This window comes from Paroedura picta, chromosome 11 (assembly GCF_049243985.1).
Source record: "Paroedura picta isolate Pp20150507F chromosome 11, Ppicta_v3.0, whole genome shotgun sequence".
NCBI classification, from domain to species: Eukaryota; Metazoa; Chordata; class Lepidosauria; order Squamata; family Gekkonidae; genus Paroedura; species Paroedura picta.
Genome location: NC_135379.1, coordinates 43296223 through 43416150, shown reverse-complemented (window position 1 = coordinate 43416150; position 119928 = coordinate 43296223). Strand labels below are relative to the sequence as shown.

General features: G+C 44.2%; 1 protein-coding gene across 2 annotated transcripts; it reads right to left on the bottom strand.

Annotated features, from left to right (window-relative positions):
- Positions 1-923: 923 nt before the first annotated feature.
- Positions 924-118757, bottom strand: VPS41 (VPS41 subunit of HOPS complex). 2 transcript variants are annotated; one of them, XM_077303547.1, is made up of 29 exons: positions 118673-118757; positions 111570-111608; positions 96711-96818; positions 92065-92142; positions 73285-73359; positions 70693-70755; positions 68857-68922; positions 51392-51511; positions 49050-49196; positions 47876-47942; positions 41785-41882; positions 35706-35835; positions 34120-34235; positions 32471-32527; positions 28974-29035; positions 27572-27653; positions 24181-24273; positions 22395-22522; positions 21213-21357; positions 19232-19273; positions 19051-19101; positions 17287-17424; positions 14944-14998; positions 13840-13980; positions 12593-12729; positions 5455-5554; positions 4416-4460; positions 2565-2644; positions 924-1303 (listed from the first exon to the last, which is right to left on the bottom strand). In XM_077303547.1, the coding sequence occupies exons 1-29, from the start codon at positions 118688-118690 to the stop codon at positions 1223-1225; spliced, it is 2562 nt and encodes an 853-aa protein (XP_077159662.1). In that variant the 5' UTR covers positions 118691-118757; the 3' UTR covers positions 924-1222. The 2 variants fall into 2 exon arrangements, with proteins under 2 accessions (XP_077159662.1, XP_077159663.1); XM_077303548.1 differs by lacking the exon at positions 118673-118757 and adding an exon at positions 118071-118206.
- Between the last annotated feature and the right edge of the window lie 1171 nt (positions 118758-119928).

Here is a 119928-nt window from a genome sequence, read left to right as displayed (position 1 = left end):
TTGCCTGCATTCTCCTCTTACCTTCTGCGCTGTCTTAAGCCACAGGCTCAGCTGCTGTCTCTGGTTGCACAGACTATCAGATTCCTTGTTCTTGACACTCCTTCAATCCCTGTAAGCAATTACAAGGTATATGCAGGGGAAAGTCTGAGAATTCAAGGGAATACCTTTTGCATTTAAATGCAAACGTTTTCCTTGCCAGGAAGGACACCCATGATAGCTATGGGGCAGCTCTAAATCCTGAGAGTGATATACCACTGTGTGCCAAATGCTAGGGAGAGCAGTGGGAGGCCTTCAAGTCTTTCCAGAGACATCTGGCTGCCCACAACTGGAAACCAGATGCTGATCAATTAGGGGGCTTCCATTGCTGCTATTAGTCCCTGGCATGAGTTGCATCTTAGATCAGGGCTAGTCAACCTGTGGTCTTCCAGATGTCCATGGACTACAATTCCCATGAGCCCCTGCCAGCGGTTGCTGGCAGGGGCTCATGGGAATTGTAGTCCATGGACATCGGGAGGACCACAGGTTGACTAGCCCTGTCTTAGATGTTTTTTGCAACTCCCCATATGTTCCCAGAAGGTGGCTAAGGCATCCACAAAGACAGATTGGGTGAGGATGTTAGGAACGGTGTAGACAGAGTGCTGGACTGGGACAGGAGAGAACGAGGTTCAAATATGCAGTCAACCATGGATCTCACAGGGAGATCTTCAGACGGTCACTTTCTTCCAGCTCTGCCTACCTCCTAGGGTTGGTGAGGGCAAAATGGAGGCTTTTGCTGTTTGAATGGGTGGGATAACAACGGCAGTAGATCCATAAGACACAGTTAGTGAGAGCCCTGATGCTCCTGAATGCACGAAGGCCGAACAGTATTCTCCAATGTGAATTTTCATACCGGATGCCCTCTCGTAAACAGAACACCCCAAAGATATTTTGCAATTAGGTTTAATGGTTTTCATTGCTGAGACAAAGATACAGGCAACCAACTCTGAACTACGCAATGGTAATACATCAGCTGATGATACACTGGTTTCTTTTTTGCTTTTTTATCGCCAGGGGTCCAGAGAGGAAATATCAGTGGTCTGGATGACTGAAAGATTCTCTGGCCTACACGTCCCCAGCCAGAATGAAACAGATACAGCCATTAGCAATGCAGCAGGACCCCTGTGCTGCAGCGAAACAGACACACAGACACACAGGAAGGGGGTCCTCGGCATGCTGGGGGCGGTCATTTCTTCATCTCCAGGATGGCGCTGCCTGGCCCTCGGTGCTTGGCGCTGCAGATGTTGCAGAACTTCACCAAAGAGAGCTGGAAGTTAAGCAGAACAGGATGAGTGCTGTGAGTCGGCAGCCAACGCTCGCCAAGCAGAAGCGGGGAATCATGAATTTTTAAACGCCTGAGAGGAGAATAAACATCTTGCCCAGCATAAAATAACTGGCTTAGAGCAAAATGTTATTAATAAAAGCTACAGCCGTGTTGTTGAGCAGGGATTTATGGGGCAAGGAAGACACTTAGAGCAGAATCACAGCACTGCGCTCTCACTTCCAGTCACGTCGGGACCGAGACACCTGTACATGGACTCAGCTATGTGCTAAGGCAGGGGTAGTCAACCTGTGGTCCTCCAGATGTTCATGGACTACAATTCCCATGAGCCCTGGCAGGAGCTCATGGGAATTGTAGTCCATGGACATCTGGAGGATCACAGGTTGACTACCTCTGTTCTAAGGTAGTGGTCCAAAGCATTGCACAGAATTTTGTGGGGGGCAAGAGAGGGGGAGAAACGGTAATCAGGGCAGAAATTTGTATGCAAAGTGGATCTCCCTTCTACCCCTCCAATGATTGTGGTTCAAGTAAAACCGGCAGTTGTGATCTGCGAAAACCGCACAGCGGTGATACATCGGCTGATGATGCACTGATTTCATTGTTGCCCTTTTATCACCAGGGATTCTCTTGTCTACATGTGCCTGGCCATTATAATGTATTATTAAAATTTATTCCAGAGAAAGGAACAAACCAAGATTTTTGTAAGGGAAGAAAAAGGGTGTCTGTGTGTGTCACTGATTTCCTCTTCCAGCCACAGACCTTCAGGAAACTCACAGCTGGGTCCATCGCAGACTTTAAAATTGTCCCTACACAGGAGGGCAACTCATTGAGACCGTACCAATAAAGACAGCCGGCCGCAAAAGCTAACAATAAGGTTGCCCTTCCGGAGGCTGCAATGTTTACTTTTTATGCAGAGCCAAGTGCCATGTTTCTCTTTGAGCTTACCCTTTTGCTTCAATTCAATGGAAGCCGCAGGATTTCTGGATAATGAAAGCCGCTTTTCAAACTTGTGGGGTGCAAAGGTAAAGGGGGGGGGGGTATTTCAGATGCGCTTACGGCAGTTGCTGTACGCACTCCCTGAGATCCCGTTAGCAACAATGACTATAATTATTTTATAATCTTCCGTAAACAGATGCCCTTCTCAGTGGATGGCAAAAAGCAAACAAGCAAAAAGGCACCTGATTTGTCCTTTTGTCTTTGACTAAGGTAATTTCAGGAATCTGCAGAGATTAAGTTGGGCCCTTACTGTGCTAGGTTCAGGGATGCACTCTTTGTGGAACATGTGCCTGCAGTGAAACACGGTGACTCGGAAGGCTTCGGATGCATCTGGCAAAGGAATGGGGGAGGGAGGGGAGGAATACAGAACACGTTAGCATGAGGGAAGGCTATAAAAAGAACACTCATCAAAGGGGCCACCACATCAGCGTAGGGCCCCTTATTAGATAGCTGCCTATGAAGACATTCTCAGATTTGCACACAGGAGCGTTTCACAAGTCACACTTAAATGGCTTTTAAACATTTCCTGCTTCCCTGTGTCGGTCTCCCACTGTCCTACATTGCCTATATTAAAGCTTTAATGCTTCTCTGCTCTTAAAAAACCATCGCACACTGCATTTTTCACTGCTGGACCGGATAGAATGAGTGCCCAGGAGAAAAAATAAAAGGAAAGAAAGAATTGACCTTCCAACCAATGATGAGCATGGAGGGCCACGTTGGTACTCTGTGAAAGAGGGCTATAATCACAACTCCCCTCTGAGCGTAAATGCTGCTGGTCTCGCTCAAGGTGACTGGCTTAGTTGGGCACGTCAGGGATTTCAGCCCAAACATTGGTTCCAGCTACGTTTACAGACTTTCCTTGGCTTTTTAATTGTACCGTGCTACATACACAGAAGAGCCTCTTGTGACGCAGAGTGGTAAGGCAGCAGACATGCAGTCTGAAGCTCTGCCCATGAGGCTGGGAGTTCGATCCCAGCAGCTGGCTCAAGGTTGACTCAGCCATCCTTCCGAGGTTGGTAAAATGACTACCCAGCTTGCTGGGGGCTAAACGGTAATGACTGGGGAAGGCAGTGGCAACCCACCCCGTATTGAGTCTGCCATGAAAACGCTAGAGGGCATCACCCCAAGGGTCAGACATGACCCCGTGCTTGCACAGAGGATACCTTTACCTTTACCTTTACATACACAGAAAAGCAGCAGAGTTGGATCCAAAGACCACCGATCACTAAGAGAGAATCTTCCCCCAAACTGGTAGGGAGCCTTTGGACCCACTGTTTTCTACATCTCCCTTCCCCCTCAAAGTCTTAATCCATGTCCCACAACCAGTCTGCCATGGAGAAAGTCAGAAATAGGGGTATGCATTTGGGTAATCCAAGCCAGGGTGGGTGGGAATCAGATGGCTACAAGTTAAAACAGTTTTTCAGCAATGGAAATGGACGAGCCTGAAATATTCGGGATTTTTCGGGACCATTGGATACCTGGAGTTAATGAATAATAATAATTAGATTATTGAATTCACTGACACTTGTAAGCATGGATGATGTAAGACTTTCCCACATTCTTCTATTGTTCCATCTTGCTTGTTGTTTCACTTCATTATTGTTAATCTAAGTTATCTGCATTGTTCTGTTTTATGTGAACCACCCTAAGCCTTCGGGGAGAGCAGTATATAAATATAATAAATAAATAAATGTTTTTATACCCTGCTTTTCACTACCAGAAGGAGTCTCAAAGTGGCTTACAATCACCTTCCCCATCTCTCCCCACAACAGGCACCCTGTGAAGGAGGTGGGGCTAAGAGAGCTCTGAGAGAACTGTGACTGGCCCAAGGTCACCCAGCTGGCAGCACATGGAGGAGGAGTGGGGCATCAAACCCAGTTCTCCAGATTAGAAGCCACTGGTCTTTCTCCACTCAGACACTGTAGAATCTCATGCCTCAGATTCATGTAGCCAAAAAAACCTAGGTATTTCTGATTCTTTACCAAATCCAAATAGCATATGGGTTTTAATGGGGGAATATCTGGCCCCCCAAAATAGTGTCAGCCATGGGATCATCTTTCCCCCACCCCAGTAATATTATTTCCCTATAAAATAAACCTACTTGTAGGCAGTATCGGAGAAAGACATGCCTCACAGATACTCTCCTCTGCAAGAAAAAGAGAAAATTAAAAGTGGCATGAATTTTTAAAATAACACCTTGCCATCTGTCTCCTATTGTAGTTGGTCCTCAATACTGAGATCAGGATTTGGGCACTGTGAACCATTAGCTGGGGCTCCTTGAGAGGAGGAGTTAATGATTACCATTACAAATTTTTTGGATTTTATCTAGATTTCTATGTTTATTGTATTTTGCATTTTACTGATGTACCCCGCCCCAAGACCAACACTGGAGAGAGGCGGGTTAGAAATCTCAAAAATGAATAAATTTAATAAATCAAATCCTCCACAATAATTATTCTATAGGTTAAGCAACCCAACATCATTGCCGTGTGGGGGAGATGTTCTACTAAAAACACAAAAACGTCTTGTAGCTCCTTAAAGGGAACACATGGATTGCAGGACTCACTTAGTTATTTCGGACATTTTAAACCCGACCTTTCCTCCAAGGAGCTCAGTTTTCCCTCTATACCCTCTAGGCCGAGAGAGAGAGAGCTGACATGGCAACTCCAGCAAGGAGTGTTCAAGACAAGGGAGAAGCAGAGCTGGTGGACATTGCCTTCCTTTGCAGAGTCTTCCTTTGCAGTGGTCTCCCGTCCAAGTACTGACCGATCCTGCTTAGCTCCCGAGATCTCCACCATGCCGCCTTTCTCCTTTAAAGCTAGGGAAAGGATCCACTCAGCTCACATGAACTCATGAAGGTGTCTTGATGCAAGTCCAGTTTTTGGCGCATCAAGGTCAGATCTGTCTACTCTGACTGACAGCAGCTCTCCAGGGTCTCAGGAAGGGATATTTCACATCACCTGATACCCAATCCTTTTTGTTACTGGAGATACCAGGGATTGAGCCTGGGACCTCCTTCGTACAAATCAGGTGCTCTGCCACTGAGCCATGACTCCTCTCTCCTCTCTCTAATGGCTGGTGTAAGGTTTATATTGCAAACTGTTTTGCGTTAGCAATCTGCAAAGGCATGTTATACATACCATCCACGGGGACCCCTCTCATTTGGGTGCGGTGCATCTTTTTCAGCAAGGACAGCGAGTCAGCAACAAGGATCTTCTTGCATCCCTCCCGAAGCAAGATCTAAGATATGGAAGAATATAATCCTGTATCAGCATCTCATCTGGCTTCCGTTCCCAATTGCACTTTCTGTCAGATTTTGTACAATGCAGGCCTTACCAGCAAAGCTGTCCTGTCAATTGCTCATTCTGGAGGTTCGTAAAGAATATTTTGTGATTAAAAGTACATGAGTAATTGTTGTGCAACCTTGGCTAGGACTGCTGGGAACAGTTACTTTAATGTTATCCCAAACTGAGCTACTCTCACTGAGACATCTCTGAGGTTACTGCCAAAATCCATGGGCTCTTATTTTACAGTAAGTTTCCAAAGGCTATTTTCTTGATCACAGTGTTCAAGAGCAATCCTTCTGCATGCACCACATGAACACACATGGCTTGTTAATATAATCTAAAGTGACCAAAACTACAGAAAATGAACCATATGTAGTCTTCCAAAACACAACCACTGGTCATTTAGCTGATTCATCCATTAAGAAAGCAAATATTCAATTAGTACTCCGGGAAATTTAATACTTGTGATGAATTAAAGAAGCGATCGCTCTAGCACTCCAGGCATTTATAGCTTCCGATGCGTAGAAAAATAATTAATTTCTTCTTGATCCATTGATTAAGTACCTTTTGGAAGAGATTGGAATGCCTGGGTGCTGTCTGGCTGGACAGCAGGATGAGACCTTTCTGCAGAGGTACAGTGCAATCTAATTAAGGCAAATTCAGGTCCCAATTTATGTATAAAGATATCTCACTCATACTTGCATGGTAAGCATAACGTTTAGCATTACTAGCTGTCCTTTTGAAAACTAGTTCAATGGTTCAGAAATGAAACTTTAAAAAACTTCAGAGGCCCTTCCCGCAACCAGTGAAAAGATTCACAAAAACTATTTAAAGAAGATTGCTTCCAGAGCAAAATATATTCTGCATGAAAAAGGCTGAGGCAATGTTGTCAAGAAATTTTGCACAAGACTAAATTAGACTCCTTTACCTAGCAATCCAAAGGCTACGAATAATATACAGCAACTAAACAAGAAGAGGAAAAATCTAAGAAATATTCAATCTCTATGAATAAATTACCTTGAACAACATAATGAACCTTTGACGACAGCACATAATTCTAACTACTGGGAAACATAATGAAAGTGCAAGAAGAATCTACCCAGGAGCCTACCTTTTCTTTCTGAAGCTTAATTGGATAACTGAACATAAGTGGGAAAATAAAGGACTGAACGGCTGAGTGAGTGTCTCACCTATCACAACAAAATGTTATGCCTGTCTCCTTAAATGTGGCATTTAGGGAGTATCTGGCTACAATGACACTCAGCACTGCCACCAAAAATGGCAAGCCAGTGGCGAGTTCTTCTCCTTCTCCCCTGTAACTTGCAGCTATGGAAACAAGCCCCATATTTATCGTGACTTGTTACCGCTGGCCTCAGAGGACACAAGACTCTGAAGTGTAACGTATAGCAAGCTTTGATTCTGTTCACATGGAACAGGATTGTTCCACTTTAACATTCCTTGAAAAGTTGAACGTTTGTTTTGGGGAAGACCACGAAAGTAAAAATGAGAAATTAGACAAAGAAAAGAAAGAACAAAAAGAAAACTCACGAGGAGCTGCAGTTTGATAATCTTTGGAGACAAGTCACTTAACAATTAAGGCAAATTTCCAGTTTGTTTATCCATGATCAACTGCAAAACACAGAGATACATAGAAAATGGCCTAACATACTGTTCAGCTCTCACTCCAGCAGCTGTAGGAAGGAAAGGGCCACACTTTCCCAAACCAAAAGCATCACTTATAGAAACTATCTGTGTGCATAAAGCAAAATCTATTTTATTCTATACTAAGGGTATGCAAAAAAGACCTAGTATTTTGGGTATATAGAACCTGAAAAATACTGGTATTTCCTGATATTCAGATTCTGTAATATTTGAGAATGCCGAATTATTTCAACTCCATTATAGCCTATGTGGATCATTATAGTCAAAATAATGAATCAGACCAGGGGTAACAGTTAACAGAGGGATGGGCGTGTCTTTTGAGGTAGAGGCAACAAATTTGCAGCATAGCTGTTGGTGCCTCTCCTGGAAAAAAAAACTCCCAAGTTTCAAAAAGATTGGACCAGGGGATCCAATCCTATGAGTTCTAAAAGGTGCCCCATCCCCCATTGTTTCCAATGAAGGGGGGAAACGGTATTTAAACTTTAAAGGGAATACGGTCAGTTTAAATCCCTTTTGTAAGTCACAGTGGCATGAGTGAATTCCAAAGGCACTTAAAGGGCTAGCAGTTCTTTTAAATACCTTCTCCAAGCAGAGAGTTCACTCCAAAGGCATTTAAAGTGATGGAGAGCTGCAGCCCAAAAAATCCTGGACATTTTCAGGATTAGTCTTTTTGGATAGAAGAACAACAGCTGGTTGAATTAATTCCCCCAAAATACCAATAAGGTATTTTCTGAGTATTTTCCAGTTCTGATTAGCTGAATACACGCCACAATTCTATGCTTTTAATATATATACTTCATATAATATATGTGATCTATTTTTATAACGCGGTGTAGGGCTTCCGTTTTATACATTTTTAACAGCTTTCTCTATTGTGAAGATTTCCACCCATCTCCCCTGACTGACTATATTCCCTAGTGCAATACAGCTCTGTCCCAAGCAATTAAGAGCTTTGTCATCTTTCTCAACAGGAAAATTTGCCCTCTAGCAGTCAACACAAAGTCTGAAAGACAACTGCAACAGATTATTATATTTTACTAGTTGCTAAGCCACAGTTTCCCCTTAAATGTACTTTACTTCCTTCAGTGCCCATATATATGGATGAACTAATCAGAACTAGATTTGAGTTGAGTACAGACCAAGAAGATTTTGGGAGTATAAGCTTTCAGAGTCAAAGTTTGTTTTGTTAGTTACAAATAGGAATGGAGATCTCTGAGTTCTTTTATCCCAGTCAGAAGGTTGGAGGGGCATTTGAAAGAACTTGGCTACCCTCTGAAACTAAAGTAATAAAGATCTCATAAGGAAATGGCCAGAAACCACTCCAAAAATACACTGCTAAGTAGGGTTGCCAGCTCTAGGTTGGGAAATGACTGGAGATTTTGGGGGTGGGGGGGCTGGAAGTGGGTGGGATTTGGGACCTCAATTGGAGTATAATGCTATGAAGTTCACTCAAAATTTGCATGCTGTGGACTGAAAATGCAGAAGACTCCCTCCCTTACAGGCACAACTCATTTGGGGCTCTGCCTAATCCAAGTTTTCTCAACCAGGGTTTCATGAAACCTGGGGTTTCTTGATGGCCTTGGGTTTCCCAAATGGGTGGGAGTTAGTGAAGTTTTACATGTTTTTTAAAAAATTGTTAAACATTCATCAGGTGATATGACGATATATGGTCATATTTACCTGCCCCACCTCCTCAAATGGCCAATGATGGGCCTGGAGGTGGGTGGGAAGGGGAGGGACCCTAAGTGGGCGTGTATACAGCTATGCTCCCCAACCATATCCTAACCAATCACACCACTTCTGGGGTTCCTTGAAGCCTGCTTGGAGTCCCCAGTGGGGAGAAAAGTAGTACATAAATAAAGTGGATTGTTTTTGCTTTATTTAAATTGTCCCCCCCTTTTTGTTGTTGTTGTTGTTGTAAGCCTCTTTGGCTCCCTCCGTGGGAATACATATTTGAGAGAGAGACAGAAAGCATACTGAAATTAACTGGCAGATTTTCCCCAATTCAGAAAAGTATCACAAAATTAGCGGCTGGCAACAGAAGGGGCAAGAATTAGCTGGCAGGAGAGCCAGAGCATCAGGGAGGGCCGAAGCCTCGTGTGTTGACGGCGCTGTTGACTTGCAAAACAGAACCAAGTTGCCAATCTGGATATTCAGGACTTGACTCCGGATACATTAAAAAAAAAAAAACATCTGTGCACAAAAGCAAAGCATGTAAATATTTTTATTTATTTATTTTTTATTCTGGGATTTATATTCTGCCCTGGCTTTGGAAATTCAGAAAACCCGGGGCGGGGGGTGGGGGGAGGGGGGAATACATATATATTGATTTGGTCCCTATATACTCTGGAAAGCATGGCTGCTCAGAAAAGAGAGTACATGAAATGTGTGTGTCAGGATTCGAAATTAGGAAATTACTGTTTTATTGCCTAAATTTCAATGTAATCTCACTCATCCGGGCAGGCTTGTCAGAGCTCCGTTTGTGATTTAACAGTAATAAGGAAACACTGCTGGAGGAGCGGCCATTTATCCTCCGCTAGCTAAACAGGGCTCCGAGGCATGTGTCACTTTTGATGCACGGGTGGCTCTGGTTTAAGAGAATGCACCCTTTTTACGGTGACATAAATTAAACCGCAGCCGTCAGCGGTCTCCTTTATTTATGATTTAATATGCATCTAATTGAAGAGCGAGACATAAAATACAAGCACTTTTCAGAATGCGGCTCTAACTTACCCCCTGCTTGATGCCAGACAGGCGACTCCGCCTTGCCTGCCATGAATATTGGGACACTTTCCTCTCTCGGCAGCACAGCCATTGTTAGAGGGGCTTAAATCATGCCCACCAGTGACGACCACGGAATTACTCTTTAGACATCTTCGCTCTGATGCCTCTAAACAGTGGCGCACTCCGGAAGCATGACGCTTCCAGCAAAACACATCGGAGTATCATGTGGGATGCAAAATCGGAATGACCTCAACCACTGCTGCTCTGGTTATTGGCCCTGGTCATATTTTGGATAAGATGGAGACGTGTGAGACAGATATGGGCACAGCTAAAACTCTGGGAGGAAGCCCCGGATTCTACTCACAGTGAAGCAGGGATGAGCCGACCACCTGAAGCTTGGGGAACTTCTCAGTGGGGCTTCAATGAGCAGCCATTTTGGTGTGCATCAGAATAGCCAGATTCGAGTCCACTAGCAGCTTAGAGATCAACCAGATTTTCGGGGGATGAGCTTGCATGACCTACAGCTCCTTCCGTCAGAGACTTCAATGTGTCTTAAAGTAGTTTTTAATGAGAGTGGGTGGGGTCGTGGGGGGAGGGTCAACCTTTAGTCAAGGAATAAGCTATGTTGAGAAGGTGAAATTTTATTTAGGCATTTATACCCTACTTTTCATCCCAAGGGAATAAAGCTGCTTACAACACCATTCTCCCTTCCTCCATTTTAGACTCACGCTGAGCCTGTGAGAGAGTGATTGGAATATGCTATCCTGGTGAACTTCTATGACACAGCAGGGATTCAAAGCTGGGTCTCTCCCACATCCTCGAGTGGAACTCTAATCACTGCACCATGCCGGTCCTTGCAATTGTGCTTGACGCAGGACATCTCCAAAGCTCATGACTAGGGTTAGGACCAGGAGAATTCCTCTTCTCAGGACTTCTGAAACTGTGTTCTGGGGAACCTGGTGAGCTGATCAGGACTTTCTGAAGATCTGTCATGGTGGGAAAGGTTCCCTGAAAGACTGCTTGGCTACCTTGAGCAATGCAGATTGCAGCCTACAGGCTTGGTCAATGCTGAGATCACAGTGCCTGCTAAAAATTAACAAGGGCTTGGCTGCACATACTGATGCAGTCAGTGGTCTCTGGAGGTTGAACATCTGAAAAATGTGGCTCTGTACTTCTGAGATCACTTGCCTAGAATTCTTATTGCCCAACCCCAGGGAACTTGAGTTGCATTCATTTCGTGTGCATACCTGCTCTGGGAATCCATGGGGTCAGTTCTGAACTCCTTGACATGAAGGAGTCCTGGACTCCTTCATACTGTGCTTGGAGGTCTCTGGAGACCTAAGTGAAGCATTTCAGAAGGCATTTTGGACTTGAGGGAATGTGTCAGGGAATCCCACATGCAAATTCTTCTACTGGAAATGTGTACGAAGGAATCCCACACAGAAATTCTTCTACTGGAAATGCCTTCTGCCAGTGAAAATTACCACAGATTTCCAACAAATCGGACCAACCAATTGTGAAATGTCACAACAAGAGGGGGTGCAGTACCTGCCAAAAGGCTCAGAACCACTTAAGAATCTTCTTCAAATGAACATTGTGTAACACGCAGCTGTAGCTACCAAGTTGCTGATTGCTGGTCTGGAATCTGGCCACGGTCATATTATGTGGAGGATAAATGGCAGATTGGAAATTTTTTGGCAGTTAGCACTCTCTCATTACATTATCTGCATCTGGAAAGCTGTCTTCATGTAGTGGATAGAGTCCAGGACTGGGATCTGAGAGACGCAGGTTCAAATCTCTACCGTCATGAAACCCACAGGGTAACTGTAGCCAAATTTACCTCAGCAATGTCTTCAGCTACAAAGCAAGACCAGTTTAGATTCTTGCTGTCAAGTTGATAAGATGAACTTTGTGTGAGGAATTTGGTGCACTGGCCTGGAGCAAATCAGTGGCTGGGATTCCCCAATTTCTGTCAGTGCTGCAGTCTTTGCCTGCCCTCCATTGTGGCAACCCAAAATTATTCCCTGAAAAATTGGTCCAGGATTGGGGGACCCCCCTCCAACAAAGTTGAAGGTCTAAGCAGATCAGGAGCATCACACCCATGCACACCTTCTGTTAGAAATTTCTCATGAGATACAGCTTGGTATCTCAGCCAGCAGCTCTACTTCCTCGAAGTGGGAAATATGGCCTCCACAAAAGGCTTTTGAGTTATGTGAATCAGAAAGTGAGCACAAAGCAAGAACAGCCTACCAGCTACAAAGATCCTACTATGTAATTCCTGCATTGTATAACACGTTACGATAATGCTTGTCATTTGGTTGGGATTTCTGCAATCCAAACCACGCCGCACTTTTTATTGGATGTCCCATTCTGTGAGCTGTATCGACTTACACTGTGCAATCCTCCTCGTGTCTCAGTGAGAAAGGTGGTCTACAAAGGGGATATCAGACCATGGTCAATTAAGCCACGTAAACATAAAAAAATCATAATGACAAGACACTGAGTCCTAGAAATCATTGGATTGTTTCCTTTCTTTCAGGTTGTCTGACCAAACTGGAAGGGGAGGAATAGACAGAACAAGGCAGTAACAACCAGGGAAGTTTACCTGTAAATTGTAATCCTGGAGTATTTTGACCAAGGAGTCCCTTAAATTTGGAATCTCCATTCCTTCTTTTATGCGATGGATCAGGAGGATAGGATCAACATGTGTCCCAATGTTATTTAACAAGCCAGTGATAAAAGCTGCAGAGAGAAGGGGGCTCATTCAGAAGTGCATGCCAAAGCTAGAAATGAAACACCAGACTGACTGTTGAGAGAAATCAATCCTCTAAGGCAGGGGTAGTCAACCTGTGGTCCTCCAGATGTCCATGGACTACAATGCACATGAGCCCCTGCCAGCAAACGCTGGCAGGGGCTCATGGGAATTGTAGTCCATGAACATCTGGAGGACCACAGGTTGACTACCCCTGCTCTAAGGCAGATCTTCTGCTGCAACTGCTCTTGTAAAAATGAGAGAGAGAGGCGAATACATTGAACACCTGAAGCTGCCTTGTATTGAGTCAAATCCTTGGGCCATGAAGGTCAGTATGTCTACTGTAGCTGGCAGTGGATTTCCAGGGTCTCGGCCAGGGGGCTTTTACATCACCCCCACCTTGATCCTTTTCAGTGGAGATGCCAGGGATTGAACCTGGGACCTTCTGAAGGTCCAACAGATGCCCTTGACAGTAGAAATGTTTAGAACCATAGAGCTGGAAGGGGCCACCCAGACCATCTAGTTCAACCCCAGCTCACTGCTGGATCAGCCTAAATCACCCCTAACAAGGGTTCATCCAGCCACTGCTTGAAGACTGCCAGTGAGGGGGAGTTCTCCACCACCCTAGGCAGCTGCTTCCGCTGCTGAACAACTGCTCCTCCTGTAATGCTGAAAGTCCTACAGAGTTTTCCCACCAGAATGTTGATGAAAATTCCGTGACATCATAAAACCTCAGCAAACGGCTAGAGCAGACCAACAGCTTGCTGATTGTAGTTTATCACACAAAAACTTCCCTGCCCACCTCCCCATCCCCAACCCCCCACAAAATGGAAAACACACTGAGACCAATTCTCATTTTGAGGAATGCAGATGGGTTCAGCGATTGTGTAAAGCAGTGGTCCCTAACCCCTGATCCGAGGACCGGTACCGGTCTGTGGATCAGTCGGTACAGGACCGCGGCTCCTCGTCCTTCTCCCCGGCTGCTGCCTTGAGGGCTGCCCTGCCACTCTGTTTGACTCTCCCTGCTCCTCACGCTGGGGTAGAACCTCTTTTTCACCCACTCACATGCACCGTGCAAAGCCACTGAAGGCCACTCTTACGTGGTTTGTCAATGGAATACAAGATGAGGTCTTCCCAAAGTTCCGCATCGTCTTGTTCCTTGGCAAATTCAATGGCCTTATCGACATCATTCAGCTCCTCCATTATCATCTTCAGGGCACTCCGGCTGTTGCCCATTCTGCCTGGAAAGACAAAGGAAACTCAAGATTTGCCAAGGAATGACCTCTCCATAACAATTCTGCCAGTTCATGCGCTGTAAATAGTTACATCTTAGAATCATAGAATTGGAAGGGACCATACAAGCTGTCTAGTCCAACCCCCTGTTCGATGCAGGCTCAGCTGAAAGCATCTTGATTCAGACTTCCAAAAACATGCCTTGTTTCTCATTTTTTCAAAGTTAAATAAGCAAAGAAATGTTTGAATTATGGACATGTATTTATGCCCCATTGCAGAAGACCAGGATTCCAAGGGTAGCCCTACCTCCTTCCAGAGTGGAACTGCAATTTGGGCATATATGGACTGATGATAGTTGTGCAGTGAAGCATTATTCACTTGTCCTCCTGCACTGCCCTCCAAGGGATCTGAAGTTCTAGGGCTGCAGTACAGAGACTGCCTCTAAACTAAAAACATGAATTTTAAACAAAAGACAAGACTGAAAATAATGCATGAGATACAGCTGAGTTAGGATCTGTACATTTACTCAGAATTTCCATGCAAGGTTTGACCTGAAGGGCCTGGCAGGATCAAAACCAGGATTTTAGGATGCCTCAGTTCACACCTGTGTTTAAGTAGCAAGAGTACAGTGAGATATATCCTTGGCAGCTGGCAGAACCTCACCTCTTTTCACACTGAGGTTAACCTAGTGTGGTGTATTAGACAGAGGGTCAGCTCTGGAACTCCCTGACTGACTTAGCCTTTCTTAGGCCAATTCTGCACAAGTGAAAAAGGCAGAGAGGGCAGTTACATGGAAACAGGGCTAATCACCACTTCCACATGACACAGCTGCTGGGCAGAAACCCCCCCCCCTCGGGCCTGCTGTGGATCGGGCCATCAGTTGCCCTGGGCTAAGGGAACACAGGAGAATCCACAGGCAGGGGCCAACAGAGATTGGTGAAAATGCATTCATCAAAAATGTAGTTACTTACTCAAAAGATAAACAGTTTCTTCTACAAAGTTTCTTTGCTGGCAGATTTCAAGAGCCTGAAATTTCAAACACAGAAACTTAATAAGACAGCGAGTTCACTATAGACCAACCTTCAATGATATTTTTAAGTATTACAAAGCCCTAAATGCTTTTCTATTAAGATGGGTCGCTCTTGGAGTCAGAACGGTAAAGCTTTAAGGCTCCTGTAAATTAAAACTAACCAAAAGGTGAGTCCTTATAACTTTGAATGTCTTAATCCGAAAGCTGCAGGGGCTTTACATTTCAAGGCTCAGTAAACATCTGGCAAATACATTTTTGCTCACATTCTTGGGGGCCTCTTCCCATATTACATTCTTAGGTGCACACCAAAGATGTTTTAAACGTACAATTCAAAGGGAAGAGGGGAAAATGTTTTCAGGAATGCATACATCATCTACGTATAGTTGTTACAAAGCCAGGACTGGCCATGGGTCACAGCTGTGTGTATATTTGATGGCCAATTCACAGGAATACACATGAAGCTGTCTTCTGCTGAGTCAGACGGTTGGTCTATCAAGGCCAGTATTGCCTACTCAGACTGGAAGCAGCTCTCCAGGGTCTCAAGCTGAGGTCTTTCATATCAACCTTTTAACTGTAGATAACAGGGACTGAACCTGGAACCTTCTATATGCAAAGCAGAGACTTTCCCACTGAGCCACAATCCTTCCCCTACTTATGTGTTTTGCATAATTTTTGCATTCTTCTCCACCCCAAATGAATTTTTCAAGCAAAATCCTCTGTTCTTTTCTATTTCCCATCATATACAACCCCGAAAGGAAGTACAGAAATGACTTGATAGCTAATATTGATAATAAACAAAAAGGTACCAAAGAACAGAGATTTCCAGGAAGTCTGTTTCCATAGAGGAATACCCAGGAATCCCCATTTTGCGGGGACCAGTTGGAAGATGCAGAAATGGAAGATGGCATATTCTGCTTTCCATATGGAAATTCATTCAAACATGTGATTTCCTCCTCCCATGTACACTAGGATAGTCCTGGTAGTGTACCCTGTGTAAGCATTTGAACTAGTCCTAGGTAGGGGTGTCCTTACTGGTATTTTTCAGGTACTATTTAAGCCAAATACAGATCCAAGAATCTGATAGGCTATTGGTATAGCTCAGCCCAAACATTCAGCTATGCCAAACTGGAACCAGACCCAGCTGAGGCAAGGGCAAAGCTCTCAGTTCCTGACACTCCAGCTGAGGTCTGCATGCAGCAGTGAGAGACATCCCCTACCGCCACAGACTGATGCTGGGGACAGCTTCTCCTGCAGTGACATTTAAGCCATGTTGCAGAATAAGTCAAGTCGGTCCCAGTGTCAGACTGGCTTTTTTTATTATTGACATTTTTTCTTTTTTCTTTTTGTCTATTGGAGCAAAAACAAAAAACAAACAGATTTCAAAGAATCCCAAATCTCAATGCCATACCAGTGTCTGAATCTGGGATTCTTGGGAAATACCGAATTTTCGAATTGAAAAAGGTCTATTTTTTTTCCCACACTCCTAGTCCTAGGTTGCTACAGGCAATTATCCATCTCTCATATTGTCTGAATGACTGGGTTGGTTTGAAAGTTTCCCACAGGAAGAAGCAATTAACTGAAATTAACTAAAGAGTCCTTACTTTATTTTCAACTTTGAATGGATGACGGTAGTCCAAGTTCTTCAATGGAAGAACTGAGAGTTGCTAATCGGAAATGAAGATGTAAGTGGGATAGGGGCAGTTCACGACAATAATAAGATGTGATTGATAATAATGAAATATCATCTGCAGGAGCTACTCAGGGCCCTTGCTTTTTGTTGCTTCACTGCTGCCAGGCATCCAGAGCTCTCAGAATGGCTTAAGATGCTACAGAAAAGTTGGACAGCAATATAAGCTTTCCTTCCATACTCATAACCAAGCCTAGCTCAACTCTCTAGCACAGCAGAGAGAACGAGAACCTTGGAATAAGACCACACATCACAAAGGTGCACCCCAAATATTTTTGAGCATATTTAACTTTCAGTTAGACACAGAGATTTGGAAATGTGCATCCCATTCATGTGAAAAGGTGGGAGCAGCTATAGCTCCTACAGACAGGGGCAAACTTTGCCTGGAACAAAGTTAGTATGGAACAATCCAGAACCGTTGAGAAAGCACCCCTGGTCTGCTACAGTACTATAAGGAGGATGCAGTTCTGACTTTTTTCCAGCAGAGGGTAGCATTACCCATAGAGTGGCCAACACAGAATTCCAGATAGGCAATACAAAAGCCACATAATCAAATACTTTCAAAAAAAACGAGACGTTTTCAGATCTTTCCCTTACCTTTTCTAACGGGCAGTGGGTGCTGTCTCGGAGAAATGGAAGCAAGTTTGGCCGGTCGTATTCGGCGTAGAGGCTGATCTGTTTCTCGTGGAAATTTTGCCCTTTGTGGTGGTCCCTCTTGAAGAGTTTATGCAAATACTACCAAAACAGCCAGAAAAGATAATGGTTATTAGCATCTACCAAGTGTCAGGTGTCCACCACCCCTGACCCATCTGAGCTATTGCCCACTTCTGTGAACACTCTCATGCCATAGTTAGCTGTGGTCCGTAACTCTTCCAAGCAGTCAATCAAATGATTCTGCTTGGAATCAGATGCTTAGCATGGATGCTTTCCCCACATACACGAGGTGGCTGCTTTTTGCTCTTTACATCAACTGGAAGCATAAAGTTAGAATCCATACACTTGTTTGAACTGACAACCCCTTTCCAGTCGGGTATATTTCTAACCGCTGAAGCTCTGTCTTATCTGAAGGGCTAAAGGGCAAGTACTAAAAAAAGGATAAATCCTCCAACAATATAAAAGTGACTGGGTTCAAATATCATTACTGTTTTAGGATAAAATTAATCTATACGAGAGAAATACGAGCTTCCTGCCCCTATTTATCTCTTGGAGCAGGGGTGGGCAAACTGTGGCCCTCCAGGTATCCATGGACTACAATTCCCATGAGCCCCTGCCAGCATTTGCTGGCAGGGGCTCATGGGAATTGTAGTCCATGGACACCTGGAGGGCCACAGTTTGCCCACCCCTGCCTTGGAGGATATGAGCAGATGAGAATCAGTGGGTGAGAAAGGAGCGGTTAGCCTTTCTGCCAACTCACCCACAGCACACTAGTCATTTCTCCCCCATCCCAGCATTTTAATTATTTTTTTTCCCTCTGGAGCTCTGAAATGGGTAGCAAACAAGCCAAGGAGTATGGGGAGAGAGCCTGGGTTGGGGGCATCTGCAAGCGTGCAAGTTGCCTGATCCTGCCCCTTTGGCAAACGTAGTCTTGGTATCTGGAATATGCTGAGATAATGTCTCTATCGGTCTGTGTCCACAAAAGCCCTCCCAAACAGTTACGTCTAACATTACGGAAATATGCTGAGACTTGGATTGTACTGATACTCAAATTATCTATACCATAATTAGGAGTGCTGAGCTTGTAAGGATACTTCTTTCTGTGCTCCAGCTGTTCCAACCTGATGCTCTCACAGACCATAACACAACAGCCACGGGGGAACCAGTTGCTTGGCTACAATGCTTGGCCTAAGATGTTCGGGGCTTCATAATGTTATAAATGTAGCTTCTCTTGTGAGAAGGGACAGTGTGGTAGCTGTGAACTATTCAGGGATAGCACAAACTACTTTTAAAACATTTAGCAGCAACAGTGGCCTGGGTTTTTTCAATGTATCAGGGGTGGCAAACCGTGGTTCGTGAGAATTGTAGTTCATGGACAACTGGAGAGCCACAGTCTGGCCACCCCGGCATTATATATTGTACTGATGTTGTGATTATTACTTTAAATTAAATTTATACCCTGCCTTTCTGTACTCAAACCAGAGGTCTGAAGCAATTTCTCCATTAGCATAAATTTATCATGGTATCCAAACGGGTAACCTCCCCATCCTAGGGATTGCGCTTTAGCTACAAGAGCATTCTGCACCTTGCTAATGTTATATCTGCTGCTGAAATCGGAGAGTAAATTTGTTACCACCAAGCAGATACATTAATCTGTTTTATGCTTCGGGCTGCCTGCAAGAGAAAGCATCGAACCACCATATTTACCACATGTTGCAATTCAGGCCTGTTTGTCAGTTCTTCTACAACTTTGTCAATCTAAAAAAGGGGAAAAAGGAGGGAGGGTCAGATTGACGAAGAAGCTGTGCCTCTGACAATGTCCTATATCTAATGCTCAGGAGTATTAAGGAGAGGCCACCAGCCGGCATAATTAAATAGTTATACTCACTGAGATTTTATCTTCATTATCCAACAGCATGTCGACTGCTTTCTAAATAAACAGACCAAGAGCAAGACAGGGAAAGAGGAATGTCAAATATCATAGTTATAGGACACAACAGATTCAGATTTTGACTGTGAAAATGAAACAGTTGTGCATTGCAGATACCAGGGGGAAAGAAGGAACTAACTAGTGCCGGTTGGACCCATTATGCACGGGGGTTTTAGCGCACATTCGGGGTGGAATGGCGGCGACTAAAATCACGGATAACGCACGGAGCCGGCTGCAACCGGCTGCAGCTTCGGTGCATGCCGCCGAAAAAGCCGTGTCAGTGAAACGCGGAAGAAAGCGCAGCTTCCGGGTGAGCGGGGCGCAACCAGAAGCGGCGCCCGGATCGGCGCGTGCATAATCGGTTACTCTGGGTTTTGCCGCCGTCGCGCCCCGCCCCGTGCATAACCGGTATGCGTCGCGTCTTCCCCCTCCGCGTTTTCCACGTGACCCGAAATCGCCGTTTCGGCGGCCGTGCATAATGGGCCTTAGAGAAGATGGCGCTCGTTTTTATGATATCATCTGAGCCCACAATCCACACTGCATGTTTGGCGCCGTTGCCAGGCAAGGCAGATGATGCTCGATATGAGGACAAAGGCGGCTTCTCCAGCCTTGGTCCACAAAAGAGAGTCGCATTTGTATACAGGGTCCTGCCCTGCCTCTGTAGAGAAATAGTCATAATTTTGCCATTCTAGAAAGTGAATGGTGAATGGACAGCACTCCCTGCCCTCAGCAGACTTTATTTATTTATTTAATTACTTTATTATTTAACTTCTTGACCACAACCTTCCCGTAAGTGGGTTAGGGGCAGTTCACGACAATACTAGCATTTAAAAAAACAGCACTCCGTGAAATACAAAAATGCAATAAAATTATTAAAAAACTGATAATTTCTGTAAATGTTCCATCTTTCGGGCCTGTTCAGACAATCCTCCCCTCTCCTCCGGTAGGAAGACATCCAGCTTTTACTGGACTAGCCACCCCCCCCCCCCCAAAATAAAAACAAGAAAACAAGAAAACAGAACACCACCCAGTTCACTCCAATGAAATTCGGATATAAATTTTTCTTTATGGTGAGGGAAGACTTGACATCCATTCGTCATCTATGAGGAGATGAACAAGCTCTAGGGAATGAAAAATCTCAGGATGTGTTCTCATTTGCCTTTAAACTTGAGAAACACTCTTCATAGGGCCATCCTAAACAGAGTATGCCTCTTCTAAGCCTTCAACTGTAACAAAAGGGTTGAACTCAGATTAGGATGAAGCAAAGCTGAAGTCCTTCATACGTGTCTTATTCTCCACCCCAAACTTTCCCCTTGTTATGAGCTTTTGGGCCAGTCAAATGAAAGAACGGATGACTCTAGATGACCTAGTATGTTTATTACTCTTGTTTTTAAATCCTAGCTCAAGAACAGAGAGCTTCACACTAGGTAAGCGGCAATAGGAAAGGTGGTGTGGATGTCTCCACTGCAGGTGTGATGTGTGCTACATTAAAACTGTGTCTTCAATTAACAGCTTTGACTCATTAAGCTTTTTTGGGGAGGTGTTTGCAAAAGCAGCTGGACATTTGCAGCAAGTGCACATTTCAACACCATATGGGTTGTTTTTACAGGCATATTTATGGATGCCATATAGTACAAAACACAATTGTATTCCCCCGAGGCTATATGTCCCCTATCCCTTTAATATTCAACAATGCAAGCTTTTATTTGCAAAACATTTACAATCTTTTGACGTCAAAATATAGTCACTATAAGAGGGGATTGTCAGAATACAGCTAATCCTGCCATTTAGCTATCTAAACTTTCACCACATCAGAATTTATCTGAAATTTAAGGTGCAGCTGGTTAAATTATATTTCTCTCACAGCCAAAATTCTTACAAACAAAAAAAAGAAAAAAAACACCTGCTAAAAAACAACAACACTTCGAAGCCATCATACCTCAGAATCAAACTCCATTAGCAGAACAATTTTGTCCCTGATGGAGCTGAAAAGATTGTGTTTGTGGATCAGCTGGAAAACATCTTTATGTCTCAGTGTGAGGTAAATTTCAAGGGCCTTTCCATAGCGTTGGTCATAGGTGTACCTGATAAAGAGGATCATATGTTACAAACAGGAGTCCATGTAGGCCTTTTGAGAAAGCAATCTGCCAACATGGGGGGAGGGGGGAGAAATACTTTGCTAGAAGATTGACACAAATAGCTACACGTTCCCACCATCATTTAGAATAATGGGAAATGCTTTCGTCTTCATCTGTATGTATCAGAAAGATAATTGGGTTCCATTCTTTTTCCTCAGCAGTCTTCCATTTAGGCCACCAATGCTCCATAAACCCGTGCCCCATCTTCTGGTTAAGCAAGAATGCATCAAGGCTCGTCAAAACCTAAGTAATGAAGAACTGCAGTGATGGTTTCTTAACTTCCATTCATTTCTGCAACACTTGTCAAATACGTTCAACTACAAATAGACTACACCATCGGCTAAAAGACCTGTGCTTTGAATCAACAACGTTTTCTTAGACCCCTCTTTTCACTATACGAACACCTTTCCCTTCCTTTCTCCACAACAGACACCCTGTGAGGTAGGTGGGACTAGGAAAACTGCTCTGGGAGAATAGCTGGAAGAGAATTGGGACTGCCCCAAGGTCACCCGGCTGGCTGCAAGTGGAGGAGTGGAGAATCAAAACCGGTTCTCCAGATTAGCGTCCTCCACACTTAACCACTACACTATGGTGGCACTCTATACCAGGGGTGGGCAAACTGTGGCCCTCCAGATGTTCATGGACTACAATTCCCATGAGCCCTTGCCAGTGAATGCTGGCAGGAGCTCATGGGAATTGTAGTCCACTGACATCTGAAGGGCCACAATCTGCCCACTCCTGCGCTATACCATGCTGGGTGGTCTCTACCCTGTTCCTTTCCATCAAGGCTACTATACAGACTCTTAAGAGTAGGGTTAGAACTGCCATCAAAGACCAGCATTTCTGGAGAACTAAGTCCATATCATGGAAATTGGTATGGTTCAGCCCAATCTCATCAGAGTTGAGAGACCATCCCAGTGGCACGCTCCCGTGTGTTCTTTCCCCAATGTTCTTTAACTTTTACAGGCTAATTACAAACTTACAATTCAGCAAGTGTCTTCAGTAAAGTTGTGTTCTGGGGATCTTTCTTCAAGCGATCGACTACTGCTTGGACAATTATTGTGTTGTTGTAGAGATTTCCGGGCCACTCCTTTATTAGTGTTGCAAAACCCTTAAAACAAAAGAGTGCTAATCAGCTGGTGAAGACAAACGACGCTCCCTCCCCAGGTCTCAGTCTTTTTCAGGCATGTAGTAAGGATCCATCCTACCACTTTTGTGCTCCTCCAGATTTGTGGATCTGAAGTATGGTCAAGGTCAGATTTGCGGAGCTGAAGTATAGCCAAGGTCTTCTCAGCAATGCGGCAGGGTAATACAGGTGATAAAATTACTGAAAGGGTTATATGCCAGAGACAATATGGGAAGCTCCAGCACTCTCTTCCTTTGGGCGCTAACCCAAATTATTTCCAGGTTCCTTTAGAGGGAATAATACATGAATGTCTCTGGCAGCTGGTAGGGACAATGTTTTAACTTGATGTAGTTTAATGTAGATTTCCCCCCCTGTAGTTTATAATTGTGGAAGTTAGCTGCCTTAGGCACTATGGAAAGACAGGATATCGGGATTTTTTAAAAAAGAAGAGGTGAGTAACCATATATTGTGGAAAGCAGAATACTAGAGTTGATCAGTCTTGGTCTGATCCATTATGGTTGCTGTTCATACTTTTGTATTTCCTTAGGCTGCTGCAATGTTAGACTACTCTGGGACTTCTACAGACCATGGGCAGAGAAGCAGTGTGGACAGCATAGGCTCTTCTTCACTTCATATGGCCAATTCCCTGGGAGGAAAGTTTTCCTATAGCAAAATGAGTTTTGTTGGATGCAACCAGTAGGCCTTACGAATAGCTTATGAAGTTTAGAATACGCTGAGGGACTTGCCATGATGCGACAGGCACGGCAGTGGGCAATTACCATGAAATGCATGGTACCATGACATGTTGCCGGGCAATGCTAGCAGACAGTCGCCAAAGAGACAACCACTAATCATCACCTGATCCAGAGACAACCACTAATCATCACCTGGATTACTCTGCATATGCCACCCAATGGCTTGCATTGATTCTGAGCACTGTCCCATGTTCTGTCCCACGTTCTGCAGGCGCTCATTTATTGGTCGTACCCAGCCCCATGGAGGTGCACCTGGCCTCGAACGGAGCCAGGGCCTTTTCGGTTCTGGTCCTAACCTGGTGGAATTATTATTATTATTATTGTTATTGTTATTGTTATTATTTTGATTTATTTCCCACCACTCCCAAATGGCAAGTGGAGGGTTAAAGTGTCTTAAAACCCATTAAAACTCACATTAAAAGACTTTAAAATGTCACAACATGGCGGCACAATAATAAGATCCCCTTCCTACCCCCCTTCCTAAAAAAGGGGGGGTGGAGGAGAGGAGGTCATGAGCTCCCAGAGGAGATGCGGGCCCTGCAGGAGCTTCTATCTTTCCGCAGGGCTTGTAAAACGGAGCTCTTTCGCCAGGTTGTTGGTTGAGGCTGGGCGACAAGGGAAATCAGGGCCCCCTATGGGATCGGAGTAGCAGTAGCGAATGCCAACAGCGCCCTCTTTCTCCCTCCCCTCCAGTACGGTTTCTTTGGGGTGGGTTGTATTTAGTTACTGTGTTTACCACCACATCTTTGTATTGTGTTTTATTGTGTAATGGGGATTGTTATTGGGGTTTTTTAACATTGTAACTCACCTCGAGCCTTTGGGGAGAGGCGAGTAATACATTTAAATAATAATAGTAATAATAAACTCCCATCTGATGGATGATCGTACCTCATAGTCACTCTCTAGGAATTCGTGTAGGACCATTTCGTAAATGAAAGGCTTCAAGATGGAATCGTGTCTTGGCAAATAGCGGCTGATTGACTAAGGTAGGGAGGAAAAACAAGGAAGCCGTTTCAGGGAAGGTATCTTTTGGAAATGCTAAAAAATATTATGGAAAGCAGAAGATTGGTCAATTTCTGTTCTAACCATTCTCTCCACAGATAGAACGAAAAATATTAGTAGGAGCAATTCTGAAATGGCATATAACTTTATTTAACTGTGTGGTCTGAGGAAAATCCAGACATTTTGTTTGACAGAAGGGTGGGATGACAGGCAAGGGAGCACCCCAGAAATTCAACGAAATGAAGATACTGAAGTCATGGAGTTTTAGATTACAGGATCTTACCTTCTGCAAAACCAAGACATTGGACTTGTGCTCAAAAGTCAGGCCCTAGCAGAAATCTGAGGCACTGCTGCTGACTTGAGACTGAATTGGGGGATTTGTTAAGAGCAGAGCAATTAGAGATGTGCAATTTTTCCAAGTTCAGGTCTATTAGACCCTCCAAAAATTCGAGATTTTGGAAAAATCCCGGATCCCCTTACTGACAAAGTATTCAGATCTGGGATTTTTCAGATATCTTGAATTTGTTTAGGTCCAACAGACTGGAGATTAAACAAAACAAAAAACAAGAGCAGCAAAGCCGCAAAACACAGCTGAACGTCAGGAGCATATTGCTCTAGCCTCTCAATTTCTTTTGCAGTCCCTTAAACCAGCGTGGTTTAAAGGGACTGCATAATAAAGTGTGTGTGGCAGAAACAGTTGAGATGCACAGACTCTTCTTCACCTCACATGGCCAGTTCCCTGGGAGGAATTTGGGAATAGGCTGGAACCGGGACACCTGAGTAATGAAACTGAGTAAAGAGCATTGGCACACATGTGTTTTGGCCAGGAACAAAAATGGCCAGGGCCCGGAAATGAAACTGCACCAGCAGTTGTCCCAAAATGAGTCCACTACATTCCAACACAGAACACATCTCCAAAACAGCATGGAAAACGCCAACAGCTAGATGGGACTTGATTCCAAGTCTATTTTAAGTGATGCAAGTATTAATTAAAAAATTTAAAAGTAGCCCAAAGGAGAAAATGAGGCCACCCTATGAATTTGCACACTGGCACATGTTGCAAAGGATAGAACTCAGCATCTTTTTACATCACTACATTTATATGTATTAATGACATTAACATTTCCCAATTGCATCAACCGTTCCTAAATGAAGGTGGACTCACAGTCGCTTGAGAACCGATTTGGGAGGGAGTACAAACGAGATAAGGAAAGTTTCAAAGCGAGCTTCACAGCCGATGCAAGGACATCTCTAAAAGTACTTTCTGTTTCTCAGTGATGTGCTTTCAGAAAGGCGACAACAATCAACATTTTAGAAAGGCAGTAATTTCAACAGAAAAGGCTTGGGTGGGGAGAACCCTGCAAAAAAAATATTTTTTTGAAATTTTACAGTCTGCTGGATGGCATAAGTGGAGCCATCTTTTGAGGCAGTCGTCCCTAAGGAGGAAATAACGCCAGAAGGGAGTGGGGATGGTGAAAATAGCACATCACAATTTTTTACCTATGCACATTTCGAGGGCCCTTATTGGAGTGAAATGGAGGCTGACAAACCAGAGGGCCAATCTTCCAATCCGGCAAAGTGCACATCGAACCACTAACTGCCCCCCCCCCTTCATAAATATTGCTGTTCTTTCTGTCTCTGTCTTTAATTCTATAAGAAGGCTGACAGAACGAGAAAAGCTGTAATGTTGCAACACCTTCCCGCTCCCGAACAGAATTTAATTGCTCCAAAAAGCAGCCGGGGACCACCTGCTGCGACATCTTAATAATATGCCCCTCTTGGCTCATTGGGTTTGAATAGGAAGACATAAAAAACTTGGAGAGAAAATGTGTATATGTTAGCAAAGGGCAGGTGCCTCGAGGTTCCCCACTGCTTGGGAAGTGACAGTGTTTTTAGCTGTATGCTGTGGGCAATTTATTAACTTAAAAGCTGGCTAAAAACAGTGCCCCGCCAGGGTACTCTGTTCGCGTACCCTCAGAAACACTGGATGCGGCAAGATTCTTGACATTCTCCCCTAGTTTGTGCCAGTGTACGAGGGGGAGATAATGCTGGGGCTTAATTACTACTCAGGGCTCTTGCTAAGGAGCTAAAGAATGGGTTAAAAGCAACAATTTGCAAAGAGAACTGCCATACTCAGTCCTTTTAAGCCAAGGCATTCAACACAGAGACGGAAGAGCTTCAAACACCCATCACTTGTAACATGAACAAACTCACTGGAGAGACAGAACGATGGGTGGAACTACATTTTAGAATTCGAGATAACTGGGCTCTAATAATGCCCTAGAAAGTTCTAGAAAGTTCATGGGTTGTGCACGGTGGCATCCAAATCGGCATTTCCAGGCTGATTCGGACACAACCACGCACAACCTAAGGTCATGGTGTTGTTCACTGTATTTTCTGTACCAGTGACTCCCTCATTGGCTTGGGGAATCACCAGTGGCCTTCCACCCGTGTCTCTTCTGCCATGACCTGGACAGCCCATGCAAGCCTGATCCTATCAGATCTCAGAAGCTAAGCAAGGCCCATTTTTCTTTCTTTCCATGCACATGTATACCATTCTGTTCACCTTTTGGATTCAAGGATGCAAGATGCTATTTCTAGTTCACAATCCCACCCAGCCTGGGACCTTACAGGCTTGATAAAACTCAGGTTCAAGACAACAGAGAGACAGCGTGATGTCGTGGTTGGTGTCGGACTTGGATCTGTGAGATGCCAGGTTTGGATTTCCACTCTGCCAGGGGAGTTTGCTGCATGGCCTGGGATCAGTCACACGCTCTCAGCATACCCTACCTCGCAGGGTAAAATGGAGGAGAGGAAAATTATGTGATTCCCTTAGGGTGTCCAGCATTAGGGATAAAGGTGGGGTGTAAGTAGATAAACATGCAAATTTACACTGAAGCTGGATTTTAGCAATCCTTTCTTTGCAGCCTAGTCTCCCTCCCAGGATGTAGTGAGGACGGAACAGAGAAGAGAATGCTGTATGCTACTTTTGGGGAAACACAGAAATGCAGAGCTAGAAGGGGCCTCAAGGGACATCTAGTATAACCCAGAGAATAAATAAAGTAAATATGTAAGTGGCATGAATAATCCTTTGCATAGGGCAGGAATGTACATGCATAATGCTCACATGATACATAGCCTCATGCACAAGGTGAGGAGGAACACACAATCCCCCACTTTTTCCCTATATGGCCTCCCCCAGCAAGGACACAGCATTAATAGGCCCCAAGCAATAGACTGTTCAGACAGATGTATGGACCCAGGAAAATCAGCATACCTTAAGTTGTCCAATTTCCTTAAATCGATGGACTTCAAATTCCCAGAGATCTGTGTTTTTTCCAAGTATTTTCTGGCATTTTCTGAGTTTAAAAAAAATACAGAAAGAAGAAATGAGCATAAAAGCTCATTACTGCTACAGCCATTTATTTTAATAGATATAATTATCATCTGCTTCTTTTGACTTAGGACATAGTTCAAGATGTAAGGTTGCATCTGGGGTCTTCCGTCGGTAGAACCGAACGTTTCTGCCCCCCTACTCCCACTTCAGACCACAGTTCTCCCCAAAATGCTGTGAGGCAAGGGACCATTTCAAAGAGCTCACTAGGTTGTAGAGTTTATGGGGAGAAAACTGGACTGCACTTATCTGTAGCTGATACTCATCACATGTTTTCTGTGTAGGCACACATGGGACTGCCACAGAAGACAGAAATTCACAGGCTTCTAGAAAGCTCCTACATGAGTGCACAGGACTGTTTCCTGCCCATTTTGTCACATGACAGAATTGGAAGGAGTGCCCTTCCTTCAGTTCTCCCTTCACTGCCACGGAGTATGGAAGAACACATGACAGCACCAGACTATATGGGGGGGGGGGAGGAGGGAGGAATGTGTACCCGCGCAGAAGAAACCCCATGAACATGTTACAGGTAAGTGCACCATGTTTTATCATTGTATCCTTCTGTGCAGTCTCACACAGGAAAATAGCAAGCTCGCCTACCATGGAGGAGGGTGTGGGCTGATCATCTGAATAATGAATGTGGTGCCCTCATTCAAAAACATTAAGCACTCATAGTGCAGAGGGACGAGTGTTCCTTACCCTTCTACTACATGACCAAATGTGCAGGAATCAGGCCTTTGACAGAGGGAAGGGGGAGTGTTCATCTAGGAGCTTACTAGAAGCTTATGAATTTCTCTCTTCCACAGTAGGTCCTGCATCAGAGCAGTCCCATGGGGGACATGATGATGGACTCTAAATTCTGAACAATTAATTCAGTGATTACAATCCATTGACTAATCTTTCTGTGGGTTCCCTTGACAGTATAAATTCCCAGGGTCTTCTCCCAGAAGATGAGCCTGCCACAAAAGCTGGGTTGTGGCCCTGAGTCACTGCTAGCTATACCAGCAGCATCCTAATAACATTTACTTGTAAGATGACATCTTTATACATAGCATGAGGCAACCATAGAAACATAAGAAGAGCCCTGCTGGATCAGATCAGTGGCTCATCTAGTCCAGCATCTTGTCTCACACAGCAGCCAACCAATTACTCTGGAAGGACACAGAGGCCAAGGCCTCCCCCTAATGTTGCCTCCTGCACACACAAACGACAGACATAGTCACTAGAGGTACCCATACACCATAATCACTAGAGGTACCCATGCACACAAACACAAAAATGTTACCGTGCTGCAAGATCATATTCCCCAATTTTCAGGAGATGTTCTATGTAGGCTAAGCCTATGTCCTGGAATGAAAAGAAAAGAAAGGCATAAGCAGAGAGAAATCAGCCTACTATTTAAAAACATCCTGCACAGTCAAGGATCCGGCTACTATTTCTGTCTTGCCACTAAGCATTTGTATTCAAGTTAATTGCTTGGTTGGATACCAGCACTTACCTTAACATTAGCAAAGATCACTTCAAAATCATTTTAAAATCTCTCCTTTTTAGCATTGGTGGTGGTGGCAGGATACCTCTGCTTTTTTCAGATTATGCAGTCCAGCAGGGACACAGGTTACCAAATGAACAGGTTTTCAGGTATTATCCTGAAAGCCTCATTGTTGTAGGTAGAACCATAGCAAGGACTTGCGGTTAAAAATAAAATATAATCATTGTACCAGCTCCTGTAAACAGGAGTCTGGGTTTCTCATCAGAGGCACTGACATGCTTAGAACAAACCATGGACCATTCCTAAAGCACCAGTGTGCCATCTGCCCATGGGTGGAGATATGTATGGAAATGAAGCCATAAATGTGGCATGTGGGCTGAAACAGCCTTGGGACTGTTTGTATTCTTATCTCTTCTCATCTCACATCTGCTGCCTCTTTACTCTCTTTCTCTCAAGACCTATTTGTAGGTAGCCCATCCCTGCCCTACAGCTTTTACAATAATAAGGGGAAACAAAACTTCTACCAAGCTATCAGGTTTCCCAAACGCAGTCTGTTCTCTGATCATACCTACCCTATCTGCTTCAATAAAGTGATTTGGGTGGAGGATGACAGATCTGCAGATGGACGGAGCATTGTTAGAGAGGACTGGCCTACACAGTGAAGGGTCATCCTTTGCGAAAACTTGTAACATCATATTCCGGTCATCCTTCCCCCTTTCCTTTGAAATCTCCAACATTTTTAACTTCAATCACATCTAGCCCCATTGAACTAAATGCCACTATTCTTTTGTGTGTGCGGAATATTTACTGGCCTTTCAATTTGCAACCTTTTAACAAGCTGGGACACACATACACACGGATTGGTTATGCTTGAAAAGCCTCACCTTTCTCTACCAAGATATACAACCTGTAAAATTCAAAGCATTTGTAGAAAGATCCCCTTCCCCTTCCAGTTAAAAGCAGTGTGAATTTTTATGGTTTGGTTTTAAAACGTCATTTAATTGTTTATCTGGAACCTTTAGCTGTGCTAAGGGAAGCCAGCAAAGTGACATGTGCAGGTACTGCTAACTAATGTTCACATTATTTCTGTAGTAGTTATGCTAATAACGAATGTATACATGGACAGCTGCTCGCTTGTTAAAATCTGAAACATGCAAAAGAGTTTGGTAGGTGGGGCTTGTTTCCTATAGGAAGAAAAACTGACCAACTGTACCACAGATTTTCTATCTTCCTCAACCTGAAATGGTCAAGCAAAAGAAGCACATTTCTGCTAGTAAAGCTACCTGGGGATAATTGCTGCGCCCTCCCCACCCCATGGACAGCAAACTGTTCTTCTGAGGAGTTATATCCACCTATCTTGGAATCTTTTGTGATTTCACAAGAGCCTCTTGTGGCGCAGGGCGGTAAGGCAGCCAACATGCTGTCTGAAGCTCTGGCCATGAGGCTGGGAGTTTGATCCCAGCAGCCGGCTCAAGGTTTACTCAGTCTTCCATCCTTCTGAGGTCGGTAAAATGAGTACCTAGCTCTCTGGGGGGTAAAACGGTAATGACTGGGGAAGGCACTGGCAAACCACCCCGAAATGAGTCTGCCATGAAAACGCTAGAGGGCATCACCCCAAGGATCAGACATGACTTAGTGCTTGCACAGGGGATACCTTTATCTTGGAATCAGGTAGCAGAACAATAGACCTGACCTAATTTTCACATAACCACCACCTGTAGGCATATTAGCACTCAGATGGACCAACAACGGGATGAGGTACTATCTGATTTGTACCCGAGACCATACAAGAAGTCCATAGCTGAGCAGGTCAAGTCCCAAGGCTCTGTTGTCCAGACCATGTTGGCCACCCAGCATGACAGCATATGAATCTCTTTCTCAGAATTGTTAAATGCAAAGCGTGAAAAATGGAGATTTGCAACTGGGAAATTAGTTGAAGAGGAGGAAAGGTGAGAGAGCGTCGAAGAGGGAGACAGTGAGACATCAGGATTAGAGTGAGTTGCTAATAGATCTTTCAGTTGGATTCCTGCGGCAGCCGGACTCGTATCTTAACGTCTAATGCGGCCCAATACACACTATTCTAACGTCATTTCACTCTGAACGACAGGGACCCAGTTCAGACATACAGAGAAGATGGGGCTTAATTTAAACTTCGGTTCATTCATGAAACCAGGACTCAGCTTGCAGACGATCACAATCCTGATCTGCCATGATAAATGGTGGTTTCAGCGCCTTTGTTCTTTAAGCTGGGCGGGGCAGTGGCACGAAATGGGGCATGCCCAATCAAGGATTCCCAACTCCATACAGCATAAAAAAGTTCAAGCCCAGTGGCTCCTTTAAGACAACAAACTTTTATTCAAAGTGTAAGCTTCCATGTGCATGCACACTTAGTCAGATATTGTGAAATAGAATATCCTCAACCCAGGGCTGATCCTGCATAAAGCAGGGGGCTGGACTAGATGGCCTGTATGGGCCCTTCCAACTCTGATTCTATGATTACGTATATGTAGAGAGAGGGTGGGACATGTTTGTATTTGTATGCTTATTTACGGCAGTTCACAGATCTTGTGAAGAGTCAGCTTGGTGTACTGGTTAAGAGTGGTGGATCCTAATCTGGCTAGCCAGGTTTGATTCCCTCCTCCACATGTGGCCAACTGGATAACCTTGGGCTCGTCACAGCCCTGATAGTGCTGTTCTCACAGAGCAGTGTCTCTTAGAGCTCTCTCAGCCTCACCTACCTGACAGGGTGCCTGCTGCGAGGAGAGGAAGGGAATATGATTGTAAGCCACCTTGAGACTTCTTCAGGTAGAGAAAAATGGGGGAGAAAACTGACTCTTCTTCATCTTCTTCTTCTAACTGCCTTAATCCAATCGCAGCTATTTTTACAGCATCTCAGCCAGCCCTTCCTGGCAACTAAAAACCCACCCCCCGTCCCCTCTCTACCTACATGTAATGTTTGAAGATATTCTGTTTCACTGTATCTGAAGAAGCGTGCATGCACATGAAAGCATAAAACTTTGTGGGTCTTAAAGGTGCCCCTGGACTCAAACTTTGCTCGGCTGCTTCAGACCAATATGGCCACACACCTGAATCCAGACATCATAGTTAACCATAAACTATCAACTATCAACTATAGTTAATAACCAATGATTTCAGGTCCTGTTTTGACCTATCCTAACTAAAGGAATTCAGACAACCACACTAGCCATCATTAGCTTAATTAAACTACATTGCAACGTTGTGCTGAAACTGGGTCCAGGAGTGTTAATTCGAAATCCAGTTCTTGGACTTACTTGAATCTTGTGCTTTTTCATGGTCTTCTGACTGATCTCAGCTGCCATCAAAGCCTCCTGGGTAATGCAATAAAAAAAGGAAAATGACATCCTAGCCAGCAAATTCAAAACTTTTGCAACCAATTCAAAACTTTTGCACAGAAAGCGCTGGAGGCGTCTTTGGTTTCTTGCGCCTCGTGTCGGAGAGCACCTCAATGCTTAATGTCACGGTCAGATGGACAGCTTTGAATTCAGGCTCAAACAAAAGCAATTGTTAACCAAAAGATAAACGACTCTGCTTTCCGTCTGGGTTCACTCCACATTAGGACGTCAGGATAGAATTGCGGGAAGATGGCACCATACAAAGTGCAATCGCAGAGGGCAATTTGCTGACACGGGACTGTACCGGAAAGACACCTGTCGGAAATGGTACCTTAATGCCTTAAGTGTTCCGCAGAATGAGAAAGAGCAAACTCCTCGCCCGCAAGAGGATCGTTTCTCATTACGTTTAATCTGCAGCTCATCTGCCGGCGTGTTTCGTTCCTGTAGAAGCAGAGCTGGCCTGCTGCTACCCAGAATGGAAAGTGGAAGCTTAATGCTAGTTGCTATGCCTGTGGTTCCCTGATCACCACATCTTTAAAAGGCCTCTTAGAAGAGTAATCCAGAAGCCTTATAGAAACAAGTGTTTTGCATCTACTACAACTGAACTAAGACTTTTTTTTTGGGGGGGGGAGTAAACAGCCTGGAGTTTCCCAGAGTAAAAAGCCCCCATGACATAACATGTTGTGCAAAGCAGTATGCACAGCTCACTTGAAAGCAACCGTGTAACAACACTTTTTGCAACTATAACAACTTCAACAATGACACCCCAGGGTCCAATCTGGCTGAGGTGTCTACCCTTGACAGAGAGGGCTACAGGTTCAGGGCCACCCTATCCCCCCCCCATCTTACCTCCTTCCCAGCTGTTCCCACACCTGAGTTGTCCTATCTTCACTGGCCTCTTTTCTCAAGCCTTTCTAAGGCCCCTGCCCCAGGCCTGGGACACACCCAGGCACCTCCCTCTACCCAGAAGCCCTATCCTGGTATTGGTATCAATAAGGCCAAAACATTGTCAGCAAATCTGTGAGAACTGAGGTCTGTATCCACAGCCATTAGGAATTCTATCTATCTGTCTGTCTGTCTGCCTGTCTAGATTTTTATATCGCCCTTCTCTACGGCTCTGGGTGGTTTACAGAAAACATTTTGGAACATTTACATGGAACAGAATCAATATCAATATAACAATATAAGAACAATAACATACCAACTAGAACTAGAACAGTATTTCAACAATAATAACTTTGACACTCCCTTGGTAGGTTCGACCTCTCAGACTGGGGGGGACAATTGCTATTTAGGAGATGCATGGAGATCAGGAATGGTGAGAATGGGTGCAATCCTGCGGTCCCACCATGCACTTCCTAACCAGAATTTCGCTAGGAAGCTTAGAATTCTGTGTGCATGTTTGTTTCTGAAAACACCAGAAGAAGAACCTCTACGGCTATCCCCAAAGGAACAAGCTCCCGTGCATCAAATTTGAGCTCTATTTAAGGAATGGAAAGCACAACATAAAACAAGGACTGTCTGTTTATACCCCTGGGGCTTAAAAGTGGTAAAATGTTAAAAGTTACTTCGTATTTCTTCTTCTCTAGGAGCCACTCAATATGGTCATCTTGATCACGTTCTTTGGCCACAACAACATCTCTCGGACTGATGATGTAAAAAAGCGATTCACCTTCTGAATATTCTGTAAAAGATGCCCGAACAATGTTACTCTGTTAAATTAGAACGAATAATTAATGGTTTCCCCCCCTCCCCCTGTTTAAAGTTAAAATATGGGTTTGATGCTGTATTTTTGTATGCTTACCGATACTTTAATATTCACATTTACTAATTTATATGTATAATAATCTGGAGAGAAAACTCTGTTTTAATTATTTCATGTGTTAATGTTGGCTTCACCCAGAAGAGTCCTCACAAAAATATATTGATTTTAAGAACTAAGGCTGGCGAATGTTTTCAGCTGGGGAAAAATCAGCCTACATGGGGAGATTTTTAGCAGTAAAATAGAGCAAAGGCAGTAATAGACTCTGTCCTCTCTGTGCTTGCCTTTGTTTTAATTATTCCGTGTGTTAATGTTGGCTTCACCCAGAAGAGTCTTCACAAAAATATTTTGATTTTAAGAACTAAGGCTGGCGAATGTTTTCAGCTGGGGAAAAATCAGCCTACATGGGGAGATTTTTAGCAGTAAAATAGAGTAAAGGCAGTAATAGACTCTGTCCTCTCTGTGCTTGCCTTTCCCCTTAAAACTGCAGTGCCTGCAACTGAACAATGTTTGTTTCCAAAGGGAAAAGTTGGGAAATAGGATTTCAGATTTACACAGGGTACCCACTCTTATTAGAATCATAAGGATCAAATGCAAATTTGACCGTGGAAAATGAAAATGTTAGTCGCTCCCTGCTTAAGTCAAGTAATGTTGTACCCTAAAATTTTTTAATGTACCATGCAAATAGTAGTAGTAGTAGTAGTAGTAGTAGTCGTAGTAGTAGTAGTAATAGTAATAGTAATAATAATCTTCCCAAACAGGATTAAAAAATCTTACCTACCACTCTTTAGTAGAAGGCAAAAGATTTATGTAATCTGAAGAGAAACCAGCGTAGTTTTATATTGTTTTAAATGTTTGATTTATAAGTGTTTTTATTGTTGGACATTTGTACACTGCCATTAGCTGGATTATGGTTTTGTACATTGTGTGGGTTTTGTAGTTGGCTTGGAGCCTTATTTCAATAAATCTAAATCTATCTGCCACCCATTGACAATAGGATAAATATAAACAGTCCCTGCTCCTTGGTCTATGGTTAAGAAATGGTGAGCATTTGCATTAATGTAAAGTCTCACTGATCTGCATCAATGGACCACTGAAGAGCTACACAGGATTGATTTCAGAGACATTCTAAGACAGGCATCTGTAGCATCAATACTCTTGAAAACCATGCATGATAATATCTGAGCATTTAGCTCCACAATATTGCCCATCAGAACAACACTCGAATCTCACCTTCTTTGGTTTCTCAAATGAATGCCACATCCTTAGTTGAATTTCAGCTATAAGCGCAAAATGGCCACCAAAGCAAAGTGGGGGGGGGGGAGGGAAGAGAGAGAGAGAGAGAGAGAGAGAGAGAGAGAGAGAGATGACAAAACTGCTGGAATTCCTCACCTAAACGATAATCTCGGCATTCGTTTTCCTGGTAGCCTCGGACTGTTAATGCATCAGAAGAAATTTCTTCACAAGACTCAGGAAATGGCTGAATGATATCCAGCCGAGGTCTGGCACAATACTCAGTTTCCTAGGGGGAAGAAGCCCACATTCAGAATGAAAGCTTATATTGTATTTCCCAATATGTCTGAAAAGGCTTGAATGATATACTTTCACTACTGAGCTTTCCTGTACAATCAGGCAACGGATGGACCCAGATTGGAACTGCCTTACAGTTTTAGTGATGAATTCCACTTTCCCATGGGTAAGCCCCACTGGAGATGGGGTTTTTATGCTGTAACTTGCCACGAGCTGGACGTGCTGAGAGTGGCGGGTAAGAAATATAATGGATAGAGTGGTATTGAAAGCCTCTGCTCCAGAAACATCCCTTCAGAGCAGCCTTTCTCAACTTTTTTTACCATAGAGAAACCCCTCCATGCTTCGGGAAACCCCAGAAGTGGCACAATCGTGCAGAATATGGTTGGGAAGCAGAGCTGTGGACACACCCACTTGGGACTCCTCCCCTTTCCACCCCCTCCAGGCCCATCATTGGCCATTTGGGGAGGGATGGTTGGGTCAACATGACCATATATGGTCATATCACTCAATGAATGTTTAACAAATTAAACGTTTAACAAATCTGGGAAAGCCTTCTGGGACTGTCAAGAAACCCCAGGGTTTCATGAAGCCCTGCCTGAGAAAGCATGCTCCAGAGTCTCAAGCAGACACCTTTCAAGGTTCTGCTACCTCCAGTTCTTAATGGAGATGTCAGGGATTGAAAATAGGCTCTTGGTTTGCATACGAAGCATGAGATTTGCTATCAGGCTATGGATTTTCTCCATGATACTCTCTACACACAAGATCTAGGAAGTTATATTCATAGAATCATAGAGTTGGAAGGGGCCATACAGGCCATCTAGCCCAACCCCCTGCTCAACGCAGGATCAGCCCTAAGCTGATTCTAATGATCTATACAACTATATAGCTTGGGAAGGGGGAAACTATCCATGTCTCAGCTCATGACAGGGTAAGTCGGCAAGAAAGGATGTATAAAACTATATAACTGATAATTGCTAAACTGATTAGTGTCGTCCATGTACCTGTTGCTGCAGAAAGGACAATTTATCATTTTATACAGACAGAAGGATTGCAGCAAAATGAAATTTTTTGGCAGGCATTTTAATGGAGTGAACAGGGCTGTCAGTTTTAATGGGGTTTTTTTGGGGGGGACCTATGCAGGTTTTTATTGCATTGTTTATTGTATGTAAAAGCCTGTCTTTATTGCTATGTTTTCTAATGTTGTCATCCAGTTCTATTGCATTGTCTGTTGTGTGAATAATATTGCTTCCACTGCATTTTTTAAAATATTTTTTTTACCCTCCTTGAGTTGCAACGAGAAAGAAAGACTAGAAATAAAACCAGTCAATGAATCACAGTTGCTGCACTTCTGCTCAGCTGCTCGGCAACCATTTGAACTGAACTAGGGCTGAAGAGCAAGCAACACTGTTTTTTCTTACCGCCTTATCCCAGCATGAGCAGAGACTTGGACAAAAAAACGGTTCAATTTCCCCCTTCCCAATTTCCACAGCAATGCATGGTGCTTTAGCAGAGTTCTGCCCTTATGAACCAAAGTGGTTCACTGCATCCTGGCTCACTCACAACAGGCTTCAATGGAATGGAGAAGACTCAGAGTTGGAAGGGGCCATGCAGGCCATGTAGTCCAAACCGCTGCTCAATGCTGGATCAGCCTAAGGCATCCAGGGTAAGTATCTGTCTAGTCCTTGCTTAAAGACTGCCAGTGGGGAAGAGCTCACCACCTCCTTAGGCAGCCGATTCCGCCGTTCAGCTATTCTGACTGTGATTTTTTTCCCTTGATACCTAGCTGGTACTGTTCTACACTTTGTTTAAAACCATTACTGCAGGTCCTATCCTCTGCTGCCAACAGGAACCGCTCCCTGCCCTCCTCCAAGTGACAGCCTTTCAGATACTTAAAGAGAGCAATCATGTCCGCTCTCAACCTCCTCTTCTCCAGGCTGAACATTCCCAAGTCCCTCAGCCTTTCCTCAGAGGAAGAACTCCAGCCCTGTCCACAAGTTACAAAGAATGCATGTACACATCCATGTGCACATGATACAAGGCAGGAAGTTGAGCAAGAGGTATGAACCCCATATTTACCCAAGTCTCTAGTTCCAACTGCAAAGTGAACATGCACTGGCTCTTTCTTACAAGCAGGTGCGTGCACACACAAGAAAGATTTGTAAATGTTCACTGTAATATGCGAGCAGTGCTTCTGATGAACCTATTGGTGTTTACTTGGGGCAGGGAGGAAGGAGATTTAAAAATCCCTATCCCTGTTTCCTGGCTTAGGAGAAAGCAGCTGAAATGTGCAAATGCCAATCCCCAATATGAGCTTTGCAAACAGTGAGATGGGCTTCCTAGTGACAACCACCAGAAAAGACAACAGGAATACACAAGTTGCTCTATTATTATAAGAGGCTTGATGATTATCATGGGAAGGACCTATTGCCTTCCTTTGGCATACCCTGAACCTGATGACCAACAAGAGAGCATAAATGTTTTGTTGTTGTTGTTGTTTTGTGGCTGGAACTCTCTGCAGCCTTTGGAATGTTACGTCCTTAGGCCCACTGAAATTTTGAAACTGGAAATACAAAAACAGTCAGAGAACTGGCAGGGTGAGTGAAAGTAGCTTTGGCAGAGATGCAGGGTGTCACTGTTTGGCAGCCTGCATTTCCCAGCCTGTGGCTCCAGACACAAAGGTGGGTCTCAGTTTTTCCCCGTTTAATGGATTTGTGAATCCTTTTTATTAAGTGGGCCACCTTACCAAGTAACTTCTGAGCCACCATACAAGAAGGCTGGGAACCACTGGGATAAGCAATCCCTTCTGGGTAGCTAGGAATCACCAGGAACTCTATGGTAAGACCTTCCTGTAACTAGGTGAGGCCTTATTTTTCTCCCAATGCAGTTTCAGTGGCAGCAGGCTTTGAGACTCGTCGGGTAGAGAAAAGTGGCATATAAGAACCAACTCTTCTTCTTCTGGCACCTGAGAGTGGGGCAGCCTCCATCTCCAATGGGGGCCTGGCAACCCTAGCTCTGGGCAGGATCACGGCCCCCACTCAGGAAGTGTAATACCATCAAGTCCTCTAAAAGTTTGACATTAGAGGGTTTTAATCTCTGCCAGAGCAGCAGGTGCTGGGGGAGTGTGCTCAACTCTCCAAGTCCTTGGCTTCTGCCTTAGTTTCTGTGCAGGGGCATATCCTCAGCTGTGCATTCTTAGGTATGACCCCCCCCCCCTCCACAGGGGTCAGGCTGTTCAGCAACTGGACACATCCAGCTGCTTATGCTTACTTGCACTCTTTTCTGCCTCCAAAACTGACTGTTTGATATAAAGGCCGACGGCGACCACAAAGGCAATAAAGGAATATATTTTATTGGAGCAGTTTCTAGTGCTGCCTGTACACTTCTGGGTTTCAGCAGACAGAATGCAAAATCTCAAGCAACACTGGTTACAAAAGATCCCCAAACTTTTCCAATGGATTTGTAAAGCTATTGCAATAGGAACAGGGGGGAAATATCAACCAGAAAACAATTATCTACCAGTCTAAAATCCAAAATTAATAGTTTGGAATGCCAGGTACCCATCGTTTTCTTTTAAAGTAAAGGTCTCTTATTAAAAGCAGAAAACAGGTTATACAACAAAATTCGAGTTTACTGACATGTGACCGGGAGTGGCGGGTGATGCCGGCACACTTTTCTCCATCATCTCCATGACTGGAGCCTGCATCTCAAAAACACAACATCTGAAGAGCTTTGAGACATCACTGAGGGGGGTCACCAGCACCAGATACTTCCTGCCTATCGTCACGTTTCCACGAGAATTCATATATGATCACAAATGCCATTTAGTTTCAGCTACATAGCTGGGGGATTTTTATCACATGTTTTAGATATACTTCATGCATTTAGGGGCTTGAATAGCTCTCGTTAAGTTCTCCCTAACTCTCTGGAGCGTGCCATGTACTGTTAAAGAAAAGTACGTGCAAATCATGCATTTCAGAGAGGACACGGACCAAACGTTCATCGCCTTGATCCTATTTATTAATTACTTCCCGCTATTGCCCCCTCCCACTTATCAGCTCGCCCCCTCTCTAGCCAGATCAGCTTGATATCTTTTCTCAGACTCGCTCACAGAGAGGAACTGTGATATTAGTTCTCTCGGGAGAAGCTTGCACAAACACCTTTGTTCCGTTCTTAAAAATAATAAAAAATAATAATCTGGCTGTCCTGCAAGAGGGCTAGAAAGCTGACCCTATTGATTTCAATAGGTTTTAGCCTTACCTTGAGCCAATGGCCTTTCATCGCCTAGCAACAGTGTGCACCCAGTCGCTCAAGGTTACTATAGCAATGGACTGTCTAATGCTGGTTGGCTATCAAGGAGATGATCAAGAGCATCTGCCACTCTGAATGCTGCAACTTCAAGGGCTCCCCCCCCTTCTTCTTCTTCTTCCTTCTCCCCTCCTTTCATTTTGTGTTGCAGAACGAATGTGTCATGAAGACACAAGAGATTCATTTGGGTGAAGAGCTGGTGGTGCAATATATTCTCTTAGTTGAGCAGGTATCACTGCGGCAAGAGAACCCAGCAGTGGCTCTCACCACATCGCTTATGGTGGCCTTTGTGATTTCCAGGACCGATAGGTAATTGTCCATGCGCCAGCCCCTCAATCTGGGTTTCATCCCTCCTCTCCATCATGCCAATGGATTAACGAAAAGGAATCAAATAACTCCCAGGCAATGTGCTACTTGCTGTTGCTTACAAAGGTTCAAGCCACAGAGTGAAGAGTTTGCACTGTGGAAGCTAAAAAAGCAAAGCCAGGGTAGTGTAGCAATTACGAGATCTGGGAGATTGAGACTCAACCCCCCCCCCCACTCTTAACCTAAGAGAGCCAGTTTGGTGTAGTGGTTAGGAGTGCGGACTTTGAATCTGGCGAGCCCAGTTCAATTCTGCACTCCCCTACATGGAGCCAGCTGGGTGACTTTGGGCTTGCCACAGCACTGATAAAGCTATTCTGATTGAGCAGTAAGATCAGGGCTCTCTCAGCCTCACCTCCCTCACAGGGTGTCTGTTGTGGGAAAAGGAAAGGGAAGGTGAACATAAGCCGCTTTGAGACTCCTTCAGGTAGAGAAAAGTGGCATATAAGAACCAACTCTTCTTCTTCTAACCTACCTCACAGTCTGGTTGGGAGGATACAAGGGAGAACCAGGGAATGATGATGTAAGCTGTTTTGGGTCTCCGCTGGAGATAAAAGCGGGGTATAAATATCCAGATGTATGTGGCTATATTAGGCCTTCCTTGCTTGACTACTAGAAAACAGTAGTCTACCAACAGCACAGCTGGTCTAGGCATCCAGGCCAACAAGCAGCCCCATGGATTCCCTTCTAGAAAATTCCTCTAGTTTTCACTGCCTCAGCCAAACTTCCTCATTGGCTCCAGCCACATCACATGACGGAATAAAATATAGCAACAAGGTGTTGCTGTTGGGGTTCCATCCAGAGCACAGATGGATCCCTGCAAAGGGGCTGAGATTGTTATGTCAAATGAGCAGCACAACAACAATCTCCGGGGTACTTCCTCAATAAGAGAGTGAGCTCTGGGTTGGGAAATACCTGGACACTTTGGGGGTGGGGCCAGGGGTGGGTGGGATTTGTGGTGGGGAGGGGCCTCGGAGGAGTATAATGCTATGGGGCCACCCTCCGAAGTAGCCATTTTCTCCAGGGGAACTGATCTCTGTTGCCTGGAGATGAGGTATTATTCCAGGGCATCCCTAGGTCCCACCTGGGGACTGGCATACCTATTCCTCAAGATCGGGACCAACCTGGGATCATTTTGGACTAATTCTCAAGCAAGTATGAGGATGGATGCTGCCCAAAGGCACATGAAACATTTACAAATAAACCAAGTGGTGTTTTAATGGCTTTTAAATGTTGGCATTTGGCTACACGTATATATATGAGAGCCACTTACTGTTTTCTCCAAAACCTCCTTTACATAGGAAAGCACAACAAGCTGGTCACAGAGAGGTGCGACCCCACTGATGTGAAATTCGGTGTTGAATTGGGAAACTGTCAAGAACAAGAAGAAGAAGCAGGCGTTCACTTTAACACAGTAAATGAGTTACCCTCAAAAGACAACATTCACATATCAGGCCATTAAATGCATCATGCACGGAGCACGTTAAAGGAAGGACTGCACACTGGTATTCCTTTGTGACTCTTGAGAGCCAGCATGGTTTAGTGGTTAAGAGCAGCAGCCAGGTTTGGTTTCCTACTCCTCTACATGCAGCCAGCTGGCTGACCGTGGGCCGGTCACAGTTCCCTCAGAGCTCCCTCAGCTCCACCCACCTCCCAGGGTGTCTGTCATGAGGAGAGGAAGGGAAGGCGATTGTAAGTTGCTCTGAGACACATGAGACCTACTGGGTGCCCTTGGGCTAGTCCCAGTCCTCTCAGAGCTCTCTCAGCCCCTCCCACCTCACAGGGTGTCAGTTGTGGGGAGAGGAACGAAAGGCAACTATAAGCCTCTTTGAGACTCCTTCGAGTAGTAAAAAGCAAGGGACAAAAAAAAAGAGCTGCTCTTTCTCTCCTTCTTAATGGACAGTGATTTCATGAAAGAGGAGGACTTTTAAATTCCTCTCCTTCCACAGAGTTGCTTTCCTGGTAATTATCACCCCTCCCCTGTATAGCTTTTATCCCCATCAAGGAAAACCCATCAGGCACTTCTAAGGACTGGCAAGCCCTTATGTCCTATTCTTCCAAACCACTTCCCTGCATGACAATCTAGCATTGCTCTTCTTGCTGTCTGAAAACAAGAACCACTTTACTTTGAGGAGGTAACTTCTGGGGTTCGGATGCCTGTGATGCCACACGCACCCCCCCCCCCCCCCCGTGCCTCCAGTCATCAAGGAGGCAGCTGCCATGATGCATTTCATTTCCTCTGTCGCCAGCACTCTCACAACAGCCCCTCGAAAACCATAGGCCTGGCTCAGGTGGAAGCACCAAGGGCAGAGGCCGTGAGTGCTGCAGAAGCAGGCAGGCTCTGGAGGGGCTGGAGAGATGTGGGAGGGAAACCTCATCCTAAAAGTCGGAGCCTGTGTTAGAGAAGGTAAGCACTTCTGCTAAGCACCTTCGGAAAGCCAGTGTGGACTAGCAGTTAAGAGCGGCAGACTCTAGTCTGGAGAACCAGATTTGATTCCCTGCTCCTCCATGTGAGGCCCGCTGGGTGACGTTGGCCAATCGCAGTTCTCTCAGAACTCTCTCAGCCCCAACTCTCTCAACTGCCTCTGAAACACAAGTCCCTTCTAGCCAATTGCAGTGAGCCAACTTCAACTGCTGATCTAGCAAATATCTTCTGAAGAAGAGAGAAGAGCTTTTTTGTTCTTCACTTGTGGTGCAGGGTGGCATAGCAGCCAACATGCTGTCTGAAGCTCTGTCCATGAGGCTGGGAGTTCAATCCCAGCAGCCGGCTCAAGGTTGACTCAGCCTTCCATCCTTCCGAGGTCGGTAAAATGAGTATACAGCTTGCTGTGGGGTAAACGGTAATGACTGGGGAAGGCACTGGCAAACCACCCCGTATTGAGTCTGCCATGAAAACGCTGGAGGGCGTCACCCCAAGGGTCAGACATGACTCAGTGCTTGCACAGGGGATACCTTTACCCTTTACTTTTTACTATCCAAAGGAGTCCAAAAGCGGCTTGCAACTGCCTTCCCTTCCTCTCCCCACAACAGACACCCTGTGAGGTAGGTGAGGCTGAGAAAACTCTGAGAGAATAGTCACTGGAACAACAGATGCCCAAGCAGAGGCATTTTACATATCTAGAACGCAAGCAAGACAAGTGGTGCTGGGGAGGGGGGGGAGAGAACAAAAGGGAAAGACTCAACAAGCGAGTTGTCTACCCAGGGGCAACTTTCACAGGTCGAACCCGATCAGATGACATGCCTCTATTTTCTTAAGGCAAACCCAGCAAGATTCCTCAGTTGTCCCTGAAAGCCTATTTAAACATTAGCCTCAACACCAGCCTGTTTAAGGGTTCTGTTTTCTTTCCCTGATGCTGCAGCTAGATTTAGAAAGGACTAACAGGGCCATTCACTCGCTTATTGTTCTAGGAAGACTACGACAGCATCACCACAGAACAAGACAGGGGGGAAGCGATGCTTTACAATACGGCGCTCCAGAGGTAATAAAACTTAAAAGGCCAGTGCGCGGGTGTTTTTCCCTCGCCAAGCAGGGAGCCGACATAAAATACACTTATACACCAAAATGGAATATACTGTTAGTGCGCCATAAGGACTTGTGCTGCGTCAGGCCACAACAATTCAAGTGCAACAGTTAACTTTAAGTGCAAATTATTAGCTATTGTGGCAGACTGTCAGATTCTGTGGGAGGTAACCGAGTAGACCGAGGACATCTGTCTCTCTCTGTCATGAGCAGAGCCCTTAAATAAAAGAGAGACACCCTACGAAGACTAGATAGCCAGAAATCCGATAGGAACCATCTATCCAGACACCTGGAATTGAGGGGACAATTCTCCTTCGGCAGCAAACTCACACAATCAAGAGAATTTAGTCTAATCTGCCAAACACGACAATAATTGGTGGAGTAACTCATCCAACATCCCCAGCTCCCAATTTTCTTGCGCAGGCCTTCAGGACATGCATAGAAAACATTGTTGCTGTTTCCTAGGTATATTTTTTGGAATGGAAAAGAAATACAAGCATGATCCCCCCCCCCTCCCCAGTTTATAGTTCACTGAAAAGATTCACAGCCAATTATATGAGGGTCTCAAGACTGGGCTTATTGTGCATTTGGAAACGCAATGGCCATGCAGGACCATAGAGTAAAGCAACCCATAAGGCTATAGTACTAAGGACACGTTCTTGAGAGTAAGCTCTGAGAATTAACATTAGTATACCTTACTCTGCGAGAGTCATGCCTTTAAGTTGTGACTGTGCTCCTAAGTCAGGATTTTATACGTGGACTAGCTGCAGCTCTCCAGGTTGTCAGACAGAGATCATCTTTGACCTGATGGAGATACAAGGATCGAACCTTCTGCAAACCAAGCAGATGATCTGTCGCTGAGTCACAGCCCCTCCCTGATTGAGCTGTGACTCAGTGGTCAAAGCAGAACTTCCCAAGTTCAGTCCCCAGCATCTCTGGAGAGCTGCTGCCAGTCTGTTCATGTCCCCAGGGGTGATGTTAGCAATGGAAAGTTCCAGTGGGAAACTCCCAGAAAGGGGCAGATCTTCTGTGTTCCCCAAACCCCGGAGAATTATAAGAAATGCTGAAGGTAGATTCAGGTAGATAGCCATATTGGTCTGAAGCAACAAAACAAAGTTTGAGTCTAGCAGCACCTTTAAGACCAACAAGGTTTTATTCAAGCTATACGAACTTTAGTGTGCATGCATACTGACAAAGTGTATCTGATGAAGTAGTCTGAGTGAAGCTTTGTTGGTCTTAGACAGTCTTTCTCAGATTTTTTTACCATAGAGAAACCCCTGAAACACTCTTCAGGCTTCACGAAAATCTAGAAGTAGCACAATTTTGCAGAATAAAGTTTGGAAGCAGAGTTGTGGACACGCCCACCTGGGGCTCCTCCCCTTCCCACCCCTTCCAGGCCCATCGTTAGTCATTTGGGGAAGGGTGGGTGGTCAACATGACCAAATATGGTCATATCACGATAAAAGTTTAACACATTTTAAAAATATATTAAAAATTAATTAACTTCCACTCATTTTTTTTAGAAAACCCTTTCAGGGCTGTCAAGAAACCCCAGGGTTTCACAAAACCCTGTTTGAGAAAGCCTGCTGGATGAGGCAAAAATTTGTAATGCTGAAGATGCTTGTTTGTCCAGCTACTGGTACTCTAGCGATATCTTCCTACCCTTTTCCATAGTGGGCAGTATGAATAATTTTCACAGCACTCTACAGAAACAGAGTTGGGGGTGTGGCTTATGAGCAGAAGTGCATGGGAGGGGGGGGGGCTGAAATGGAGGGGAGTCCGGAGGTGGGAGGTGTAGGCTTCCTTAAAGGACATCATAATCTGAGCATTGCGTCCTGCACAAGATTTCCAAGCAAGGGGCTGTGGAATATTATCCACATGAATGGCAATCGTTATTAAGATGTGGAAAAATGACAGCCTCTTCCAGCTCCATCCAGCCCGCCTTTAAAAAAAAAAAAAACCCGCAACATTCACGGTGTTCAGCCAAACCACAGTGCTGTGACCTGAAACCAGAATGGGAAAACCTCAAACAGATTGTTAGCAGCTAAAGTGAGATAAAGCACTGATCCTTAAATATGTAGGGAAGGACTGTAGGCTGGGGGAGGAAAGATAAAGAATCTGTCTCTACAAATACTCCACCCTTACAATATGTGCCTGGGCAGATTTATGACAGCATAGCTCTTCTTTCCTTCCCCGCTCTGCTGCTCCATTGGAACTGGGGGGGGGGGGGGGGGAGAACACGGCCAAAAAGCATCTGTCATCTACCTGTGGCTACAGAAGCCTGTACTTGAATCCACTTCACAACACACATGCAAACAACCATTTTCTGACAGAAGCTGGCACTGTGGTGGGAATCTATAATGTGTCAGAGAGAGCAGTCCCCTGAGAGATCATAACCACTGTTAACTCTCCATTCTAGCCGATGTCCCTAAACTGGCTGTCTGACATACAGAGGCAGACTACCATCTTTATGCCTGAACGTGGGTCATGCAGGGCCGGATTTTCCTATAGGCTAACTAGGCTTCAGCCTAGGGCCTCAAGATCAAGAGGGGCCTATGTTCCACATTTTTTTATAAAGGTTAGTACCAATCACAACATGTTTCATTTAACATATTGATATATATATCACAGTAATGATGTATTTTATTATCGCTCATGTAATTTACAAACTTAAAAATGGGAGGTGAAAGGGCCACATAAGTGGAATAGCCTAGGGCCTCCTTTCATGTAAATCCGGCCCTGGGGTCATGCCAGGAAATAATTCAGATGAAGCTGCTTGAATGGTGTGGTGGTTAAAGAATGGCAGACTCTAAACTGGGGTTGATTCCCCACTCCTCCACATGCAGCCAGCAGGGTGACCTTGGGCTAGTCGCAGTTCTATTAGGGCTATTCTCAGACAGCAGTGCTTTTAGAGTTCTTTCAGCCCCACCTACCACACATGGTGGCTGTTGAGGGAAGAGAAAGATATTCGTAAGCCACTTAGGAATTCCTTTGGATACTGAAATGCGAGGGTTTTTTTTTTTAAAACAGCTTTCATACTGAATCAAAACTTGGTCCCTCAAAGTCAGCTCACCAGGGTTTCAAGTGGAGGTCTTTCACATCACCTCCTGTCTTATCCTTTTAACATGGAGATGCCAGGGATTGAACCTGGGACCTTCTGCAGGCCAAGCAGATGCTCTGCCAGTAAGCCACAGCCCCTCCCCAGATACCTTCCATTTCAGTACTGCCTCCTACTCACAGGGCTTACCTCCAGCTCAGAGTAAAAGGTAAAGGTATTTCCTGTGCAAGCACCGAGTCATGTCTGACCCTTGGGGTGACGCCCTCCAGCGTTTTCATTGCAGACTCACTACAGTGTGGCCTTGCCAGTGCCTTCCCCAGTCATTACCATTTTACCGCCCAGCAGCAAGTTGGGTACTCATTTTACCGACCTCGGAAGGATGGAAGGCTGAGTCAACCTTGAGCCGGCTGCTGGGATCAAACTCCCAACCTCATGGACAGACAGCTTCAGACAGCATTTCTGCCACTTACCACTCTGCACCACAAGAGGCTCAGAGGACTATGAAGCAATTCATTTAAGACCACCCTCCTTTCAAAGGACACTTCACAGATATGGCCCTTTGATGCCAATATACCTTTCAGGGAGCCAATTTTGGGCAAAGAAAAAACATGGCCTAAAGAAATGTGTATTACTGGACTGGACTGCATGCATCCCATTACACTGCTGGAAACAAGGAAGAGATTTAAGATTCCATAATAGAAAAATAGCCAAAGGGTTACATAACTTTAACACTGAGCCCCAAAGAGCTTCCCGGACACTTCACAGCAAAACATGCTGGCCTCCTACCTATTTCCACGTAACGACTGGGTAGATCTCGCATCTCGCTGGCGTGTCGTTCTTTTACGTAGCAGATCTACAAAGCGAAATCACGGTATTAATTAATCGCTATCATTAGTCCTGGGAAACATCAAGAGCTCTGCTCTGCCTGGAGGCAAACATTCATAAGCAGGATACACATTGATGATTACCATTGGAGTTAGCGTGGCATTTTAAGGAACGGCCGTTTGACACAACATACTGTAACTTGTAAATACAGTATTGATGTTGTGACTTTGGTCCATATAGATCCTGGAAGGGTAGCCATAGCCAAAACAGCCAGGAGACCTGTGTCACCTTAAAGACTCCCAGACTCGAGGCAGCAAAATTATGCAGCCTGCCTCATCAGACCCATTGTCTTAGGAAAACAAAGTGGCCATCAGCCCTCTAGCCTTTAAGGTTCTACAACACAGTGTGTTTTGCTACAATCACGTGGCCCTCTCCCCACCCCCATTTTTACTGTTTTTTAAAATTGCAGATCAACATCAACGTTAGAAATAAAACAATGGCAATGGAAAAAATTACATGGTCATAAAAAACTCTTTGCAGACGTAAAGAACACATGACAGCACAAGATGCTTGCGGAATTTTATTACACAAAAGCAGTTTTTTCCCAGAAAGCTTAAAAAAAATTAACTTCTTTTAGCCTCTGTTCTGCCTTCCATTGGCAGTTGCGACTTTCTATCCACCACTGCCTTACTGAAAGCTGCTATTGGATAAATAGCAGCTGGCTCCTGGCTAATTGTTTTCTGTGGTCGCTAAGATCTGGCTGAATCCATTGGCCGAAATGATTGCTTCCTCACCTAGCCTAAGCAGAGTTAATGAATTCCACAAGTCTGTTTCAACAGCTCTCCAAGCGCATCGTGGGAAGACAAAGAAAGGAGTATCATCCCGCAGCCTTGCCACTACTGCACGCTCCCGGAGAAATCTGTCTGACCACTGGGCATTTGTCATTATTCCTTCTTATGAAGGTCAGCCCAATGACATTTCTATGGCAGCAGGAGTTCTCCGCACAGTAGTCAAATCAAATTCCCTTCTTTCCTCCCCCTCCTCTCCTTCCCCCTATCGCCTTTGCTTTTCAGAAATAATCCTCTGTTTGTCTGTGATAGCAGCAAGCATTTATTACAAAGACAGGTAATTGTACCTTTACTGAATTTCCCCAGCCAATAATCAGTGTTAAATTATCTTTCCAGCAAAGGCTGCAAGGATACATATCAGGACGGAGGCTTATATTGTCTCGGGGCACGTTGGTGATTCTTTGCTTCGTGATTACGTCGAGGATCTTCACACCCTAGAAGTTTAATGCATAGTAAGGAAGTCAATAGGGCAACTCATTTGCAGCCCACAATCTAAAAATACCGGCTATATGTGGCTATGCTGGGGGAAGGGGATACATTGACATGGAAGGAGCACAGAAGGGAGCCTGCTGCGTAGAACATGAGTAGCTGGTATGTCCCTTCTGCAGCAAGCAACCATTTTGGCTTTGAAAGTACATGCATAAATCGGGCACTGGCAATGAATTCTGCAGGCACTGTATGCTACCAGATACACAGACGCCAGATGTTCAGGAGCCAATTCTGCTGTAACTCTGTAGCTTTTTCTGTTTGTTTTTAAGAGTAAAGGATTATTCCCCCACCTGTTCTTCTGTTTAAAAGTGAGGAGAAATAACTTATGGAATCTCATAAACCTTCCAGTTATTAGTGTCTCACCAAACTCCTAGCTAACTTTCTCCATAACCATTAGTGGTTCTACTATGGAAATGTAGCTACAAATATTGTTCTTGGGGAATTTTTGCTCCCCCCCCCTTCTCTTCAGAGTGACACAATTAAAGCATGTTGTTTTCAACCATCTTCTGGGAATGTGACAGGTGAAGAGCAGTCTCCCTGGAGAGTTACTCAGAATATTTATCAATGGTTGAGATCCAGCAAACAGATGGTACAATCCACTCTGATGCCTGCCTGGTACAGATGCAATTTTATGCCAACATTGTCCATTTAAGCCTAGATTTCTCTACTCAACATTGGTATCAACAGGCTAATTGGTTTCTTCGCCTTTTAGATTGCCAGTTTTATTTATTATATTAGTTAGTTAGTTTGTTTATTTATTGCATTTATATACCACCCTTCCCTAAGGCTCAGGGTGGTTCACATGGAATGTAAACAAAGAACAGTACATCAAATTCCAGTTCTGTGGAGTGGTTTCTCACACTCTTCCTTCACTTATTTGGAGGCTGTGTACTTCCTTCACTGGAAAAGAACAGATCAAACTGACCAAAGCCTGAAGGCAATATGTAGAAACTAGTCAGGGTTGGGTTTTGGGGGATTTTTTTAAAGGGAACCTGCAAGAGCTGAACCCAAAAGCAGCTGACAAGATGCTCCACCAAGCTGAGGTAAAGCAGGCAAATCCTGGAAGCTCCCTAATCAGTCTGTGGACTTCTGTGAGGCCTTCTCTTTTCCTGGCACACAGAGCGAGATCCAGATTAAATCTTCCACCGGTGGAAAGGGCAGGGTAGTTTACAGCATTTTCATCAACTGGCCTCTCATGCTGGAACTGAGGGTCCCCTGCCCTTCATAACCAGCATTTGGGGGACAACAGTGAGGCTACAGAAGGGGAGAGACAGGAACATTCTGTTTCCTAGGCCAAAGTGCCTTGTGCGAGTGGAAAAATTAGTTTGTACCAAGCCCTGGGGTTAAAAAATAAAAATAACAACAGCTACATGGCAGCACACCTACCCCCACATAGCACTATCTGTAAGGTTCACCCCAGGCCTCACCTTTCACGGACAGAAAGGATACTGTATTATAAGTCTCACAAGAAATCAAATGTGGTAGTAAGCTTTGCTCGGGACAGAGAGCTGATCTGAAGATGATGCTTCTGACCCCTTCTTTAGCCTGATCTCACCACAGTGGATCCTCTTCCTAGACCCCTTCCAGCAGACCTGAGGCATGCTGTGACCAAAGGCAGCATGCTCATTTTCTAAATAAATAGCAAAGCTTGGATTCTAGTACACAGCTGAGGTTTGGGAATACTGACAGGCAGTTGGACCACAATAAGACCAAGGTGGCAATGCCACCTCTGAAACGTCTACCGAACTTCATATGTAACTAATCCTTCCTGAAAAATGGCGGCTCAGAACTAAACCTGCACTTTTGAGGGGGCAGGCAGGGAAGAGAGGTATAATGTCCTAACTGTTCCCAGTCAACTTACTTATGCACAGATGAAGGTGTATGAGCCAACTTGGGCATCAAGGAAAGAGACAGAAGCAAGTTCAAGCAAACACCTTCCCCTTGATTGATGGGTCTTTGTCAATTTTTAATAGTCCTCCTTTTGCCAGGCCAGATATAGTAAATCAGGACCATTAGGAAAGAGGTGGCTGAACATGACCCATAAAAATGACCGCCTCCAAGAAAATGGAAACATTTGAAGACAATCCTGTCCAATGACATCAGGGAACTAGCAAAGGTAGACAAGCCCTGAAATACCTACCATATTATTGGCCCAAGCAATTAGGTTTCCTTTCCACTTAACATTCCTTATAGTTCCCTCTCCCTCATGTAAAACGGAAGGCTTCCATCTGCTCATCCAGGTCTTTTCATATAACAATAACTAGGAGGAAGAGACACACACAAATATCACACTGTGATAAGGACAGGTGCAAAAAAGAACAATTTGCCATTAAATGTCCTCACGAGAGAAGGCAGAACAAGGTGATGCTAAAAAAAAACATCAGTGATAAGCAAAGCTTCTAGTTTATTACAAAGCAACTTGTGAGGCAAAACATGAAGAAAAAGCCATAATGGTATAGTGTTTAGAGTATAGGTGTAGGAGACACAGGCTTGACATCCCTCTCTGCCCTAAAAACTTGCTAGGTGACCTTGGGCCAGTCACCTTCTCCTCCTATCCTATCTCACAGTTGTTGTTTTTTTCCTTTTGAAGATAAAATGGAGGTGGAGAGAACCATGTTGTAAACAGTTTTGTGCATCCATCAGGGAGACAAGATCAAAATGCTTAAATAAATAATTGGGTGGCAATTATGAGACCGTGGTGACAGTGGAATTGAACCACAAGGAGAACTGTTTGGTATGTTATCAGAAAGCAATACTTCCTGTCGTTGGTGAAGGATGCATTTACCCCCCAACCATAAAGATGGCCTTGGTGCTTCACCGCGTGGAGAAAGAACTGTGTAAACTAGGTACCCCATGCACTTGGGTGTTCTCACAAGCATCCGGTTCATACATGAAACTGTTTCTTTCACTACTTTTCCACCCACAGAAGAAAGTGGCCTGAAGGTTGGTGAAGTGGAAATATAAGCCAAAACCTGGTTCATGTACTTAGGACATCCAAACTGGCTTGTAACCTACTACACTAGATCAAGGTCCTCTCAAATTAAAAAAAAGAGAAATCAGGAAATGAATATAAATCCAATGATACAGACTTTGCTTAAAGGGGCTTTTTAGTTAAGATTCACAAAAAGTGCCTATTATACATATAACCACAAGATGGTACCAAAGGACAGATATTCCAATTGGAAAAGTTCAGAAAACAAAGTTTTAAAATTTATTACAGTAAGTCGTTTAGCAGAAAGTTAGTAGAAGAAAAACTACAACATAAAAGGAAGATCTGCTCCACAATGGAACAGAAGCTCTGGGAATTAAATCAGCTGAATCTCACTGATTATGACAAAACTACATTTTGTAGCCATAGGAATAAATCATGTTAAATAAATGGTCGTGTTTAAATGGGTTGGGTTCTCTGTAAGGTAAGGATAAGAAGCCAAGAAATGGAATAATCTATATACTAGTGGGAAAGTATTTACTACTTTAGCATCTATCACATCAAGATACTACATCACATGAAGGCTAGGGGTAATAAAACACAGGGTGGGATCTAGCCAGCTTTTTCACTCAATCTTATCCAGTTCCCCCTTTATACCATCCCCCAAATCACATTGCTTTTGTATACCACAATCTGCATCATGGGCTTTTTGGGCTGGTCAAAATGGTGCCTCCTTCCTTTTCCACCAATAGAAAAGCTGGTTGGATCCAACCCGCAATAAAGAATTCTTGATGCTGATCTCATATCTATTGCCTCTAATAACTGAGAAGCAGGACTAATTTGGAACAGTGCACTGGTTTCAGAATGTGTATATTTATTTCAGTGTTTTAAACTACCTTGAATCAGCCTATGAATAAATGTCGTATCTGTAGCCCTGGACAGATATAGTGTCCACATGGTAAGAAATATTCAAGAAGTCCTGCTCAGAATATCAATGCTCAGAAACCTTGGGAGGGAGGGACTGAAAAGCTTGATGAAAAAACAAAATTAATGTGATAACAAGTTGGATCCAGCCAGCTTTCCTGCTGGTATAAAATGAAAGAAAGTCTCCCTTTGACCACTGGAGAGAGCTCTGTGGAGAATCATGGAACCAATATGTGCAAAAGCTACATGACTACAGTAGGGAGACCTGGATGAATAAAAAAGCAGGCTGGATTCAACCTGAAGACTTTTTTTACAGAATCAAATTATACCAAGACAGAACTAAACAAGCTTTTGAGTTATGGAAAACTCTCTATCCTGAATTACAAACAAGGATTTTAAAAAGTAGCCATCCATTCCGATACGCTTAAGCTTCAGATGGCACCAATACGGTGAAAAATATATTTGAATTCCTTTATTGATTTCTACTCTCCTCTGCTAAAATTTTATCTATTAAGAACACTTAATGGAATAAGTGGCATTAAGTCAACAGTGTGCATTCATCGGCACTGGCCTACGCACTCTGCAGCAGAACCATTAAAGAGGAGATGCGAAAAGTGGATTTGGAGGACCTGCTTGGCTGTTTCATGGCACCATTCTAAACAGAGTTATACCCTTTAATTCAATTGACTTAGAAGGGGATAAATCTGTTTCAGGCTGCGTGGTTTGGTGTATTCACCAATGCTGCGATTTTTTGCATTTAGTCATTCTTTTTTTCAAGGAAAGTCAAAGCTGGCTTTACAATGAGGGGAGGCAACGGGTTCTGGAAACCAACTGGCAGGGAAGCTTTGCTTTCATGGCCATCCCTGCCACCTCCTCCCCCAGGACCTGAGCTGCTAACGCTCTTTCTATCTCTCAGTTGTCTTGAAACAAGGCATAGCAGGCCACATGAGCCTCACTGGTTTTCCCTACCGATCGGGAGAATCTGGCCATGCTGTGATTAAAGATGTATGAGGAGTGAGAAGGAGTGTTGATTGCAGTGAGCCAAAGAGTTACAGATAGGGGGAGGGGGCACACAGGAGACTGTGGCTGGGGAAGCCATGGAACCACGTGGCCACCCTGGAGTAAAGTCATGGGATAATTACAGAATAAAGGAAGGACTTAAGGGCAACGTCAACCATTTTCATCTGACAAACGCAGCAGTTCTAAAATAGATTTAAAAGTTACACTGGATAACATACATAACCTATAAGTTATATGGGAAAATTATATTGAATAACTTAAATATAATAATAATTAAAAAATAAGCACAACTATGCCTTATGAAACACAAAGCAAATTCCACACCTAGGTCCACTTTCGGAATACTAAGTATCTTGCATAATGCAATAATGACAATAAAAATAATAATATTCAAAAATGCCTGTCGCTCCAATGTCTGAACTCATGTGATTTCAAACTCATTGAAATGCAAAGTTCTCCCCAATGTACACGTTTATCCAACAAGCACACACATTTCTGTTGGTAAATCTCTGTCCCAACATCATTAAAACATACACATCAACAAGCAAAGTCTTTTTGGACTAATTTCTTTCTGATTTCCCCTGTAAAAAAAAATTAACAGGTCTTTTGTAGTCTCTATTAAACCAATCCAAATTAAAACAGCAGCTCATGTTGTAAGTGCTTCAGCATAACTCGTTAAGAATTTAAATTTAATTATGAAATTAGTTTTAGACCAGGGCAGCTGTCATCAGTCTTCATTGTCAGCCAGCAATTTTCCAGAGAATTGTCCATTTTTCTGCTGCTAATAAGCTGTCTTTAGTCACCAAACAGAGACGGCCTCGCTGCTACTGTTATTTATTTCAGAAAATTGTGCCCTGCCTTTCTCCAAGAAGCATAGGGAAGCACACATCAGCCCACAATTTTCTGAAATAAATGATATTTTACCCTCGCAACAACTCCGTGAGGTAAGTCAGGAAGAGAGAGAATGAGTGAATGGCTCAGGGTCCCCCTGGTGATCTTCATAGCCAAGTGGCCATGTGAAACTGGGTCTTCTAGATGCTTCTAGCCAGGACCCCGTACTACGGCAGTCACCTCTTGGTGCAGTTACTTGGGTCTCAGAAAAATATACATGCATAATCTTTAAGAATGAGCGAGGCCTCCTGAGGTTCAAATGTCCAGGGTCCTTCATCCAAATAGGTACAACTGAACTAGTTGGGTACAGAACTTTTACACTAGGATGGTTCTTGATAGGCCCAGTTGACAAAAAAAAGTTAACATTTAGGGCTCCATCCAGACATAATGGCAGCAGTATGAACTGGGAAGTCCACTGTTTCCATTTTGCCTCAGCCACCCAACGAACCATGGCCTGAGGCAAGGCACTGTTCTTTTGTGGGGATAACAATATCTGGTTGCTTGGTGGGACCATTCTAAGGCCAGCTGGCATCTCACATGCCAAGCTCCTTGGGCACTTGGCAGGAGCTATATAAACACTAACATCTGGAAAGTAACACATTTATCCCTACCCTCCAGTAGCAAGACTAATTTATCCTGCTCTGACCTCCCCAGCAAATGGAACACAATGGCTCTCAAAGATCTCTTATTTGTTGTTGTTATGTGCGAAGTCGTGTCCGACCAACCGCGACCCCATGGACAATGATCCTCCAGGCCTTCCTGTCCTCTACCATTCCCTGGAGTCCATTTAAGTTTGCACCTACTGCTTCAGTGACTCCATCCAGCCACCTCATTCTCTGTCGTCCCCTTCTTCTTTTGCCCTCGATCGCTCCCAGCATTAGGCTCTTCTCCAGGGAGTCCTTCCTTCTCATGAGGTGGCCAAAATATTTGAGTTTCATCTTCAGGATCTGGCCTTCTAAAGAGCAGTCAGGGCTGATCTCCTCTAGGACTGACCGGTTTGTTCGCCTTGCAGTCCAAGGGACTCGCAAGAGTCTTCTCCAGCACCAGAGTTCAAAAGCCTCAATTCTTTGACGCTCGGCCTTCCTTATGGTCCAACTTTCGCAGCCATACATTGCAACTGGGAAGACCATAGCCTTGACTAAACGCACTTTTGTTGGCAGGGTGATGTCTCTGCTTTTTAGGATGCTGTCTAGATTTGCCATAGCTTTCCTCCCCAGGAGCAAGCGTCTTTTAATTTCTTTGCTGCAGTCCCCATCTGCAGTGATCTTGGAGCCCAGGAAAATAAAATCTGTCACTATCTCCATTTCTTCCCCATCTATTTGCCAGGAATTGAGAGGGCCGGATGCCATGATCTTTGTTTTCTTGATGTTGAGTTTCAAGCCAACTTTTGCACTCTCCTCCTTCACCCGCATCAACAGGCTCTTTAGTTCCTCTTCACTTTCTGCCATTAGAGTGGTATCATCTGCATATCTGAGGTTGTTGATATTTCTCCCTGCAATCTTGATCCCAATTTGTGACTCCTCTAATCCCGCATTTCTCATGATGTGCTCTGCATACAAGTTAAATAGGCAAGGCGACAGTATACAGCCTTGCCGAACTCCTTTCTCAATTTTGAACCAGTCAGTGATTCCATGTTCAGTTCTCACTGTTGCTTCTTGACCTGCATATAAATTTCTCAAGAGACAAAAAAGATGCTCTGGTATTCCCATCTCTTTAAGAACTTGCCACAATTTGTTGTGTTCCACACAATCAAAGGCTTTAGCATAGTCAATGAAGCAGAAGTAGACGTTCTTCTGGTACTCCCTAGCTTTCTCCATGATCCAGCGTATGTTGGCAATTTGATCTCTAGTTCCTCTGCCTCTTCGAAATCCTGCCTGTACTTCTGGAAGTTCTCGGTCCACATATTGCTGGAGCCTAGCTTGTAGGATTTTGAGCATAACTTTGCTAGCATGAGAAATTAGTGCAATGGTGCGGTAGTTTGAACATTCTTTGGCATTGCCCTTCTTTGGAATTGGAATGTAAACTGACCTTTTCCAATCCTGTGGCCATTGTTGAGTTTTCCAAATTTGCTGGCATATTGAGTGTAGCACTTTTACTGCATCGTCCTTTAAGATTTTGAATAGTTCAACTGGAATGCTGTCACCACCACTAGCTTTATTGTTACTCAGACTTCCTAAGGCCCATTTGACTTCACATTCCAGGATGTCTGGCTCCAGGTCAGTAACTACCCCATTGTGGTCATCAGGGATGTTAAGCTCGCTCTTGTATAGTTCTTCTGTATAATTTTGCCACCTTTGTTTAATCTCTTCTGCTTCTGTGAGGTCCCTACCATTTTGGTCCCTTATCATACCCATCTTTGCATGAAACGTTCTCTTCATATCTCCAATTTTCTTGAAAAGATCTCTGGTCCTCCCGATTCTATTGTTTTCTTCTATTTGTTTGCACTGTTCATTTAAGAAGGCATTCTTATCTCTTCTAGCTTTTCTCTGGAATTCTGCATTCAGTTGGGTGTATCTTTCTCTTTCTCCCTTGCCTTTCACTTCCCTTCTCTCCTTAGCTATTTGTAAAGCTTCCTCAGACAGCCATTTTGATTTCTTGCATTTCTTTTTCTTTGGGATGGTTTTAGTTGCTACCTCTTGTACAATGTTGCGAACCTCCATCCATAGTTCTTCAGGCACTCTGTCTATCAGATCTAATTCCTTAAATCTATTTGTCACCTCCACTGTGTATTCGTCGGGGATATGATTTAGTTCATACCTGAGTGGCCTAGTGCTTTTCCCTACTTTCTTCAATTTAAGCCTAAATTTTGCAACAAGAAGCTCATGATCTGAACCACAATCAGCTCCTGGTCTTGTTTTTATTGACTGGATAGAACTTTTCCATCTTTGGCTGCAGAGCACATAGTCAATCTGATTTCTGTGTTGACCGTCTGGTGATGTCCATGTGTAGAGTCGTCTCTTGGGTTGCTGGAAAAGAGTGTTTGCTATGACCATTGTATTCTCTTGACAAAATTCTACCAGCCTGTGCCCTGCTTCATTTTGTACTCCAAGGCCAAACTTGCCTGTTATCCCGGTTATCTTTTGGCTTCCTACTTTAGCATTCCAATCCCCCATGATGATAAGCACATCATTTTTGGGCGTTGCTTCTAGAAGGTGTTGTAGGGCTTCATAGAACTGATCAACTTCATCCTCTTCAGCAGCAGTGGTTGGGGCGTAGACCTGGATCACTGTGATGTTGAATGGTTTGCCTTGGATTCGAACTGAGATCATTCTGTCATTTTGGGGATTGTATCCCAAGACTGCTTTTCCTACTCTCTTATTGATTATGAAGGCTACTCCATTTCTTCTGCGAGATTCTTGTCCACAGTAGTATACCTGATGGTCATCTGAATTAAATTCACCCATTCCTGTCCATTTTAGTTCACTGATTCCTAAAATGTCGATGTTCAGTCTTGTCATTTCTTGTTTAACCACGTCCAGCTTGCCTTGATTAAGATCTCTTATGCTCAGCCTCAAATATTGGGTCCTGGAATGTGACATGGGACAAATCTTCAGTGGATCTACAGTCATATAGGCAAACTCTTTCTCTCTATGGAATGCCACTGGAGTGACCCTCTAAAATGGCAAGTGGTAGATTATGTAGGTGTGCTTTAGTGAAATCATAGAATCATAGAATAATAGAGTTGGAAGGGACCTCCTGGGTCATCTAGTCCAACCCCCTGCACTGTGCAGGACTATGCAGGATCCATTCTTATAATTCACTAGAGAGCCAGTTTGGTGTACTGGTTAAGAGCAGGGGCCTCTAACTGGGTCTAATTCCACCCTCCTCCACATGGAACCAGCTGGATAACCTTGGGCTAGTCATTGTTCTGTTAGAGCTCTTCTCACAGAGTACTGTCAAACCTCTCTCAGCCCCACCAACCTCACAGGGTGTCTCTTATCAGGAGCAGAAGGTAAGGTACTCCTTTGGGAAGTAAAAAGCAGGCTATAAAACCCAACTCTTTTCACATCAGCAAGATATGCTGAAAGAGTAGGGAGAAGAAGGAAGGAACTGCCTGTAAAGGAGAGTTGTCAAAATTCCTGCTAATCCAGCATCGGTGTGGGAACTTTGGCCTAACAATGTCTGTTTAGTAAAAGTTTGGCTGCATGAAAGAGAAGACTCCTCAGGTATCCTTCTGAGAAGACAAGGTTTGCCACTAGCCTCAATACGAAGCCACGTCATGACTTTAGCCTTCATCTCCCCACATGTCAAAGTTAGGCAGATCAGAGGTGGAAAACAGATCATTCCCAGGCAATAATTAACGGTCGCTTTCTAAACCACTGACATTATTGAAGGCAGAGAGAGCCAGTTTGGTGTAGTGGTTAGGAGTGCGGACTTCTAATCTGGCGAGCCGGGTTTGATTCTGCGCTCCCCCACATGCAACCAGCTGGGTGACCTTGGGCTCACCACAACACTGATAAAGCTGTTCTGACCTAGCAGTGATATCAGGGCTCTCTCAGCCTCACCCACCTCACAGGGTGTCTGTTGTGGGGAGAGGAATGGGAAGGCAACTGTAGTTGCTTTGGGAAGTCGCTTTGAGACTCCTTCGGGTAGAGAAAAGCAGCATGTAAGAACCGACTCTTCTTCTGCTTGAGAGCTACAGCTTCTTCACAGATGCAAGTAGCAGTGCAGTCCTAAGCAGAGTTACACCTTTCTATACCCACTGACTTCAATAGACTGAGAAGGGATATCTCTACTTTAGAAGGACTCCCTGGAGAAGAGCCTAATGCTGGGAGTGATTGAGAGCAAAAGAAGAAGGGGACGACCCAGAATGAGGTGGCTGGATGGAATTGCTGAAGCAGTTGGTACAAACTTAAATGGACTTCGAGGAATGGTAGAGGACAGGAAGGCCCGGAGGATCATTGTCTACGGGGTCGCGAAGGGTCAGACACGACTTCGCACCTAACAACAACAATCTCTGCTTAGGTCTGCACAGTCGGTGGCACTGCTATTGTCTCCTTTTCCAGGCCATGGCTTCCACAGTACCTGTAGCAGCTGTTTCACAAATGCACAGCAATCCCCCTCCCCCCAAGGGCTGCTAATTCAGCTGCAATAAAGCCACCTGCACTATTTGACTGACAACTAATCAGCTCAGTTTCTCTTGTACTTACAATGCAGCCGTCTCAAGACCGAGGAACAGGGAACTTTCCCCTGAGCAGCTACCTGCGGAACACATTCTGCTCCCCTCCCCAAATTCATTTAGTTCATCTTCCACTTGGCTATAACATCGAATTGTCATTATCACAATACCCAGAACAATTTAAGCTCAACGGGAGCTAAGTGTAGAGAGAGAAGGAAAGCTGTTTCCATGAGAGGGTTGGTTCCCCCCACCCCTCCTTTGGCTGGAGAAAGTATTTTAGGGCTTTATTTCCCATAAATCCACATCAAGGCAGTCAGCATTCTCAGTACTTATATTTCAATAGCAGCGGTGGCGGCTGCAAAACCACTTCCTCGGCAATACACTTCATTCACCTATCTGTTTTCTGCTGGTAAATCTCTCTAATGCTTTGTTACAGTGCACTGGTCCTTAAGCCGCTGGGCCCATCAGCTCCTAGATGTAGAGCAGATCGTTATACAAACTAAGTAACATGACCTAAGTGGAGCGTCATAATGTGAAGTCAACACCAATGGCCGTGCCCTTCCTGTCCACTGGCTCCTAGAAGCTTGAACTCCTTAGGCAAATTGTGATCTGCTTCAAGGGTTTCTTAATTTCCAGCTCTGTAAAACGGTTCGTTTTGACCAACATGTTCAGGAATTCGATCTCTTCCTTGGAAACCAACCACAGAATTGGAATGTCAATCATAGACCACAAGCCTTCCTCGAAAGACAGCTTTCAACCCACTTGCCCCTAAACTGAACGGCTACTGTCCATGTGCTTTAGGACAGGGGTAGTCAACCTGTGGTCCTCCAGATGTTCATGGACTACAATTCCCATGAGCCCCTGCCAGTGTTTGCTGGCAGAGGCTCATGGGAACTGTAGTCCATGGACATATGGAGGACCACAGGTTGACTACCCCTGCTTTAGGACATGCTCTCCCGTTCATGCAGCCCGAAGGCAAAGCCCCAAAGACCTGATGAGAAACCTTCATTGTTATTTAGTCACATTCTGAATCCTCTTGAACACATTTTATGTCTCAGCATTGCATGGGGGAAGGCCGCTGTTTCAATCTAATGGAGCTCATCAAGCAATTAACACTTGTGCTAATTGCACGTAATCCCTGTCTTTAGAGAGCTCGGAGGAATCCTTCAGTCATGGAAATTAGAAGCCCCTTGTCCAAATGAATGTCACTGAGATGAACATTAAATGGCCCATTTTCTTCACATGCTCCTCTGCCAAACTGACGCCAAAGGTTGGTATGCCAGAATGAGTTTTAAAAGCGCAACAGCCCACTCTGAGGCTGTAAAACACTTCGAAGACTAAGTCACAGGTACGGAATAGTGTGATGTTATTTATTGTCACACAACGCATACTTTATCCTCAATGCTTTCCTCCTGCTGTGGGATAACAATAAAAGACTGAATGCCAAGGCAGGGAAGCATGGAGGGCCATGCACATGCAAGGGCTTGGTGGTGAGGAGGCCATTTTTCTTCTTCTAGTGGTAGATCCTGGCACCTTGCTGTTCCAGAGGAGCCACCTCCAATACAATGGGCTGTAACTGGAAGGGGAAACCTGAAAAGCTTCATTGAACAACTACAACGGCTTGACTTGGATAGCCCAGGTCAGCTTGATCTCATCTGATCTCAGAAGCTAAGCAAGGTCAGCCCTGGCCAGTCCTTGGATGGTGCATCACCAAGGAAGACCAAGACTGCTATGCTGTGCTAATAACAGGCCCACTCCAAATGTATTCTATTTCATTTTCTTAACGATGCCCCAACCTGGATAACCCAGGCAAGACAGATCTCATCACATCTAGGAAGCTAAGCAGAACTGAGCCTAGCTAGAATTTAGATGGGAGGCCTCCAGGGATTTGGGTGGCAGTTCTTCCAAGGAACACAAAGGGTCATGACACAGAGGCAGGCAATGGCAAACCACCTCCGAACCCTTCTTGCCTGGCTCCCACTCAGCACGCCGTACGATAAATAATTCTTAATGATCTTCCTAATTCAGTTTCAAATTCATTTTTATTTTACTGGTTGGTGCTTCATATGCTACCGTCACGTATTGTTCTGGGCACTGAATGCAGGGGAGGGGGATCTGTGTGAAATCAAATTGTGAGCAGAGTGCACTCAAAAACCAGAAACCCCTGAAGAAACTGATCTGCAGTCCCAAATGGCGTCTCCCTAACATTACCCCTCACAGGAGTTATCAGAAAACATGATGCAAGACATGGCCCTATGACCCTCCTTTAGAGATACTTGCATACACATTAAATAATGTACATCAAGGTAATTTCGATTGGGTAGCCATGTTGGTTTGTAGGATGAGAGCAAGATTTGTGTTCAGTAGAACCTTAAAGCAGTGGTCCGCAACCTTTATTAAGCTGCGGACCGGTGGGGGGAGGGTGATCCGGCTGCCGCACACACATGTCTGATCCGCACATGCGCATTTGCGCCATGCACGGCTGCAAACGCGCATGCACGACAATTTTTCGCACGTGCACAAGGTTCGTGCATGCACATTTGCAGCCACGGATGGCGCAAACGCGCATGCGTGGACCTGCCACACATGCACTGGTAGCCACGCTTCCCTCTCCCCACCCCCCACAAAAAGAATCTTGCCAGGCCGCAAGCTAATCGGCTGCTTTGGCGGCCGATTTGCTTGCGGCCTGGGAAGTTTCTCACTGCGGGGCAGGGGCGGGGAGAGGGAGCCGCGGCCCGGCCGGGTGGTTGGGGACCACCGCCTTAAAGACCAAAAAGATTCTCAGGGTATAAGGCTTCAAGAATCAAAGCTCCCCTTTGTCAGAAGTCCAGTAGCACCTTAGAAGTCAATAAGATTGGGGGGGGGGTATAAACTTTCCACAGTCAAGGGAGCTTTGACTCTTGCAAGGTTAGACCAGGGCAAGTGCTCCCTATGGCCTTTCCCAGAAGTCTGGATGGCTGCTGACATCACTAGAGCCCCCTTCCTCTGTTGCTCTAGTCTCTTTCTCCACAATCGAAGCGGTAAATGGTCAACTGATTGATTGGCTGACTCCTGCATCTTACTTCTGTGCCCATGTCTCTGAAGGGGCATGTCCTCAATTCCTCAAAGGATTCGTGGCTCTGAATGTGGAGGTTCTCCTGTGCCACCATAGCTCACAGCCATTGATAGACGTATCCTCCATGCAACTGTCTAATCCCCTGTGAAAGCTGTTTATTCCTGGGGCCATCACTACAGCCTCTGGCAGCAAATTCCACATTTTCATCATTCTCTGTAAAGTAGTATTTCCTTTTATTCATCCTGAACCGACTGACCATCAGCTTCACTGGATGCTCTCAAGGTCTAGTAGTTGAGGAGAGGGAGGAAAAATTTCTCTTTGCCAACTCTCTCCACCCCATGCATAATTTTTTAGTCTCTTTTGTTCTCCCTTAGTCATCTCTTTTATAAATTGAAAAGATCAAGCCTCTTTAGCTTTTCCGGGAAGAAGAAGAAACCAGACTCGTCAACCTTTTCTATGGAAGAAGGAGAAACCAGAGTCCTGTGGTCTTCCCCAATCTGGGAACCACTCACCAAGTGTTTATGTTGCCTATGCCAATTGGACATCTAAAGCTTTGAATTTCTTCTTACGTTCTGTGTCCATGCAAATGGTGCATCATTTAACCATTCGAACAGCCATTCATCACAGGCAGCGATTCCAAGCCAAGAAGCCACTGAGGCAATAAACGTGGACACGATTTAAGGCAAAGCATCTAACACCTGGACAGAGCTTGCCCTGGTATTTACTCTTACTCCACTTCAATGGGACCTCTCAGTATTTACTGACTGACATTTTACAGCTTACAAAGCAATCTGCCTTTCTTGTCTGGTACTCTTCATCTAACCCAACGCAACGCCAAACAGCTGACTATCCTGTTTCTAAAAATGGACTCTGCTGCAAACAGCATCCTGACAATTTAATAATTTGTCAAAGTGATCCAGCCAGTTATTATGAAGCACATATCGCGGGTTCAGAGGTAAAGGTCACTGCAAAGATAAACTGGATCTGCTGACGCTCAAAATCAGGGCAATTAAAACACACACATATATATATCTCCAAGGCAGCCCTTGGCAGACTTCACAGTAAAAATACAAATTCTTTCGCTATAGCTAAAGCTTCTAAATACTCCTCTCTTTCTCCTGCCAGGTTACTTATTTCCCAAGATCTCGCTTTCCTTCAGCCTAGGTACTTAAGAGGAGAGTGATGATCAAATTATGCACGGGGTGGAGAGAACTGACTAAGTGATATTTTTTTTCACTCTCCCAAAATACTAGAATTCAAAGGCATCCAATGAAGCTGAAGGGCAGTAGGTTCAGGGCAAACAGAGTGCAATGAAATCATGGAATTCAGTGCCAGGGGATGCAGTGATGGCCACTGGAATGAACAGCTTTCATAGGGGATTATACAGATCAATGGAGGACAAGTCTATCATTAGCCATGGTGATTGAGGGGAACCTCCACATTCAGAGGCACAAAGCCTCTGAACCCCAGAGCCAGGAAACAACATCAGGAAAAGGCCTCAGTCTCTATGCCCAGTTGTTGGCCCTCCAGGGGAACTGGCTGGCCACTGTATGTAAGATTGGAAGATGGACCATCAATTTGGTGCAAGACAAACTAAGCAATCTGAAGTGGTTTATAACATTGAACTGATCTTGCTTATTCAGGTGGGTGGCTGTGTCGGTCTGAAGCAATAGAATAAAATTCTTAATTGTGGGTGCAGCTTGACGGCACTTATGTTCATAAAATGCTTTTCGGAAATGAAGAGTGTGAAGCAACGAATGGCATCAACTTCTGCAGAAATGATTAGAATTAATGTCAACAAACAGCATTTGTCTGTCTAGCAGACCACGAAGGCTTTAATTACACAATTACAATTAGCAAAATTGGACCCCAAAACATATATAACTTTTTTGCAACTGGATCCCAGGAACGAGTTTCTGCAGCCGACTACGTGTCCCTCTGACATCTTATTGGGCAATATCTTCAGCCCTATAATCAAGACCAGCGACGGCTAATACAGACAAGCATATTGACTGAAAATTGACACTAAAGAGCCGTAGACAATTTTGGTCGCTTGCCAAGGAGGCGTCATCAGCTGCTATTTCCGGTTGCAAATTCCCTCAGTGCCTTTACTTCCAACAGTATCTTCAAGATTTAATCACAAATTTAAGGTAACCCAAGACAAGTAGCCAGACATGTTTAATCGGAAACTTGCCTATCCTTTAATTTTGTCTCTCAGTTTTCTTGGGACGCTCAAACCCGCTGGATGACGTTTCGTATGCTGTCCGGCCAGCGCGTTTATTGAGGTGGCTCATGTTGGATGCTCTGGTGGGCTCTTTAAGGGTTAACTGACAAGTGCCTTTCTCCCAGCCTTCCCACCTTCATTTAACAAGCTTTCACCCTGTCATTTTTAAAGATTAGACCCTCTTTTAAAGGTAGAAGGTTAAGGCCCACAATAGTACTATTTGTCTTTCCTCCTTGCCTCAAAGCTCCACCGTAGCTAGGGGTGCCCTGTTATTTACAAAGTATTATTATTGCAGGGTTACCATCACCTGCCACGAGTCCCATTCAAAACTTCCTGCCCTTAATTGCAGAGCGAAAGGGACAGGCACGATTCAGTTACTCAGCACCGTACCCGTGGCACTTCCGATGGCTCATCTTCAAAAGCGGAGCGCCGTACCAAGAGTCTTCCAACAAAAGGGGCTTTGCTTGCGCTCACAAAAGCAACATAGTTTTGTGGGAAGCATTCACAGTCTTGACCCAGGACTAAGGGCCCTACCCAAAAATCTCAGCTTCATAGTCCTTTTGTCAGCTGAGTTACTGCACTAATAAAAGTCCTTTGCCTTCCTCCAGTCGGAGGAGGAGCTATTTTCACCAGAGGAAAACTCCTTAAGGTGGAGGGAAGTGATGCTAGCACACATTTTCCTATCAACTCTGGAGCTTTTTTATGATACCTTCAGGTGGGCAGCCATGTAGGTCCAAAGAAGCAGAACAGATTTTGAGTCCAGGGGCATCTTTAAGATCAACAACATTTTCTTAAAAGGATAAGTTTCCATGTACATGCGTCTTTTAAAAAATTGTGCATGCATATGAAAGCTTATACCTTGACTAAAACTCCGTTGGTCTTAAACATGCCTCTGGACTCAAACTTTGTTTTATTATAATATCTGTGGCTGGTACAACACTTCTGAGTATTCAAACCCTACAAATATTTCCCCACTGCCTGCAGCTAAGGAGCCGTCACCAAGAATGCCCTGCTCCAGCTCAACCCAGATCAAGGCGATGAATTCAGTGGCCAAAGCAATTTGGGATCAACTTCTAAGTCTTGTTTTCATTATTTACATACACCTTTCTCCCCAAGCGGCTGATGTCATCCTCCCTGCCTCCATTTCATTCTCACAGCAGCCCTATCAGGTGGGTTAGGCTCAGAGAGCACGACTGACCCAAGGCCACCCAATGAGCTTCCATGGCATGAGTGGGGATTCTCGCCCAAGTCTCCCAGATTCTAACCCAACACTCTTAAATCCACCACACCACACTGCATGACAGAATCATCTATATCTCACATACCCAACTCAAGAGAAAGGCCCAGGAAACTGCCCCCCCCCGCCCACACAGCTACATCACCCACACAACATCATTTGTGTCACTGAAATGATGCAGGAGGCCCATAAAAGGAAAGGCAATCTATGCCTCTGTCAGTGACTTCTTTGGGGTAAATGGCTTTGTTTCCTTTCTGCTTGTCTGGAAAGTGAAGGAGAAATCTGCTTTCCATCCCTCGTTTCGGAACAGTCTGGGACCCCGACAACTGAGCCCCCAGGGAGGGCGGTATATAAATATAATAAATAAATAAATAAACTGTCACTGAGCACAGTCTGAAAGGCACGAGTGGAAGCCGGATGCACTCATTTGCAATGAGACCCTGGCAAGGATTATGCATAAATTTATTAAGAGGGGTTTTTTTTTTAAAGGAAAAAAATATTAAAATTAAAATGGAGGAGTGGGGATAAGAAGAAAAATACAAAAATATAAAAAAGGCTCCTGGTTTTATTTACAACAAATACAAGTAAATCAGTAACGTTTATTGCTCACTTTAGAATGATAGACGTTTAAGCTCCTTTCCCCCCTATTATCTAGGTTTTTTATGATCATCAGAACCACAAATCCTTTCCCCCCTTCTCTCTAAGGGGTTTCCAGTTCACAATAAATATAGACATTGTCTTTTCTCGAATCAAAGAAGTAAGTTTAGCTATCTCTGAAGGTTCCATCATCTTCGCCAACCAAGCCTCTCTTGTGGGTAATGTTGACGTTTTCCAGTTTTGATCACAAGGATCATGGAGACAACAGGAAAGCTTTCTATTTCATGTCACTGCTTTAAAGCAGGAATTCAATAGGCTCGAGGTGCATATTGTCTTGTGACCAGCAACGTACCAGGGGAAACTCAGAAAGGACTTGGCAGTTCTTGGCAGAAGTTCTGCTTCTGCAAAAACTTGCGTGAAGCCAGGGCTTTCCTCCCTAGTCCAGAAGTCACACACATTAGACCTTGTCCAAGCAAAAATGCAAGTTAGATACAGTAACTCTGGCTCAGTGCAAATGGCTACGGTGCTCTTTTTCTCAATTTTTTGCTTCCTCAAGAGCTCTGACACATGCAGAAATTCCCCAGTGGAGCCCACCCACTGTGCATGTATCTTGTTACTTCACCTCCTGCTCGACCTTTTTTAGCAGGCACTGTCTCAAAACCTGTCAGGACCGTTAGTCCAGGGCAGGGAGGGCATTTGGCCTGCATCTCAAAGATGGCCACAAAATTAAGTGTTTGGTGTTTTTGACAAGTTTCCCAGTTTTTATCACTATTCAAACAACATGTGAACCCGCACTTGCATCTTATTTCATTACAATGACCCCCCCTCAAATTTGAAAGTCGTCCTGGTCTCTCCTGACACTTGCATCTCAGGCTTGGCTTCTGGGAAATTAAAGTTGGAGATGAAGAAAGGCAGAGGCAGCCCACAGAAGCCTTCTAATAGCTCAGGCCAGCAATGAATCTTTTTTTTTTTTTTTTGTAAACGAAGGGGAAGGTGTCACCTGACATGCTTACCAGCTGGCTAATCCCTCGCTGGTACAGGATTCTTCCTGCGGCTCCCTTCCCCAGTTGGTACTTAGTGGTAAAGCTCATGCTGAATCTTTACTCAAGATCCCTCAAGCCACCATGACACAATGAAAGCTTGAGTTCTGACTCCCGATTGCCCTCTGCTGCCTTCTTAAAATTGGTTAAAGAGAATAAACCACTGGCACCTAAGGGGCCTTTGAAGCCATTTTGAAACTCCCTTGAGGGAAGGCAGCTCCCAAAAGGAACTGTTTTTTTATACCCTGCTTTTCATTACCAAAGGAGTCCCAAACCAGCTTTCAAACCCCTTTCCCTTCCTCTCCCCACAACAGGCACCGGATGAGGTAAGTGGGGCTAAGAAAGCCCTAACAGAACTGTGACTGGCATAAGGTCACCCAGCTAGCTACATTGGGAGGATCGGGGAATCAAACGTGGCTCACCAGATTAGAGTTTGCAGCTCTTAATCACTACACCACACTACCTCTCATGCTGGTAATTTGGGTTGGGGGGAACAATAACAGGCCCTTTGGGATCTCAAACTCTGCTGCCTGTGAATTTGAACACAATTATGAAATGCTCAAGCTTACCTTGTTTCCTCCTGTTACAAATTGCTTGTAGTGGGATCTCACAAACTGAGGGTGAACAGCAACGATCTGCACATAAAAGGTAAGAAAATAAAACCCCAATGTTTTTAACCTGGGATCATAAAGACTCTAGAAGAATTTCAGTACACAGAATCCATCCCCCTACTTCCATTTCTACATCAAATTAAAATCCTCTAAATTTCATTGATTCTGCAGGAGCTAGTCAAAACAGTGTTTTGTCATTTTGGAGGGTTTACTTTTGTTATTTCCACAGACAGCCAAAAAAAGAAAAGAAAGCTAATGATGTAGAAATCCCATATGTTTTTCCAGGGGTGGGGGTGAGATGGGACTCTACCAAATTCTGCTGGGTTAAAGCAGATTGTTTTTAATCCTGGAATCATCCACACAATCCCACTAGAGTTGGGTCTTTCAAAGGGAGTAGCATCTCTAGCATAACACCACCTGTATGGATGCCACAACAAAGCATTTAGCAAGCTTTGACCTACTTGCCTCCTGCAGAATGTTCAAAGCTCAGGGTTTGTGGTAGCACCAAAGACTGGCAGCAAAATTCAATTAAGGATACTCAGCAAAACATCCCCAATCTAGCTGCTGAACTCCCTAAAGCAGGGGTAGGCAAACTGTGGCCCTCCAGATGTCCATGGAGTACAATTCCCATGAGCCCCTGCCATCTGCAGGGCCACAGTTTGCCCACCTCTGCCCTAAAGAGTATAGAAATGATAAGTATAACAAGATTATGGTAAGGGCTCGTGTTGCTCTGTTTTTAGAATATGGCCTACCTTCTGCTTTTATCCTCCTGTACCAAGCTTCCAGACCGAAGCTCCCAGCACCTAGTTCAGGGATCCCCCAATACAGTGTCCGTGGGCGTTATAGCACTCATGGACACATTTCTTGGCACCCCCCCAAGCATTTTTTGCCCAGCAAGGTTTCAGATTGGCTGTGCAGATTTTTAAAAACACTGCTCCAGCAGCCACTGCCACCACCAAACAAAGATCTTCACTGTGTGAGCCAAGGTAAGTGGGGGCAGCCATTTTGGGGTCAGCTCTACCTCCCGCAGCAGCCATTTTATGACACCCATTTGGTGGGCAAGCCCATCACACTGTGCCTGAATTCCAAAGGTGACCGCAGGCTCAGAAATGTTGCCTCTAAGAATGGCAGCACCAACTCCGAAATACAGACCAGGGCTAATTCTGCACATGGAAGATAATGCACTTTCAATGTGCTTTTGCAGCTGGATGTTCCTGTGCAGAACAGGAAAATCTACTTCTAAGGTGCATTGAAGGTGCATTAACCTGTGGGTGCAGAATGGGCCCAGGTCTGCATGCCTCCTTTCAACTGGCTGCCTTTTCGTCTGCAGCTCCCCTAAGGGACCTGTATTCTCCAGCGTTTAAGAAAAGTGGTTTGGAGCCCAACTTTCTGCTGGCAAGTGAATCAGACCAGGGATAGAAGTAAGAATCCGATGGGCTGTTCGTCCCACCATGTGCATATCTTTTAACATAGACATGCAAGTGTGACACATTTCAGAGAGCACATTTGGATGTTAAACATACACTCCGCTACCTGCAAGTATGCACAGAGCACTTTTAAGACATATAACCGAGACTTTAGCTTTCACACTGCACTCCTAGAAGGTGTTAACAGCTTTCTAAGTCCGCTCAAGTCAGCTGGCTAAGAACAGGATGACTCTGCTTAGGATGGCACTGGAAGTCTATTAAGATTTGGTTTTATTCTTCTAAGAGGAGACAAAATATACATAAATTGTTGTGATTATTGGCTTCAGGCAACAATGAGACATTTGTTGTGAATGAACTGAGTACTTACTTTAATTGGGCAATCAAATGTTTCGTGGAATTCTTCTCCCGTGTATAATCCAAATACCTGCACCTGAAATAAAATTATATGCTTTTAAAGACTACCTCCAATGGCTTATTATTTATTCTACTGTGGGAGTCAGAAGGAAGTGAAAGTTACCTCGAAGAATTTAGAATGATCCAAATCTTCCCTTAGATCTATTAACATATTTTATGGAAGCACCAAAGAGCTTCGATGCCATTAAGCGGCTGGAACCACCAAAAGACAAAGGGAGCTCTTTGCTTCTTCCAGGGGTGGCCAAACAGAGGCTCTCCTGATGTCCGTGGACTACAATTCCCATGAGCCCCTGCCAGGGTTCATGGGAATCGTAGTCCATGGACATCTGGAGAGCCACAGTTTGGCCACCCCTGGGTTTTGTTAAATTCATAAACAGCTGGGCTAAAATAGAGAAAAAATAAATTAAGGGCAAAAAGGTACCAGCTGGATATTAGGAACAATTTTTTTTTTTTACACTCAGTGTAGGTCAGTAGTAGAATCGGCTGCCTGAGGAGGTGGTGAGCTCCCCATTCACTGGGAGTCTTCCAGCGGGGGCTTGGCAAACAATTGTCATGGATGCTTTAGGCCAGCCTTTTACAACCTTTTGACTATGGAAGAACCTCTGAAAGGAACGCCGGAAATGGTGACACGCCCTTTCAAAGAACTGGGCATGGAAGTGAGACATGGAAGCCAAGCAATCATTCAATCATTTACTGTTTCCACTGTGAAGAAAGAGACGAGGCCTGTTCAGCAACAGGGGAAGAGGGTTCCAGTGACATCTAGCGATGTCAGAGGCCATCTGAACTTCTGGGAACGGCCACGGAACCCCTGAGGAGCTCTTGCATAATCCCTGCCAACCTTGCATTGATTCCAAGATGTATATCTTTTAAAATAAGTAGAATAAATATACAGAATGCTCCTCTCAAAGGCTCTGCTTCCCCACTTTTATGATATATACAAATTGAACCCCAGCAGTGTTACAAATAGGGCTGCCAGTCTCCAGGTGAGACCTGGAGATCCTCTGGAATTACAGATAATCTCCAGACAACAGAGATGCTATGGAGGGTGGCTTCTATGGCTTTGTACCCTACTGAGGTCCCCATCCTTCTCAGGCTCCCTCTTCAAACCTTCAGGAATTTCCCACCCTGGTTCTGGCACAACCCCAGTTATAAGCAGAATACGTGCCCTGCCACCGGGCACTCAATGGCAGAGCGGTCATATCCTGTACTTATCTGCAATTACCAAAGCAGTTTTGTTAGAGCTCTCTCAGCCCCGCTGGGGGAAGAAGGAGGGAATGGTGTTTATACACTGCTTTGAGATTCCTTTGGGTTGTGAAAAGTGGGGTATAGAAAACCTCCTCCTCTTCGTCGTGGTCTCCTCTTCCATTTTAATCAAGTGAGACTACTCCATTTACTAAATCATCCTAAAAAATCCTGACTAGGAATGAAATGTGTAACAAACTGTGTTCTCCCAAGTTAGGTGAGATGGTTCTTGAGAACAGACATTCAACATTAGCACCATTACTGCAAAAAACAAACAAAACATCTCACACACATACACACACACACACACAGAGCATCCTGAATAGATTACGTTTAGCATTCTATCACCTCCAAACCAATATCAGTAATGATTGCCACCGACTTAAAAACAAAGACATTCTAATAAGTGGGAAATCGATGATCAAAATCACCCAAATGTCATCATGCTCAACATCCAAGGAAAACATGGATAATTGTTGGTTGAGTGGTACACAAAATGATATATGTCCCGTGTCCCCCCCCCCCCAGTCGAGGGAGATGGTGCCGCTTTTTAAGAGGAAACTGTACATATATTATACACATATCTATTGATTTCACATTTGTTTAGCATGGCCACTGTAAGGCCCTATATTCTTTGGATAAACTGTTGGTACTTAACAAAAGATTTCAGAGAGGAAACACTCATAAGGGTTTACTCCCCCCCCCCACACACACACACACACAGAAACACAACAAGAAAAGCCACTGGCCTACAGAAAACCTGCCCCCAAATCCAATTTTGTGAATTTATAGGCAGAGCAGCCTTTAAGCAGCTGTCCCACAGAAACACCGGACTAGGCACTGAAGTATAACTGGCACGGTAATAAAGATTAAGGGGACGCGTCCCCCTCCCTCCACACCGGTCACAGCTGTTAATCAGCTTCATACCAGTGGTGCTATTGACACGCCTTGCAATTACTTTTCCTAAGGTACGCTTAGTCCAAACATATTTTACTTTCATGATGAGTGTTTCAGGGAGTGGGCTGGTTCTCAAACAGAAATGACCATGGTTCTATTATTGTTATTATAGGGCAGGGGTAGTCAAACTGCGGCCCTCCAAATGTCCATGGACTACAATTCCCATGAGCAAATGCTGGCAGGGGCTCATGGGAATTGTAGTCCATGGGCATCTGGAGGGCCGCAGTTTGACCACCCCTGTTATAGGGCTTCACTGTCCACAGATCTCTTGCCAAGCTGGAAGGGCGCACGCGAGCACTGCTTCCGTGCCCAGCAGAAACATGAGCATGGGCTTGTATCGCCGTACCTTGCCATCTTCTGAGCAGACGCCCATGTGTTCTCCACTTTCATCCAGGCTGACTTGGTTGATCTTCACTGGGCTCTGTTGAAAGTTTAGAAAACAACAACATTTAATGCACTCTTTAAAGGAAGAAACCACGTCCCTCTGGACCTCCCTTGAGTTGCAAACAAGGCTTCCGATACAATGGCTGGGGGTGAGGGGGGGGGGCTCAATAAACTGCCTGGTTTTGCTGGAATGACAGAAGAGGAGGGGGAGTGCCAAGTGCTCCAGGGCCACAACACACCTACTGTATTGCTACTGAGATAGTATGGCGATGGTTCCCAAAATTTAGCAAAACGCTTTCCATATTGACTGGTTTGCAAAGGAACCCCTTAAGCACCTGCCAAAGAAACGCCGGGTGTTACAAATAGTTCTGTGGCATCCTCCCCACACATTAGCAGGGGAAAACTGGCAACAATGAGCAATCTGCCATTCCAGGAAGCTTGTCTCCATGGCTGATCTCGTGAGTCAGAATCCCTGTACTGCTGCTGATGAGCTCCAGGGTTTCCCAGACCACAATTTTAAAAAAGCGGGAGGGGAGGATGGACAGGAGGGGGGGATGGACGGACACATAGGACTGTGGCAAATACATGGAGACTTTGGGGGTAGAGGCGGGACTGGGCGGGATTTGGGGTGGGGTGGGGCAGGACCTCAGCAGAGTCTATTGCTATGGAGTCCACTGTCCAAAGCAGCCGTTTTCTTCAGGGGAACTGATACCGGGAAATGACTAATTACTTATAATTCTAGGGGATTCCCAGGTCCTACCTGGGGACTAGCATCCCTAGGGACACAGCATGCTCTGACCTAGATGGCCCAGGTCAGGTCAGATCCCAGAAGCTAAGCAGGGTTGCCCCTGGCTAGTAGTTGGATGGGGGACCACCAAGGAAGTCCAGGGTCACTACACAGAAGCAGGGAACTGGAAACCACTTCTGTTAATCTCTTGCCTTGAAAATCCTTCTGGGTAGTCATAAGTTGCCTGTGACTGGACAGCACCTCATACGCACAAGAAAGGACATTCCATCATTCAAGAGAGCCTGCCACACATTTAAATCAGAATTCAGTAGTCCCTTTAAGACCAACAAAGATTTATTCAAGGTGTGAGCTTTGGAGTACAAGCACCTTAAATAAATCTTTGTTGCTTAAAGGTGACACTGGATTCTGATTTTATTGTGCTACTTCATACCAACATGGCTACTCATTTGAATCTGCCACACATTTGTACACTAGCCCACAGATTACCAAGGGGAGGGAGTGTGGGTAAACTTCTTAGAAGGTTTCCTTGCCTGGCCCCTTTAAAGCAGTTCTAGCAAGCAACCAAGTGAAGCGGGATTTATAAGTCTACCCCAAAAAACTTCATGGACACAATCGACCAGTGACCGCAGCCTTGATTTCCGAAATGCCAGAGTATTTATTTATTTCTATTAATTAAAATTAATTTCCTATTATACCAAGGAGATAGATTCAAGCGGGTAACCATGTTGGTCTGAAGCAGCCAAACAAATTTTGAGTCCAACAGCACCTCTAAGACCGACAGAGCTTAATTCAAGGTATGAACTTTCACGTGCACAAACACTTCCTAAAATGCGCCAAAGCTCATACCCTGAATAAAGCTCTGTCGGTCATAAAGGTGCCACGGGACTCAAAATTTGTTCTATTGTACCAAGGATGGTGTGAAATCAGTGACTGCTTGGTACAGAAATTAGGGAAACTACCCCCACACACACACACTCCAAAGGTCTGCAGGATTTGATTAACCTCACAATTTCATGAAGAAAAAGGGGGACAAGTTGTGTCAGGGAGGAATAAATGCCCTCCACTGCATTACCATTAGCCACCGTTTCATTGCTCGCGTGGACCTGTTTGGAATTCTGGACAATATAAGTAAGTTTGACTGTTCAAAAGAAATCAATAACGTCAAGCTGACACTATTAGAACACAAATGTAACTTTAATAGAGGGGGGGGGCGTTCAGGAGAAATGGTCTGTGTGGTTGGTGGGGAGGAGGCAGGCCACTAGCACGGAAAGAACGCTTTCTGCAAAACCTTAAATTTGAAGAAAAACCTGCCACTGACCCCCCCCCCCCCCAAAAAAGTAACTTGCGAGATAATCAATTACCTAATGTAAAATGTTTGAAATAAATACACTTAGTATGGATTATGTCAGCTCTTCAATTAGGAATAAATTCATGGCCATTCAGAGAAGAGTCTCTTTCAAGCATGGGCACCTTTCTGCCCACCCGATGCTCATCAGCTGCCTCCCTTAGAGTGTCACTCCCTCAACCTGAGAAATCAATCTGCTAATGTATAATTTGTAAAGCTCCTCTGACTAACAAATGGATAATTGATCCTTTCACAAATGCTGCATCCCCCGTGGAGTGGAGGCAGAATGAATAACAAGCGTTCAGACTGCATTTGCACTCCCTGTCCTGAAGGAACAGTTACCGGCGAGCAAGCCAGAAAGCTAAACATTTTTTAATAGTCGACTGTGACTTCATGCCTTTTAGCCACGGCTAACAGGCGTGCAACATACAGATGAGGAGTGCGAAAAAGCATACCGGTGTCCAATCGTACTTACAGCAAATTGCATTTTACTTTGGAAGAGACCTGCTGATTAGACAACTCATAAGAAAAGCGTTTCGGCTCAGTTTTGTAAAAATACGTACTCTCCGCTCATCCCGGAACCATTTAACACAGTATCCCGTTATACGCATAGAACCCCAAATGCATTTTCTTTAAAAAAAATGTTCAGTTCCCACGGCTTTTCTTCAAAACCTGCCGAGTGAGCTAAGGCTAAAAACCATGCATATTGTGTAAAAAGTCTGTAACATGGCCACATACAGGAAGAGGTCTGTGAGCTGATATAACACAGCAGTAAGGCAGCCTGCAAAAGCCTAAACAAATTCTACAAACTGTCCTCAGTTGCCCTGGGAAGGAAACTTTTTCAGGAATAACCTAACCTATATAAGATGCCAAGCAGAGTAAATGTATGTCAAGCGCCCAGATTTCCAAATGCTTAAGACCAGATGGCAAGTTTTCTGACAGTAAAAAATACGCGAGAATCCGATTGGCAAGGATTATGTGGAAACACAGTCTGTGACAATCTGATTCTGCTTGCACTGCTGCTGCCCGTCTTCTGCGGCTGGCTTGGCACTCATGATGGTGAGGCTGGCCGTGGAAGATGGGCAGCGGAGGCAGCAGCAGTGCATTGAGTGGAGCTCAGCACTGGGCACGGTCAGCCACCACCTCTGCCAGCTGTCTTCCACAGCTGGCGCTGCTGCCAGCAGTGTGGGTGGAGGTGGAATGGGCATGGTGAAGGCTGGCCAGGACTGTCACTCAACCCTGCTCAGCCCTCCACCCTGCATATGTTGGCATGCTCCTTGGCGCAGGACAAATGGACACCATGTCCGTAGTAATTTCCATTCCAGGGAGCATGCCAATAGATGTGTTTCCACATCAAAAATGTGTACCCACAGAAGCAAGAAGAAAAATGGCTGCTTTGAAGGGTAGATTCTATTGTTTTATACTCCGGCATAGTTAAAAAAATTAGTGCTCTATCTATCCTCGGAAGACCTAGCCACAGTTACCTATGCAATGGTCACTTCCAGACTACATTAGTGTAACTTGCTCTACGCAAAGCTATCCTTGGCTCTGATCTGGAAATTACAGAGGCACAGGTCCTTGTGGGGCCCCACAGAAGGTTTGTATTTGACCCACCCTCCAACGACTGCATTGGTTGCTGCTGGAGTTCTGGATCAGTTTCAAAGTTTTAGTACTGACCTTTAAAAACCTATGCAGTCTGGGTCCCTCATATCTGAGGGACTGCCTCACCTGCAGAGCTAGTTTGGTGTACTGGTTAAAGGCGGCAGCTTCTAATCCGGCAAGCAGGATTTGATGCCCTGCTCCTCCACATGCAGCCAGCTGGATGACCTTGGGCTAGTCCCAGCCCTGATACAGCTGTTCACACAGAGTAGTCCTGTCAGAGCTCTTTCAGCCCCACCTCCCTCACAGGGTGGATGTTGTGGGGAGAGGAAGGAAAAGCAATAGTAAGGTGATCTGAGACTCCTGAGGGTAGTGAAAAGCAGGGTATAAAAAGCAACTCTTCTTCCCAATACGCTCCTTGAACGGCACTACTCTCTGTAAACAACCAACTTGCTGGTGATCCCTGGCCCCAAGGACATGCATCGGGTCTTGACCAGAGTCTGGGCCTTCTTAGCCCTGACTCAACCTGGTGAAATGATTGCCAACCAAGATCCAGGCCCTGACAGAGATGTCAAAGTACCACAGGGCCTGTAAAATGACCCTCTTTAACCAAGTCTATGGTTGATACCAGGGCAGTTTGAAGCTTTATGGGCCTCCTTCCATCTCCTCTCTTTTGGCTTCCCTACTGCTTACTTGTACTTTATGTTTACCTCCAGTCCGAGGTAGCTGGCAGACAGAGGGTGAGGGTGGGGATGAGGGTTTCAAACTGAATTTTAGTATTGTATTTTAACTATTGTAATATATTTTATTGTATATGGTTTTATCATTGTAAACCGCCTTGAGCCCATATTGAGAGGGGCTGAAAATAAATGTAATAATAACTAGCATCAAAGCCCATTAAAAAAATGGGCTTTGAAAGGGGTGGCAGGCAGGAGGGTGTGAGAGGGTGGCTGTGGCTCCCTTGGGCTCGCAAAGCAGGTTAAAGGGAGTGGAAAGCCCCCCCCCCCGGCCCTGGCAACAGGGCTTTGTAGGGAGGCTGCAGATTCCCACCCAACCACCGGCTCCCTCCCAGCAGGAGTGTACCTGTGGGCCGCAAAGCCCTGTCGCTGCCTCTCTCCTCGTGGGCGACAATGGAGGCCGCAGCTACAAGGCTTCTAGCAGGCAAGGAGGGAGAGTCAGAGCTGGAGGGGGAGGGCCAATCAGGGTGGACCTGGACAGACAGGGCCCTGGACAGTCTCCTCCGAGGAGGCTGTTTCCCAAATATATAAGGGAGCGAAATAGTGTTAACGATGATGATGATGATGATGATGATAATATCACAAGCTGTTTTCCTTCACCCCTCTTACAAGCTTGGTAAAAGCTAAGATACTTTGCATGACGCCACATAATGGCAAACTATAGTTAGAGCAGGCCATGACTGGAGGAGCAACTAGACATGTCTGAAGGAACCAGGAAACTTTCAGGTCCATGGGCGCCCTCACAGAATGGCAGTGGGGGTTGCCAGAAGGAAGTCTCTTTGCATAGCAGGGGACCTTGTAACTCAGAGGGTCATTCAGAGTCTTTGTCTTGAATACGACAAAGCACAGGACATTGTGGGGACTAGATCTTCAGTGGTATTATCCCTTAACTGAACAGAACTGGGATAGTAACACAGTGGCTAAAACAGTGTGTTACAAATCAGGAAATCTCCCATTTGAATCCTGCCTACCATGGATTCTCTAGATTTTCCTTAGGCAAATCTCTCCCCCCTCTTCCCCCTCCCCTCAGTTTCAGCCCTCCTATCTGCAGTTCTTACCTTACAAGGGTTTTACAAGGATTACACCCAGATAATGTCTGTGAACTGCTCTGAACACTTGAAAGCACTACAGAAATCCAAACCATAACAGTCTCCAGATTCTCCACTTCAATAAAATTACTTAGCATGCTTCCCCTAGAATCTTACATTGCATAGTTTACCTGTTATCAAAATGCCGTGGATGTGTTGCTTGCTCACTTTTTATAATCCGCTGCACAAAATATATATATATAAATGTTGGAAGTGTGCCACAGACAATTTAACCCCCCCTTACCCTTTTCAGCACAATGTGGACGTAGGTCTTCTCTAAGCTGTAATTTACTAAGGGGGCAGGAGGGAGAGAAATTGCACACATACACCAGATGTCTATTTTAAAAAAAAGAAGAAGAAAGAAAAGGAACGCTCACCCCAAAGTCTCTCTGAATTACTTAGCATTCCATTAGAGAAGCAGTAATAAGCAATCACAAGCCCCAGGGATGACTTCTAAAACGAATAAGGTTCAGCGTCCTATTAGAGCTAAAACTGTTAGCCACATTATCAACCGTCTCTCAGCTCCCTTTGGGAAGAAAGGATTGTCATCAGCATGTGCTTTGTTCATCCTGTTATTTCCTTGACATGTCATGTTTTATTCTTAAGGATTCACAGTTGAAGTTTTCTTAATGGCAACAAAGGGCAGGGAGGCCATCTTGATGTCACCTTCTGTAGCAAGTGTTGCCTTGTTTTAATTCCATCGCTTTTGACTTTCTAACTGGGAAAACATCTCAGCAAAAACAAACATTTTGTTAACACAAAACTGAAATTGTTCTGGACGTTATTGCTTTGGAGTACAGACATTAAAGACTATGATTAAACGTCCATTGGCTGGATTCCTTATCTAGACTTTTCCTACAGACAAAGGTTGCCAGGTCTCCTGGTTTGGACAGGGGTCCCCTGTTTTCTGGATGCACCTTCCCCTTCGGAACTTCACCCCAAACTCACCCGAATCCAGAAGAACATCACTTTTTAATGTGACGGGCTGACATCACCCAGAAGTGACGCTGGCATGCCAGGGTCATCGTTTGGGGGGGGGGAGGTGTATGGATGGTGGTGTGGGGGGGAAACTCTATGGTGTTCTACCACAGAGTTTGCCCAAAGCCACAGCATCACTCTCCCAGTTTTTCCAACATCACTTCTGGGTGACTTCAGCACATTGGAAAGCTCCACATCACCTACTAGCAGTGCCAATTGTCCTGGCAACCCTACCACAGACCAAGTGTAGCATAGAGTAGATTAGGATCCGTGAGGTTTGGATTCAAGTTCCGCTGAGCCATAGAAGCTTCCGAAGTGACTGGTCACACATTGTTGTCCTGAGGTAACTTCCAGGAATTCCCATTTGGACGGGGGGAGAATGTAGGGTAAGTTTTCATGAGGTAAATTCTTGAAAAATTGACTGAGAGACTGACTTGAACAGAACTGGAAAGGAAGATCTTTTGTGCAAAAAAGCTACTGTGCTACAGTTGGTTTAAATGCAAAATGCCTCAAAATTGGAGTACACTGGCATATATCCTGCCAGTTCACCCAGCCATGTATGAATACTTTCTTTTGCCTACGCAGCCCTCCTTTACCTGAAGAGAGCCACTTACATTAGAAAGAGGCTTCAGATGTTACTGAGCAGAGGGGTAGGATTGAAACCAAAGATATTTTTTTCTCTTTCAACAGATCATCAGGTCAGTAAGGAAAAGATAAAACCTGCCTATGTCCTTTTCTGCATCCTCCGAGCGATCGCCTGATAAATAACTAGACATTTGATCTGAAGGAAACATAGGTCCATCTCTTCCAGGTCACTCCAGAAACGCTGAAAGATCTAGGCCCCTCATCTCCCCCCTCATGGAAACAGTCTGGCAAGCTCATGCTGAAACATGATAAAATTTGAGGGGAAGAGGAAGGTGGGAAACAGTATAAATTTGATTCTAAATTAGCAAACCCACCACACGTCCCACTCGGAAGAAGCTCCTCCATAGGTTAGAAACCTGGCAACTTTTAAACAACGATCCAGCCCTGGCAAACTCTAGCAGCTTTATCAAACCTCCAGCTCTTTTGCAGGAAAAATAGAAGGCAGAGGCACAAAACGCTACTTCTGGGGAAGGGGGGGGGATCACTAAGGGAATCAGCAGTATCCTCGCTTCTTAGGAGCCAATCCTTTCCAAATCCCCCCAATACTTTTAAAAGGTTGTTGGGATTTAGAAAACGCACATCTATCTAATAAGCCTCTTCTCTGTTAAAAGGCTATGCTGTGCCCAACTCTTTAACTCAGCTGGCTTCCACAACCAGGAACACGCCACACGGTAATAGGCCCATGCTGGGAGGCTCTCTGGCTCAGCGACACCTTGCAGTGGCAAAGCTTAGGGCTGTGACCAAGGTGGCAATGCCGCTGAAGCTGCCATCCACACATAACAGGGATTGATGCAAACCCACATGAGCAACTTTCACCACGGAATCTTTAAAATGTTTCCATCATCGGGATAAGGCAAGCAAGGGCCAAGAAAGTAATGCAAACAAAGGTGGGTTATGCTAGGAATCCAGAAGTAAACAGGTGGCCCATGGCTGTCTTCTACAATGGGACACTTTCGTTTGTTCTGGGGGAGCATGAAAGAAGATATGTGAAAATGCACTCAGGTGGTGATGAAGAAGAGTTGGTTTTTATACCCTGCTTTTCTCTACCCTGAGGAGGAGGAGGAGGAGGAAGAAGAAGAGTTGGTTCTTATATGTGGCTTTTCCCTACCCGAAGGAGGCTCAAAATGGCTCACAGTCGCCTTCCCTTTCCTCTCCCCACAACAGACACCTTGTGAGGGAGGTGAGGCTGAGAGAGCCCTGATATCACTGCTTGGTCAGAACAGTGTTATCAGTGCTGTGGCGAGCCCAAGGTCACCCAGCTGGCTGCATGTGGGGGAGCGCAGAATCAAACCTGGCATGCCAGATTAGAAGACCGCACTCCCAACCACTACACCAAACTGGCTCTCAAGGAATCTCAAAATGGGTTAAATCTCCATCTCCTCAGCAGGATTGGTGGAGAGGAGAATCAAACCTGGTTCTCCAGATTAGAGTTTGCCACTTTTATCCACTACATTATGCTGGCTCTTGAGGGAACTAATAGATTGTTTTTGCCACTGAAGCTCTATAGAATACAACCAGGCATTTTTAGAAAGCCAGATCAGGGCCTCTAGAAACCTCCAGTGTGCAACCCAGGCTGGAAATTTCAACCGCTCCAGAATATGGCAGCCAGGCTACTGTCAGGGACCGGTTATAGGCACAGTATTGCCTGCAGCTTTGACAAGTGGTAACCAGAGGCACGACTTTCCCTTGAGGTTCACCTGACCTCCAACCTACCTTTTGTAGCTGCCATGCCAAAGCATTTCTCTATCCCCACCCTGCAGCTTTTAACAAAGGTGTTAGATCTTCTGAAATTGTGATTCTTTAGAACTGTGTTTATAGATTACCACTAGCCTGGGAATTATATTAGGAGTATTAAGTTGCCCAATGTTTTGTGCTGTTTCTTCTATTCAGGTTTTGTTAATGGCTGAGATTTTAATATTTGCTTAATTGTAGCAATTTTCATGTATTACGGTTTTATCATTTTTACTTTGTAAACCGCCTTGAGCAGGTGCTTTGGAAAATCAGCATATCAATTTTTATATGACTATAAAATTATCTATAACCTCTGGCATCCTGTTGTCCGGCTCTTAGCCCAGGCCTATGAGTAAAGATATACGGAGGGCAGTATTTCAATGTTACCCTCTTCCAGTGCTCCATGTGCTATGCACACACAGATTCTGAACAGGAAAACATTCACCATGAGAACTTATTTTGCCCAAGCAGGGCCTTCTGGGGGGCAGCCCCCTACAAATGGGCAAGATCAACAACTATCCATGCATTCTCTGTTGGGACCACCACCTTGTGGAATGGCCTGCCTGAGGAAGCCAGGAAGGTTCCCACATTTGTGTCTTTCCATAAACTATGTGAAATAGAATGGTTCAGGAGAGCATTCCTATGAGAGTAATAAGCGTATATTACATTGGCATGTTTGCTGTATAGATCACCCTGCTCCCACTGCATTGTTTTCTACTTACATGATACCATGTCTGCATTGTTTTAGATACCCTAATACTTTTTTTGCTAAGGTTCAAATTGCTGTAATCCTAGTCTGATTATGTTGCTTTATTAGCTGTTAGGTTGTATTAATTGCATTGACATACTGTGTCGTCTGCTTTGTTTCTCTGTGAAAACATGGGACTATAAATTAACCATATTAAGGGAAGCAGCTCTCATTTTGCCATCTCCAACACTGGTGTCCATCTCCAACACCATTGGTGAAGACCATTGGAAATTCACTTACAGTCGCATCCTTAGTATTGCAAACTTCATGTACATACGTAAATATGCATTTCTAGAACATGACAATCATGGCTAAAGGCCTTTGATATGTCCAGCTGTTACAAATTTGACTGCTTCATAAGTACATTTGAGAGACAGCTTGACGTAGTGATTAAGAGCAGTAACCTCTAATCTGGAGAACCAGATTTTATTCTCCACTCTTCCCCATAAAGCCAGCTGGGTGACCTTGGGCTAGACACGGTTCTCTCAGAACTCTCTCAGCCTTGCCAAACTCACAGGGTGTCTGTTCTGCAGAGAGGAAGAGGAGGTGATTGTAGAAGAAGAGTTGGTTCTTATATGCCATTTTTCTCTACCTGAAGGCATCTCAAAACAGCTTACATTCGCCTTCCCTTTACTCTTCCCACCACAGACACCCTGTGAGGTAGGTGAGGCTGAGAGAGCCCTGTTATTACTGAAGAAGACGTGTTGGTTCTTTGATGCTGCTTTTCTCTACCCAAAGGCGTCTCTAAGTGGCTTACAATCTCCTTCCCTTTCCTCTCCCCATAACAGACACCCTCTGAGGGAGTTTAGTCTGAGAGAGCCCTGAGATTATTGCTCGGTCAGAACAGCTTTATCTGTGCCGTGGCGAACCGAAGGTGACCCATTTGGTTGCATGTGGGGAAGCGTGGAATCAAACCCAGCTCACCCAATTAGAAGTCCGCACTCCTAACCTCTACACCAAGCTGCTTTGAGTCTCCTTCAGGTAGTAAAAGCTGGAGTACAAAAAACCAGCTCTTCTTCTTCATTCCCATGACTGGGGACTTGAGTTGAACATAACTTCAGGCTGATTGCATTCAATGGTTCTAAGTCGCTGCTAACTTTTTTTTGAACTGTAGCCACAGGGTGAAATATCTCGTACACTGTGATTTTAAAAAGCATGTAAACATTCCACTCCGTGGCCTAGTTGGCATTCCACTGGTTTGTCTTCTTCGCTACCGACAGTGACAACTGAAATGATGCAGTTAGAGTAGTCAACGGAAAAATTTACACAGCCTGTCACGAAATGTGAAAAGCTGAAGACTAACGTGTACGAAAGTACAATCTGAAGTAAAATCTTTCTTATCTAAATCAATACCAGAAGGCTTTCTCGTTTTTGTGGGAGGGAAAGTGAAGCATTATTTTGCTGACAGCAATTAGCTACGTTTTATGTCCTCCAGAATAATAGCACTGATAGGGTCATTAAAATGTTTTTTTCTCCCCCTGTTGAATGTAAAACTGTGCTGGAGTCATAAAGCATGGAACATGTCAAAATGGGGGGAGGGGGGGACATGAAGCAAAATTGTGCCAAAGGAGCAATTGAGTGTGGGTTGAAATGGATTGTGTGACAAGGAGGCTTGGGCTAGTCTTTAAAAAGTGTGAGACGCTTAACATATAATCTCATCAAGGATAACAGAACCAACAGATCACCCTCAACATTTCTTCTAGCTCAAAAACTCTGTTGAGAAACCAGGACTGTGTAATGTGTCTGAGGCATGACAAGGTATTGGTCATTTATTAATGCAATTAATAAGCAATTAAGGCTGCCAACCTCTGGGTGGCACCTGGAGATGTTCCGCTATTACAGTGGATCTCCAGATGACCGAGATCAGTTCCCCTGGAGAAAATGGCTGCCTTGGAGGGTGGACTCTATTTTAATATATACCAACGTCCCTACCCAAACCACACCTCCTTCAGACTCCATCCCCCAAATTCTCAGGTATTTCCCAAGCCTGACCTGACAGTGCTATCACAGATGGAGTTAAAAAGAGAAGTACAACCTCATGGAGAACACCATGGATCTACATGTTCAGAAACAGTGCACCTGTCCTAGCTTCAAGATACTAGAATAAGCCAGCTATAATCCCATCTGAGTGGTCTGGTTTGGTTGAGTGCCTTCAACAAGAGTACTGCTGTACACTATACCCACTATAATTTCTGAATAGATTTCAGGGGCAGTTTTCACGGCTTCATCCTAGGGATGCCAACCTCTAGGTAAAGCCCAGAGATCTCCCAGAGCCACAAATGGCCTCTAAGTGACAGATATCAGTTCTCCAGAGAAAATGGCTCCTTCGGAGGGTGAAATCTATGACATTATGCCCTACTGAGGTCCCTCCCCACCCCAACCAGCTTGGTGTAATGGTTAGGAGTGTGGACTTCTCATCTGGTGGGCTGGGTTTGATTCCCCATTCTTCCCCCATGTGCAGCCAGCTGGGTGACCTTGGACTCGCCAGAGTACTGATAGAGCTGTTCTGACTGAACAGTAATATCAGGGCTCTCTCAGCCTTACCTCCTTCCCAGGGTGTCTGCTGTGGGAGAAAAGGGAAGGCAAATGTTTTGAGACTCCTTTGGGTAGAGAAAAGTGGCATATAAGAACCAACTCTTCTTTTTCAACCCACCCATTCCCAAACTCGACCTCCAAATTCCCTTTCCCAACTGGATCTGGCAACCCTGCCTCATTCCTTGCTTCTAAACTTCTCCAAAGAATCGGACCAGCTGCTGTCAGAAACGGAACATTGTGGCAGATGAACCAGTGACCTGGTCTGGCAATGCTCTTTCTACATCCTTAAATGTGGAGATGTTTACAGTGTCCTAAAAACTACCCTTGAGTGTTCAAGGTTCCCAAAAGGCAACCTGGTTAGTTTGACTTCTTCTGCCATCCTGATTAAACATTTTTTCCCTTAGTTCCCAACACCATCAAATATTTAAAAATAAAAGTCACAGCCTGGAAGGACTGTAGAAACACATGTTAAAAAATTCTGTGGCAAAAGGGGGGGGGGGTCTTCAATATTTCATGCTGCCATTCTTTTTAAAAACAAAACCACCCCATTCATGGATGGCCTGGAAAGTCACGTTCTAAGAGGATTTCAATTTCTTGCCACCCAACGAATGGTTTAAAAACATAAGATATTTAAATTTGTTTTCCACACGACTAAACTATTAAATATTAAAAAACTAACCCTGCTTATGAAGCCGTTGCTGTTTCCTCCTCTCGAAGCAAAGAGCAAGAAGCTTTTGGCACCAGCCAGCTCTTGTTACTGTACCTGCTCTAAATATGTATTTATTAAAACACCTGGCAAGTTCCCAGTCCTTAAAAGCACCTTTGATTTGTTACTTTGCTAAATATGTTTGTACAGCTCTCGTATCTACAACTCTTTAATCTCCACGGATGTCAGCTGAGGCAATAATTATATTAATAAATTGCAGACAGTCTTTGAGGAGAAGAAGAGAGGTGTTTGGAATTAATATGCTGTAAATCGCCTGCGCATCCTCCTTTGTCAGTGGAGTTTGCAGGCTTTTCTTCTCGGTTGCCTTTAAGTCATAATTTTCAACTCATTTGACACATTTCATCTCACTCAAAGCACTGAACCCTAATACAAGAGGAACACCCGTTTGTCAAATGCTCGGGAATCCGAGAACAGATATCAGTTAATCTTAAGCAGGTGTCACTGATAAAGAGGGTGCCGTGCTGGCGGAAGAAGAGCAAAAAGGAAGACGATCTGAATAATCAGATGTTAATTAAGAAAGCAACAAATATGCCCCAAGTTTCGAATCTAGATCCTAATCCGTGAAGAAGCTTAGGAAGGGGGTTTTGTATATATTTTGTTGTCAAACCTGTTTCCTTTTCAGGAGTTACAATTTTGGCTCTGAAACCATGCATAGAAGAAGAAGAGTTGGATCTTATATGTCGCTTTTCTCTGCCCGAAGGAGTCGCAAAGCGGCTTACAGTCGCCTTCCCTTTCCTCTCCCCACAACAGACACCCTGTGAGGTGGGTGAGGCTGAGAGAGCCCTGATATCACTGCCCGGTCAGAGCAGTTCTCTCAGTGCTGTGGCGAGCTCAAGGTCACCCAGCTGGCTGCATGTAGGGGAGGGCAGATTCAAACCCAGCTCACCAGATTAGGAGTCTGTGCTCCTAACCACTACACCAAGCAGGAAGGTGTGCTGTATGTGGTATTCTTGATATGTGCAGTCACTGTTCTCTGTAAACAGAACAGGCAGATTTTCTGGGTTTGGCACATGCCACTGGAAACCCTTAAGTGAGCAAACAAACCCAAACTCTACCAGGTTTTGTTCAGGTGTCCTGAGGCTGGAAAAGACATGCATTGCATGGCCCTATTCACACAAAATGCCAACTTCAGGCACTGAGAGGATAGCACACTCTCCTCTACGCCAAACTGGAACACCCGAGAATGGCTTCTTAGGAAAACGATGCTCACTTGACAGCCAGTGTGGCATTGTGCTTAAAGAGCAGTGGACTCTAATCTGGAGAACGGGGTTTGATTCCTCACCCCTCCACATCCAGCCAGTGGGGTGACCTTGGGCTACTCACAGTTCTCTCAGAGCCGTCTCAGCCCCACCTACCTCACAGGGTGCCTGATGTGGAGAGAGGAAGGGAAGTGATTGTAAGCCACTTTCAGACACATGAGGCCTGTTGGGTGACCTTGAGCCAGTCACAGTCAGAGCTCCCTCAGCCCCACCTATCTCACATTGTTTGGGGTGTGGGAAGAGGAAGGGAAGGCGATTGTAAGCCGACAAGACTCCTTCGGGCAGTGTAAAGCAGGACATTTTTTTAAACCCTCTTCTTGTTGTACAAGAGACCAGAATAATGCCTTGCTTTTCCAAGAAAAGGACCTTAAATAGCAGCTATTATAAAGGCCTGTGCCAGAATCTGTGAAGAGCCATTCCCAGTCAGACTGGAATAAATGGTCTAGCTCAGGAGAAGGCATGTGCCCCAGATAAATTATGGAAGTGGCTGAACCCAGCAAATAGGCCGAGCCACCTATGTTCTCAAGCACCTTTAATCGGGCTGAGCAAAACTGGTGTAAGGCGTGTGTGTTTGGGAATAACCACTATTTTCTGTAAACTGCAGAAGGGGAGAAAAGGTAAACAATGAATAGCACTCATCTATCTGCAAACAGTTATGCATGCCCTAATCGAGCAGGTCTCATGCACGTTTGTGGGCTCGGATGTGTTAACCTACTTTCACGTTGACAAGGGCTGCCCCACAGATTTCCTAGCCGCTATGTGTTTCCATGAATCCCATGGAGCTTATGACAGCCAAGGGTCACTTCATCTACGTTAAAAGAACTGGAAGGCCATCAAAATGACTTACGCTAATATCCAGTAAGGTCACTGTCAATCTGACCACAACAATATATAAAATTTCCTTCCAAAGGCTGTTCCTAGCTGTGGATTTGGGGGGGGGGGAGGCCCCAAATGTGTAATTAGATTTCTTTTAAATTAAAAAAAAGATATAACCTTTCACACGAAAGAGTGCTGTGTCAGCACCAGAACACATGTTCCACTGTGCAAGTGCATCAACATTTTGCGATGGATGTTTTGACAAGTGTAGGGGATAGTCTAAAAAAAAAAATAACACACAAAACAAAAAGCCTATGCGCTAATAAGAGATAATGCTAGAAATGCTGCGCATATCTATTTCTCTTCAACAGCAAATACATACAACCTAGTCATGTAGAAAAAGCGTATTTTATGCATCAGAATATGACTTTAAATAAATCCTCCGCTGTACTCATTCTCTAAGCTTCCAGGAAACCACAATAATAATAAAAAAATCTTCCTCTTCTCCTTCAATCAATACAATCCCTTAAGAGACCAAGCTCCAGGACATACACATAAAATATTAGCTTTATATATTTGCAGTAGATAAACTGAAGTCGCAAGGCAATCAATCAATTTTCAATTACTTTTGGCATCTCAATATGATGGGTTACACACACTAATAACCAACAGTAGTCAAACTAATGAGTTCTCATGCCCAATAGAGCAGCAGAAGATCCAAAGTATGCAGATGAGGCTTTACAATTATGAGTATATTCATGGATTTTTCCCCATTCTGAAGCTGGATACAACACCACATACCAAGCAGCGTCTGTACCAATCACTTGCCTAAAACAGCCATTCCCAGTTTCTTACATTGGATGGGCATTTCAGCTCAACCTGTCCAGTGGAGAAAACAACTTTGGCACCAAGATTCCCCCCAAAATAGAATCTCAGCTTGCTCTCATTCCATTTCACCTAAGCTATCCAAAACCACTTTAGGGCAGGGATAAAAAGGTAAAGGTATCCCCTGTGCAAGCACTGGGTCATGTCTGACCCTTGGGGTGACGCCCTCTAGCATTTTCATGGCAGACTCAATACAGGGTCGTTTGCCAGTGCCTTCCCCAGTCATTACCGTTTACCCCCCAGCAAGCTGGGTACTCGTTTTACCGACCTCGGAAGGATGGAAGGCTGAGTCGACCTTGAGCCGGCTGCTGGGATTGAACTCCCAGCCTCATGGGCAGAGCTTTCAGACTGCATGACTGCTGCCTAACACTCTGCGCCACAAGAGGCTCCAGGGCAGGGATAGGCAACCCCAGTTTGCATGTCAACAGTGGCACACCAGACCATTTTGCTTAACACCCAGAGCCGGATCTCTACCCATGGAAGCAAGACACTGGCAGAATGACTGGGGCCAGAAGGGTGAGAGAGGACAAAAGGCTTGGTTTATACTGCTTTATGCCCAATCCAAGGAAAATCCCAGAAAGCCGGGCAGTACTGCTGAGGCTTGGCTTGCTCCAAGCATTTCTGACCAAGTACAGCCCTTGCTTCCTCCCACGTACAGACACAGATTGCTGGCACACCAACATTTTCAAAAGTAAATGTTGCATTTTTCAGCACCTGGGGCCAAAAATGGGTGCTTACCTCTCCTTTAGAGTGTTCTGCATTCCCTGCATTGTGTCTTGGTTGTTTCTATGTCCCTGATACACATCATATTATTACTCCTTCTCATTATTATTACTCCATACCCATTCACCCTAAATTCTGAAATTGCAACAAACTGCAATACATAGGGTTGCCAAGTCTCCATGTGGGGCCTTGAGATCTCCCACACTTACAACTTATCTCCAGTCAACAGATCAGCTCCCTAGAGAAAACGGCTGTTTTCAAGGTGGACTCAATGGCATAACACCCACTGAGGTACTGCCTCAGGCTCTGCCCTCAAATTATCAGGCATTTCCCAACCCCAGAATGGTTATCATTACACATTTTCCATAACAATTCAGCCATAATTACATAGCCTACAACCTCTTACTCTTGGGTGCAATAAAACTCCAATTCTTTGAGGAACCTGGGTAAATCTAGTAGTAGCTGTACTAGTAGTAGTAGTAGTAGAAAAAGAAGAAGAAGAAGGCTTTTCTCTACCCGAAGGAGTCTCATAGCGGCTTACAGTCACCTTCCCTTTCATCTCCCCACAACAGTCACCCTGTGAGGTGGGTGACGCTGAGAGAGCCCTGATATCACTGAAGAAGAAGAGTTAGTTCTTATATGCCGCTTTTCTCTACCCAAAGGAGTCTCAAAGCGGCTTACAGTCGCCTTCCCTTTCCTCTCCCCATAACAGACAGCCTGTGAGGAAGGTGAGGCTGATATTGCCCTGATATCACTGCTCGGTGAGAACAGCTTCACTACCTGAAGGAGTCTCAAAGAGGCTTACAATCATCTTCCCTTCCTCTCCCTACAACAGGCAGGTAGGAGGTAGGGAGGGCTGAGAAAACTCTATCAGAACTGCTCTGTAAGAATAGAACTGTGACTAGTCCAAGGTCCCCCAACTGGCTGCATGTGGGGGAGTGGGGAATCAAACACAGCTTGCCAATTTAGAAGTCTGCACTCCTAACCACTACACCAAGCTGGCTCTTTTAAATGGGACATTTTGTGTCAAGGACCACATGTGAAGGGAGGAGGGAAGGGACTGTATTCATACATTATCAGAATTTAACTGCAGCATGTCATCATGTCTGACTACAATTATGGAGAATTCAGCCATTAACCATATCAGCGGAACTAAATTCTTCAAACATCAAGGGGATTATTTCAACCACACTGTGACTTCATCACACTGCTTCCATTCGTTAATATTTGAATATACCATTTGCTTTGAAAATATTTTTGTTTTATTCATTCTCTGTGGTCACCACTGTCTAATAATCATGACGAGCTAGTCAGAAGCAGAAAGCCTCTTCTGCTTTTGGCCAAAGGCTGTTGCTACTGACAGACACATTACCTCACAAAGAAATTTCGGTTTTGACAGAGAATATGGAGCAGACCACCACTATCAGGCACTGCAGCTCAACAAATAACTTGCTCCCATTTGGGTTTTTTTAACTTGCTTGCTGAAGTACTTAACTACCTCCAAAAGCATTCTTTGCTCAAAAAAAGTTTTCACTTAAATTTATGAAGGCAAACCTGACCGAAATTTGTTGATAGTTCTGCTTTCACCAAAACCTGACCAAATGTACTCCGCAATGTATTCTTAAAGGTAAAGGTATCCCCTGTGCAAGCACCGGGTCATGTCTGACGCTTGGGGTGACGCCCTCTAGCGTTTTCATGGCAGACTCAATACAGGGTGGTTTGCTAGTGCCTTCCCCAGTCATTACCGTTTACCCCCCAGCAAGCTGGGTACTCATTTACCGACCTCGGAAGGATGGAAGGCTGAGTCAACCTTGAGCCGGCTGCCCGGATTGAACTCCCAGCCTCATGGGCAGAGCTTCAGACTGCATCTCTGCTGCCTTACCACCCTGCGCCACAAGAGGCTCATAATGTATTCTTACCTATTCCCAAAATAAGAAAAAAGTAACAATTATTATTAACCATTGGTAATCCTATAGCTATGCTCATGGTTCTGGCCCAAACACCTGCTCTCTTCCTGAATGCTAGATAAGCAGCAATGTCTCCTGTTAAGCTGTGACACAGAGTGCCATGTTGTGAAGCTATCTGAGACCAAGTCACACAGCAATGCAAATTTCTCAACTGAGGGGAACGCAGAAATAATTGCAAAATCACAAAAGTGAGAGCTGTAGATATACTTACAATGTCAAACTTCTGGGTGATGTTCCCCTGGACATCAAGCAAATACACCTTGCCATAATGTGTCCCAAGTGCCAAAAACTGAGGAGAAAAGAGGAAAAGCCATTCATGAAACAAAAACAAACCCACCAGCACTAATACTACCCCTCACCACACAATTAAGGATATAGTATATGGAGGAATAAAGTTTACTGAGAAAGAACAGCATGGTTTCTCTAAGGTCAAATCCTGCCTCAGCAATTTTGGAGGTATCTCAGAGAGTTGGACATGCAAACACAGGTGACACAGTTCACATACAGCCATATTCCAGAAAACTTGGATTATGGTCCTGAATCAAAGGATCCTGAATAAATTTAGCAGTCAAGGGATATCAAAGGTTAAGTGTGCCGATCCTCTCACTGATCTAGTGAGCAACAGGGTTCCACAGGGACTGGTGCTACTTAGTTTATTCATAATTGACCTGGAATTGAGGAATTAACAGTGCAGGGGCCAAGTTTGCAGATGACACCAACTTGGTGTAGTGGTTAGGAACGTGGACTACTAATCTGACGAACTGGATTTGATTCCTTGCTTCACCCACCTCACAGGGTGTCTGTTATGGGGAGAGGAAGGGGAAGGCGACTGTAAACCACTTTGAGCCTCCTTTGGGTAGAGAAAAACAACATATAAGAACCAGCTCCACTTCTTCCTCAAGTTATTTAGGACAGTGAAAAACAAATTAGATGGTGAGGAGCACCTAAGCAGTCAATGCCGTGGCAGCTGAGGTTCAACGTGAGGGTAAAATGATGGATGCCCTGAAGAGGTGTGAACTAGCAGTGATTGACCAGGAAAAGGATATTTTCCGGGGGGGGGGGGGCAAATTATATGCTCGGGATTAGTAGGGAAGGGATTGAAAGCAAAGCAGCCCATATTGTAATGCCTTCTTATAGATCTATGCTGCAGCCCCTTTGGAATATGCACCTCTGGCTTCTGCATCTCAAATACAAAACTATAGCAAGGCAAAGAGTGAGCAAAGTGATCAAAGGATTGAAATGCTTTCCCTAAAAGGAAAGGCTAAGGAGTTTGTTTGTTTGTCAGAAGAAGAAGAGTTTGTTTTTATACCACACTTTTCACTACCTGAAGTGGCTTACAATCACCTTCCCTTCCTCTCCCTACAACAGGAAGGGAGGAGGTAGGAAGGGCTGAGAGAGCTCTATCAAAACTGCTCTGCAAGAACAGCTCTAACAGATCTGTGACTAGCTCAAGGTCACCCAGCTGGCTGCATGTGGGGGCATGGGGAATCAAACCCAGCTCCCCAGATTAGAAGCCAGCACTCTTACCCACTATACCATGCTGGTTCAGTAGATATGAGGGTATATGTATGGCTGCCTTTCCCCACCAAATTCGGAGGACTAAAGAAAATTTAAACAAGAAGCTGTTGCCTGGTATGAAAGAGCAAGCCCCCCCCCCTTTCCCTGCATTACTCAAGTGACCAGACTCTTAAATTCTCTGTATTTCATTGCATGGGCGCATGCTTCATTGCAACCTATAATGAAATGCTCAAATTTACAGGCACTACTAAGCGTGTCAGTCAAGCAGCACAATCTTTAAAAAATAACCTTACAGAAAGTCAAGGTTTAAAAGGATTTATCAAAATGGAATTGCTTAAAATGAAATTTTCGGCTCAGGCACTTAAAATATGAAGCCACATTAAAGAGAAGTTAAAAAAGAGAGAGAGGGGGGGGGGGGGAGAGAGAGAGAGAAAGAGGAAAAGAAGAGGTTCATTAGAAATTCATCCCCTGCAATGCCTTTCACTCCTGCAAGGTTGCCTCTTTACAGGAAGAAAAAAGTCCCCTGGGTAAAAAAATCAATACTAGTTAATAAAACATCAGGTGTGCAGACATAACTAGGTATGACCATTCCACCGCGCAGGCCTGGCTGAATGCACTAGGTGCTGTGACGATTAGTCATCCAATGCAGACAGCGAGCCCCATGAAAATATGATGTTTTCGCATTGAAAGGGGGGAAAGGAAATTATTCTGGGGGGAAATTAGCCTGAATATACGCCAGTCTACAGCACTCCACACAAAGCCAAACTGTGTTAATCGTAGCGTCCATCTCTGATACGGGCTACAGCTTTATTTATGATGACTCTTTCAGAGATTTAAAAAAAAAAATACAAATTCCACCTTGAGTTTTTAGCCGTGGCATTGTAAGAGACCAATTCCTAAAAGGCAGCTACACTCCAAGCTTCTAACATTATTGATCCCGCTCATAAATAGTGCAGTTTGTTAGAAAATCAACCCAAAAAGTGCTTGGTTACTTCAACAACCCTAGTTCTCTGTGACATTATAATTACCCAGACTGTTCAAGATATTGAGCCTACTTAGAGCAGGGCCCAAGAAACTTGCCTCTGTTTTTTTTTTCTTTCTTTCCAAGAGCAAACATCATAACTCTGGATTAGAACGATCAGCTGTCAAATCGGCTCTCGAGATTTTTCGGCATTCGTTCAATGAGAATGCACGGGACCGTTTTTCTTGCCTGTGAGACCATTTCTCCTAACAAACCATTCCGAACGAGACTGTAAGGAGAGTCTGGTGTACGCTGGGACTCTAAACCTGCACAAGTGCGAAAAACTTTCCCTTTGTATTGTAAAACATGTAGCCAGTGAGAGTCTGACGCTTCGTACGATAAAGGCCACATTATAAGTAGGAACATGTTGTACGTGTGCATTGAGGAACCCATGTACAAACATCAAGCACATTTTTCCGAAAGAAAAGGTGGGAAAACACCTGCCTACGTTGGCTTTAAGGTTACATCCAGCAACTAGATTGCAAACATGCCTCCTGAAAAAAGAATTTTTTCCCCAAAACTAGGGTTGCCAGCTCCAAGTTGGGAAATATCTGGAGGTTTGGGGGAATTCCAAGGCAGCCATTTTCTCCAGCTGAACTGATCTGTCGTCTAGAGCAGGGGTAGTCAACCTGTGGTCCTACAGATGTTCATGGACTACAATTCCCAGGAGCCCCTGCCAGCATTTGCTGGCAGTGGCTCCTGGGAATTGTAGTCCATGACCATCTGGAGGACCACAGGTTGACTACCCCTGCTCTAGAGATCAGTTGTAATTCCAGGAATACTCATGCCCCCACCTGGAGGCTGCCATCCCATATCCAAAACCTTCCTAACATCTAACATGGGATGGATTCATGTACATTATTTCTGAAGATGATGTGGAAATGCAACTGATCAGGACTACGTTTGCCCATCAGAAACATCAACTGTTCCAATACTATATTTTTAATCACACGCCTGGAACAGGAATGTACACGCCTATGTAAAAGAGCGCTCCTAGACTGCATGTAAACTACATCGACTGGGCCTATGTTGCATGTTAATCTCAACATATTTTGAGCTACAAATATCTCCACCCCAAATTTATAACATCACCAAATCCCTGTTCCCTGCTTAAAGGGGGGGGGGGGCTTGAACATCCCATTGTCTAGACCAGGGGTAGTCAACCTGTGGTCCTCCAGATGTTCATGAAAAGTATGCAAAGTACCCACAGTAGCTGCAATACAGTTCATGCTCTTCTGAAGGAATTGTAGTTCATGAACATCTGGAGGACCACAGGTTGACTACCCCTGGTCTAGACCTATTAGCATTTGTATGAAGGTGGGCTGAGGTGAGTTTGGAAAGCAATTGAACTGACTCCCCCCACCCCACTTCCTGCCTGCTCTCTGCCCAGAGAGGAGGGGGGAAAACTTTTAAAACTCAGTGTGATTGCTTCGCTCAATTCAAACTTCCAAAGAAAGAATTGCATGTCTTCACAAGGACACACAGGATATTTAAGAGCAGGATATGGAAGTCATTTAACCGATCCCTGACCTTGGGGCCAATACAGATATTATCTATTCCAGTATTATGAAAATCCTTAACAGCTTTGTATTCCTTAATTTAAATGGGAATAATTGTTAAAATAGTCTCTCTTTTTCCCCTCTCTTTTCAAGTAACTTTGCTAGGAATATTCCTGAACCTCAAAAAACCAGTTCTTAAAGTACAGTTTCCAAACATAGGCTTGCTTAAGTACAAGGACTAAATGCAAATAATTCAGCCCAGCATGAGGCCATTCCAAGCCCAAAATTGAGGTCATGTTTATTCATCAAGCCCGGGACAAAAATGTCAAAGAAAAAAAAGTGATTGGATAATAGATAGTTGTAGGGAATTGCCAAGTAAAATCTGATTCAAAATGCCATTCCTCTCCTCCACTTCTTCAGCAAATGGCAGCACATTTACAAGCACATGCAAAACCAGGGGTAATTTCAGGCTGCATGCCAAGTACCCACAGTAGCTGCAATCCAGTTCATGCTCTTCTGAAGGAAGAATCTTCTTTCCTTATATATCCTTTTACTTATCATAAAGCAAATTTGTATTTGGGGGACTGGGCAGCATAACTACAGACTGTATTCAAAGATGTCATTATTACAAATAGGGAGGTTTAATCTCATAGATGTGTTGTGCTAATGGACATGCTTTACTCCAGTGAGTAAAGTAGCCTTCTATCAAGACATGTCTTGGTCAAAACAGAACGAAAGCACAAGTATGTATGTTTTAAAGGACTGAACAAAATTCACTGTGCACAGATGCATTTTCTTTTTTAAAAAATCACACCTTACCTTCTCATGAACTGTCATGCAACTGGCTGCATCCTTTTGGAGAATTTCTGTAACCCCATTAGAAAGCCTTTCATACTTCAGCTTTGGCTCTGCCTCACTGTCATCCTCCTGTATTATTAAAGAATTGTAAGGGAAAAGAGAAACAGTCATTCTTCTCAGGTTGGCTTAAAACGGCACAGGCTGGTACCACCCACAGGACTACACAGCGGACGGTCCCCTATGAACTCTTTGTAAGAACCGCTAACCAATGAAACTCAAAATACCCATAATTCCTCTGTTCCAGTTACCAGGACACAAATGCCAGGTGCAAACACACTATAAAGCACTACTGCAGCATTAAGAGGCAAATATTCATTTTTAGAACAGCTGTTGCCTTCACAAAAGCAAAATATATAATGTATAGCTGCGGTGGAACTGATGGTAGAAACTAAAGCCGGCAGCGTTACCCACTTTTAGTTCTAAATTGAAATGCTTGTTACAACTAACCCAAGGACCTTTACAAGCTCTTGTAGCACCACATAAAGGACAGATAGAAAAAGCTGTAAATAAAAATAAAGAGAGCCCTTAAGAAGATGTTAACTTAGAATATATGCTACAGGTTGGCATGTAGAACAAGAAATCTTCTGTGGAAAGCTGCCTGAGGGGGAAAGAGCAGGAAACAGGGTAGTTTCGGGTGAACAGAACAAAGTATAGGAACCAAAGTTTGAGTGAAGCCAAGCGTTAGGCAAGTGCGATAAGAATGTATTGTTGGCTCAGGGCAATATGGAAAATATTGGGGTGGGAAATGCAACTCACAAAAATGGTCTCAAAAAAACTCAGCTATTGTACAGCCCAAGATGATAATCCTCTGGCGTTATCCACCTGAAAAGAGGCTGATAAAATGACGTCTGGGAGATCTGTCAGAATACTCATTTCTATATTTTTAGTTTAATTTCTGTCTTGCCAAGGCTCAAGGCAACTATTTATTTTACCACTTAAAAATTGGCCCATATAATATAATTGAAAATACAGAAATTTAACAATTATTTCACAGTGGAGTCAAGGCAACCCAATGGTGCACTGAAGTTTAAAGCAGAGGGAGTCAACCTGTGGTCACAGATGCTCAAACATATAGAGGGGCAGAAATGGGAAAACCTCAAATATCAAGAAATGGCAATGTGCTGTACATTTATTTATTTGTATTGGGATTTATACACTGCCCCTCCCAGTGGACCAGCTTTGGGCGGTTTCCAACATTTTAAAATCCACGTAAGTTCCTTGACAGGTGTAAAGGAAACAACAATTTCAACACAGGTTGGAGAACTGTGATGCTCTAACCTTTACAACAGGAATATCTGTAAATATTATAAATGGGATTTGAACCTAGTAGAATCATAAAGTTGGAAGGAACCTCATGGGCCATCTAGTCCAACCCCCTGCACTATGCAGGTCAAGGCCAGGTGTATATCCCAGGGGCCCGGGACCACCAGTAATTTCATACCTGCAGAGCGAAGAGCCCTGCGGTGGGAATAAACAGATCTTACGACTATCAAATTAAACTTTTCTTCACCTTTTCACTGCAACTAACCACCAGGCATATGCTCATTAAAGGCGTAACTGAGAAATATAAACACAGTTTTATCCTATATTAAAAACTTCTGAGGCTCTGAACAAGCTACTAAAATATTCCAGTTTACAATATTCTCACAAAACAGATTAGAGCAAGCTGTGGAAGAAATGCTTGAACACCAACTCCACCCCCCCCCCCCCTACACACACGACATCTAGAGACTTCTGCATGCAAAAGTTTATGACAGAATTAAAAAGGGGATTAATATAAGGATGTCAACAACCTATGATGTGCTTGTCTGAAACGATGTGTCAAGATGTCCAGCAACAAGCAATTTTATTCAGCAAATCCAACACTCAACGAAGTTGTTACCAGTCGGAAAGACTCAATGTCAAATTAGAGTCTGGGGCATAAGTCAGCCAAATTACCTGGGCTCCTTCACTTCTGACAGTCGAAAAAACAGTTATACAGAAAAAGAATTGACGCATCCTGGAAGCAAGCTTGTATGGGGGCAATTAACACCTAATTATGTTTTCAGACATCTTTATTACCAAAAACGACACTCGGCAAATGCACGACTGATCCAAGGGCTCTAGGGAATAAACACGTAAAGACAAAATGGAATTCTAGGCACCAAGTCATTATAATAAAATCCAACATGTTGCTGAAGCCCGTACATCAAATGTGCATCCAAAATGAAAAGTTAATTCTAGTCCCTCACATATTTTGCATAAAAGCATTCATCCACGGACCATTAGATAAAGTTACTGTAAATAAGTTTTGCCTGTCTTATTTATGAGGGGAAACGAAGTAATTTCTCTAGCGCATGCATATACGAAAACATATACTTTCAAAAACTTAGCTCACTGAAGCATTCTGCCAAGCTTCAAGCAAAACATGAATAAAGTGAGGGGAAAACTTCAAATATTAAGCACACGTAACCATTTCATGCTATTCTGACAGGTATCTCTTATGTTAAGTAAAAGTCAACTGAAAGGTGAATTTGAGAGACTCTCTCTTTGCTGTAAACAAACAGAATGAAAAACTATTTGTAAAATACACGATTACGCCACTGCTGCAGAGACTACCTATCACCCCTTAAATAAAAATGAAAGAAAGCATCAACAGCATTTGAGGCATCCGAGTTTAGCATTATATATATATATATATTTCTCCCCTCTTAGGAAGAGTTTATGCAGCCTGAACTTCTAAGGGTAAACACAAGGCAGTGTAAATAAAAAGCAAAATCAATAATTTTTGTTAAATTTTAATAATCCCACAAACCGACAAATAAAACCATCAGCAGTCTGAGTGGAGATGACAGTTCGCTACGTTTCTATGACAACCCGGTTGAATAGTACAAGTCCTGACTTGCAGCAAAGCTTAAGATATGAAGAGAGTGACATTTACCCCATGCAGGAAGAACTCGCAGCTTTCTTATAAAAAAAAAACAAAAATCAATTTCTAAACTAACATAGATTTTTTTTTTTACTAAGTATGTGGCACTTCTAATTAAAGACAAATCCTCTAAACTATCCTAAAGGAGTCTCGTTTTTTAAATGTCTACTGCTGTCGCGTGCAGTCTTGACATTCCAACATCCCTCCCACATTTGCGCAGAACTAGTTGCCAGGGACCCCCCGGCAATAGGTGGGTGGGTGCCTGGGTGCGTGCACGCGTGCTGGGAGACTTAATGGCCAGCGCATATCGAAAGGGACATATTCACGTTGCGAGTGACGTGGACATGCTGTAGAATCTAGTATGATAGCTCAACTGGGAAGCAGGTATGCTGACATCAGCATACTCTAAGTGCGGGGGGAGGGGGGACGGGACCGGACAAGGCCCAGGACTTCTGGTGGGGCTCACTGCCACTGACCCCCACTCACAAGCTTCCCCTGCCACCAATATGTACTTGTGCTCCCAACAACCCAGAATCATGAGGGATGGGCATGTTAATGGTGCACAGTCGAGGTGCTCTTGGTGTCAATGGCAGGTGATTCTGGCAACTGAGCGTGGACAATGGGAAGGCTTATAAACAGAACACAAGCAGGGGGAAGGCTTGCATGTACCGGGGATTGAAAGGAGGTTTTGGGGGGGGGGCTCTGGTGGTGGGTGGCCAAAACCCCTTCTCCAAAATAGTGGAAGCAGACCAGCTTGGAAACATCTAGAAATAAGAACATTAAATAAAAGTTACACCCATTTCAATCAATGCATTTCAACACTTTTAGGTCTACGTTGGATCACAACCTCGATATGCATGCTAATATAGATTCAGATGCACGGCTGGGCACTTACCCAAGTTAACAGAACAACAAGACAAAGGACAATTTTTGAATAAAGTCAACAGGAAATGTGAGGTTCAGTTTGTAACTAGGATTTTAAAAACAAGCACCACAGAACTATGCCATGGCATAACTAATTGTCAATTTGTCCTGGTACTCAATAGATAACATATGCCCATTTGCTCATCAGGTTAGCTATTTGCCTAATAGCTTGTATTTGCAAGTACGGAAAAAGAAGCAAGTTGCATGAGAAAAACCTCACACCTCTCAGGTTTCTGTGAGTATTTTCTATTAAAAGCTCTATGCAGAGAACTAATGCAATTAAGTAATGAGATCAGAAAACTACTTAGGACAGGATCATTCATTATGTCCAAATTCCTTAAGAGCAAATCAATGGAGTGCTTCTCTTTCTAGACCTGAAAACAAACTGCTCATGGATGATTCCATGCCTCAAAGTACACAAACTTACAATGCAATCCTATGCAGAGTTATTTCAGTGGTATTTCTACTGGATTAGCTCTGAATAGGACTGCAGTTTATTTGTGTTTGTGTGGAGGGGACCCATTGATAGCTTCATCTATGGAGTACAATTTCCTAACCTCAGCACTCCCTTTGCAGCCCCAAATGCCCCCCAAATAGGGGACAGGGGACCTCCAAGAACAGCATGAGGTCACAGTTAGTGGTCTGCAGGAAATTGGGCGCAAATCTCAAAATTATAATTTACAAGGGGGAGGGAACATATTCTGTAATTATCCTGATTGGATAGCCCAGGCTAGCCTAATCTTATCAGATCTCTAAAGTTAAACAGGGTCAATCCTGGCTAGTATTTGGATGGGAGATCTCCAAGGAATACCAGGGGCATGACATAGAGGGAGGCAACAGCAAACTACCTCTGACTGTCCCATGCTATGAAAACCCTGCAGGGGGGAGGTATCTATAATTAAAACCCATTCCCTTGTGCCTACCTGACTGATTCAAGAAAATGAAAGGCTCAATACAGGTGCCAATTAGGGTTGTGCACGGCGGTGTCCGAATCAGCCATTCCAGGCCAACAAGGACCAGTGCCACACCACAAGGGGGGGGGGAGGCACAGGTGCTAGTGCGTAACTCGGTGCACACACATTTGGACGCCGCTGCGCACAACCCTAGAATTCCCCAGTAGTGGCTGGAGATCTCCCAGAATTACAACTGGCCTCCAGATGGCAGAGATCAATTCATCTGGAGAACATGGCAGCTCTGAAAGATGGACTACATGATAAGACAAGGTTTCTCCCTTCTTCAGCCCCCTGGGTTTCTCCCTCCCACCTCCACAGATCTTCAGGTATTGCATAATCTAGAGTTAAAACCCCAGTTAATAGAAATTTTGCTTCTCTAAGTGCCTCCACAGTGCATTCAGTCTTAGACCCTGCAATGGAGGTGATTTGGTGATATGGCACCACAGTATTTGCAATGTTTTGTCATTAGGGAAGGATGAGGAGACAGCAGAATTTCTTTCAAAGGATTAACCAAGTTAAAGCCACTAGAGAAGAAAATGTGTGCTGAGTCAAAACCAACATCATTCTCACTTCTACATTTTTTGGCTTTTAAGTGCTTAAGTGATTATGTTTAAACAAATATTTCAATAAGATGTATTAGCAAAACAGACATAATTAGTTTGAAGGTATTTGAAGGAAGGGGTAGTTTCTCTTAAATAAGAGAACTGAATCAACAGACGCTACAGACTCATTTGTTTGAAGAAAAGACCAAATATTTTCTTTCATAAATTTGGGGACTTAGAATACTGATGCTTCCCCATTATAACATGGTTTCAGAGTTCCAATTTCATGACTATTTGATAAGCCTAGGGTTTAAAAGGTACACTGACAATGATTTAGAATTATCAGTGTTAGCTTTAATACAGGCAGTTCTCAGTCAGGTACCAAAGTGGTTTTCCTTAGAAATGGGTAAAAATTAGGTTCTTAAATATTTATTTTTCAATAAATCTGGAAGACTAATATAGAAGCTAGAATCTATGGGGCCTACACGGAGGCATGACCCTCATTCTCAGCCCCAATCAATCAGTCAATCAAGACAAAATCTGCATTTGTGATAAAGCCATTCATCAATTTACCCATTAAACCAATTATAACTAGCAGCTACTCCGTAGCCTCCCAAGTTTCACAAACAAAAACAGGGACACATGTGTAACACTCCTAGAATCTTAGAACAGAGATGGAAGGAATCTCCTGGGTCATCTAGTCCAATCTCCTGCACTAAGCAGAACACTCACAACCCTATCAGTCATCTACTGTAACCTGCCACCCCCTTAAACCTTCATGGAATCAGCCTCTCCAGCTTCTGTTTAAAAATTTCCAAAGGTGGAGAACCCACTGCCTCCTGAGGAAGCCTGTTCCATTGAGAAACCACTCTAACTGTCAGGAATTTCTTCCAGATATTTAGAAGGAATTTCTTTTGAATTAATTTCATCCCATTGGCTCTGGTCCATTCCTCAGTGGCAAGAGAGAACAACTCTGCTCCATCCTCTATATGGCAGCCTTTGAAATACTTGAAGATGGCTATCAGATCCCCTCTCAGTCCTCTCCTCTCCAGGCTAAACAGACCAAGCTCCCGCAACATTTTCTCATATGTCTTGATCTCCAAACCCCTCACAATCTTTGTTGCCCTATTCTCACATTCCAAGGAGTCCTGCCCAAGGTCTCCTTCATCACCATTATGGTTGAGGCCGGTGCCCCCCCTTTTAGATCGCCCCTCCCTCCACATCTACATCAGCAGTGACCCCTGGTTTCTCAGATAGTTCTTCCGCCATCAGGTAGGGTGGGTTGGGGATTGTTTTATGTATTAGGGGATTTTATGGGGGTTTTACATGTTGTTACCCGCCTAAGGGGAGTGGCGGGCTAGAAATATGATGATGATGATGATGATGATGATGATGATGATGAGTTGCTGGAGATTCCATGTTATCCATTCTATGTTTTCTATCAAAAGGTTAAAAAACACAACCACTCCTAAATGACATTATCCATGAATATAACTCTGCAGAGTAAAATGGCAGCCCATGAGTCTGCATTTACATGGACACTTGCTAGAGACAAGATCAATCCATCCACTACTGATTCTTAACTTCCTTGATATGCTCTGGGGGCGGCTGAACCTTGAAGAACAACAAGAGGAGAGAACACACTAACAAAATATTAACTCAGTCTCCCAAAATGACAAAAATAAGACCAAAACAGGAAAAGTAATTTACCAAAGATAACTTGTAGAAAACAAGGACATCCCTCAGTAAATACACAGTTGGATAGCAAGTATCTCTAAGAATCCAATGGAAGAATTAGCTCATTTTCTGTCAATTGATTCTATTTTTAAGGTCCAGCAGCAGCATTTTCTCCTCTTCTCTCGATCCACATGTAAGGGCTGGGGGGGGGGGGAGAGAAATTATACACTTCATTTCATTACCAAAGCATGACTCCTTATAAGCCTAATCACCAAAAACCCGTAACTGTTGAATCAGTCAAGATGGATTAGGACATTAGGTTCTCTCACAACAATCTCCGTCTCTCTTTTTTATTTCCTTTCCATTCATTTTCTACAGAGGATTTATTTAAGCTTTTCACCTTCTTGGGAAAATGTAGCATCCACTAAGGCAAAGAATTATGATGATACGGGTACTGCCTCTGAATATATATTAAAATAGTATTGAGAGTGCTGAATACAATACACAGGCGAAAAGAAAGCAAACAACATTTTCAGCTACTGTGGGTTGCCATTAAATTGAAGTCATACTATCAGCATGAAATACCCAACTGCTTTTTTGCGCTTCTGAATACTAGTTAGGCTGTGAGAAGCAACGGTTTAGCAGAATGTCGCGTGGTATTAGAAAATGTCATGGTGTACAATCCACAATCCCAAGTGAGCCAGGATGAGCTTTCTCAGTGTCCCTTTGGCACCTCAGGAAATCCAGGAAGCATGAAAGTGAGGCCATGTGGCACCCTGGTCATCTACCACGGTTGAGTGCTCATCCTAGCACTGTGGAAGATCATCTTAGAACAACATGGTTTGTGGGTTGACCCACGATGCTCAGACAGCACTACTCAACTCCATTTTTTAAGTCTACTACATTTAACCATACTTGGAATGTTCCTCAAAAATATATACATTTCATCACATTCAAAACATCTACGTCAGCCTTTCTCAACTTTTTTACCACCGAGAAACCCCTGAAACACTCTTCAGGCTTTGAGAAACCCCAGAAGTGGCGTGAATGTGCAGAATGTGGTTGGGACACATTGCTGTGTACACACCCATCCAGGCCCCTCCCCTTCCCACCCTCTCCAGGTCCATCACTGGCCATTTTGGGAGGTGTAGGTGGGGGTGGTATGACCAAATATAGCAGTGGTTCTTAACTTGGGGGTCAGAACCCTTTGGGGGGTCGAACAACCCTTTCACAGGAGTCGTGGTGGGGCAAGCAGCTTGGCCGGGGGGGGGGGAGCATCCACACAACAGCCTTCCAGGGTAGATTGAGACAGAACATTTGTTTGCCTGGACCAGTGGGAAAAAGTGAGATCGGCATGGTGGGGAAAGAGGCAGAACTGAACCGAGAGACCTCAGAAAAAAACAAATTATATACAATCATGAACAATGGGTCTTCATGCCATTGGTCAGTTTCGGTTTAATTTCTGTGAAAGAACCCTTGCATACTTTTATGGATGGGGGTCACCACAACATGAGGAACTGTATTAAAGGGTCGCAGAATTAGGAAGGTTGAGAACTACTGAAATATAGTCATGTCACCTGACAAATGTTTAATAAATTTAAAAAATATAAGAACAATTAATAAACTCCCACCTATTTGGGAAACCCATCCAAGGCCATCAAGAAAACCCAGGGTTTCATGAAACCCTAGTTTAGGTACTCCATTTATACAATAGTGACTTCAGGAGAATACTTCCTGCAGACAAAGTTCATTAAAAACCTGAACTAAGAAAGGCTTTTCTCCTACTGGTTGTTGCAGTTTTTCCACGCTGTAACTTCTTCAGAGGAAGAAGACTGCAAGATGGGAATCCCTATGTCCTACCTCTGAAGTTGCCAGCATAGTTACTGGCGAAACACCAGGGAATAAAACTACCAGGCCAGGGCCACACAGCCCAGAAAACCTACAACCACCAGTTGACTCCAGCTCTGAAAGTTTTTGATAGTTCTTGAATCCCATGTTGTAAGAGCAGAGCTGTGTTGCATAACTTTCCTGTCTTCCCCTCCCAGCCCCACCACCTTCTATTTCCTTCACCCTGACATCTATCCTCCTTGACTCACTGGATCCCAAGAAATACTCTGGAGTGCTGTAGTGAGAGGGAACAACAAGTGAAAAGGGGTGAAAATCACCACTTCCTGTGCCACCAGTGGATGTAGCTATGGGACATGGAAGCACCATTAGGAATATGGAAGTACCATTAAGGTTTCCTGGCTGAAAGGCTGGTTTACAACATAGCAGGCAAGATTAGTCTGTATGCAAAGAGCTGAGGTAGGAATATTTTGGCAGGGTGGTTTGGATTTCTAGCATCTTCTGCATTTTGGAGACAAATTACCTTTAATGAATAGAGATATTTATACTCAATGTACTGTAATTTCCTCATGTGATACTAAGTTATCTGAAGACACCCCCTGGACATCAATGTTACTATGCTTGCTCATGGAAGAAAGGATTGGGAAAGCCCTTCTGAGCTAGAAAACCTGAAAAGTCCAGTTCAAGCATCAAATCATTGATTGGTTCTATGGGAATAAGCCCTGGGTTCACAAACTCCCTCTGGCACCACAGATCACATTTGAGCTCAAGATGTTTAGAAGCCTTCATGGTTTGGGACCAGAGTACCAGAAGCATCATCTTCTTCCCTACATTCCTACCAAAGCATTAAGGTGACAGAGAGGGTCCTCCTGATTGCTTCCTCAACCAAAGGAGGAGTTAGATGCCAATTTTCTCTGCCCAAAAGAGTTCACCTTCCCTTTCCGCTTCCCACCACAGACACCCTGGGAGGGAGATGAGGCTGAGAGAGCCCTGATATTACTGAAGAAGAGTTGGTTCTTATATGCTGCTTTTCTCTATCCGAAGGAGTCTCAAAGCAGCTTACACTTTCTTTGCCTTCCCTCTCCCCACAACAGATACCCTGTGAGGCAGGGGAGGCTGAGAGAGCCCTGATATTACTGAAGAAGAGCTGGTTCTTATATGCCGCTTTTCTCTACCTGAAGGAGTCTCAAAGCAGCTTACAACTGCGTTCCATTTCCTTTCCCCACAACAGACACCTTGGGAGGGAGATGAGGCTGAGAGAGCCCTGCTATTACTGAAGAAGAAGAAGAGTTGTTTCTTATATGCTGCTTTTCTCTATCCGAAGGAGTCTCAAAGCAGCTTACACTCGCCTTGCCTTCCCTCTCCCTACAACAACCCTGTGAGGGCGGTGAGGCTGACAGAACCCTGATATTACTGCTTGGTCAGAAAAGCTCTATCAATGCCTTGGTGAGCCCAAGGTCATTCAGCTGGTTGCATGTGGGGGAGCACAGATTCAAACCCAGCTCTCCAGATTAGAAGTCTCCACTCCTAACCACTATACCAAGCTGTTGAGTACACAAGGGAGGGCCTTTTCTGTGACAGCCTCATGATTATGGAATATCCTCCCCAGGGAAGTGCACCTGGTCCTCTCCTTTTTACCATTTAGGAGGGAGCTGGAGACAGTTTTATTCAAGATGACATTTTGCCAGTAATTTTTTCGACCCATAGGCAGTTTTTAACTGTGACTGTAATTTGTGGCTTTTAATGAATTTTAGGCATTTTTAATGGGTTTTGTTCTGCCCGTATGGTAAACCAGCTGATGCTCTATATGGTAGAAAGACGGCTAATAAATGTTTTAAATAAAATACGCTGGTTTGCAATTCTTGCTTGGACGGAACGTATAATCCATCATTTGCTGATTTCGATGTAATTGCAAACCACAGTTTGTGATAAACTGGAAACTGATTCCAAGAATATGACAAGTGGAGGGAATCTGAGCAAAAGGCTGATTCACACAGTGGCCAGGCATAGCGTTAGATCTGGGCCAAATCTTTTAGCTCTCAAAAAGCCTTCATCTTGTGGAAAATCCCATTCCTCTCTGTTACAGAACAAAGTTTTCCTATTCCACCCTCTCTGAAGGTTTCTTTCTTTTCAAAGTGATTTGCCTGACCATTCCTCATCTGCAGGGCTTCTAAAACCCAGCTTAATACCCAGGTGTAATAGGTATATAGTCATAAACATGTAACCAATGTTTAGGATTCTCCCCACTTCCACAATCTCAAGGCAGCATTATATTCATCCACACAGTGGAAAGGGGGATTGAAGCAGCAGCAACAGGGAAGGAAAACCTTCAGTGTTGGTCCAAGCACATCAACAAATTAATATTTCCAGGCTGCCACAATTACACACTCTGTTGATACATCAGTATTTCAAATTGCATTTCATTTACATGGAATGCTCTGCAGCGTTTTCACATTTTATATATTCCATAGCACTCTGAACAGGATTGGCACTTCTAGTTAATATTAATAGCTCATTAAATTAAGTATCTAATTTTCACCCAAGAACAGCGAATTCTAGAAAAACCCAAAGAGAAGTCCACTTCGTTTAGAAGTCAATCCTAACACGCTGTGTATTATAATCTGTGTTACACATCGCCACAAATTTGTTTTTTAAAATTCATGTATTAAAAGATCCCATTTAAGCTCCAATATATTATTTACATGCCACTGGCTCAAAATGATGAATTATTTCTATGTTTTCGTTAAATTAACCTTTAGTTTCCCTACAGCAGACTTCCTCTTTGTTACTTTTCTGTCAATTTTAAATTCTGATGCCATGTTAAACCATGTCGAAGAAATTATCTGGATCTATGAGGGTTTGGGCCTGTCATAATTTCCACTAAAGTGAGGGACTTGGGCCAGCTTTGAGAGATGGCTCACTATCTGCATCCTGAGCACAGCCCAGAGATGAAGGGAAGACCAAAACATCTCTCTCTACATTTAAGGCATGCCCAAGGCCAAGGAGTAATTAGCTTTACTGATGATCTACAATGAGTCTTCTTTTACTCCTCATGCCTGATCAAATTGATATGGACATAAAATGGTAATTAGAGTTTTGAAGCTGGCTCCAACCAGCCTTTTTTGCTCAATCATGACATGTTCCCATTCTAAATGGTTTTTGTCCATGCAGATCCCATGATTACCAGCACAGCTTTGTTAGTGGTCAAAGTGGACCCCCTCTTCTCTTTTCCCACCCAAGCTGGCTGGTTCCAACTTTGTATTTGTAAATCATGCACAGGATCCTCAGAATTGCACAACTGGAAGAAAGGTTGGGGGAGCTTGGTCTGTTTAGCCTTGTGAGGAGACGACTAACAGGGGATCTGATAACCATCTTCCAATATGTAAAAGGGTGCCATATAGAGGATGGAGCAGAATTGTTCTCTCTTGCCACAGAGGGGCAGACCAGAACGAATGGGATGAAATTAATTCAAAAGAAATTCCATCTGAACATCCGGAAGAAGTTCTTGACAGTTCGAGCGGTTTCCCAGTGGAACAGGCTTTCTCAGGAGGTGGTGGGTTCTCCATCTTTGGAAATTTTTAAACAGAGGCTAGATAGCCATCTGTCGGAGAAGCTGATTCTATGAAGGCATGGGGTGGCAGGTTACAGTAGATGAGCGATTGGGATGTGAGTGTCCTGCATAGTGCAGGGGCTTGGACTAGATGGCCCATGAGATCCTTTCCAACTCTATGGAGCTACATATGCCCTAGCGAAAGGGGGGGGGGCTAGCTTTTAAGCATCTGCTGACATACCATGTGGCAAGTCCCTTGGAAACCAAGAACTTTTCAAAAGCAGTCTGTAGTGTAAAATAGGGAATTGAAATACCACTGGACACTAGCTTTTGTGATCTATTTTACCTAGAATCATAGAATAATAGAGTTGGAAGGGACTTCATGGGTCATCTGTAGCACAAGACCACATTAGGTAAATATAGAATCTATATGAAAAGCAATAATTTGGTCTTCCTCTGTTCATTTCATGAATAGTTCCTATTGCTATCTTTCCCTCTCCAAATGACCCAGTCAGCCACCAAGGGGTGACTCCAAGACCCTACACAAAAATGTCTCAAAAGCCAACCAAAGTGTACAGCAACCAGGATTGTTCCGTGAAATAAAAATCTGCCCAGATGTAACACATGAGATCATTTTCTTCTTTATTTTCGGTGGGGAGGAATCGAAATTGAAAGAGGGAAAATAAATGTACATTACACATGCAATTTCAAAAAATGATACATGCTAAAGTTAAGGAAATGAAGCTAGTGCTTGGAGATTGCAGGGAATTTACTTTGCAAGCAAAAGTAGTTTTCCCTCCCGAGAATTAAAATACCATTTCAGATTATTGTTTGCTCATCATATCATGGAAGAATAAATAGTAGCCTACCTCCATGATAAGAAAAAGCTCATAATGCCCTAAAATCATATGTAAAGGCTACGAAATAAAAGAGACTCAATTGAAGTGCAGATACAGAAAAAAGATCGGGTAAAATTGCATAAAGTGTTGACAGAAATCACTATCGCTGTCTCCTTGAAAGGTTTGCTTGACACACGTATCTATGTGATAAATCTGCTAATTTACACCAAAGTGTTTTATGTGCATTAATTTAATCACCTGGAAACTGATCAGCACATCAACAGTGTTAGAACTTGCCGACTACTAGAGATGAAGTTCACAGCTTCATGGTATGCAACGCTATGGAATATGGCATTTTGCAACAAACGCAGAATATACCTGCATTTCATGGCATTCTGAGAGGGGACAAAACCCACCAGGGTCTTCTTCGGTGCTTGTCTCACCAAAATTAGGGATGGCTGGACAAGGCTGCTCCATTTCAATTATTTATTTTTACTGTCTCCTTAATATACATCCAAATTTTGACAGCAAGAAGACAACAGAGGGAGGGAAGGAGGAAGAGGGAACTACTAAATTTCCTGGCTAGAATCCAATGAGCCACTCAAGGAACATCTAAAATCTGAGTATGCTCAATGGACACTGGTTTCAACAGAAGTGTGTCAAAAAGCACAGGAAGGGGACAGGGCTGTCCCTAGCTCCATTGTGAAGCACTGAATTAGTAAATGGTAAATGTCACCAGTATATTTCCAACCTGATATATGAAGATAGGTATTTGGAAGATCTTAATATGGATGGTGGAGCACAGAAAGCTGGAGCAGACTTCAGCAACTGGAATCACAAAGTGGAATCCCAGCATTCCCCACCTACCCTGGTTGACTACACAGAAGCAAAGTGGGGACACGGAAAAAGGATCAGCAGAGGCAAGGGGACTTGCCCTCTTTGGTAGTGGACACCCCTCTCTCTCTATGACTCATCTGCTGGTGACCAGAATCCCGGAACACAGTGCTTCTGTGATTGTTTCGAAAAGTTTTAGAATTAATAAACGTGCAATGAATAAGCTGGCATAAACAATACAGAAAATCATATTTTGCAAATGTTCTCTTCCAAAGCATCAATGGCGGAAGCAAATATAAGTTTGAGGCACAGCATGGCTAAGTAGCCATTGCATTTTAATCTGTAATATACCAACACTGTTTGTGTCAATCTCACTTTCATTTACCCAAAACAGGAACGGCAGCACCCGGGTTTCAACGTCTGACAAGATTCACCCTGTCAAGATTCATTATTAGAGTCGAATTGTGTGACCATCCATATTTATATATATTTTTAAATATCATCCGCTTTGCGATTTCGGCAGCAGCACAGATCTCTGGTTTTAATCAAAGCTTTAAAAACCACATGGCGTAAAACAATAATAGCTTCTCCGTAAACAAGCACCAGCTTCCAAATCAGAAATGAAGCAGAAAAGCTGCAAGAGGTGGGGAGAGGAGAAGAAAGAGGAGAATGTTTCACTCTGTTTGTTGACAAGGCGCTGACAACCAGAACACCTGGATGAACTCAAAGGGGCTATGAAGCAACTTACTTCGGACTCATCTGTAGATTCTTCATTACTCTTGGGCTCCTGAAAAATCATACAAAAAGAGGAACACGTTACAAATGTTGGCATCTACAGCTGTATCTTCTTTATACTTACTGTTGGTGCAAAAGCTAAGTGGCAGACCTGACTGAGGAGATGCTGAGAATATAGACCACAGACACCACCTTTTGCATTTCTGTACCCATCCACGTCAAGCTTCAAATTTTGCAGGCCTGAGACCTGCCGTTAATTCCCGAGATGCAGCACGAGAGCCCAATGAATTGCAAAATAAAAGGCTGGAAGTCACATGACACCAGAATTGTAAGCCTCCTGGGACCATGAGGAAAGCAGGGTATAAATGCTTGAATTAGTAATTAATGAATTAAAATAATTTGAGGAGGGGGAGGAGGAGGAGCCAGAATCTTTGGTTGTGCCTGTGCTCAAAAATGATCCTCCCCAGTGCTGAGCAGCCATACCTTCCTGTCCTCCCCTGCTCAGCACATATATGTGCAAAAGCAACACAGGATATGCAGCACCCTAACTTCCTCCACATTTGAACTGCCACCAAAGACACATTTAAAATTTGGAAATTCTATTGGGGCTCATGACACAAATAGTGCCAGATCAATGTCACAGTGCTGTCTGAGACCTGAAAGTAACCAGCAGCTGCAAAGTTTGCACCGTCTAAGAACTGGGTAAATCTTCAAGAAGGAAGCCTTTCTTGCAAAGGAAGTGCCTAGTTCTTTGCACTTGAATCCCCAAGATTTCCCACAAACGATTGCAGAAATATAACAGCACATTTAGTCATTCACTATATTAATTTGTTTAATTCTGGCCCTTCAATTAATGCACCAGGATACAGTACCATCTGAGAACCAGAAAAGGTGCCATTCCAAAATAGATCCTCCCGCAAATTATACTCAAACTCATTCACGTTCACTAAAGGCATATGTTGTGCCTCCCTTGATCAGGTTGGGTTGGATCCAAAAGATCCATTTCACTAAGGGCAGATCCTGCCACCCCTGCAAGGAACCTTTCTCTGCTGGGATAGGTCTCTTCCATTGAAGCAAGGACCCCTGCCCTTGAGGAAGGCTGTACCTCAGTGGTATTCATTTGTCCCCACAAGAACCATACTGACAATTGCGAGCAATAGAAAGCCACTAGGATGGGCATGAAATAGGAAAATGGAGGATTTAAATGGCTGCTGGACTTGTTAAGCTGCTATGTTTAAATGGCCAGCAGTCATTTCAGTGATACTTTTCATTCCCTCCTGCTTGGAAGGGGGGAGGGGAGTGAAACTGACAGCTGTCCCGTATAGCTGAATATGTCCGAATAGCGGCTTTTAGTCAGGTCCCCTATACCAGTAGCCAAAACAGATTGGATGGCTTTATTAGTCTTTGGTTCCGTTTGGGAGATTCTAATTCACATGCCTACTTATGACAAAGGACTGTATGAACTTTCAAGTTCTCCAGAGCTCTCTATGAGGCCAGATGTTGAAAAGTCCCCTTCAAGTTGAACTCCAGTGTTGCAGAAACAACCTTATTATTTACAACCTTACCCGCCTTAATCTATCTAGGGCCAAAACGGCTTCACTTCCACTATCTGATGAGATCAGGCTAGGCTCTGCCATCCAGGGCATGGTGCTGTTTGATATACTGTCATTTATTTGCCTACTAGGGGCCAAGCCCGTTGCATTCAGGAATGCAACAGGTGCTAGATTGGGGTGGGGTGGGATGGAAGAACTCTGTGGCTGGCCTCTCCCTCCCCACAGGACCTGGAAAGGCTGCAGGCCCCCAGGAAGGGAACTCACCAGCAGGGGATCTGCAGCCTCCGAACCTTGGAGGGAAGTGGAGGGAGGAGGGGGTGGACAGGGGTGGGGGGCAGAAGGCAACTGGCTGGCCGCTAGACAGAAAGGCAAGCCGGTTGGAGGAGGAGGCACTCAGGGGCGGGACAGCCACCCTGAGCGGGTATTAAGTGCTGAGTGGCACTTAAGCCATGAGATATGCTTCTCATCCAAGGCATTACTAGAAATATATTATGTGGAACAGATTTTGGACCCTTTCTTTTAGGTATTACCGTTCATGTGCGTTAGGCTATTTTACATGAGAGACTTCAATTGTGAATTTCCATTTTAAAGGATTAACCAAATTAAACCCATTCAACAATGCTGGGAAAGTTGCACATAAAAAAAAACCCAAACACATTATTCTTGCTCCTAAATTTCTCAAGCCACCAAAGAAAGTGTGATTGTAAAACATCTTTCCTATAAGGCAATGAATCTTTCTGTCACATGCATGCACGGATTGTGTGTGTGCGCACGTGCGCGCGTACACACAAAAGAAATTGAGTCTCCTCTTGCTAATCTCTCACCTGTCCAGTGGCAAAAAATCTGCTGATGCCATGCCTCCTCCAAGAGGTCAGCAAAATGAAGATTTACTTAACGTATTTACGGTTATCAATAGCAATAAAAGGTTACAACTAATGTGCCGACAGTGAGCGTAAGCATTTCAAGAGTGGCATGATAGAAACAAAGCCTGCACAGGAGAGAAGGCATTTCAAACGGTACGAGGTAATATTTTGACACGAAGATGAATAAAAGCCACAGTGCGCGAGAGGGAATGGAGATACGCCACTAAGGCAGAATCAAACACCTTGAGCAAGTTTTTGGATAGCACCTCCAGGAAAAGGGTCCCGTGGAACCCATTTTTGAAGGTAAGCTCCACACTCACTTTGCCATAATGAGTCCTCTGAGGTCCAACATTCAGACCTGCCAGGCACATACTAGGAATCAGTGTTATACTTCTATAAAACAGCTCAGAACAGGGCTGACCAAAACAGTTCAAGTTCCTGGGAAAATACAGCCATCACAGGCCCTGGTAGTGCAAAGCAGGGTATAAAAACCAACTCTTTTTCTTCTTCTTCATAAGGTGCATCAGTCACCCAACTGGGTCTGTGGATGCCAGTCTTGACAGAATGAGGAGCTAAGGAGGAAAGTGTTGTCGCCACCCCAAGCCCTACAACTTCTCTATTTTTTAATGGATGAAATTCTTACGGGAATGAGCAGAAATGAATAGTACGTGTTTGTGAAATATACAACACAAGAGAAGACCACCCAATAGAAACCCCAAAATTGTAGCATCAGGAAAATTATCACTTTGAGAATACATGGCTGCATTCAGAGACAAAATGGGCTCCCTGCAAACCGTGGTTTGTATGCCAGTTTGGTGTAGTGGTTAGGAGTGCCGACTTCTAATCTGGCATGCCAGGTTCGCTTCTGCGCTCCCCCACATGCAGCCACCTGGGTGACCTAGGGCTCCCCGTGGCACTGATAAAACTGTTCTGACCGAGCAGTGATATCAGGGCTCTCTCAGCCTCACCCACCTCACAGGGTGTCTGTTGTGGGGAGAGGAATGGGAAGGCGACTGTAAGCCGCTTTGAGCCTCCTTCGGGTAGGGAAAAGTGGCATATAAGAACCAACTCTTCTTCTTCTTCTGCATGGAGTTGGTTTCATAATCTTGCATAGTGTCCCTCTCTCTCAAGCCATTTCTTTCCTCCTGCCTTGTAATCCATGGTTTTGCCTTACACGTTTCAAATGATGGTCACAATCACTGCAAGCCCTCCTTTGTTTTGGTGCATGCGCAGTGTGAAATCACAAAAGGACCTGGGAAGGCAGTACGTGTATTCATGAGACCTGATTAACAAACCATATTTTGCAGGGATCTAGCATTATGCACAAACCAATTACAAAACACTATTTTGATCATCTCCTTGGACAACAACATTAGCATTCTGGGATGCTTCATTATAGCTAACAAAATGGTAGCCACTTTCCCCGGTATCCTTAACAAATGAAGAAACAGAATATTTGTGAAGCAACGGAAGAAATAAACTCAGATTTCGTTTCCCCTTCCAAATTGTCCAGCTGTTCGCTATGTCTTTTTCCAGGATGATATTCCTCTCCTAGTTAATGGGAAACTTAACTTCCTCCCATGGCTATACCTTTGATCCTCATGTGAACCATGACAGGCAGCAAGCAGCAGTGAACTGTGACAGCTGTCACTCTGCCGCAAATACTACAGCCAGTTCCCACATTTCCAAAAATCCTGCATTAAACCTTTCCTGTTGGGATTTTGAAAAACTGGCTTTTAAAAAAAATCAGTTTCACAGCTTTTAAAACTATTGATTTTTGTATCTCTCAGCTACCAAAAAATAATTTAAAAAGAACTATAATAGGACTGCATTTTCAAGAGAAAGACTTAAACTGTTAACTTTTGTTGTAGTTAAGTTAGTTCAGTTAAGCATGCAGAGCAGCATTTTGAAAAGCAGCAGCAGTATTGTTAAAGTATATATGCAGCTCCTCAAGTTCTTGGTGCTGTTCCTAAAAAAGAATCTTGTAAACGGTGACAATTAAAAAAAAAAAAGACAAGTCCATAAGGGAAGACTCATCTAAAGAAAGAAAAGCAAACCACATGTTTGAGTCTTTCAAGTACTTCTTATGGGCCTTAGATGTTTGCAAGGGGGGAGAGCAAAGAGATTCAGAGGAAAGGTCCACAGAGGGGAGGGACAGAACTAAGAAACAAAAATAGTCAAAGGAAGGACGGCCCGAGATAAAAGGTAAAACAATGAAGTAAACAAAGAGGAACAAGAGAAAAGAGTGGAGACAAAAAGGATTCAAACACAAAGGAATTTAAAGTCAATAAGTGGAATATAACAACGGATAAACATGAGCAAAACAAGATGGGTGGGAAGGAATCAAATGGGGAGCAGAATTCGGAATGAGAATGAGAAAGTGGATTCAAATGGGTCTGAAGTAGCACAATAAAATCAGAGTCCAGTAGCACCTTTAAGACCAACAAAAATTTATTCAGGACGTGAGCTTTCGAGTGCAAGTGTGTGATCACTGACACAGACAGTTTGGTTTTTCCTTGTGTTTTTTTTAAAGTACACTGAATTCCAGGGGATTGATTGGCTGTTTTGACAAAGAATTATCATTGGCTGTATCTGGTTGTGTAACACAGTCTACTGATGTAACAGAATTGATTTTTGTTATATATTCCCTGTCATGTAAGGAGTTCCTTGTCTGACGAAGAGTGCTTGCACTCGAAAGCTGATGCACTGAATAAATCTTTGTTGGTCTTAAAGGTGCTGCTGGACTCTGGTTTTGATGAGAAAGTGAGGCCGTTGCACATCTTTGAATATTTCATTCACAGGAGCAACCAGTCTAACCAGTTTAATCGGTCCAGTCTCAACCACAATAAACCAAATATACATCATACTAATTTCAGCACATCTTTTTGCAATATACTACCCCCCCCCCCAAAAAAAAACCCACCCAGAGGGCACTTTGTTAAAGGAACAGGATTGTAGTTGATCCTATCGTTTACTGTGCATATTTTCTTGCTCTTATTGCATTGTTTTCTAGGATTGTACTTGTAGCAATTCCATTTTTGCACTTTTACGATACCACTTTATGTGCTGTTTCTAATCTTGGCAATCCTAATCCTATTGAATTGGATGTCGACCGCCTTCTCTCACACTGTGTACTCTGCCCTAAGTCTCAGAGAGAAAAGCCAGCTATACATTAAGGGAAAACTGTCATAAATCATACCCCCTGCTTCTATAGGTTTCCAGGAATGAGGATAGGCTTGTAATTTCAATAATATCCATAGCATGGAATGAGATTGTGTAGAAACAGACAGCCCCAAACCTCATTTTTTCAGAGGTTTCCAAAAGCCTTCATGTTGACTTGATTTATTTAGATTCAAGTGGACAGCCGTGTTGGTCAGAGGAAGTACAACAGAATTTCAGTCTGATGGCACCCTTAAGACCAACAAAGATTTATTCAAGATGTGAGCTTTCCTGTGCATGCACACTTCCTCAGACAATGGAGCAGGGATCATAAGAGCACAGATATAAGGAGAAAGGAAATTAGTCGCAAATTAGTAAATGGCATTATAAGTCCAGATATGCAGCATGATCATTCTTTGCTAGAGAATTTAATCAGTACTATGGGTTCAGTTGTCATTTACAAAACCACTGGGGCAATAAAAGCGTCAAGTTAGTGATTAATGGAAGACACTTTTCCAGTTGTGAAAAGAATTAAAACCAACGTGTTAACAAAGAATAAGATGAAGCCTGCTAGCATCACACCCTCTGTTTTGATTATTTGACTCTGATTCTAAGTGTTGGCTGCAGATATCTAGCAGCAAGGGGGGGCAGACTTTAGCTGTACATTCAAAGGCACTCTCCAGCAGCATCTTAAACCACGGTCATTAGCAAGCAGGTCCCAGTGAATTATGCAGGATTTACATGCTTAGGACCACACTGCCAATCCATAACAGCAACAACCATATTTATGTGCTGTGCTCCAGCCCATTTACAGCAGCTTTTGGGCTAAATATAATAAATATAATAAATAATAAATCCTCAGATGAAGCCCACTGAAGCTGTACATCCCAGTCAACAATCTGGCAAGATCAAAGTCTCTGGGCTTCAATCTTAAATTACCTTGTTGATTTCAATGGAACCAATGGGTTTTGGTCAAGCACTTAGCTGTTGGCAACAATGACATCCGTCAGCAGGCCAGACACAGGCCAGACACACAGTTGGACACACAGCTGGATTCAGCGAGGGACCAGCCTTCATTACATCCGCACCTTTAAAGCCAGACGCCTTATTACTTGCCGGCATGCAGCGCCAAACGATGCCCCCTAAGCCCAAGTTTCCTTTAACAAACCCCTCTTCAGGGCTGCCAATCTCCAGGTGGGGGCTAGAGATCTCCAGGCATTACACATGAGCAGACGATGCTCATCATTATTTACTGATTTCAAGCATGCACTCCTACACGGATGTATGGGAGGGACCCTAAACCCTCTACTCTGCTCGCAACTGCCCAGGTATTTCCAAAGCCAGAGTTGGCAGCCCCACAGGGCAGCCCTACCTACACCTTCTGTCTTAGCACTGGACTCCTCTGCTGCCCCCCACAGAGGCACCCCCACCACAGGCCCCCGGGCAGGCCACGCATCCCCCTTTTGCAGTCCCCTGCAGCACTGCGCCCAAGGCGCGCCCCGTTGGCTGCAAGGATCCCTCCGGCCGCGGCTCCACTTTACCTTCTCTGCTTCCGCCATAGCGCAGCTGGCCGGTCACGTGAGCTCCGCAGAAGGAGCGCACGACGGGCATGCTGGGTAATGTAGTTCACGCGCGTCGAGGAATCGGAAACACGCCCAGCTGGAAGAGGCTACTAAGGATCATCTACTCCACCCCAACACACACACACGCACCTCTTCTCAGGGACTTCAAGTCCAGGCATATCTTGCATATGACTGCCTGGGGCGGCCGTGGCCCCTCGAATGGGTTTGCAATGTTTGGTCAGCGAGGCATGCAGCAACATGCGCTTTTGCACCCCGGAACTTGAGTCCAGGAGCGCCTTTAAGGCCAGTTGAGATTTATGCAAGGCATGCAGCGGGGGCCATAGGAGTACAGGTATAAGGGGAAAGCAAATTATATCTGAACTCTTATGATCCCTGTCTGAGGAAGCGGGCATGCCCACGGAAGCTCAGCCTGGCCTAAATCTTCGTTGGTGCTCCTAGATCCTATTTTGTTGCACTGCTTCAGACTGTCCACCTGAATACGCTTCTGCAAATCTCCTGCCCAGGTGAATATGCTTCTGCAAAGCTCTTCTATTTTCATCGCTCCCAAGAGCTCTGTGTGACTGACATCGGCCGCTCCCTACCTCTGCAAAGTTTTATTTCTAATAAAAACATTTTATTGTATTTATAATAAAAATCTAGATAAAAGTGGCATCTTGCTGGTCTGCATATGGATTCAGAAGGAAGGCCGGACTTCAGGAAAGACCTGGGGATCCCCTAAAATTGTAGCTCATCTCCCTCGTATCAGATATGCCCACTGGACAGATCCCAGGGCATTTTCAATCTGACCCATCTCCCCGGTTATGGTCAAAATGTAAAATGGTTTAATTGGTTAATGATTAAATGGTCAGTGTTGTTGATGTTGGTGCAGTTACAGAGTTTGTGTTGTATCTGTCCTGTTTGAACTGCCTTGAGCTGCAAGGGTAGGTGGTATAAAAATGGAATGAATGAATGAATGAATGAATGAACGAACGAATGAATCCATTCTCCTGGAATAAATGGCTGCTTTGGAGGGTGGACTCCATAACGTTATACTCCATTGAGGTCCCTCCCTGATCCAAACCCCTCCCACTCCCAGCTCCACTCTAAAGTCTCCAGGGATTTCCCAACCCAGAGATGGCAACCCTATCCAGAAGCATCCTATCTAATAAGTTCATAGGACTGCATCTTAGGCTGTACCTACAACAAAGTTTGAGTCCAGTGGCAACAATACCAAT

Coding starts and splice junctions, on each gene's coding strand:
- VPS41 (XM_077303547.1), bottom strand. Junction 13,981..14,943: donor AGAAACTGTTTATCTTTTGA/GTAAGTAACTAC, acceptor TTGTCTTTCCAG/GCAGAATGGGCAACAGCCGG. Junction 2,645..4,415: donor TTCTCCGATACTGCCTACAA/GTAGGTTTATTT, acceptor TTCCTTTGCCAG/ATGCATCCGAAGCCTTCCGA.